General features: G+C 37.4%; 3 protein-coding genes across 5 annotated transcripts; 2 read left to right on the top strand and 1 right to left on the bottom strand.

The window, feature by feature from the left end:
* The first annotated feature begins 5,405 nt into the window (after window positions 1-5,405).
* Window positions 5,406-33,469, top strand: CIBAR1 (CBY1 interacting BAR domain containing 1). Of its 3 annotated transcripts, XM_090283571.1 has the most exons (9): window positions 5,685-5,769; window positions 6,216-6,450; window positions 8,686-8,754; window positions 9,725-9,826; window positions 12,341-12,346; window positions 13,460-13,564; window positions 25,145-25,258; window positions 30,966-31,085; window positions 32,743-33,469. In XM_090283571.1, the coding sequence occupies exons 1-9, from the start codon at window positions 5,744-5,746 to the stop codon at window positions 32,830-32,832; spliced, it is 867 nt and encodes a 288-aa protein (XP_090139697.1). In that variant the 5' UTR covers window positions 5,685-5,743; the 3' UTR covers window positions 32,833-33,469. The 3 variants fall into 3 exon arrangements, with proteins under 3 accessions (XP_090139695.1, XP_090139696.1, XP_090139697.1); XM_090283569.1 differs by lacking the exons at window positions 9,725-9,826; window positions 12,341-12,346 and adding an exon at window positions 7,506-7,529 and having other exon boundaries at window positions 5,406-5,769; XM_090283570.1 differs by lacking the exons at window positions 9,725-9,826; window positions 12,341-12,346 and having other exon boundaries at window positions 5,409-5,769.
* Window positions 33,470-36,235: 2,766 nt separating this feature from the next.
* On the bottom strand, window positions 36,236-44,183 carry RBM12B (RNA binding motif protein 12B). The gene is made up of 3 exons (XM_090283567.1): window positions 44,063-44,183; window positions 40,700-40,756; window positions 36,236-40,118 (listed from the first exon to the last, which is right to left on the bottom strand). The coding sequence occupies exon 3, from the start codon at window positions 40,088-40,090 to the stop codon at window positions 37,214-37,216; it is 2,877 nt and encodes a 958-aa protein (XP_090139693.1). The 5' UTR covers window positions 40,091-40,118; window positions 40,700-40,756; window positions 44,063-44,183; the 3' UTR covers window positions 36,236-37,213.
* A 26,257-nt stretch (window positions 44,184-70,440) lies between these two features.
* On the top strand, window positions 70,441-124,012 carry TMEM67 (transmembrane protein 67). Its single transcript, XM_090282806.1, has 28 exons — window positions 70,441-70,666; window positions 72,187-72,275; window positions 73,598-73,691; window positions 78,619-78,718; window positions 80,389-80,458; window positions 80,551-80,625; window positions 84,987-85,049; window positions 86,992-87,146; window positions 87,262-87,370; window positions 88,093-88,179; window positions 88,482-88,547; window positions 90,246-90,402; window positions 91,212-91,335; window positions 92,607-92,712; window positions 95,154-95,210; window positions 96,232-96,330; window positions 98,050-98,148; window positions 98,403-98,489; window positions 102,543-102,642; window positions 102,737-102,876; window positions 104,250-104,390; window positions 107,399-107,479; window positions 107,937-108,053; window positions 117,863-117,979; window positions 118,085-118,189; window positions 118,756-118,858; window positions 122,009-122,151; window positions 122,842-124,012. Exons 1-28 carry the CDS (start codon window positions 70,441-70,443, stop codon window positions 122,920-122,922), a joined length of 2,991 nt encoding a protein of 996 aa, XP_090138932.1. The 3' UTR covers window positions 122,923-124,012.
* Window positions 124,013-144,179: the final 20,167 nt, after the last annotated feature.

The raw sequence follows: 144,179 nt of genomic DNA, 5'->3' as shown, positions 1-144,179 counted from the left end.
GCCTGCTGGAGAGCTGTGCCTGCCACCTGCAAGCTCTTACAAGAAGCTGAAAATCTCCCTTGAGACAGCCTATCACCATTTATGCACCCCACCAAGTGCTGAGCCTGCTGGAGAGAAAGGGAGATTTGTGGCTCCCTGCTGGAAGGGTGGGCAGGTAGCATGCCATTCTTCTCGGCCATCACAACATCTCCCTGAAAACAGTAAATGAGTTAAATCTTGCCTCTCTTCTCCCAGAACCTGACTTGGCTGTGCTAATACATGACTGTGCTGAGATAACTGATGAAGCTTATTCTAGAAGAATTGATTCACAGGACCTTCCTCTAGAAGAGGCAGACTAGACTCTATATGCAGATGTAAGCAGTTATATGGATGAAGGAAACAAAAAAGGCTGGGTATGCAGTTGTGACTATTGAATGAGTAGTAGAAGCCAAGATCTTGCTGTTGAGAACCTCTGCTCAAAAAGCTGAACTGATTGCATTGATGAGGGCACTGGAATTGTCGCACGTAAGAAAGTGGGTGTGTATATTGACCTAAGGTAAGCTTTCCTAATTTTGCAATCATATGGTACCATCTGAAAGGAAAAAGAACTGTTAACCTCCAATGAAAAGGATATTAAGCATGCAGCAGAAATTTTAAAATTATTAGAAGCTGCTGATGTACCTTTACAGATAGTAGTCATGCACTGCCCCGGGCTTCAGAAAGAGGACATGAAGTGGCTAGGGGAAACAATATGGCTGATTGAGGAGCAAAAGAGGCTGCTAAAGGAACATCTATAATGCCTTTGGTACTTGTTCTAGACTTGTCACAATTTGACCCTGAATATTTGACTGAAGACTTAGAGAAAGCTGAGAGCTCCAATTTTGATGAAGAAGGAGCTGAGAGTGGATGAAGAAGGAATAAGAAAGGAGTCGTACTGCTTCCTGAACATGTAGTAGAGCCAGTCATGAAGCATTAGCATAAGACTACTCACTATGTAAGGGACTCATTAACCATGTATATTAAACTGTGGCTCACAAGTCCTGGTTTTTCTAAAGCCATATGAAAAATAACTGCTAGATGTTTCGTGTGCCAGAAGAATGACCCCAAGACAGATTTCCAGCAAAACAAAGAAGGGGAAAAATACCAAGGGCAGTGTCCACTTGAGGACTGGCATATAGACTTTACCTACATGCCAAGGGTCTGAGGATGGAAATATTTGCTAGTTGTTGATACCTTTTCAGGATGGGCAGTGGCCTATCCTACTAGAACTGAGAAATCCTCGGAGTAGTGAAAGCCTTACTAAAGGAAATAATCCCTTGCTTTGGCCCCCCTGGCAACATACAAAGCAATGATGGACCTACTTTTATTTCAGAAATTACATGGAAGGTTAGTAAATTTTTAGGAATCAAGTGGAGACTCCACATGGCATGCAGACCTCAGGCTTCCAGGAAGGTAGAGAAGATGACTCACACCTTGAAGAAAAATATAGCCGAGCTGTGCCAGGAAACTCATCTCCATTGGGATCAAGATTTACCTATTGTCCTGCTCAGGATAAGGATGGCTCCTCAAAGTGGGACTCAATTGAGTCCTTATGAAATTGTGTACAGGAGATCATTTCAGGCTATGATTGGGGTGGGAGATATATATACAGCATAGATCAAAAAGCGAAGGTAATGAAAATGTACAACATTTAAATTAGACCTTAGCTGTAATTAATGACCTCGCTTATATTAGAGGTCTCTCCCTAACAGGTTCGCTACATTTCTTTGAGCCTGGAGATAAGGTGCTAATCAAGACCTGGAAGACAGGATCTCCAGAAAGCCAAATATAACAAAAGTGGACTGGACCTTGAGATATACTCCTCACCAGCCCCACCGTGGTGAAGTTGGCAGGAACAAAGCCTTGGGTTCATCGCACCAGAGTAAAGAAAGCACCAGAGAAACAATGGACCACCAAGCCTCAAGAAGACCTGAAAGTCATCTTTCAAAAACAATGACTTATATTCTCGTCATTACTCTTTGTTTAACCCCATGTTATGGAGAACTTGTTCCTTTCAACTGAGATGAAAATATTTGGGTATATTTAGCAAAAATATTCTAAACATCTCTGAATTTTGTCTTACAGGAGAAACTTATGTTGAACAAACTTTCACTGCATATCTTATAGGTGTTTGTACACCCCTGGAAAGTCTTCAAAATTATACTTTATTTGCTTAAATAACCTACTCCGATATTATAATTGGGAATCTGTGGTAACTCTAAAAGACAGGAAAATATTTTTCTTAAAAGTCACTAATGTAGCCCCAGCTGGGGAGTGGCACCTTTTGTCAAATGTGCTAAAAACTGTTTTGTGCTTTATCATAGTGTGTTATTGCATATAATGTGCCCCCTTATGTGAATCTGCAAGTAAGTGCATTCCTAGTGCTAAGAACATGCTCAACAACAAGATGAGTACTCCTGTATGAAACTGATCTCATACAAATAAGACAGTTTAAACTAACAGTAGGAGAATGATGGGGGACTCAAATGTTGGAAAATTTTAGTTTCAGGTAACAGCTAATAAGCTTAGTAATCAATGTATGTAAAAAGCTGTTGTTTCAGGAACTAGAGGTATGACCCACCTTGACTCCAGGAGACCATAAGCAGTTCCACCTCTGTGCCTCGGGAGGACTGCAGGCAATCAAGGTGGTATCTGAGCCATGTACTCCAGGGCAAGATGATCACCATCCAAGACACAAAGACCACTGCCCAGGACACATATGAAAGCATGCTGCAGCTTTTATCCAATTAACTTTTTCCCTGAATTCCAAACCCCTTACCTACACTTTCTTCTCCTTATAAAAAGCGTCCATTTATAATAAAATTTAAGACAGTCTGTTAGGGTACAAACCTGCTGTCTTCTCAGATCGCCGACCATCTGAATAGAGCGCGCATAAAGACTCAATCCCTGTCTCTGCTTATTGGGTCTAGTACATGACAGGCAGCACAAATAATGGCTTTTCCAGTTTCATTTCCACTTATGGGAATATATCTGAAGTAAGCTGAAACACTAATTCAAAATAATATATGCAACCTCTATGTTCATTTCATCATTATTTATAATAACCAAAATTTGGAAGCAACCCAAGTGTCCATCAGCAGATGAGTGTATAAAAAAGCAGTGGTACATTTACACAATGGAATACTACTCAGTTGTTAAAAAGAAGGAAATCTTACATTTTGTAACAGCATTGATGTACCTAGAGTGTGTATGTTAAATGAAATAAGTCAGAAAAAGACAAATACCATATGATTTCACTTATATGTGGGTCAAATGAAGAAAATAAACAAACAAAATAGAAACAGACTCATACAGAGAATAGACAGACAGCTGTCAAAGGAAAGAAGAGTTGAGGGTCTGAGTGAAAACGATGAAGGGATTAAGCGGTACAAATTGGTAGTTGCAGAAAAGCCACAGAGATGTAGATTACAGCAAAGGGGATATAGTCAATTATATCGACATAAATAGGTATGGAGCCAGGTGGGTACGTGAAGCAGCAGGGGTACCACTCTGTAAAATATAATATTTTCTAACCACATTGCTGTATATCTGAAACTATTGAACGTAAACTGTAATTTAAAATAAATTTTAAAAAATGTTACTGCCTGTGTTTTCTTCTAGGATTTTTGTGGTTTCACGACTTACACTTAAGCATTTTATGCATTTTGAGTTCATTCTTGTGTATGGTATAAACTGGTGGTCTAGTTCCTTTTTCTTTCTTTTTTTTTTTTTTTTTTTGCCTGTACCTGTCAAATTTTCCTAACACCATTTATTGAAAAAACAAAACAAAACTGTTTTTACTCCATTATATGCTCTTGCCTCTTCTGTCAAATTTAATTATGGTGATGTAGAAGAAATGAAGCAGTGATTGAGGATGTATATTTTTTGGATGTGCACTAAGCAGGAATTGCCAGTGTGCCTGGGGGAAAGAATGATTCTTAGATTTTTGACTTGAACAATCAGCTGGAGGTTGGTACCCCTTTCTGAGAAGTAGAAGTTGGGTAGAGCAAAGAATGGTGTTGGAGGGAGGGCAATTTGCGTACACTGTCCCACTCTTTGGACTGTTTTTCCCTTTCTCTTCACCTAGCTAACCCCTTCCCAATCTTTGGATCTCAGCTCAATGTCACTTTCTCAAAGAAGTCCTTTCCCTGATAACGCAGCTCAAACCAAACTTCTGTATTAAGTCCATGCTTTCTTGGTGCCATGTACTTTTCCTTAGTACCAGAGTGATATTGCAAAAGAGTCCACGAACACGTTGCCTCTGTTGCCTCTCTGAGTGAGACCATCCTAGCTCCTCTAGCCACCAGCAGACCCACCAGTTGACCAAAAAGGTATAAAAGAGCCCAGCTGAGCAGAACCAAAGTATAATAGAAGATGCACCCAGCCCACTCAAAGAATCCTGAGTTAGCGGTATGCCACAAGGTTTTGTGGTGGTCTGTTACACAGCAAAAGTTGATACAGTAACACATACCTCATTTGCAATTTTACATACATGTGTTTGATTAGTGTCTATTCCTCTGAGAGACAGAGCTCTATTAAAGCAAAGGCTCTTCTGATGTCCCATGACCACTCCATGCTCAGGGCCAGGCATATCTGGAATACACCAGGCATTCAATAGATAACTTGCTGAATGAGTAGAAGGGGAGAAGAAAGGTATACATTATAACAGGAGAGAATAAGAGGAGTTCTACAAGAGGGAACAGCGGACTGAGGACATACATTCGTCCAAAACAAACTTTGATCAGTACAAGGTGCTGAGGAATATAAGACTAAAATTGCATTTCCTCTGCCTTCAAGAGCTCAAAGTCTAGATAGGCTACAGGAGACAGTACAAAATCAACAGAATATGCTGCAGAGGAAGGTGACCTATAGCTTGAGGGGGTGTGGGAGTTGTCTGGGGAGGTTTCTTGAAAGAGATAAAGCTTGAATAGTACTAAAGGTGTTTACTTGGAAGAGCAGCACAGACAAGGCCAAGAGGGAAGAAAAAGGCATGGGTGTTTAAAGAAAAGTCTCCTGTTTGTTATATATCTCAGTGTACTGTAACGGTTTAAGTATCTGTCTCTTGGGGGAAAGGGATCTTATTATCTTTGAATTATTCCCAGGGTCCAATGCAATTTTTTCCCCATAAAATAGGAACTCAATAAATATTCGCGGAATAAATGAAAAAAAGATGAGGCAGTAAGCACTGCTCCTTCCAAAGGCCCATGTTTTCAGATTTAACACAGAGAATCGGACAAGGTGAACACACGTTCTAAGACTAAATGTCGCACAAGCGGAGACTGGACCCCATTGGCCTTCAGTTTTGCGTTTCTGGTGGGTTGGCTTGGAATTTTCCTCCTCTGCTGCAAGTCCAGTTCGCACGGACTAGACAAGGGCGCTGGCTCCGCGAGGCTCTCCGGGACGATGAAAGGCCCAGCAGCGGGCACCGGCGTCCTTGGGATGCAGATGTACGAGGCGGGCAGAAGAGCTCGGAGGTGGGCGCCGCGGCCCTTCCGTGGGCCGCGCCGCTCGGCCCTCCGGACGCCCTTGCTGCACTCCCGCCCACTCCAGCACTGGCCGCGGGCGCGCGCGCCGCGTTGCCGTAGAAACTCCAGGAAGAGGCGGCGACGCGCGAGGCGTGCTCCCGGGCTTCGGAGGCGGTGGTTAGCGCCCCTGCGCACGACTGTGTCCCGCGGAGCCGGGTCGTTGGACCCCAGTACAGGGTCTCCGTGGTGCGCGAAGCAAGATGTTGAGGCGCAGCTTGGAAAACCGGTAACAGCCCCGGGCCCCCCGCTGTCCAGGGTGCCCCACACGCTAGGGCTCAGTGGGGGAGGAAGCGGAATCTCTCTCCGTGGGGCCTCCGCGCCGAATTCGACCCCGGGCCGGCGGCTGGGCCCTTCCCGCTGCGTTGTGCGGCCTGGGCCTGCCTTCCCAGGCTGCGGCGAGCCCGGGGAGGCAGCCGGGCGCCCAGGCTGAGCAGCACCAGCAGCCGCCAGCTTGCGGCAACGTGGCCGCGCGAGCCGGGCCTCTTCGTGCGCCTTCACTGTTGGGATATTAAGGCAGGGCCCAAATGGGGACATAAGGGGAAAGGGAATCCGCCTTGGGAAGAGCTGCAAAGCGCCCAGGGAACATTTGCATATCAATTTAACGTGGAGGTGAAGCCATCTTGTCCCATGAATAGGAATGATAAGATTTTTGTATGTCATCTTTTTCTCTAGGGATGCTCAAACCAGACAACTGCAAAATGCTGTCACCAATGTGGAGAAGCATTTTGGAGAGCTGTGCCAAATATTTGCTGCTTATGTGCGAAAAACTGCCAGACTGCGAGACAAAGCAGACCTCCTGGTGAATGAAATAAACGTGTATGCCTCTACAGAGACGCCAAATTTAAGGCAGGGCCTGAAAAACTTTGCTGATGAGTTTGCCAAACTTCAGGATTATCGACAAGCAGAGGTATGGAGTGAGGTCACAGCGTCATTGTTATGAATGAGCCCCGAAGTAGTGGATGAAGGAAACATGAAGACTCACTTGTAACCTTCAGTGGTGAACACACACTTGATGATAAACCTACCCTTTCATGTTTGTAACGCTGTGTGAGTCTGTTAAAGGGAAGCTTCCTGTGATTTTTTACCGTTTTCAAACTAAAACTTAAGGGTGTCTTGAATTTTCCCATTTCGTTTTCCAACTTCTGGTCGAGGGGTAGCTCTTTACGGGGGGTCTTAAACATAGTGCCCGTGAGAAAGAAAAGGAGCATGGCTTGTGCCTTGTGGCCAGGTAAGTATAAAATATGTCTGGAGATGGAAGATGTTGAGAATAGTAATGTGAGTGACTAAGTAATAAGTGGACAAGGGATCTTTGCTGCTTCTATACTGGGGAAAATTGGGGGGCGGGGTAATAAGCACTGATTTATATTGTGGTTACAAACAAGTAGTAGGACTTTATAGAGATTTCTTTGCTGGGGGCGTGGGGGTAGTGATGTAATAATTGTTTTTGTCCTGAAGCCCATTTTTCCTTCAGTAACTCATAGCACTTTTACTTATATTTATTTTAGATTTCAAGACACAAGTTAACTTGTCAGAAGTTGCCCAGTTACAGCTGCATTGCTCTTTTGGCACTTTTCTAATCAGTGCTTTGGTCTCTTTTTTTTCTTAAGCCTAAAACAGAAATCTCAATTATCAAAAAAATTAAAAACGAGTATAATGATCTTTGAACCTATAATTTCTATTCATACCGAAATTTGAGTAGTAATTACCTTTGAGTGTACTCTTTGGAAAACTGTTGAGTTTTTGTCATGTATTTCTTCTGTAATAAACAATTCTTCAGTTATACATAACTGGTGACTATTTCAGAAAAAAAATTATATTCACAGATAATCCTAAAATTCCATGTTAGTCAATCATTTCAGTCTCCCTTTCTAGAAAACTTTTATGCTGTTTATCAAATAGCAAAGTAAGTTGCTTCACATTTGTTCTCCTTTTTATTTTTCCTTGCTTACCAAAATGGTGGAGGTGTTAATGAACAATGACCAAAAGGTAGGCAACAAAAAGGAGAACAGAAAAAAGACTTGGATAACCCTATGCTGAGTAATCAATGTATAGATTATTCAAAATGATATAGACTAAACTTTCCTGAATATTCATGGTTTGACTTTAGGATTCCTATATATAAACGTTCCGTGAGAACTTGATTTTTCTGTTTTACTAAAATCTTTTAAAGTGAAACATTGAGATACATTTTTTTAAAATATCAATATGAATGTACTCACTGATTAAACATGTATCATCCAGAAAAGCCCCTTTCCTGCTACAAAAATAATACATATTCTTCTTAAACAGTTAAATACATGTCATCTTTTATTACCTATCCTGAAAAAATATTTTAATGTCCAAGAGTTATTTTTCTTACGCTATTTGCCTTAAAAAAAAATCCATTTCTTCTGTGTCTTCCACTAGTGCTATTAGTAATACTAAGAATTACCCAATATGTGATAAAAATTGTAATGTTTCAGAAAAACTGTTTACTTCTAAATAAAAGAGCTCAACCATGCAGTTTGACAGTTCAGGAATACTTGAAACCATTTATCTTGTTCTCTACGCTTTGATAATTTATGAATGGCTTCCCGGGGGGGGGGGAGGGGGGGACTAGCTAATACCGTGGTCTCTAAGCATTCTTGATTTTGAGGTATGTGTTGCTTTAAATATTTCCCATAAGCTGTATCTTTCAGCTTTGTTTTTCTTGTCTGGAAGGTTGGGCTATTACATTTGAGAATATATATTCAAAGTACCCAACACTTGAGCTAAGCACACTCAAAGTGGTAACTGTATTAAAATTTGAAATGTCTTAAAACTTACCCAAATGCTCTGTCTTTGAGATACAAAAGTAATACAGAGGTGATGGTATGGTAAGAATGAGCTTTTGGGGAACCTCAGACATCTTCTTGTCATACTGGACACCAGGTCTTTTCTGTGTTGCTACTAAACAGCTTCATAGTTTTTAATGTGTTTTAAGTTTAGATTCTGAATCTTATCAATTGTGATTATTGAAGATAAGTTGAACTGTGACATTTTAATTTAGTTTTTTTAATTAGTCTGTATAATATATTTAGGTTCAACATGACAGCTTTTATTTCAGAATTAAAATTTTGATCTATGTTTCTTTTCACTTATATTTTATAATAATTTTCAATAGGTTGAAAGACTTGAAGCCAAAGTAGTTGAACCATTGAAAGCTTATGGAACCATTGTAAAAATGAAACGAGTAAGTAAATTCATTATTTTTCTACTATTATTAGGTATTCTAGAATATAAGGTTTCCAATAATTGTTCTTTTAATAAAAAGTACAAAGTAGTGTTTTTTCATTTTTTTTACATACACTGAAGAGTTATCATTTCTTAGAACTCTGAGAATAATGAAATATTTTTAGTGAGCTTACTAGGTATACTATTGCAGCAATATAAAGCATTATTTTGTTTATTGTGGACACTTAATAGTTATAGTCATGAAGAATATATCAACAGAAATTATTTTAATAAATATGTTTATACTTTTGTTTTAAAGCAGATAACATATAGGCTAAAAATGAGTGGGATAAAGTTTTTATTTTTTAATTGAGGTATAATTGACATATTACTTTCAAGCATACAACATAATGATTTGATAATTGTATATATTGTGAAATAATCACCACAATGTCTAGTTAATATCTGTCACCATACATAATTACAGAAAATTTTTTTGTGAATAGGACTTTAAGATCTACTTACTCCCTTAGCAACTTTCAAATATGTAATGCAGTGCTATTAACTATAGTCACTAAGTGGTACATTACATCCTCAAAGTTCTATTTTTTAAATCAATTTTATTGAGGTATAATTTACATGTAATAGAATTCTCCCATTTTAAGTCTTCATTGAGTTTTGACAAATGTATATATACATGTAACTCCACCACAATCAAAATTAAATATAGATACATAACTATATATATTTGTTTTTACATGATTATAGGTTTACATTGAAATTATCTTGTCTCTGTCATTATTTTGAGAGAATATTAAACATGTGTGCACTCACACACAAAAGATACACACTGATTATGCAATAGTAATTCCTGCGGTAATAATGCCTGGATCAAACAAAACAATTCTCCTATTTTTAAAACAGAGTGTGTGTATTTCATTTCTAAAATCACAGATTATTATTAATAAAAAAAAAATGCCTATTTGCAGGATGACCTCAAAGCAACATTAACAGCAAGAAATCGAGAAGCTAAACAGTTAACTCAGTTAGAAAGAACACGTCAGCGAAATCCATCTGACCGACATGTTATTGTATCCTTTGAATTCTGGTCTTTCAAAAAACATTTTGTAAGGTATGCAGTACAAAAGTAAATATATATGGAAATCGTGCATTTCTACTTTAAATATGCAGAGAACTTAAAGGTTGAAAAGAAACATGCATTTATGAACTCTCACTGTAGAATTTTGATAACTTTAAAGAGAATACCACTTAATTCAGCCCCCTTATATTGTTTTTCACAATATATATTCAAAAAATAAAAGTCATAAATGTAGGTGTTTTTATAAAAAGTTCAAAATTCTGAAAATTTTTTCACATGATGACTAAGCATTATTTACAGAATTAAATATCTGTCATTAATTGTAATTTAGCAGTTGCCATCTGTCCTGTTTTTGAGAAGAGGAAGGAAAAGAATTTTCGCCAGTATAATTCCCTTTATCTTAAAAAACAAACAAAAAACACTATGAAACCACAATTATGACTTCCAGCCAAAACCCTGAAGAGACTCAAGAGTATAATTGATGTCTGCAGCTGGACACTTAAGTGATCTAGATAGGAGTGTCTACTGTAAAGTAACAAAGTTCTTCTGTTAAGAATGACTGTTTCTTAAAGTGGATTGTGCCTTGTTCTTGACTAAACACAAGAATAGAAATTAGTGCCTGGCTAACTGCCAGCAACTGGGATAAGTGCCATTGTATTGAAAGTACTGACTTATCCTGCTACCTCCCTTTCCTTTATGTTTCCTTCCTACTTCCTTAAGATTTTTACTACCCAGCTCAGCCAAAAAGCACATGAGGAGAGGCTCTTTGGGGACCTTTGAGGTTCCAGAACACCTCCATTCCTAAGGTGAATCCCTTGAGCAGTGATTTAGGGCTACCCCAACTGCCTGGTCTTCCTTCCTTTGGACCAAAGGTACATATATGCCCAACCTTGTAATTTAAAAAACAAAAAAATGGGCAGCCACAGGGCTGGGACAGGAACATCTATACAGTACTTGAATCTTAAGGTCTACAAAGTAGAGATTTATAGACTCTAGGTTTTCAATAAGTCAGACAAACCAGAGAATGATGAAAAATTTATGACTGACAAATAGGGACTAAGGCAGAGGCCAGGGATTGTTACTAGTTTTTAAGAATTAAGCCAGAGGTTAAATTTTTGTTGTTCTGTTTACAGAAGAATACATAAAGGCAGAAAAAAAATGCCACATTGACCCTCAACACAGAAATCTATTCCTAAAACAAAGATGTTACTGACTTAGATGCTATATTTTTATACACTGCTGTGGAAGAAATAGTCTTACACCATAGATTAAGCAGGTCTGAAGTTTTAGATAGGGAGAAAAATGTAACAACTGAATAGCTTATTGCTATAGGTGAATTGCTATGTTCACTGGGGAAAAAATTGTGAATCCAATGGATTTTAACAACCTGAGACAAGAAAATAGAGTAGTTTACATGTAAATGTATTTGATATAAATATAAATGTATTCAATCATAGCATCATAAAATATGTACCAGAATAGGCTCTTAAAATTAATCAAACTATTTAAAAGAAGCACATTAAAGTTCAATATGTAAAATAAAATGGAGTCGTTCTGGTACAAGAGGGTAAAATAAAGAAAAATCCCTACCCACGCCCCAAACCCCTGGTGGCTTCTGAACAAGCTGCCTATAACACAATTAGAAAAACATTAATCTGGCTCACCCTTTTAGCCATTTTGTACTCATGAATACTTTTACTAAATACACTGATATTCATAAAGTCATAGTATTTTAATCAAGAACATTTCTATTTAAATTGGTAATCATAGAATTGTCAACAAAAGGAAGAAACAAAATCTATATCCTCTTTGTTAAAAATAGCTGTGTAATTGTGGGCAAGATGCAATGCTGGAATAAAAGGATCTGAGACTAAGAAATGAAGAGTAGTGGCTGGAAGGTGGTAGATTAACATACTGATGTCCCAGCTATAGCTTCTGCATCCCCATTTGCTTCTCATTTAGCCAAATTTGCCTACCCTTCCAAAATGTAAAATGAACCTATTGATAAATGGGGAGGGGAAAGACATATAAGTCAAAAGAAAGTATTCACAAGTAAAAAATTGCATAAGTCACATGTAATAAACAGTATTATTTAGAAATTAGTCTGCTTGAAACTCATGAAATTTTTTCATACTAACGAATCTGAGCTATTTTAATTTTGAATTTCCTGTGAAGTCATATTTTTTAAAAATCCCCAATCCAGTAATATAGAGAATTATTTTTGATTATTATGTTTAAAGTTAAATGTTTGTATGGTTTTAAAAACTATACCCTATATGGCAAGCTCATACACACACACACAGTTATAAAAGAATTACTTTTAATGCTTAGTATCTTGAAATTGTGCTTGAATTAACCTAATTGTCAGTGTATAATCAGTATACAGTTATAATTAATGTATAACTTAATTATGAGTATATAATTCTTTTAAGAGTACATGGTTTTAATTTACTGAAAAAAAATTTTTCTCTTTGAAATGTATTTTTTCCTTTATGAAGAATTTCAGTCACAGGTGGGTAATAAAGTGGTGTGTCGAGATGGATCCTTATAGTAAACCATTTTACTTATTTCAATTTATACATTTTCTTGAAAAAGAAAGCAAGGACTAAATGTCAATATATGTGTCAAAAACATTGATGACAGATGAAGATTTTTCTCATGGATTAACTATTAAATGATTATGTATGATACTTTTGAGCAAATATAATACTAGCACAGGAAATAAAACTTTATTAGAAAGAAATGAATCAGAAAATTGGGCTCTCTTTTAAAATCTCTGTTCCTGTTTAACAAAAAGAATGTTAAATGTTTTTGGTTAACTTTTGTCCTAAGGAAAGACTTGCTTTTTTAAAAGAAAAACATGACTCAATTGGAAATGTTCTGCACTATACAGCACTGTAGCCACTAACTATATATGGCTGTTGAGCTCTTGACATGTGACTAGAGTAACTGAGAACCAGATTGTAAATTTTCTTTTAACTTTAATTAATTTAAGAGTAAATAGCCACATGTGGCTAGGTAGTAATGAATACTTATTAGAAAATAATAAGTATTAGATTTGTCATCTAATTTAGTCATTACTGGTATATATATTTCATATAATTAGTAATGAAATCGTAAGTGTAATATTGTTAGCTTATAAATATTTGTAGTGTATATTCTACCCTATATATTACAGAATTAGAAACACTTAATGCATTTGAAGAACTAGAAATTTTAAAATACTTAAATCACAGGCCCTTTATTTTGGGGGGGAGACAGGGTTAAAGGGGAGAGAAATGATAAGGAAAAAAAGAATAGTATAAGTGGCACAGACAGTTAAATAGGTTAAAGCAGTAGAAAAATACAGACGATTGTTTTATAGTAAATCACCCAAGGGTGATACAGGGAAAAAATGATTTTGTAGAAAAAAGAGTTTTATTTTCTTTTGTTTGAGATCATGAGTCATGTCACTTAATAGATTTAACATTCTTTATTCTGCATGTGCTTGTAATATAAATCACTTTATTTTATGTGGCAAAAATATTATCAAACATTTAAATTGTTAGGCCAAAAAGCCAATACTCAAATGAATGGATTCTGACTTAATTTTTTTCCTGTCTTTTGTTGGGTGATACTTTTGTAGGCAGAAACGGAATTACAGAGAGCTACAATGGATGCTACCCGAACAACTCGTCACCTGGAAGAAACTATTGACAATTTCGAAAAGCAGAAAATAAAGGATATAAAGGTAAAAAAGTAGCTGCTAAGGTTCAAAACATGTTTTCTAACCTTTATATTTTATTTAAATTCATGAAAATTTTAAATTACTCTGATTTTTTTAAACTTTTTGATAACAGTTGCCATTCACTGTTATTTTATATTAGTTTCAGGTATACAGCGTAGTAGGTAGACATACCCCATCTGATACTATCCATAGTTATTACACTATTATTGGGTATATTCCCTAAGCTGTGCTTTAAATCCCCCTGACTATTTTTATACCTACCAATTTGTACTTCTTAAAACCTTCACCTTTTTTCACCCAGTCCTCACCTTGTGGGATTGCAAACTGGTGCAGCCACTATGGAAAACATTATATAGGTTCCTCAAAAAATTAAAAATAAAACTACCTTTATGACCCAGCAGTTCTACTTCTGGGTATTGATCTGAAGAAATCCAAAACACTAATTCAGGAAGATATATGCACCCTTTGTTCATTGCAGCATTATTTATAGTAGCTAAGAAATGGAAGCAACGTAAGTGCCCATTAATAGATGATAGGATACAGAAAATATGGTAAATACATACAATGGAATTGTACTCAGCCATAAAAAAGAATGAAGTTTACCATTTGTGACAACATGACAATATGGATAGCTATAGAGGCTATTATGCTAAGTGAAATAATTGAGACAGTAAAAGACAAATATGATTTCACTTATATGTGGAATATAAAGAACAAAATAAAACAGGAACAGATTCATAGATACAGAGAATAAATTACTCTGATTTATTTTAGCCCATAGTCTGCATGAAGAAGATACTATAAAAATACATGAAATGTTATTTTCTTACGGAAAATATGGTATAAAAGCGCTACATAAAACAAGAAGCCAGATATTCAACATTTTATCACAAATACTATTTAATCAAAGGGAAATAACATTTATTATGTTTTTAGGTATCAGGTGCTATTCCAGGCACTTTATATAAATTATCTTTTAATCTTTACAGCAACTGCATGAAAATGAGGGGACGTTATCCATATAATGTAAAAAATAAATAAATAAGCAGAAGCATAAGGTTAACATACCCAAAGGATCATGGTCAAAATTTGAACTATAGGCCCTGGCTGCTGTGGCTCAGTGTATAGAGCGTCGGTCTGCGAGCCAAGTGTCGCTGGTTCGATTCCCAGTCAGGGCACATGACTCAGTTGCACATCAGGTCCCCCAGTTTGGGGCACAAGTGAGAGGCAACCACACAGTGATGTTTCTCTCCCTCTCTTTCTCCTTTCCCCTCTCTCTAAAAATAAAATAACTTATTTAAAAAAAATTTTTTTGAACTATAATTATAGATTTTAAAAATCTGTGCTTCCCCTTCTAATACAAATATGCCATCATTAATTCTTTTTTAATATATTTTATTGGGTATGTTATTAGTTATCCTGAGTTTCTCCCTTTGCACCCCTGAGTCTGGTACCCCATTCCCTCCAGCAATGCCAGCCCCTTAGTTCATGTCCATGAGTCATGCATATAAGTTCTTTGGCTTCTACATTTCCTATACTAACCTTAACATTTCCGTGTCTATTTTGTACCTACCAATTATGCTTCTTAATCCCTGCACCTTTTCCCCCATTCTCCCCCTTTCCTCCTTCCCACTGATAACCCTCCAAGTGATCTCTGTGTCTATGATTCTGTTCCTGTTCTGCTTGTTTAGTTTGGTTTTTTCTTTTTTAGATTCAGTTGTTGATAGTTGTGAATTTGTTGCCATTTTAATGTTCATAGTTTCGATCTTCTTTTTCTTAAGTCCCTTTAACATTGCATGTAATAATGGCCTAGTGATGATGAATTCCCTTAGCTTTATTACTTTGTCTGGGAAGCACTTTATCTGCCCTTCCATCCTAACTGATAGCTTTGCTAGATAGAGTAATCTAGGTTGTAGGTCCTTGCCTTTCATCACTTTGAATACTTCTTGCTAGTCCCTTCTTGCCTGCAAAGTTTCTTCTGAGAAATCAGCTGATAGTCTTATGGGAACTCCTTTGTAGGTAACTCTCTGCTTTTCTCTTGCTGCTTTTAAGATTCTATATCTTTAACCTTTGTTATTTTAATTTGATGTTTCTTGGTATGGTCCTCCAACTTGTTTAAGACACTCTGTGCTTCCTTCACCAAATTAGGGACGTTTTCTTTCATAATTTTTTCAAATATGTTTTCAATTTCTTCATCTTTCTCTTCTCCTTCTGGCATTCCTATGATTTGGATATTGGTACACTTTGAGATGTCCCAGAGGATCCTTATCCTAATTGTTTTTAATTCTTTTTTCTTCTTGCTGTTCTGGTTGAATGCTTATTTCTTCCTTGTGTTCCAAATCATTGATTTGATTCTCAACTTCTTCCCCTCTGATGGTTCTCTGTAGAATTTTCTTTATTTCATTCACTGTAACCTTCATTTCTTCATGTTGTTGCCGTACTCGAGTTCTCTGAGCATCCTTATAACCAGTGTTTTGAAGTCTGCATCTGATAGGTTCTCTCCATTTCATTTAGTCTTTTTCTGGGGTTTTGTTCTGTTCTTTCATTTGGGCCATATTTCTTTGTCTCCTCAATTTGGCATCCTCCTTATGTTTGTTTCTATGTATTAGGTAGAGCGACTTTGACTCCGTCTTAGTAGACTGGCCTGTTGTAGAAAAGGCACCTGTAAATTGTGTGGGACGGAGCCTTAGGTAATCCCCAGGGTTGGGCAACCTGCTTTACCACTTTGAGGCTCTGTGTCAGGGAGGGCACGGAGAGGGGGGGAAAGGCCATTGTCTGGCTTCTGGCAGTTTGCCTGGCACTTGCCCCATTTCTAGTCACTTCACCCACTCCTCATATGCAACTGGCACCCTTCCAGCTATTGCCCTGGTGGTGAATCCAGAATGGGTGGGTTTGTTGTGTACATTCTAGGTTGGTGCAGGCCCTTGAAGTGGAATCTCCTGAAAATCTGGCAATTTCTTCCACCACCCATGTCCCACTGGTTTTTATAGCCAGAAGTAATGGGTATTTATCCTCCTGGCACTGGAAACCTGGGCTAGGCGATCTGGTCTGGGACTGGGACCACTTGTTCCCAAGGTATCCCTCCTGATTTTTATCCACCACGCATGAATGTGGGACCATCCATTCCACGTCTCCATGCCACTCCGCCTTTCCACCTCTCCTCAGCTATGCACCTCCTACCCAACTGGATGAATATGGTTTCTTTAAATCCTTGGTTGTCGGATCTAGTTGTAATTCTTTCTATGGTTGCATAAGGAAGTGCAGCCTGTCTACCTATGCCTCCGTCTAGACCAGAAGTTCCTACTATTAATTCTTATAGCATAAAGCTTTCTAATAACTACACATTATCAAATAAATAAATAGGGTAAAAATAGATAACCACATAAACTTGCAACCATGTAATAAGGTGTCACAAGAATTTCCTTATAGTATTGTAACACATCAGATACGAGACCTTAAGGATCATGGATTTCAGGTCTTCAGTGGTTTTTTTCATTGGTATCTTAGAAAGATTTGGAGGACTGCTTATGACTACATTATGTCCTTTAAAACAAGTCATCTAAGGATGCTTTTTTACTGCAAATTTTCTTGGAACAAGCTTTAAACGAAGTATTTTTGTCATTTTATAATTATTAACAAAGAAAACGTCCTGTTTTCAAAAGTTATGTTCTTATCAGTATTATCTGCCACTTAATTATATCGTTCCCCTCTACAATATATAAAATAAAATCCATTTACACCTTATTTGTTTTTTTGATTACCTGCCACAATTTCAGAGGATTTCAGGACTTTGCTTTTTCTGATAGCCAGGCTCAAAGGTCTCCAGTTTTGTCCTGAAGACCAAAAAAGTTTTTAAAGCCTCTTAATTCAGTCTGCATTCTGCTGTGTAATGGTAGATTGCTACGCATGACAAGCATCTCAGGACACTGCCCTGAGACAGACATCTTTACTGAGGTGAGAGAGTATGAGCAGAATATAAATTTTAGCCTTAATCTGAAAAATGAGAATGTGGACTTGTGAGGTACACCTGATTGCACTGCCTCTTAAGGGCTTCTAATTTAGTAAAGGGAGTCTGGTTCCTTACTCGCACTGGTGTTCCTCAGGCCTGCAGAATTTTCTTTTCCACACACAGTCTTGTCTCTGATTTTTGGGCTCAATTCAGTATTACTCCTGTATGCTGGCTATCTTTACAGGTGTTTTTTAATTCCCTAAGCACCACCACAAAACTAGGGCAGAGAGAGTGCTGAATTCCCAACTATGATTCCTAATACCTGGGTTTTCCTGAAGCAATAGGACATGGAGCAAGGGACTGCACATTGAACGGTACAGAGAAGAAAACGGCTTCCAAGTTTTTCTCTTTGCCTGCTGTTACTTCCCTGCTCCCCACCCCCACCCCCACCCCACACACACACCCCTACCCCAGCTACTCTCATGTCTATGAATTTGGCTATTCTGGACATTTCATATGAATGGACTCCTAAAATACCTAACTTTTTGTAACTGGTTTCCTTCACTTAGCATAATGCTTTCAAGGCTCATCCATATTGTAGCATGTGTTGGTACTTCATTCCTTTTTACTGCTGAATAATATTCCATTGTATGGATATTGCCACATTTTACTTAATCCATTCATCAAGGTGATGGACATTTCTGGTGCTTCTACCTTTTGGTTATTTTCGTTGATTATATTCATCAAATTTTTGATGGAAATATATTTTTATTTCCCTTAGGTATATACCTAGTTGAACTGCTGGATCATATGGTAAACTTGTTCATTTGAGAAACTGCTAGACTTTCCAAAGTAGCCGTACCACAAAGTATGAGGATTCCAGTTTCTGCATCCTCACCAATCTATGCATTAGACTTTTTCCTTTTAAGCATCCTAGTTGGTGTGAAGTAGTATTTCACTGTGGTTTAGATTTACATTTCTTACTGATGCTAAGTGACCATTTGTTTTTCGTCGAAGAAATGTCTATTCAAATCCCTCGCCCTTATTTTAGTTGGGTTGTCTTTATATTGAGTTATAAGAGTACTTTGTATATTCTGATAACAAGTTCCTTATTAATGTATGATTTGCATTATTATTTCCTATTCTGTGGATTCTTTTCACTATCTTAAATGGTGTTCCTTGAAGCATAATTTTTTTTTATTAGTCAGTTTTATTTATACACCATTGCAATAGGGTTTATATGCTAATGCTTTAACTTTATGCGTTAAGGGAGTAGTATCTCTAAACAGATCAAAATAGAACTCTACCAACAAGTCAACTCAGAACAGACTTCTAAACCCTAAGTTTTAATTTTGACAAAGTCCAATGTATTTTTGTTATTTTTGCTCATGCTTTTAGTGTTGTATCTAAGAATCCATTGCCAGCTCTGAGATCATGAAGATTGATCCCTGTTTTTTCCTAACAGTTTTAATATTTTTGTTATTTCATGTCTTTGATCCATTGAGTTAATTTTTGTATATGGTCTGAGCTAAAGGTTAAAGCTTCATTTTCTTATATGTGACTACCAGTTGTCCCAACACCATTTGTTGAAGAGACTATTTTTTCCTCCAGTGGATAGTTTTGACACCCTTACTATTTTTAAATAGTTGAACTACTTAAATCAGTTGACATGGTTTTGTTTCTAGACTCTTGTTCTCTTTCATTGATTTATATGTCTATCTAAATGCCAGTACCACACTGTCTTCATTAATTAGCATTGCTTCGTAATAAGTTTTAAAATCAGGATGTGTGAGTTCTTCCTCTGGTCTTTTTAAGATTGTTTTGACTACTCTGGATCTGTTGCAATTTATTATGAATTTCAGAATCAGCTTGTCAGTTTCTATAGGAAGTCAGCTGGGATCTGATAGGGACTACATCAAATCTGTAGATCAATTGGGGGAGTACTGCCATTTTAAGATTAATTCTTCCAGTCCATGAACATGAGGTATTTTCTATTTATTTCAATCTTCCTTAATCTAACAGTTTGTAGTTTTGAATTATAAATTGTGTGCTTTTCTTAAACTTTTACCTAAGTATTTTATAAACCTTAGTGATACTTTAAATGAAATTGTTTCCTTAATTTCATTTTTGAATTGTTGTAAATGCACAAATACAATTTATTTTTCAAGTAAATTCCTTAGGATTTTCTGCTTACCAGAGTATGTCATCTGCAACCTACACTTTTAATGCTGACCAGAACCCTAGCAAACTTCCAGAAATGAGTTACAGAAATCAATACCAGAATCCGTTAAGGGTTCTGAATGTCCTTCACTGCTCATAACTGTATTACCATGTTTGAAGTAGGTTTTAATCAACAAGTCCATCTGAATTTTGGTAGCAGCATTTATCAGCAAGGTAGCACAATTTCTAGACAAAGATTCTTCATAGGAATCTTGCAAAGAATTTGAGAAAAGTTGATATGAAACAATTACAGAATGTGGAAGTAAAATCACAGTCCCATTTGTTTCCCATATAACAGAAAAAGTCATCAGCTATATGGTATCAAAGAATCTCAAGACTTACAAAATGGATCTTGAACAGGGGTCACTCCCAGACAGATAGGGACAGGAATGCAGAGTGTGGTAAAGTAGCTAACATGAGCAAAAAAATCTTCTAAATTTAATTTTTAATAGCTTTATTTTTCTTATAAAATCAACATAAATTTTTTAATAAAATTGAGAAAAATGTAATCCCACTAATCAGAAATAATCAGCATTTGGTTTATATCTTTTCATATTCTTTTTCTATGTACATAAACACAAGATATGGTAGTAAATATTTTTAGTCGTTGACTATGGCACACATTCTAAGCATCTTATGTGGATAAACCTCATTTACTCCTCATGACATCCTTAAGGAAGCTATTATTACTCCTAGTTATATTTAAATGGGAACACACTATATATAGTATCTTCTTAAAATTTAATATATCATGGATATATTTATCCTGAGAAACACATCCATATAATCTATTTTTAAACTTTTGTCCACAAAGCTTGAACTAGTTTACCTGTCTAGCAACCCTTGCATGAGCACCCCGATGTAACAATAGTATTTTTAATAGCCAATCTGATAGGTGAAAAATCAGCATTTTAATTGGCATTGTTACTACTGTTGAAGCAGAGTACTTTTTCATATATTTGATGTCACATTTTATTTCTTCCTTAGTAAATTACTCACACTTGTCCTTAACCTGTATTTTTATTGAGTGTTGGCAGTTTTATTAACTTGTAGCAATTCTTTATTTTTAGAAAAGTAACCCTTTTAAAGATACGCTGCAAATGTATTTTCCCGTTTTTTTTGGTTATTGTGTTTTTACCACCTTAAGTTTTACTTTTGTTGTCACGTGTACTAGGTTTTTTGGTTTCTGCCTTGATGTCATACTTAGAAAAGCTGTTTTCATTTGCTTATATATTCTTCTGGTATTTATTTGTATGATTTCTTAATATTTTAAATATTTAATCTTGCAGCTGTGTTGTGCATGTGGTATGAAGTAGGTATGTGACTTTATTATGGATAGAAAGTTCTTCTGACATCATTTATTGAATAGCCTCTAATCTGGAGAGCTGTCATTTCTCCTTTATTTGCCAAAATGTAAAAACAAGACCATTTGTAACTTTTTTGTTAAATTATCCTGCTTGCTAATTAAACCAGATGGAGGTTTTAATAATAGAATAATTTAGCTGGTTTACTTCTTGAACAATAAAAATACCTAACTTGTGTTGAGTACTTACTCTAAACCAATAGCCATATTATACTTTTCCTTGGATTAACTCATTTAATCCTTAAGGCAGAACATATGAGGTTCATACTATTGTTATCCCCACTGTGTACATGAGGAGAATAAGGGAAAGGAGCAGATGAAATGTTTAATAGTACATAGCTGGTGTGTTTCAGTCATGATTAGAATCCAGGTTTATTTTAATCCAGAGCCTGTATTTTTAACTACTTTGCTATCCTGCTTTACAGAATACTTGCAGATGGGTAAAGAATTTCAGATTAGCTTCTGCCACCCACCAATAAAAACTGTCTTCTAGTCACACCAAATAAAAATGAAAAGGGGGAAAAATAATTCATTAATGCCTCTCTCTGTCCTGACCATATTAACCATATTAACCCATTCCAGATAAGCAGATTACCTGAGATCACTGAAAGTTAGCTATATTTATTTGAGAAATTATTTCTAAATATGACTGGGTCTAGAAAGTTCTACCAACTTTCTAGTGACACACTGAAATTATTTTATTTCAAAACATGATGCTTTTCATGTTTTTATATCATTTGCCATCTAACTTTATTGTTCCTTGAAATTTTATCCTCCTTTCTGGATGTTTTCAGTTATTTTATGAAATTCTAGGTAGAAATAAAAGAGTATAACTGGCAGTTTTCCCTCCCCATCCTCAGGACTATAATTCTCCTCTCTATGAAAATCTTAAGGCTTCATGCCTCTCGGGTCAAAAATTCCAAATCTAAAATATTAGCTTAGCATAGCCACTGAATCCCGATCAGTTTTTGACAAATAAAACACTATAAAAATTAACGGGGTTTAGAGAGATGTATAATATAAATTTTGTCAAGAAATAAAAGTTCAAACCATAAAGGACTAAAACCAAAGTATCAGAAAACTTGAGTTATCTCTACATAGTAAATAGTCATTTATAGATTTAAAATACTTTTTAAAAGTGCATTATCACTAACTGAAACTAAATTTTGATATTGGAAGATGCTAACAGACTCAAAGTTGATCATTCTCTTACATGTTGTACATCCTCTTATCAGGATATGTATAAACAAAAATAATGTATCTTTAGCGACTGGCATATCTACATATTTTTCAGGGCTTATGAGCTAAGGAGAACGTAGCTCATAAAATGTTAGTATTGAAAAACTTAGTTCAGAGATGAAATCACTCAACAGATTTCAACCATTAAGAATTTAACAATAATCAAATATTTGACAATTTTTGTTATTTGGAAATTCTCATATATTCCACAAATTTACCACAGTGGAGTAAATTTGCAGCAAGCCTAAACCTACAGATTTAGGTGTGATAAGCTTGGAAATATCTGGATTTTGCTAGATATAAAATAGTGTGATGGTCTATTAAAGATTAAGAATGTTCACTTGTAAAAATATTTTAATATAGGAGTTAATACTCAACTCGCTCAAGTGATTTAAACTGCATTTCTTACTTGAGGCTATTTATTTCTCAGGTGCTTTTATAGTGTAAGACAAATACCTCTCCTCTATGCACATAAGTACAGACAGACCGTGGAGATACAGTGGGTTCTGTTCCAGACCACCCCGGTAAAGCGAACCTCACAATAAAGCGAGTCATAATTTCTTTGATTTCCCAGTGCATACAAAAGTTATGCTTACACTGTTATATCTGTTAAGTGTACAACAGCACTGCCTTTAAAATATATACATATTTTAATTTTAAAATATTTTATTGCTAAAAAATACTAAGCATCACCTGAACCCTTATTGAGTTGGATTTTTGTTGGACGGTCTTACCTGCAACTTGTAAAAACAATGCAATATCTGTGAAGCACAATAAAGTGAAATGCAAAAAAACAAGGTATGCCTGTAAACAGATCCACATAAGTAAACAAATTCTAAATCCTCTATTCAAAAAAATTGTGTCTGATATTCTAAAATGTGTATTTGCCGTCACCCTCTGTACTCACCTTAAACAAGTCTAAGGGCTTATTCTGTAATTCTAATTTTTAATTTTAAGCCTAAATAATTAAAATTTTCTGTTCCAGCCTTGAATAAAGTCAAACTGTCTATATTATTTTTATGTAATTTACAAATGTAGAGAATCTTTAAGATTCAGGAGGAAAGATGTAAGCCTGTGCTTGTTTTATTACTTAAAATGATCTCCAGACCAAGAACCAAGTAGGGGTCCTTAGTGATTTGGCTTTTCATTGACTCCTAGTTCTCCTATTTTCTCTCTAGGACTTTCCATGCTCCTAACAGGCACCTGACTCCTTTCTAGCTAGCCAACTATCTTAGGAAGACTGACAATTTAGAGAGTAAATCCCTGCCCTAGTTAAAAGCCGTTTCACCTCTTAAGGTATTCCTGGGTGAGATTCTTGGTGTGAAATCCAAAATCGTATGTTGGCATAATGCAGTTTGCCAGTATACAAGAGCCCCCTATGATCTATATGAAGTGATATTAAGGGTCACTGTTGGTTGTAAATCCCAGAGGCCAGTATTTACTGCCAAACCCAGTATGTGCTTTGTAGCTCAGAAGGGACACTTGCAACTACAGATGTTCCCATTGAGTAGTGATCAGAAGCCTGTTAGTACTCCTTAAATATTTTTCTAGTCCTTAAGAAAAAAAAAAAAAAAGATGGAGAAAAACAAAAGCCCTGGCCAGTGTGGCTCAGTTGGTTGGGCGGCATCCAGTTCAATTCCTGTTCATGGCACATGCCTGGGTTGTGGGTTTGGTCCCCAGTCGGGGCATGTGCAAGAGGCAACCGATCAATGTTTCTCTCCCTTTTTCTCCCTCCCTTCCCCTCTCTCTGGAATCAAGAGAAAAATTTTTTTAAAAAATCCCAGGACACGGGATATCTGTATGACTATTCCAAAGTGCAAGAACACTCCTTATCTATCTGTAAACACAGAAGAGCATTAATGAAGGGAAGCAGATATCTGACTCTTGCCTCCTAGCCTAACTCATCTCTTCTATCTTTAACCTTTAAGTACAGTGCTTGAGTATTTTCCACCCTGTTCTTAATCTACCCACTTCTCCTTACATTAATGCTCTGATTTTTCATTTGATAAAGGACAAGATAATTAACAAAGGGTTAAGATCCAGTTTAATTGAACTTGTCTGGTTTGTATCTTTTCCCTGCCTACCAATTATCTAATCTCTGTTTAGATCAATAAGCACATCTTCATTCTCTTTGTTTATGATCTTCCTTGTCAGTTGTCATCATGCTCACAGAAATTACCGGCACAGTTTATTTGTAAAGGAAATTATTGTTTCCAGCAAGAACAACACAGTACAATGAACAAGAGCTATAACTTTTGAAGAATCAGATCCAATCCTCAACATTCCAACTGAACAACACTGGGCAGGTCATATACTTGTAAGATAGAAAGCTTTATGCAAATGTATGTTGCTGTTATCGGTGGTAGGACTACCATTATTACCAAGTGATTCCTTTGTGGTTAAAGACTATAAGTAACATATAGTCAAAAATATAATGGGATATAATTCCTGTCCAAAAAAATATTCTATTTAAACATTAGTTGTAGTGGCTAAAATACCAACTTTGGAACTGAACTGCTTTATCTAATACTTAGGCATGTACATAATGTCATACATTTTAGTTAGATCTTTTTTATCACAAATGTCAGTTAGAAGGTATAAAGAGAACTGACTAAAAAATATGTAAGTAAATGATGAAATTAGAGGTATTTTGTATAAATGGAAGATTTTGCTGTAAACAGTCTTGCAACATTTTTTTAATTTGCTCAGTAGAAAAAATCTATTTCATAAAATGGCAAAAGTAAGGAATAGCTTTACTACATTCGCAATGTAATTTTATAATTGTTTAAATTCAAATATTTGTGTTTTTCAGACTATATTTTCAGAATTTATTACTATTGAAATGTTATTTCATGGCAAAGCTTTAGAGGTCTTCACTGCTGCCTACCAAAATATACAAAAGATTGATGAAGAAGAAGATTTGGAGGTACAACTATCTCTATCTAAACTCAGTTCTTCTGTTAAACTGGAAATGTTTAAAAGACAGCATTAGTTTTGGGGGTAAAAAAAATCTTAAAATTAGAATACTACAATGAGTTAATTTATTTTTGTGTGCAGTCCCAAATAGCTGACCTCATATGAATTTCTGTTTATTTATTTTTAACTTTTCATATTAACCGTGGTAATGTTCCAAGAGTTAATGTATTGCTAGCTAGTAAAATATAATCTAAATAAGCCATTACATGAAATGTGTTGTTTTGACTGGTAATAAGTCATGTGTGCTAAAAATAACATTCATTGATTTGAGCTAACATTTAAGTGTCTATGCCATGCACAGTACCCAAAGCTTTACATGCATTCTTCCATTCACTCCTCAAACAATCCTATGAAGTAGGTAGTTATTATTCTGACTTTACAGCTACATAAACAGGTTTAGGGGCTTAAAGTAATCTGCCCATGGCCACTTAGCTAATAAAAAGTAACCAGTTTTCTGTAACTTAATCTGTAAGCTATGAAATAAATGTAGATAGATAGATAGATAGATAGATAGATAGATAGATAGATAGATAGATGGATGCACACGCTTGCTTGCAAATAAATGTGACCAATTAACATTAGAGCAATTAAATATCAAAGCCTGGCAACAAGCAGCATATCTGAAGTTTCTGTCCTACCCTCTTACCTTCCAATAGTATTTTTGCTGAAATAGGTAAAATGAATTTTCAAGACATACTTTGTACTTATTTCTACAGAAGTGAAAAAAGGCCATGTTTTCTCAAGATATAACCATCTGTATTAATAAGTGGTAGAATCTGGGAATGTCTCCCATATGACAATTTTGAAGATTCCCCCAATTTCTTTTTTACTAACTTAACTTCCACAAGCTTTCCACTACACTGGTTCCAGTAAAACCAGATTATATGAAAAAAAAGGTATATGTTTTAGTATGTGTAGTTTTCCAATGTCAAAACCTATCTCAGCAGTTTTATATCAGTTATGCATATGTGACTATATTTATATTTACTGTTTGTCAAGAGATGGCTTCGTAAGTGCCCATTCCTCCCAAATACTAAAGCTAAGTTTTCTTAATTTTCACGTCTTTTTTTTTTAAGAGATTATCAAGCTTTCATTGTCATTTGTAAAATAGCAAATGCTTATATAGTAATTAATTTGGAGGAGCTACTGATCTGCGCACTTTATTTTAATCCTCCCATGAACTTTAATACAAGTACTTATTGCCCTCCTTTCTGTGGATGAGAAAACTGAGACACAATGAGGTTAAGAGGTTCCCAGAGGTAGTCAGAGGTGGGACCCTAATCCAGTAGTCATAATTATAACAGACACTGTTTTTATCCTCTCTACCTTATACTTCCAGAAGTGTGGTTCTTTGTGAGTGACATGAACCATTTCCTGCGGAAACAATACTTCATTGAGTAGCAGGTTCAGAATTGATCCCTTCTAATACCCCTCACGTGCCATTTAACTGACACTAAAGTTCCATCAAGCCCTTTGGACCCCAAGATTTTCCTCCTCATTCCAGAGGCCCTAGATATCTTTTTTTCACACCACTTCCTTTACAGCTTCTATTTTTAATCAACTAGGTAGCTTGTGAGAGGAGAGATTCATAATAAACATCTCAGGGCTTTGTGGTACATGTGTTTTTGAGTATCACTTCCCCACTTTCTAATGGGAAAACATCAAGCAAGTTATCTTTTTCACACTTCGGCATCCTTATCTCTAAAATGGAGGTACTTATAGTACTTACCTCATAAAAATGTTCATTCAACAACTACTTACTGAGTACCTATTATATGCCAGGCACCATTCTAAGTGCTGAGGATTTAGCATTTTAAGTTGGAAATTGAGTTCAGACCAAAAAAATATACACACACACACTCACACTATGTAGTAATTAAGTTTCATAATGCCATCAGTCTCATAGGGAAAACATACAGTGTGCTGTGAATGTAATGTCATGGTGGGTTCCACACAGTATGAAGCATCAAAAGAATGATTTAATTAGAAGCTTAAGGGATGAGGAGGAGACTGCCTAGCAACAACTTTCAGGCAAAGAAATACACAAAAGTTCTGAGGCATAACAAATTATAGGTACAAACTATTACTATTATGCTATACAGAAATTGTGGAGCAAACAGTCTGCAGAGAGTTACAGGGCCAGGGGAAGTAAAATTATATCAAACAGGTACTAAGAGGAGGAATGATCTTTTAAATGCAATTTTTCTGGGAAACAAGTAGAGGAAATATACAGAGGGACAGAGAAATAACTTGATACTCTTCTCAGATAGTGCATGCTTGTAAAAACTACCAAAACTTACTCTGGCAGCACTTAATTTTTCATAGTTAGGCATCTAGCTGTTGTCACAAACCATCTTACCTTATATGTTCTTCACATAAAAAGTACTGTTCTTCACATAAAAAGTACTGTCTGGCCCATTTTTTCTGTGCCGTTACTTCAGAACATATTCAGATCTTGAGACTCACTCCTAGAAGAGATCTTGGACCATATTGGAAAATTCATTATTGCCAATATGTAAATCTGTTGTTTTGCAGTAAGAGATTAATTTTAATACTTAACTAGTTTAAAATTTTATCCCAAGGGTGTATATTGTCTTCCACTTCCTACTTTTTAACTTCATTTTCCTAGAAAAGTTTTTAAAAAGAACACTGTTCTAACAAAAATATAGCCCTTCCAAATACCTGTTGATAAGTAAGTCACCCAGTTTTTCATGTCACACCAGGATGCCAGTGTTCCATGTCTGGCACCAAAAGGTCCAGACTGGGTCCTCAGTAACCTGTTAAATAACCTAATTAGCATACCTGAATTGCCCTAAAACACAAGTATTGCCTCCTGTGTTAAGTTTCACGCCTTGATTCCTTTTTTGTTCCATACTTCTCTAAGGTTTAAAGAAATGCATATAAACATCCTGTAGTTTGGGTGTCTTTTTTTCCCAAAAAACATTAGGATTACGTTCATGGTAACATCATTAATTTACCAGGTCACTGTCTTAAGCTAGGAAAAGTTGGAAAGATAAAACAAGGTTCCTTGCATTAGAGGAACTTTAAACCAGTAGTGGAGACATCTGTAATTACAGAACAGTGAGATGAAAGCTGTATGGGGGTATGAACAGTAGGAGTTACTTACTAGAAAATAGGGGAAAGCAGATGGAATCTGACTTGGCTCTTGAAGGATGAGTGAGCTCCAGGATAAGAAACCACTATTGCAAAATCAGAGTATAACAAGTTCTGCATGAAAGTATATAGACTAGAAGTAAAAAGTGATGGGTAGGTTTGGATGATCTTAAGCTGTGGATGTCACCTAAGACATCTGGACTCTGGGTAATCAGGAACCACATAATTTTTTAGTATAGGAATCATATTTTGATCTTCAGTAAGATCATTCTAAATAAGCCATAAAGAAAAATTTGTAGTCAAAACTTAAAAGTACAATCATACCTCGGTTCTCAAACGTCTCCAATCTAGAGCAAATCGGTAATTGAGATTTCACTGTACCTCAGGTAAGAAACTTGGGGAGCATGCATTGGCTTCTAACTTGGTCTACTAAATATACGGTAATGTCTTTCATTGTAAAGGTCAATCTAGAGCTACACTGTCCAGTGTAGTAACCAGGAAGCATATGTGGCTATTTAAGGTTAAAATATAAAACTTTAATTCCTCAGTCACAGGAACCACTTTTCAAGGGCTCACAAGCTGCATGTGGCCTTTCTGGACAGCCTAGAACAGTAAGCATTTTCCTCATCTCAGTTAAGTTTTAGTGGACAGTGCTGGTCTAGGAGAACAGAAGGCAGTTGGGAGCATCAATACAGCCATCAGAAGAGAGTCCATAGAGAACTGGTTAAGGGTAGCCATTAAACACTATAGGTAAAATCTTTCAGAGAAAGGTGTCAAAATAAGGAAAAGTGGCCTAAATGAAATTCTTTAAAAATATTTGTGGTACAAGCAATACAGAAGAAGATGTGAAGTAATAGAGCAACTGCACGTGAAAAGTTTAGTGGCAGCAAACTTTGGAAAGTTAAGTTTCAGTACAAGGCCAGTGAAGATGACAAAAAGATGACTGGTGATTTCTGGCAAGAGCAATTACAGTGAAAGGTGAAAGCCTAACTGTAGTTTACTGACAAATGAATGGAGAAGTAGAATATTAAAGAATTGTTTTAAGGAGTCAAGTTATATCTTTAACCAAAAAACAAAGAAAAACTGATCTTGAGCTTGTTTGCAGGGGGAGAGAACCTGTGGAGAAAGCAGGCTTTTTGTTCGCTGGTTTGAAGTTTTGGACAAAGGAAAAATGCACCTTGGAAAGAGAATGACATTTACTTTAAAGGAAGGGGAAAAAAAGATCGGGTAAAGAGTTAAGGAAAAAGGGAGGGAAGTTGAAGAAATTCACATCTGATAATCTTACCTATTAGTCTACATGTTAAGAGAAATGGGGGGAAATATTGGCAGCCGTCCGTCTCGAGAGACGATGGTGTAGCTTCTTAAGAGTATCTGCACCGCCGAGAATGGCTGTGCAGTCCGACTCGGGAGTGACACGGTATCTGTCTCCTCCTGTGTTGAATCGACATCTTGCGATGACGCTGGAGTGTCCTCTCCAGTGAAGCTGAAGCTACAGAGCCTGGGCAGGGTGATATGGAGGGTCTGCTGTTGCCCATGCAGCAGACCCCCCCTCTCTTCGCAGCTGAAGGGTCCAAGGGAAAGACGGAGTCAATACAGCTTGGCTTCAGGTGCGCCGCAGGAGTTGCCGGTGTTGACTACAATGTCAAACCGCCTTAGGGACTCCGGCTCCGGATTTTCTGTCGGGGTTTACTCCCTTAGCCTTTCCCCTGAAGAGGTATGCCGCAAGGCAGTGGAGGTTTTTTGGAGTCAGAGTTTTCCTTCTCTGATGTGCCCTGACTGGAAGATCGAACCAGCGACACTTAGCTCGCAGGCCGACGCTCAATCCACTGAGCCAAACCAGCCAGGGCCTTATGGGGGGAAATAAAAGATAAAGATAGGGATAAGGGGTAAGATTTGGAACCACGGCTTTAAGGAAAAGAACTGACAAGTAATGGCAATCCAGATCTAGTGAGACTGGAATCCATAAATTATAGTGTCTCCAGTTTACTCTTATGTGATGTGTGGTCTGCGGCCTTCCTACCAGCTTGCCTATTCTTTTGGGGTAGGAACTTTCACATTTCCCCAGCAAAATCTCTCAAGTGACTGTTTCAGGACCCATCATCATTATATATGGTTCAAATGGAATTTTTTAGCTTTCATCTTTACAACTTAAAAGTATTTTTTGACCTTGGCTGGTGTGGCTCGCTGGATTAAGTACTGGCCAGCAAACCAGAGGGCCGCTGGTTTGATTCCCAGTTGTGGGGCATGCCTGGGTTGTGGGCCGGGTCCCCAGTTGGGAGCACACAGAGAGGCAAGCACACATTGATGTTTCTCACCCTCTCTTTCTCCCTCCCTTCCCCTCCTTCTAAAATAAATAAACTTTTTTTTTTAAGTTTTTAAAAAATTTTTTTAATTTTTGTTTTAAATTTACAATAGTTGAAATTTTATACTGGGGAATAGCGGTTGGGGGGTCACCTTTAAAAAAATCTTAAGAGGAATTTAACATGACTTTCTAAATTTCCATCATTGAGTATCTACTTTATGTTGTTTTATCATTGCAACAGGTTTTCCGAAATTCTCTGTATCCACCAGATTATTCATCTCGTTTAGATATTGTAAGAGCAAATTCAAAGTCGCCACTTCAGAGATCACTGTCAGCTAAGTGTGTATCTGGAACAGGACAGGTGAGCTAGAAACCATAACTTATAAAAATTTGAGCTGCTGCCACTGGAAATGTTTAGTACTGACAATGTTTCCCTTAAGTTATATGGCCTTATATAACTTACCCTTTCTTATTCTCTTTGGCAAAATTATATCAGATTGCACTTTGTGCATCTGCTATTTTTATATTATACTGTAACAATTCTTACTCTCTAAAGCAGAACACTTTGGAGCAAACATGGAAAGGACAGAATAGTAATCTAGATTTGTCCTCTGATATAATATGAAGAGCTTAGATTCTGAAGTCAAACTGCTTCGAGTTTAAGTTCCACCATCATGACTTATTGGAAATTATACCTCAAAAGGGCTTTTCCTGAACATTATCATAGATCCAGAAGCACAGATCAAATTAGGTAAAGAGCCAATTTTCTCATTTATTCTATATGCAGAAGTCTGAATTACCTGGTATATAGAACAGGGAGAGGTCAACAACCTCTTTTTCTAAGGAACCACAGAGAAAAATAATAGATTTTGTGGGCTATATATATGGTCACTGTCCCAACTAAGAGCAGCCATAAGCAATACGTGAAAAAAAGTCAAATGGCTGTACTGCAATAACACTTTATTAAAAAAAAAAAAAAAAGGCAGGCAAACTAGGCCATAGCTTGCCAACTCCTGATCTAGAGAGCTATATGTGTTTTTCATATCTTGCCTTCAGAATTTAAAATTGAGCAAAATATTTTCAAAATACAACTTAGGAAAACATGGCCCAGCACCTTGTTTTCATCTGACTGTCCTCTAAGTATTTATTTGCTACTTTATATTCATTCATCTCTCCCCTTACAATTTACCTTATGATTCCAGCATTATGTGACATACACATAAATTGCGTAAATTTAGTATTACAGTACTTTTAAAATTTTGTTTGACTAGAGCTAATGATATTGCCTAAGTTAGCTAACATCTCTGTAACACTTTAGAATACATCATCCCAGGATCTCAACCTCAGCACTATGTATAGACTTGGGGCCAGATAACTTGGTGATGGAGGTAGTACTGCCCTGTGCATTGGAAGGGTGTTGAGCAGCATCCCTAGTCACTACTGAAGAGATGCTTCACACAGAAACACACACACACCCCCAGCAGTGACAATTAACAGTGTGTCCAGACATTGCCAAATGTCCCTTGGGAGGTACAATCACTCTCAGAAAGGTTTGACCCAAGTGATAAGTCAGAACTTAAAGCTGAGTGGTGAATTCAGATTATCAATTCATTTTATTTAAATTACACTCTTTTGAAAGCTTGATATTTCAGCTGCCTAGTTGAAACATCCTTGTGTTTCTCTGCCATCCCTTTGATCATTCTCAATACCTGTTTTGTGACCCAAGAATTATTTAACCTATACAGTATGTTTTTTGACATTCATAATATACTGAGACTATACTTTTTTCTGAGAGTATTTTATGTTATTGATGTACTGGCATCAAACTGAAATGATTAATTTCACATTTTTATTCCAAAAATAACTTTCTATTTTCCTCCTTAAAATGCAGTAATTTGTGAGAATTTTCATTACTAAAATTTATTATTGACATTTTTCTGAAATATTTGTTCTATGCCCTTCTCTGTAAGCATGTAAAAACATATTTAAACACATTTTTTAATGTTTTTTTTCAACAGGTATCCACCTGTCGACTAAGAAAGGATCAACAAGCAGAAGATGATGATGAAGAGGATGAAGAATTAGATGTAACAGAAGATGAAAATTAATTTATGAGGACACAGATGTAACAAGAAAATTCATTTTCTTAAGTAAACTTCACATTTCCATTTTTATCTTAAATGACTTGGAACCCAAAATTACTAAATTGAAAAACTTTATACTGGCTTGATACATTAAACCTCAAAATGAAATTCTACTGGAAATGAAAAATAAAGAAAATTTATGCTGTCAAAAATGAAGGCTTTAAAAAACATTACACACCAGTTGTTTCAGCATCCTGTCTAGCAGTATGTGATCTTTTTGTATAGGTTCCTTTTTTTTAAGATTATGTATTTAAAAAGTAGTTCATATCAATTACGTAATTGAGGTTGCAATACTAAATAGATGACAAAAAAGAAAATACTTAACAATTCCACTTGCTTCTTCTAGGTTGACTCCATGCTTTCATTACCTGAAAAGGGTCCTTAGTCATTCTGATTAAATACAAATTCTATTCTGTAAAGCCTTAATCAAAAAAATCTTTTACAACCTAAGCTTTATCATTTAGTACATAAATTTACTTTTCGACAAGAGCATAATCACTCTTGATTAAAAGTAAGGGGAACCCAGGATGTCAGTGTTTTATATTTTAGCTTTTAAAAGAAAGCCACATTCAGCCTGCATCTGGTTTTAAAACAAAACTGCTGTCATGGTTCTGCAACTTTTGGAAAGCTGTAATTTGGTGGAATGTTGCCAAAGAAAACATCATGGAAAAGCATAAATTAAAAATTCTATGAAAATTTTACCAAATGAAGATCCAACAATTACTCCTGAAAGTGTAAAAACAATTTAATTAAAGCCTTTCAGTATGTCTGATGCTTTTATTTCTTTGGATGGAGAACTGTACTTTCTTATTTCATGGATCCCAGACAGGCATATAAAAACTATGGAATTTATAAAATCATTTGGGAAAACTACAAGTAGCAATTATTCCTAACAGAAAAATAAGACTTTCTAGAAAGGCTTTTTGACTTCCACTATTGTTCTTAACAAAGCACTGCTTCCTGCGAATAGTCCTATGTGATAAAATTACTCAAGTACTTTAAAACATTCAAAACATTTTAAAATCCTACATAAATTGATATTCTTAAGGAATTGAGGATATTATTGCCTTTTTATTCTCCCGGTACTTACACTTGGTGTTTGTTGTACATGAGAGAAAAACAGGGCTATAGTATTTCTTTTACTGCAACTCACTTCTCTTGAGCATCAGTTGCCCTATCTGTAAAGTCTAAACAGTGTGTTATATAAACAGTCAGCAAATAATTCTAATATAGAATGTATGCCCTGCCTACCTTAAAGAAACAATCTAGGGACAAAAGGAATACTATGCATAATACTTCCATAAATATAAAATTGTTTTAGACCAGACATAGGTTGGCAGCCATATAAATGTAACCACCTCTAAAAATGTAAAATCCTTTTAGCTTTCTTGTAAAAAATTTTAAAAAGGCAACCACCTCAAGCAGTTACTGAGGATACAGGCCTCCATTCTTATCTCCAAAATGGGTTAAAGGTTATTAGGGTCATTGGGATTAAATTATATAATTTACATTAGAGATCATAAATATATAGTATCTAATGCAGCTCACTAAATGATAGCTAACATTAATACAAACATGGAGGTGAAAGGGTCACTATTTAATAGATATATGAACTAAGAGCCACTGCTCTTGACCCCATTCTCAGTAAGAGGTAAAAATAAAAATACACTCCTAATATGATTCTAACTACCTCTGGTTATGGGCTTAAGTTTACTTTCTAGACATGATCTGTATTTTTCATACATCCTCTAGGCAAAAATTTTCAAGATAATTAATATGGCACTAAAGAACCAATATACCCTAGTGTACCTGATATACCTGGGAGTAAGAAAAAATAAAACTGGTTATGAGATGATATTGAAGTTGAATGATGCGTATGAGGCTTTAGTACAGTTCTCTTCTGTGTGTTTGAAATTGGTGGTGTGCTGATAAGCTGGCTCTCTACAGTGGAAAACACCCTGATTTGTTGCAGTTCCGAGTTTCCACAGTGTAATACTCTTAACATGGCCAATTTCAGTCGTCATTGAGAGTTGGGAAAAATGAAAAAATGGCTCCCAACAAGTAGAATCCAGCTTTGCATGATAAACTTTTTATTTTAAAAAATTAAAAATATATTAAACTGATAGATTACAGAGTAAAATTATTCATACCAGTCTGTTATTTTTATGTTTATAATCAAAATACAAAACTTTACTATTGTTGGCCTCTTATGTACCCCTGACCACGCCATACTAGCCTAGTTTGAGTTGTGCATCCAGTGATACTCCACTTTTAAGCTTCATCTTAGCTTTTATAGATATGTATTTGAGAATCATTTAAGTCTCCCATACATTCCTCAACAATGCTGACCAAATGAACCATGTATCTAATCTTTTAGTATTTAAAAATATCTCTTACTATTTTGTTCATTGTGCTTGGTTTAGATATTAGTTTATCATTCTAGCAATTTATAAGCTTACTAGTTTGAAGAGACATACTGATGTGCTTTTTTTTTTTTAACAAAACTTACCAGTTTATTTCTTTTACTAGCAAGAAGGATATTCACTATTATCAAAAACACACTTAGGTTGGTTTCTCTTAGACTTCAAATCACTGAAGATTATTCCAAAATACTTACAGTACTAATTGGCTGGGTATTGACACACAGTATTCTACTTCTGCAATATCCTATTATTAAATGATGACTACTGTATATAAATTCAAATTCTATACTTATTTGCTCAATGTGGGAAATCTCTGAACACAGAATTGAAAAAAATTAACTTTTTTTAATGTAACTATAAAAGGCCACAGTGAAAAATGAACAATTTTAAATTAGAAGCCAATATATAATGTTAGTACCCAAGATAAACCCTGGATATATAAAAACTTCTGAAGTTACTTTGTCTTTTATTAACAATGTTTGAGGACACTAATTTTATTTTTAATGTCATTTTAAAACAATATGGAAGAAAATATGGCTTCACTCTTGAAAATATTTTTAGCATGGTCCTACTACAATTTAAAGTACCATTTAACAAAGTTAGTAGGCAAAAGTGTTAAGAGCATGAATTGAAGTCACCAGTGAGTCTGTGTTGAAACTGGCTCCATGATTTACTAGCTATGATTTTAGGCAAGTTATTTAACTTCTCTAAACTTTATTATCCCATCTATGAAATAAAGGTAAATAATACTCTATGGCTCTTATCACATTGAGATCATGCATGTAAAGCACTTATACTTCCTAGCAGATAGTAAATGCCCAATAATTGTTAGACATTAATATTATTATGGGTATAGAAAAGTCAATCCAGTATTTTGCAAAATTCTATACTTAATGTTAAATATCAAGTCAAAATTTTATCTCACAAGTCTTATATTTTAGTTAAGTCTTTTGATACAAAGTTTTGAAATAAAAATTGAGACCCTAAAATAAAAATTATATGAATCATCAAAAAATTCTTCCTAGAAACACAAACCATATCTATTTATGAGGTGTTCCCAGCATAAGCCTGAAAGTCCCCTTGTACCTACAATTACTTTATTTTTTGTCTTTTAAGTATTTTCAGTTAATCTCATCAGTTTGGTTGATGAAATGTTGAAGAAACCATAGAGCTATACATAGCACTCACTCTACGCTAGTATTACAGAATGGTTGGTCACTCCTATCATAAATATTATTTAATGTAGCTGTTGAAAAACTTCACAGAAGAAGCTGTAATTTTTTTCCTTTTATACAAATACAAGTTAATTAGTTGGTCTATTCAGTTGCATTTTTTTTTATTTTTATAAAACTTTTCAAGTCATTAACATGGAAACTAAGAATCTCCTTTTTACATAAGTAAATTTCAAGTTCACAGTATGTTCATTTAGAAGTATTTATAATAGGAAACTTAACACAGTAATATCTCAGACAAGGAAGACGGCATTAACTCTGCAGGCAGTCAGCAATGAAAATGCTAAACCTGAACAGTTACTGACCATTTCCCTATACATTTTGAGTAAAAGATAGACTACACAATGCAAACAAAAGTGAATATAAAACTTATCTTCCCCAAATACAGCTCTACTTTATACAGGTCTTGAGGTATACTCATGACATTAACAAAAATTAATGCACTCAGGGAATTAGTCCTCTTTCCCACTGTCAAAAATATATATATATAACTTTAATTAAAAAGAAAGAAACAGCAACTTGCAAGCAAAAGAAAAGTAGACTTACATTCTACTACTTACATTTGTTCCAGTCAACAGGTCAAATGTAAAATGTTTCTTTTCATTAGATAATTAAACACTTCTTAAAACATAAATGCATTTTACTGCATCAATACCGTGGGGAAGGTAACTCTGAATTTAGAAGTACTCTCTAGAGCAAAATTAACCGGACTTTGCGGGGGCCAACTGGCCTATCATTTAGGTCTTCAATAGCAGCCATAGCTTCATTATAGTTTATCATAGTAACAATGGCTTCCCCTGTAGGTAATCCTTGCTCATTATACTGTATCCTAACTGAATCAGGTATTACTCTATAACCATGAAAAAAGTCTAGAATTTCATTAACATTAGCTTTAAATGGAAGATTCATTACCTTAATAGGTATTATTCTATCTGAACTACAATTTAATTTTGGATCAGGCATAAATCTCCCCTCAGGAAAACTTCCCATATTACGCTTTCCAAAATCAAACTTGCCACCTTCTGGGCGACCAAAATTCACAAAAGGGCGATGACTTCTAAAATCATCTGATGGGCCCCTAAACTCCTCACCAGGGGGTCTAAAATCGTCAGGAAGTCTAGAGTCCTCCTCTGGGGCAGCCCTGATGTCCTCCTCTGGGAGCCTCCTGAAATCCTCATCAGAAGGGCATCTAAAATCTTCCTCCTGGGAGCTTCGGAAGTCCTCCTCAGGAGGGTTCCTAAAGTCCTCATCCGGGAGGCGCCTGAAATCCTCATCCCGTGGGTGCCTGAAGTGCTCCTGGGGCGGCCGTCGGAAATGTTCCTCGGGTGGCCGTCGGAAGTGTTCCTGGGGCGGCCGTCGGAAATGCTCCTGAGGCGGCCGTCGAAAGTGCTCCTGCGGGTGCCGCCTCAAGTCCTCTTCAGAGGAACGCCTGAAATCCACAGGAGAACGTCTGAAGTCGTCCTCTGGTGGCCGCCTGAAGTCCTGCTCGAAAGGTTGCCTGAAGTCTTCCTCCGAAGGTCGCCTGAAGTCCTCCTTAGGTCGTCGCCTCCATTCCCCCTGGGGAAGCCGCCTGAAGTCATCCTCAAGGGGTCGTCTCCATTCCTCCTCAGGTGGCCATCTGAACTCTCCCTCCGGAGGTCGCCTCCAGGCCTCCTCGGGAGGCCGCCTCCAGTCCTCCTCAGGGGATCGCCGGAAGTCCTCCTTGGGAGGCTGCCTGAAGTCCTCCTCAGGTGGCCGCCTCCAATTCTCCTCCCTCGGATGCCTGAAGTCTTCCCGACGGTATCTGAAATCCCCCCAAGGGCATCTGAAGTCCTCCTCAGGAGGCCTCCGGAAATGTCCCTCACGAGAGTGCCTGAATTCTGGGGTGCGCCTTAAGTCCTCTGGGGAGTGCCTACAGTCTTCTGGAAGACACCTATCACGCTGCTGGAAATCCCCCTGGGAATGCTTGAAATTGTCCAGTTGCCTCAAGTCTTCTTGCGGATGCCTAAAGTTTTCAGAAAGGTCCATGGCATATGCTGGTGGATCATATGAGTCAAATGAATGGGAAGGGTCATCTCTATCACATGATTTTGAATGATCTTGCCTTCTCTTACTGGACAGCGAAGAAAAATTTACACCAAACTCCTGCATTTGTGCCTCAGATAGAAGTCTTAACAACACCTCTGTCCCCAAGAATCTTCGACGATTTAAACGTTCAGCTTTCATGGCCTCTTCTTCTGATTTGAATTTCACCAATGCTTCTCCCAAACCAACTCCTTTGTCATCATAAAGCAAGTAAATGTCATCCTCAGCAAGAGAAAAGTCTGCAAAGAACTTCTGCACTTCAACTTTCGTAACATCAAATGGAAAATTTCTTATATATATGCACAGTTTCTGGCCAGAGTAGCCTTCTTTAGAGTATTTTTGTGAAACATGTCCAAGCCTCTCTTTCTCTATTGATGCTGGTCTTTTCTTTTCATAACAGTCAATGAATTTAAGCATTTGTTTTCTAGAAACTGGATCAACAAGAACTAGACGATGTTGTAAAACGGTCTTATGTAAACCCAGAGCAATATTAAAGTCTTTCAATGTCTTGAACATCACAAAGGCATATCTTGTTCTTCTTTCATCTTTATATAAAAACCTAATCTGTTCATTAGTCAGATCAGTATCTCTAAAGAAATTTCTTAAATCTCTTTTGTTAACACTTAGGGAAAGATTTTTTAAGTGAACATAAAATCCAAGAGGGGAATGAGAACGTGTTCTTCTGGGAGATTTCGAATGAGATCGTTTTTGAAAATGCTTATCATTTATTCCTCTTGGTGGAGAATGTTCTTCAGTTCTCATAGGAATGTCACCCTCCTTAATTGTGCTACCACCAAACTCAATCCACTGTTGTTCTGAGCCCTGCATTACTTCTATAAATCTGGAACCCATAAAACTTCTATGACATTTAAGACCTCCTGAAGCATCAATACATGAAGCAAATTTGACTATGGCATCACCATTATTTCGGCCATCATGATGTTTTAAGAAAATTACTCCATCCACACACAAACCAGAGAAAAAGACACGTACATCATCTTCATTTACTAAGTAAGGCAAACCTCGTAGAAACAAGTAAGGATTCTCTGCCTTCAATGGCCGTGTCTTTCTTGGCCTTAAATCACCATGTCCTGTACCATTAGTATGAAACCCAGCATCTTGATTAATTGGAGAGCCATATCCAGAATTACTTGCTTCTTCTTTAATACCCTCAACAAAATTAGATAAGCAGCCACCCCCTGACATCCCAGATCCTAGTCGCTCTCTTCCTTTGTGATCAGTTCTTTTCATTTCTATAGTCTTCTGCATTTCTGCCTTACTGCTAAGAAAGAGCTCTACAGATGAGTCCTTGATTAACCCTCCTGAACGACTTATGGCACGTCTTGCATCTTCATCTGTTGCAAAAATAATAAAAGCCTCCCCATTTTCCCCTCCAATTATATGCACTCCTCCATCAGGAATAGTCAATCCCGTGAAAAAGCGACGAATATCCGCAGGCCCCGCAATAAAAGGAAGCCCCAGTAAACGGATGACTACAGCCATGCTGAGCTCAAATCACAGCAATAATGACCTGCAGACAGAAAGGTACACATAATAGCAAGTCTTATTTTTGAAGTACCTTATCCCACACTAAGCTTAATAATTACTTGGTTCCTACTTTCTTCAGCATTTTATAAATGAAAACAAAATACGAGTTCACAAAAATACTGATTGTATCTAATTCTTTTAAAAAATAAGGAATAAACTTTCACCTATCTAAACATACAAGTAAACCAACTACTTTAAAGATATATTTTCACATCACCTATATAGTATGAATATCAAAAATATAAAATCATCTTTGTAAGTCTGCCAAGTGCTGCTTCACAACAAGACCAAACTATTTTCAGACTCACTAAGAAACTTATCTTCTACTGACACATGAGAGAGAACTTTGTGGATGAAAAAATTTTTACCATGATTAATTTTACATATTTATAAAAGCTATCTTTGGTCAGTATATGATTTTTGCTCATGATAATAAATTGCTTACAACTAGTACATCACTGGCCAGACATACATGGGTACCAAGGATGTATTATTCTACTTTTACATTTTTTTCATCAAGCCTCTGTGAAAACTGTGAAAAGCCTTAAACTCTGGATAGCTTACCTTTTTTTTTTTTTTTTAATTTCTTGGACACCTGTTAATTCTGTAAAAGCAACTTAACTGTGGAAAGAAAATGAAATATAATTAATCCCAGGACCCTGTAATTGATCGTAAACAATGCCAAATTAGGGTATTCACTTCAGAATGACCTATTAAAAAAGCAAAGGAATATAAGGAAGCACAACTATTGGCATTTCAAGATGGTATTCTTTGTTCCAAGAGGAAATAAGTCATTCTTTATCAAAAAGGAGGTACAAATTTTGAGAAGACATCTGCAAATTATTTTTTTAAAAACCTTCTATAAGCTAAACTTGATTGGAAATGGTATGAGGAAAGGAGTGATGGAAATGTTACACATTTTAATTGGAATGTTGGTTACATGGGTGTATAAATTTATCAAGGCTAAATGAATTTTATCTTTAAGGTCTGTGCATTTCACTGTATATAAATTTTACATCCAGTTAAGGAAAAAAAAAAAAAAAAGACAACCTTTCCACAAGCAAAATGACAATTTAAAAACAAACAAAAAAATTCCCCAAAATTTTCTATCTCTTCCAACACCTAAGTCATTAATATATCCGACTCTCTTGCAATTTTCCTCCCTTTCAAAACATAAGACCAAATCAAATTTAAAAGGCAACCATTCAGAATAAAATAAATGAAAAAAACACTAATATTTTGAAGTCAAAAACCAATTTTTAAAGCAAAATCCATAAAAAGGCTACTATGGGATACAATTTTAAGTTCTACGTATTCAGCTCACACTTCCAAACATGGAACCAAATATAATTAAGGCAAATACAAAAATATCTCTAAAATAAAAAAATTCTCAGCTACTACCACTCATCTTAAACTCAACTATTATACTACTCCTTAAACTCCTTTTAATTACTATTAAAATTCATCTGAAGTCAAACAGAGAATGTTCAGATACAGAATCTTAAGCTAATTAGTTTATTCCATTTCAAACGCCTATCCTGGGTTCTAATGAATAAATTCAAATGACAATGTAGAAAGTAAAAATATCTGGAATGTTTGGGGACTATCAGTAATAACTACTGAAAAATTTCAATGTAGTGTTTCTTTAAGGAAATACACATCTAATACTTTCAGAGATAACAAAACTAACAGTATTTAATGTAGTAAATTTTTAAGAGCCACTAAGTAATTATAAATTTGTTTTTAAAGTGCAAATAAATGTTGCTTTCATTCAGTGCTTACACTTAATTACCACTCTTCCCCAGTGAGGTATGAACATATATTCTTTGAGGTCTGCAAGGTTTATTTTCCTTTGAAAAGGGTGTAAGATTAAACTTTACAAACTACAAGCAAAACTAAAAAAGATACCAAGTGATTACTTGCCATGCTCTACATCGCAATTATCAGTGTCAAACTGATATGAAAAATATTAATGAGATTTACTATTATTAAAATATTTGCATGGTACATGTGGGGGCAGGGTAGGTATATGGGAAATATCCGTACTTTCTGGTCAATATTGCTATAAACCTAAAAAAAAGAAAACTGCTCAAAAAACAGTCTGAAAGAAAAATTTGCACAGTACCAAAAAAATCAAGTATAAGCCTAGTTCTTCAACAAACCATCATCCACACCAGCATTTTAACAAAAACTATATACAGCTTCTGGAATGGTTGCCCCATTCAAGTTCTAAGACTCCTTCTAATACAAACTAACTTAGCTCTTTTCTTCTAAAATATTTTAGAAAGCAGTGTAATATACACATCATTTTTGTCTCCCAACTTTTTTTTTAATTTTAAAAGGGATCTACCCTGAGAACACAAATAAACCTACAAGAAAAGTATTAGAGATGTTTCAAGGAATAATTATGTCAAATTCAAAAATTTCTAGTAATTTATCCTAATTTAAAAACTGTATTTTAACTTAGTTTCATGAATGCAAATATCATGAATTCCAATTCAAGCAGATTATATAAAATGTTTTAATTTGCTACAGTTAAGTACAACTAATTCTTAAAATTTTTTGCCCTTCATATACTAGGGTAATGTACCATTTATCTCTCTACAAATACACAAAGAATACCTGTAAGTGACCAGTTCTCAAAATGTGCACTTTTCCTGTGGTTGCCATGTAATATCCTTAAGCAAATTCTCCAAAAACTGTTCTTAGAACATTACACAAAAACCAAAACACACAAACTCTAAAGCACTTAAATTTTTTCTACTTATGAATACAACAAAAGTATTTTTTGTGACTGTGTTGATTTAAAGACAGTGATCCGTTAGAATTTCTAACCTATGAAAAGGAAATGGATCCTTAAAAGCTCATTTAAGAGCAAGTCACTGAAATAAACTCATTTGCTGCAATGTTTATCCACAATTCATCCCCCTTGATCACCATTATCACTAAACAATTATGAAATGCATATCATGTAATCAAGCCTGAGAGGGAAACTGGAGGCTGAATTTAAACAGGTATTATTTCAGATTCGTTTGATTTTAACTAGCGAATAACAAGTCATTTTCCAAACATGGTGAGGGAGCGAAAAATGCAACAATTTCTTAAAACTCATTTGATAAAAAGCACATTCAAACTCTAAACGCATGAGTTTCCCCTGCAGAAAATAATCTACCCCCAGTCCACAATTATTCTTTATGATGACCTGCCTTTTATCCACTTATAATGTAATGGTTAAAATGAAAACCAAAGGCATGAAGACAGAGCCATAGTCCCCAAAAGGCACGGTAAAAGAAGACGAATCCACTCGGCAGAGGATTTCCCATATCATCATCCATCAATCCTCAAATGGGGATCAGCCGAAGGCATCGCTTCTAGAGCCCAAAGCCTTTGTCCAGACTCCCAGGGGTCAGAGCTTCCTTTTTTCACGCCAGGCCAAAGTTGCTATGTGGGATCCGATGCTGTCGCCAGACCTTCCAACAAAATCAGCTTTCAAATTAACCTCAACCGCCCAACCTCCGTGCCTTTCCGTTACCAGGTCCCAAGGGCAAACACTCCACCCTTTACTCGCCACAGGATGAACTCCCAAATCTTAAAACACTTTGGCCCTACTCAAGCCTAACGAGCCGGGCCTTCAGCGCTTTCCTGCCACCACTGATTACTGTACAATGACATAGCAAAGGAAAAAATACCTACGAAATCCCTCGAGATCTTCAGTTTTAAAACTGGAAAGCGCACACACAACAGCACATGGAAGCTAACGGGTGAGTCAATATTTAGCAAGTAAAGAGGGTGCCCTAATGGCAGAAGCTAAGCTAGGTCCCTAGCGCCGCTGACGGCCCCGCCTTTCCCATTTCTTCCGTCCCAGTCGCCAACTCCTCCCCATCCCCAACGCCCCCAACTGCTTCGCACTTGGCAATAAACACACACCACTGCTGCGGAGTCGGACACACAGGCCGGTGGCGGGGGGCACTCCTCGTCACAGCAGCCTCCCCAGAAGAAGTACAGGGAGCCCTCAGTGAGCCTAGAAGAAGATGGCGCCCACTCGCCCCTCCACTCCGGACAAACGGACGCACAGTCTGCCCATGCGCTCTTCAGGCGTAACCCACCACCCCGGCGCCCCCGCCAGGTTTGCGCACGCTCCCTGACATTCACCCACTTCCCGTTATCGGGAGTGAGGGAGGAGCCAGCCCCAACCCGCCGGGATTCGCTGAGCTTCTGCGCATGCTCAGATTCCAGCCAATGCGGTAGCTTCACCAAGGAAAGGAGGTAATTCAACACGGAATTTGGGGATCGACCCGGAGCTAGAACGAGAAGCTTCAGTAAAGAACTGCTTTAGTACATTGCTCCCCTTATAAACATTCGTGATTTCCAGGAATTAAGGGAAGGGATGTAAAAGCAGAGAAAAGTTGGCGATTTCTTTTTCTTTACAGCTCTGCAGTTATTGTGTGATGTAAACATCTCCTAAGGGATCTTTGTAAACTCTAAAAGACCACAAAATGTTAGTTTTACTACCATAGATATTCCCCAGATACAATGCCAACACCCAGGAGGCTTAATAAATGCAAAATACTTGCTTATTCAACTTTGTAGACATTAATAACTTCATGTCTGCATTTGTTCCTAGTTTATAGTGTTTTGAAACATGAGAACATATAGGCAACTCATGAAAACTGGTAAGTGAGAAGCACAATTACAGGAATGTTCTATAATGCCTGTTCTGTAATAGCTGGTGAACCACCTTGTGTTTGATTTGATTTGATTATTTACGAATAACAAAGCAGCCCATCACGTTCATAACTACATATGAACTTACCGGTTGATTCAAAGCTCACTAAGAAAGCAAAAACCACATCTTTAAAATAGTTACAGATGAGAAAAAATGAGTTTTCAATCCCTCGCTCCCTGCAAAATATACTTTCTTTAAAATCATGATATGATTGTGAGAAAGAAGAGGTAATTTAACAAATGAACAATAGGTGGTTCCTGGAGTAAAACTCACTTGGGCAAATTACTTAGCCTCTATGCCTGTTTCCTCAACTGAAAAATGAAGATAATAATAGTACCTACCTCTTAGGGTTGCTAAAAGTGTTGAATGATTCTCTCTCTCTCTCTCTCTCTCTCTCTCTCTCTCTCTCTCTCTCTCTCTCTCTCTCTCTCCCTCCTCCCACTCCTTCCTTTCTCTCTCAAAGCAATTAAAATAAAAAGAAGTTCATCATTCAAAGCATAATAGAGGCCACAGGGTTAGGGACATTTCTGAAGTGAGTGTCTTCGACATTTATGTGCTTCCAAAGCTGTATGTGAAACTACATTATTGTGTGAGCTGTGCAATTCACAGCAAGGTAGTCAGGAAACATTCTCATGAAGCCTGAAAGGACCAAACACTCCACACTGATTTAGCACCCTGCAGGTGCTTCCCCATGACCTCCACCAAAGTCCAGATAAGGAGCTAAGGCCTTAAGGACTGAAGAAAAGTTTTCTGGGAAAAGATTAAATGGAAATTGTACTTAAAAAATAAAATAAAATGCACACAAAAGAAATGCTCTGGAATGTTAAACTGTCAATATTAATTCACAAGAAGAAACACTACTAAAATGAACCTGAGATGAGATCAGGCTGACCAATACTTTCCTGGCTATATACACTCTCTATATGAAGTCAAATGATCAAAGAGTTGTTTGCTAAGCATGGAAATAGAACACAAGTTACCTAATCTCAACAAGTGCTTCTCTCCCTGGCTGGTGTGGCTCAGGGGATTGAGTGCCAGCCTGCCAACCAAAGGATGATTGGTTCAATTCCCAGTTAGGGCATATGCTTGGGTTGCAGCCAGGTCCCCAACTGGGGGTACACAAGAGGCAACCACACATTGATGTTGCTCTCTTTCTCTTTCTCCTTCCCTTCCCCTCTCTCTAAAAATAAATAAATAAATAATTTTAAAAGTGTTTCTCCATTAAGCATACCTGGAAACATTCTCATCTAGTTTGTTTATTTTTAATTGATTTTAGAAAGAGAGAGAGAAACATTGACCTGCTGGCCAATCCATTCACACTGATTGGTTGGCCCTAGTGTGTGTACCTACTGGAGACTGGGGATTGAGCTGGAAACCTTAGTGTATTAGGAAGATGCTCCAACCAACTTAGCTACCCAGCCAGGACCATTCTCATCTATTTTAACAAAAATAACAGCTATCATTTAATGAGCACTTACTATAAGAATCATCTGAACAAGTGTGCTTAGATCAGACAGCCTTTCTTCAATAGACTTAGATAGGTATTGCCAGCCTCTCCTCTATTCACTCAGATTTTTTCCAAACAGGACACTGTAGTGAATGCATGTCTTTTCTATTCTGCCTTTCTCAGATAACCATATTATTACAATTAAATAAAATGTTCAGTCAAAGTATTTGGGTTTAATTACATGATATTCTGGTTATTGAATAATTCCATGAGTCTTTAACTTAAAATCTGGTCATTTTAGAGAACAGAGAGAACTAACTTTCTGGAACAGCAAAACAGAAGACTATACCCTGAAACATGGTAACCACACTGAACCTTGGCCATTCTGTGTCTCTACCTGGGCAATTAGTCAGCCCTCCTCACATGTGTACTACCATAATTACAGCACTACCTAACCTTCTGAATGATTTTAATATCAGACAGCTTTTAGCTGCCTTTCCTAGCTCTTCAACATCCACAGAAATAGTCTTCAACCACTTGGTTTCAGAGTTCCTCGATCTTGTCGACTCCAAGGTCTTTCATGTATCTTGCACACCTTAACTCCCATTCAATTCAGCTGGCATTTATTGAGTATGGACTGTAGGTCAAGCACCTTGCTTAAGGCTCCTGAAAGACAGACCTGAACAACTCACAGTTTTCTTTCCTCAAGGAACTCATACCATAGCAGGAGAAAGAGCACACATGTGCAGCTAGTCATCACATATGAGAAGGTGTGTAGAGCCTAGGAATTAAAATCATGGGCCCTTGGATCAGGAAGATCCAAGTGTAAATTCCAGCTCCGCCACCTCATGACTTATCCTTAGACTTCTCCATTTATAGAATAAAGATAACAGTACCCATAATACAGGTCTATTATGAGAATTAAATGAAATAATGCTTGTAAAGCACTTAGCACAGACCTTAACACATAATAAACTCTACTTAGAATCCAAAAAGCCTGGCTCAGAAATCAAAATACAGTACCATAATTCCAAGCCTAACTCTGTCACTTATTAGATGTATCACTTCAGTTGCTGAACCTCTCCATGCCCTGATTTCTTCACCTACCAAATGAAGATAACAATAGCAGGGTTTTTGTGTAGATAAAATGATCATACACACACACACACACACATTAAAGGCACATAATAAAGCACCAATGAAGGCTTATAACATAAAATCTTACATGTTGCTCTGGTGGTCTGCATGCTCATTTCCTATTTTTCCTCTGCTGTGGTCCTCAAAGGCACAGCCGCAAAACTCCTAAGGGTCATTGGAGCACTATTTGGATACTACTGATTAAATAAGGAGCTCCCTCAGTTGTGTGTGACAGAAGTCAGATCCAAAAGACTTAATAGGATAAAAGTGTTGATAAATAAGAATTGAATGGGACCCCCAGAATTTAACTTGGATAACTTCTTGCCTGAGGTAAATGGGAGTCTTGTCTCCATGGTGGAAATACAGAGTAGACTGAGATCCTGAACATTCTATTGATGTTATAGGTTAACAAAGGAGGTATGCAGAAAGGGTACTGTATAAAAATCTCTGTGTTTTACTGATGAGATGAAACTTTGGCCCCCAAATCTCTGTGTAGAATCCACTTCTAGAGAACAGTCAGGACTATGAAACGGGATGTCTTCTTCTGCTTAGGTTTTCTTTCCCTGGGTTCCATCCAGTTCCAGGAACATAAAATAACAAGAAGCAGAAGGAAGACCCAAGAATCTACAGTGAAATTTCAAAGACAGGATATAAGGAGAAAACCAAAAAAGAGAATCTATAAGACTTCATGTTAGAAAAGGCAGTCTCATGCACCTTACCCCCATCAGCCACATAAGAATGGGCCTTGGGCCCTGACTGGTGTGGCTCAGTGGGTTGAGATTGTCCTGCAAACCAAAAGGTCGCTGGCTCGATTCCCAGTAAGGGCACATGCCTGGGTTGTGGGCCAGGTCCCAAGTTGAGGGTGTGCAAGAAGCAACTGATCCATATTTCACACATCAGTGTTTCTCTCCCTCTCTTTCTCCTTCCCTTCCCCTCTCTCAAAAAATAAATAAATAATTTTTTTCTAAAAAGGAATGGGCCTTTGGTCTGGAATAGTTCTTAGCAAAAGTTAAAAGCCCACATAGATTGTGTGTGGCTTATAGAAATAAGTTCCCTTTCTTCAAGCCCAATGAGTACTCTTTTATCTGTGCTTAAAGTGTGTGCATGATATGGCACCTGGTCAACCCCACTGAATATCAGTCCTCCAAAGGGAGGTGGCATTTGTCAGAACATGGAGGCAGCTAGAATGCACAACTAGACTTTTGGTATATGCTAATCAACCTGGCCCTGGCCTTAGCCATTCCCAAAGATATGCTGATGGACTTAGCAGTTCCCAAAAGATGTGTTGATGGACTGAAACCATTCCCAGGGGAAATGGTAATGAACCTAGCCCAATATGTTAACTAACCTGGTGTGGGGGGAGGGGGGTGAGCAATCAGATGTAAATAATCTACTGAATATGTTGATAAGCAAACTAACCCTCACCAAAATGTGTGGTCAACAAGTATAAAAAAGGTGCCTGCAGAAGGGCAGATGGGACTCCTATGGGCCCACAAGGAGGACCAGGAGTCCCCACTCTCCAATCCCCATTCCATTTCTTCCCATTCCCTTTGCTCCTACAGGCCCTTGAATTGGTCTGGGAGCTGGCTCTCCCCTTCCCCCATTTTCCCCTTTTCCCTCAGTAAACCCATTGCTTAAGTCCACAGTGGTCTCTGGGTGCTTTCTCAGAGCAAGGTGGTTCCTTCTGAAGCATGAGGGAGGTGCAGTGTCTAGGCTAATTACTCTGTGTCAGCTCCAGGAAAGAACTGCTAGCCATGGGAGACCGACAGCCACTACTGAAGCTGATCTGGGTGTGTCTCTTCTCTGTGGAAATAAAGTATTAACTGTATTGTTGTTTGTGTTTGTTTGTTTGTTGGCAATTCTGATACCAAGATACAATGGGCAGAAGTGTTTGGAGTCTCCCCCTGGGACTGGTAACTGGTGCACAGTACTCTGCTTGACACCATGGTGTTTGGACACCAAAATATTTGTCTGTTAGGACCATGGCCAGAGACCTTGGAGTTCAGACCTAACCCCCATTCTCTCCTATGGATGAAACGAGGGGAGACAGCATTGAGCTCCCTTAGAGTTTGGAAGATGACAATAAATTAGAGAATGAGGAAATAAAGCAAGTTTTGATTTATTCTTTTCCACTCCAAGAAATGTGTATTAAATGCTTACAATGTATTGTGCACAACTCCAGGTGCGAAGGAGACAATGGTGAACAAAAATGGATATGGTGCTTACTCTCATGAAGCTTTCAGTTCAGGAGAGATGGGGACACTAATGAGAGAATTAAGTTAAATGTAAATTTACAACAGGGATAAGAGCTATGAAAGGAAAATACATGGTGCTTTGAGAATATTTCATAGGAGAGCCTGGCCTGGTCACAAAAGGTGAAAGGGGTTTCCTAAAGAAGTGATGGAGGATGAGCTGGAAGGAAAAGAGGATCTTTCAAAGTAAACAGAAATTGCTGGGAAAGGGGAGGGAGGAGGGATGCTCCAAACAGTACAGTGCCCAGACTCTGCAGCATTCAGAGAACTGAAAGACTAGTGTGGACAAAGTGCACAAGAGTGCACAGGACAACAAAAGTTTGCAGGAGGAAGTCAAATTCTGCTGGGCTTGCTGTTTAGATTAAAGACTTGAGCTCTTCATGGGAAAACCAATGAACTATTTTAAGCAGAAAGGTGACATATTATGTACTTGCATTTAAAAGATTACTCCAGCTGAGGAATGGAGAATGGATTAGAGAGTGACAAGAGTATGTGTATGAAAAAAAGATTAACAGCTTGTTTTCATTTCCAGTTTAAGGTGTGAGAAACGCTCACAATAAAAACCAGGACACAGGACTTGAGCAGTAAAGCGAGGCCTTTATTCACGAGTCTTCAGAGCCGGGGGCACCCTCATAGCCAGGAGAATGTGCGCCCCAAGTAGACAAAGGAACCTGGTTTTATAGTCTTAGCTTCCCCACCCTAACGCAACTAGTTTCCCCTCCCCTCTCCTCCTTCCCCGTTTCTCCATGACTGGATATTCCAGAGGTACAATCTAATGCATTCATCTAAATGCCCCTATTGTGATTTGTGAATATGCTAATGTTATCCACTCCCTTCTCAGAGATCCTTTAATTACATTTGCCCTTAAGACCCTTTAATTACATTTGCCTTTTGTTACCAATGACTTTGCTACTGGTTTGGGAGTCACTATGACCTTGTTTCTAACAATTTCCCCCTGTCTCTTTTGGAAAATTGACTACTCAAACCATTCTATTTATTCCTCCAAATTTAAGGAGGATTTCTTGACTTTCTTCCTCATGGTTAGGATTCCCTTTGGTCTCTCGGAGGAGGAGATTATGAAAAGTTGCTGCATCTGTTTAGTTAGTGCAGTCTCAATTAGTCTTCGAACTAAACCTCTGACGCATGGAATACAGCAGCCTAAAGCTGTGAGGACGCCTGCTACCACTATGAGGGATACCAGAGCTGATGAGATTATTCCTTTCCAGTTGCCAAACCAATTTTCTAACCATTCTGTTATGGGATTGTCAATATCTGAGTTTTCTGCTAGCTTATTTGCTAAGGTAGTTAGTCCCTGCAGATCCTTAGTGATAGATTCATCAGGGGCTGTATTATTAGGGATAAAGGTGCAACACTGCCCCCCAAGCATTACACATACACCTCCCTTTTCTGCCAGCATCATATCCAGTGCCATCCTGTTCTCCCAAGCCACTCAACTGGTGGCATTTAATAAATAAATCAACAGAAGAGCACTGACTCAAACCCTGCTGCTATTTGATTTCTAGCTTTAAACTCATTTGGAACTCCTCTGGGGACCCCAATTGCGTCAATATAGATATGAGGATCAAAGGATCCACCAGGCACCACTGACCTCTTTTCCCTAACAGGGGCAGTCTAGTCTGGACCAGTTTTGGAAATGCTAGGGTAAATGGGATAGCCAATTGAACCAGGGCACAGGTTCCACTCCACCTGTCAGGTAGGATTTTCCAGAGACTCCTTTGCCCACAATACCACCAGACATCTGCTCTGGGGACTTGGAGGGGAATATAGTCGCCGGCCCCACTGTGAAGGTGGCTCGCATTTCTGGTATGAGTGCATGTTCGGAGTTCTTCTGCAGGGGTACCCGAATTCGCTTCCCACCTAGAGAGGCAAGAAGAGTCATTCATGGGCCCCACTGAGTATGAAGGGAGGGATTGAGTCCCGTTACTCCTTATAGAGGGAAGAGGAGAGACAAGCTTCTGCAAGTCCCATTTCCCCATGCATTCTCATCCTGGTAGAGAGCAAGCATAGAGGCCATTCCCGAGGGGTCAGAGTCCCAGCCTAGTGGAAATGGTACGACCTGTGCCTGGGGTCTCCCTGTGGTACAAGCATAACAGTTGCTTTTATTCAGGGAATTAACAGCAAATTTGACCCATTCTACCCAAGCATTTGCGTCTCCATACCCAGTCTCTATCTCTAAGGTTTGCCTGAGATCTAATACCTTAAAAACTTTTACCTTGGCTGGATTATTCTGGAGTCTTTTCTGAGGTATAGCTGAGAGAAGTTAGATTTTCTAGGGAAGGAGTAGTTGTCACTAAGTGAAGACCTAGCCACCCTACTGGATTTATGTCAGATACATTAGCTTTTAGGCCATAAACTCTGGAAGCCACATGGGGTTCCTGACTTAAGGTCTGTGGCTGGTTCAGTGTCAGAAGAAGAGGGTTGCACTGGAGAGGCTGGCAGTTTCGGGAAGGAGCTCCTTGGTGAAAGTTATTTTAAGCAAAAGAGAGACCAGTTTAAAGTGAAGCCCACTGACCAACCCATACTTCGCCAACCCAACCACTTAGTTCAGCCAAACTGTTGAGTCTCAGGAGGCAGCAATGCAGATGGGCTTCTTAAGTGAGGCTTCTATGTACAGACAATCACTCAGGTAATGAGATTATAGGCTTATACCCTATGAAAACAGAAAGAACACACACATGTTAATTCACACAACACAATTCACAAACCAATTTCTAAATTTGCAAGACTGTCTTATTGGGAAGACATCCAGTTGCAAGGCATTTGATATTCTTCTTGCCTGTAAATTAAGCATTGTTGATATCACAGACCTGTTTTAACTTTTGAATGAAAACAAACTTTGAATTAAAATGAACTTTATAGACACAGTTAGTTAGCTGCACTAGTTTATAGTCTACCACTGAGCATTGTGATTTTCCTCAAATCATGATTTTTCTCCTTAAGATTACCCTCCTTGTTATTAAAGGGACTGCATTAAGTCCAGTTTTAATTTAGCCTGTTCATTTGCATAAACACAACAAGACCAGTGATTGACCACATAAGATTTTTTTAAGTCTGCTTTGCTGGAACTTACACAAGGAACCTTCATGTTGACTTTTAGTCTGCCCATCAGGGCACTGAAACTGAGACACACACCTGCCATCTGGGCTTGCCTGTAAAACCCATGCTTTTTACAAGTTCTTTAAGCTTTCCATTGTGCCTAAAGTTTCCTCCTAGCCATTTACCAGGGAAGCAACCTTTGTTTCTTCCCTAGAAAGATTGCCATGGACCGCACAACCACCCAAGGTGCTAGGCCTGTACCTCATGGGCTTGCATTAGCCTAGGCATGCCTCCTTCAGGCATGACATTCCAGTCAAAGCCTCGGCTGACATTACCACCATTAGCAACTGGTCTTATCAGTTTTATGCAAAGGAACCTTATGTCACTTCTTACTTCTTTACAATGCCAAATACTGGAGGGTTCCCGTAGGGAGAAAAATATAAAGGCGTGAAGGAAAATCCTTGTCCTTCAAAACTGCATTTCCATGCATTATACCTTCTATTACTAAAACCATACAATTTCTTCTCAAAACCTTTATAAATTTCTAACCAACCTTTTTATTTACATGCCTTACACCTTTCCTGGTTCCCTTTCTTTCATGTGAAGTTTTAAAATTTCCCTGGGAAACCTCAATTCTTTCTTTCAGAGCATAAACAGAACACAAGCAGCTGAGGTTTTCTTTTCCCAGGTTTAAAGCTTCCATAACTTTCTTTTTTTTTTTAATTTTTTTTATAATTACAACTTTCCTCAGACCTTCTGCAACATTCACAAACTTTCTAAATACCCTTTACTGCTTTAGATTTAACCATAACATGCTTCCAATCCTTGTTCTTTTCCACACGGTGAAGGACAGTACTCAAACTCAGTATCTGGCAGCTAAAAGTTCCTAGATTTGTAGATATTCTGCAGTTTTCTGAAGCTTAGACCTTGCAAACACCTGTCATGCAGCAATGACTTGAATGTTTAGACATATACCATTTTGCAAACAAAGCACATCACCTTAAGAGCATATCTAACCCACCATTTTGCCCACTTCAAAGATGGCGGCAGCATTACATGCAGCATCTTTGAAGACGGTGGCACCCATAAGTACCACCCACAAGATGGTGGCAAACCCACGTGACTTATCCACCATGGTGGAGCACTCACATGGCTTACCCTAAATGGCAGTATACCTATGAGGCTTAGTGTCCAAATCACAACCTTCATGCAGGCTCTGGAGGGAGAGACCCATTTCTCCTCCTGCAGAGGTGGAGTCATTGTCTTTGCAGTCACTTCAGAGGCCAGAACCAAAAGGCGTGCTGAGAGGGAAGTCCCTTGAATCTGCAGACGGGTGGGCACTGCAGAAGCCACGCTCACCTGCAGAGGGGGCTGCGCCCCAGGAGCCTCCGATGCTGCTGCAGGAACCGCCCCCACCTGGGGAGAGGGCTGTGCCGAGGGAGCCGCCCCTACTTGTGGAAGGGGTGGTGCCATGGGAGGCGCCTTTACCTGGGCGCAGTTTGGCCCCAAAACAGTTCCTTTGTCTCCCGGATTTAGAGAGTTAAAGAGGGCTACTTCCTCATTCTCCTCCTCTCTTCTAACATACACTTTCTGAGCTTCCCTGAAGAGTTTTTCAGTTGCTTTAATTGGCCCATTCATTTACTTTTTGCAATTTCTTACAAATATTTGGCCAGTTTCTGTTACAATGGTGACTTTTAAGAGTCCCTGTCCCACAGCATTCTCTGGATTTAGACCAGAATACTTCCTCATTTTGTCCCTGAGCTTCTGCAGGGATCTGATGGAGCTGTATTTCGAATGCCTTGGAGACATTCTGTGCATGGGGAACGGACTCCTTGATTTCCCTGATGATGAAGCTCCTAAGGTCTTTCATTTGAGCCCTAGCCTCCGGCCTGTTATCCCAATCAGGGTCTATACTGGGAAACTTCTGTTAGGCCAGGACAATTTCCTGACCGGGGGGATGTTCCCTTTCCCATATCCTTATAGCAGCCCGTCTGATCACTCCCTTCTCTTCCCCACTGAAGATGTCTAGTATAGACATTAATTCTGTCCACATGTATATGCTGGGTCCGGGGAACTGATCTAATTATTCTGCCAGTCCAAGGGGGTCCTTTACCAAGGGCTTCATATTGCGTTTGAAGTTTCTAACTTCAGTGCTTGTTGAAGGAGCATTTGACATATCTAATATGTCCTGGACCCATGGAGACCTCCCTAAGGGGAAACTGGCTGCTCTGAGGGAACGGGGAAGTTCTTTAGGTCTTGCTTACATTGTTTCAATTCCTTTCTTAATTTAGATAAGTTGCCACCAGCGCCGTAGGTGTCATGGGGGCGGATACTGGTGGGGTATCTGCTAGGTGTTCCTGGCCTCTTCCGTCTGTACTGTCCGTCCACGGTGCCTCTGCCCAGTTGGCCGCCGGCTGACCAGGGCTATAAGGCAATGGGAGACAGGACAGAGGCTACCAGGCCTTATCTTTTTCTTTTTTACAGGGAAGAGACCTGCGGATCTGCTGGTAGGTGGTGATCAGCAGAGAGCATATTCCCTCTCTTCCTTAAAGGCTGATGCCTGGCCCTGGCTGTTGTGGCCCAGTGGACCGAGCACCAGCCCGCGAACTAAGTGTCGCCGGTTCAACTCCCAGTCAGGGCACACGACCAGGCCACACACCAGGTCCCCAACTGGGGGCACGAGCGAGAGGCAACCACACAGCGATGCCTCTCTCTTCTTTCTCCAAAAACAAACAAACAAACAAACAATCCAAAAAAGCTGAACACACATATAAGACCAGGGCTTGACAAACCCAACATTCATCAGACCCAAATCGGGGCTAGGAGACAGATTTCCCCTAAATGGGTTCCTTTAGCCAAAGGAAACAACAATAATTTACCATTGTCTGTTCTTCCTTTCTTTTGGTCCCCACCCCTAGGCCTAAAATTTCCATTTCCCATCCTCAGCTGATTCCCGTGGCTGAATCCGGCTGTGTTCTCAACCTAACGGACCCAGCAGAGGGGCACTCCACACTCGCTTACTTGCACACAGACCGAGATGCTTCGTTCATCTCTGGCCGCTTCCCTCACAGGACAATGGACCCAGCGGAGGTGCACTCCACACTCGTACCAGCCACACACACAACTCGTACCAGCCACACGCACAATCAGCTTCCCGAGGATGCCCAACCACCAAGGCAATACTTAAGTCCAATTTTCCTACCTTGGCCCGTGCACGAGGTTGCCTGGTTGCCGCGGTGTTTGCTTTTGTTTCCCCCTGCGTCGATCCACTGCTGTCCCAACAAGAAGTCTCGGGTCATTTCCGGACACTGAGGCGGGTGGGCCCTGGGTCAAGCGGGCCACCCAAAAGCGGGTAGGACACGTCTCCCCACCTTGGCTCAGAGCCCTTCCCACATACAGGCGGAGGATCCCGGACGAGCCCCCAAATTGTGAGAAACGCTCACAATAAAAACCGGGACACAGGACTTGAGCAGTAAAGCGAGGCCTTTATTCACGAGTCTGCAGAGCCGGGGGCACCCTCATAGCCAGGAGAATGTGCGCCCCAAGTAGACAAAGGAACCTGGTTTTATAGTCTTAGCTTCCCCACCCTAACGCAACTAGTTTCCCCTCCCCTCTCCTCCTTCCCCGTTTCTCCATGACTGGATATTCCGGAGGTACAATCTAATGCATTCATCTAAATGCCCCTATTGTGATTTGTGAATATGCTAATGTTATCCACTCCCTTCTCAGAGATCCTTTAATTACATTTGCCCTTAAGACCCTTTAATTACATTTGCCTTTTGTTACCAATGACTTTGCTACTGGTTTGGGAGTCACTGTGACCTTGTTTCTAACAAGGTAAACAATTTTAACATAGGTACTTACTTCCACTCCTTCCATAAATACTAATAAAACAACAGAAAAGAAACTTTCAAAAGAAGCAAAAACTGATAAGAATGAAGATAATACAGTGGGAGGCAACATCAACAAAACTGCAAGCAGGAAGCAGATGGGTAGGTGATAATTGCTTTCTTGAATCCAAGAAGGTTGAATCCTAAATTGGTGGTGGGAAAGCTAAGAAGCAACTTAATATACACCAAAAAAGTCCTTAAAGTCTTAGGAAGTCTCCATGTCTCCTCTTGGGGAAAGAGGTGAAAACAGAGTTTGTCGAACATCAATTTATAGAGCACTAAATACATGCACTTAAGACTTTTTCCTTCCAATCAGGAAAAACCTATCTCTCCCAAGATAGAGTAGAAAACTCAAAGTTTATCCTCTGGAGGAAGTATAACTAAGGGACAACAGATACACGTGAGAGATCAGGGGTGCTGGATATTGTATAAAAGAAGTACATTATATGAATGACGAAACTTACACCCTCTTTCTTCACTAAACCTGGCAGCCAGGCTTAAATCCTCCAAAGAAAGAGGGTTCTTGCTGGGGAATTTGATAAGAATACAGGGGCAGGGGTTGGGGGGAGGGGTGAGAAGGAAGAAAAAATCCTGACATGGGGATTGCCCTGTGAAACAGCCAGGCAAATCACCCTATATGTTGTAGCCCAGTCAACAAATCCCAACTATCCTTATACAGCATCCGGTTAGCTTTTAAGTGTGCTTCACTCTAATATGTATATATTTCATAGGTATACATATACAAAGATATAATATACATATATATAGATAACAAAGGGTCACTAGATATATAAGGCCATCCTCTAATACAAAGCGTAACTTTGAAGAGACAGAGATTATGCAAGCAAAAGAAAACTTTAAAACACTATTAGTACTGTAATGTCCTCAAAGAGTTGAAATATTGCATCCATGAAAGAATACTAGGGTGTTATAAGATATTCTCAGAAAACAAAAAGGGCTCTTATAACTTGAATTAATAATAGTGAAAATGAAAAGTTCAAAAGAATTTTGGACAGGGAAATCTTAGAAATATTCCAGAAAGTAGAGTAAAGCAAAATAAAATGGATAAATGAAAAGAATAATGTATAAAAATTAGAGGAACAGCCCAGGAGGTCTAATACCTGAAAAACAGAGTATCCAGAAATAAAGAGTAGGAAAAAGGGAGACTTCCTCAATGGAATAATTAAGGTCCAATAATGTAAAAAAAAAAAAAAAAAAGAAGAAACACCCCAAGATACATCACTGTAAAATTATGAAAAATGAGGATGGAGGGACACTCTAAAGACTTCAGAAAATAAAAACCAAATTACACACAAAAGATTAAGAATAAAAATGGCGACTTGTTCTTCAATAGCAATGTTCAAAACAAAAGAAATAGGAGCAATGACTTTACAATTCTAAGGGCAAATTATCTCCAAACTAGCATCTCCATACCTAAGTAATCTAATAAGCAAGTAAGAAGGAGGCAGAAGGACATTTTCAGATATTCAATGTTTTAAAATTTTACCTCATATGCACCATTTTTCAGCAAGTTGCTAATATACTCTACCCAAACAAGGAAGTAAAACCAAGAGAGAATATGCAATCCACTAAACTTGAAATCTCTCTTTAATATCACTCCATTTACCCCTTCCAGCTTAATAGATTGCATATTCTCTTCATTCTTTGTTTACTGCCTTGAGAAGAGGCCACATAACATAATGGTGAAGAACACAAATGCCTGAGGCAGCAAAAGTAAAAATTAAGTGGGATTACAACAGTAAAAAATAAAGTAAAATAAATAAATAAATAAATAAAAATAAAAATAAAAGCTGCACAGCAAAGGGAACCATCACAAAATAAAGAAGCATCCTATAGAATGGGAGGAAATATTTTCAAATCATATATCTGATAAGAGGTTAATATCCAAAATATATAAACAAGTCAATAACAAAGACACAAACAATTTGATTAAGAAATAAGCAGAATATCTAAATAGTCCTTTCTCCAAAAAGGCATACAGAGGACCAATATGTACATGAAAATGTGCTCAACATCACTGATCATCAGGTAAATATAATTCAAAACCACAATGACATATCACCTCACACCTGAGAGAATGGTTATTATCAAAAAGAGGATAAATGACAAGTGTTGGTGAAGATGTAAAGAAAAGGAAACCTTTGAACACTGTTGGTGGCAATGTAAATTGGTTCAGCCACTGGGGAAAATATTACAGAGATTCCTCAAAAAATTTAAAATATAACTACCATATGATCCAGCAATTCCACTTCTGGGTATTTATACTAAGAAAATCAAACCACTAATTTAAAAAGATATATGCATCTCCATGTTCATTGTGGCATTACTTACAATTGCCAAGAATTGCCAAGATACGGAAAACTTGTGTTGATCAATGAATGAATAGATATAGAAGTGATATAAAATAAAATATCATTTAGCCATAAAAAAAAGAATAAAATCTTGCCACTTGCAACAATATGGATGGCACTTGAGGGCGTTATACTAAGTGAAATAAATCAGTCAGAGAGAAACCAATACCATATGATCTTACCTATATGTGAAATTTAAAACAAAAATCAACCAACCAAACAAACAAAAAACCTAAGGTCATAGATAGAAGAGATTGGTGGCTGCAAGAGATAGGGGGTGAAGGTGGGCAACATGGGTGAAGGGGATTAAGAGATACAAACTTCCAGTTATAAAATAAATCTTACCAGGATATAATGTGTAGCATGGTGACTACAGTTAATAATAGGTACTAAATATTTGGAAGTTGTCAAGACAGTAGATCTTAAAAGTTCTCATCACAATAAAAAGTTTTTGTAACTATGTATGGTTGTATGGTGATGGATATTAATTAGATTTATTGTGATCATTTCACAGTATATACAAATACTGATTATTGTGTACTTGAAACTAATATAATGTTATGTTGAATATAACTCAATATAAATAATTAAGTAAAATATTTTCCTGAAAACAAAAAGAGTATAGATTCCTGAATCTTTTTCTTTTTATTTTTTTTTATTTTTGGTTTTTCAATTACAGTTGTCCCCTTTTCCCCCAATTTCTCTCCCCCACCCAACCCACAGATTCCTGAATCTTAATACAAGTTCTTATTGGCTCTCTCTGTTTCTAAATTCCTCATCTATAAATTGGGGATAATAGTATATATTTTAAAGGGCTAGTATGAGGACTAAAAGCACTTGGAGGAAAACCAGGCATATACTAAATGTGTTAAATACAGTGAAAAGAGATTAATAGTTCTGAGGGAAAATTTAAACATTAATGACAGTACATGATAAATAAAGAAGCAAAGACACTCATTCACATTAGGAAAAGATAAAAAGTGGGTACAGTACATGACTTATTTGTGAATGGCAATTAAGTGCCACAATATGTAATGGTGATTACTACTCTATCTTTAAATTTTATAATAAATATATTAGAAATAGAAAGGGGTTCAGAAAATATGATAGAAAGCAAATCTTTATCTTTCATAGTGGGCAGTAAATTGTTAATTCCTAAAACTAAAAAATTTAAGTTTTAAAATAAGTCATTACAGTAATTCATATGGGAGAAGATAGCATTTTAGGGTGGCAGTGATGGTAGGTGTTAAGAAAAGTAAAATAATTTGGGGGATTTTTGTGCAATAAATGAAAGATATTTAGAATATAAACATCAAGAGGTCTTGCTAATGGACTGAAAGGCGTAAATGAAGGGAAGGAAACCCTCAAAGCTCACTTCTAGATTTTTGGCCTATATTATCAGTTGGATGATGTTGTCATTCACCAAAATAGAGAACACTGGAAAAGGACTAAGTTGGGGGTTGGGTAAGAGATGGAAATCATGAGTTATTTTGGACACCTTGAATACAAAAGCTTCATTCCATCCAAATAAAGTTTTGCTTGTTTTGTTTTGTTTTTTTTCATACAAATAAATTTTTAAAGCAAGCAGTGGAAATACTGGTTCAGGGCTCAGAAAAGATATTTGACCTGGATTTATATAAATATGTGAGTCATCTGCAAAAAGTGATCCCTGAAGTCATGGACGTGGTTGATATCCCCTAGGAGGAAAAGGACTGAGCCCTCAGGGACTGCACCTTTAATAGCCAAGTAAAAGAGGCTGACCCTACAAAGGGCAGAGAGCAGGAATAACCTGAAAGTTTATTCTAGGAATAACCTGGAAGAAAGCCAGGAGAGTGTTCCAGTATGAAAGCCAAGTTCAGTTTGGAACATATTGAATATGATGCGATACCTGTTTATATCTAATACACTTTAGCACTAAGAGTCTGGAGATTGGGAAAGAATGCAAGGCTCACTACACAAAGTGCCAACTGAAAGATTTTGACTTTACTAATTTCTCTTTCTGACCACAACCTCCACTTCTGCACTTTAAATTTGTTCTACACATTCTTTGTAATGTTTTAATTCATTAATCCCCTAATGGGCTCACTGGCTTTCCTTTTTTAAAAAATAATGCCCAGGAAACAAATCCAGGGATTCAAGAACAGCAGTAAAGAATCAGTGTTAAGACTGGGTACTGGTATCAAATTGCCAGGGTTAGAATCATGATCTGAGTGTTCCCCTAAGAAGTCATATATATTTTCTAAGCCTTGGTTTTCTCAACCGTAAAATAAAGGTAATGATAATGGTCCCAATTTTATCAAATCAGATATTGTAGTACTTGACACATAGAAAGTCAGCAATTAATAGCCTGTTTCTTTCTTTCTTTCTTTCTTTCTTTCTTTCTTTCTTTCTTTCTTTCTTTCTTTCTTTCTTTCTTTCTTTCTTTCTTTCTTTCTTCCTGCAGAGTTTAGCTTTTTATTAAACATGTTACAAAAAAGGTTTAGTCAAAAAGACCAAATCCCATGTCATCTTTAGACACCTCAGGTTCTTTTTTTCTTTCACTTTCTTCTCCTCAGCTGGGAATTATTTCAATTATTATTCATGGACATAACTCCCACCAACATAATAGATAATTCCTATAACTTTAACTTCTACCTTTAATGTTTTTCTTTATTCAATAAGAAGCTTTTATCTGCCACAGGTCTTTTCTATATTCCTTTAATGTCACAATCCACCCAGCCACACAAAGCAGAAACTGGAAGTGATCCTCGTTTCTGTTTCTTTATTTATTCTGTCTAAATCATAACATTCTCATTATTTTTCCTCCTAAATAGCTCTTCCATTCATCCTCTCCTGTCTCTCCTTCTATTACCCTAATTTAGACCCTAGATTTCTGATTTAGCCTTGAAAGTGATCTCTACCTCTAAAGGCTTTCATATAACTCTTTTGCAGGATATTTTCTAAAATGCAAATCTAATCATGGTATTCCCTAGATTAAAGTCTTATCAAGCTTGAACCCATGTTAGACAAATATAGGCATCCAAGAGCTTTCATTTTTATTTCTTTGTACCTTCCCAACCTCATCTCCTGCCACTGACCGCATATACCCTATATCTCAGGGACACTGAGAGACATGTCATTCCCTAGTGTGCCTGCTCACTTAAGCCTCTGGGCCTACAGTATCTTCTTGTCTGTGACTTCCTCACTGACCTCTTTCCCACCCACAACGCCCCTGCATTTTTAGTGCCATTTTTTAGTTTCATAGTCTTGATTACAGAAGTTATCTCAAAATATGTTAATGACTGATTTCTATGTCTGTTGCTCTGCCAGATTATGAGGCTTCTGAGGGAAAGCACCATGGACAGCTCTTTTCCTCAAGAAGTATCTACTAGTGCAAATGCTCAAAAACTCAGGTCATGGAGAAACAAGATGGCGGGAGAGTAAGTGGAAGCTACACTAACCTCCTCCCCGAACTAGTCTGGATTTACAACTTAATTTTGGAGAAATCATCTGGAATAACCAACCGAACACTAGCTGGAGAGAAGTCTTATAACCACAGAGAAACAGAAAAGGCCGCTACATCACAATGTGACTGGTAGGGAGTGCGGAGACACGGAAGGGCTGGCTGGGCTCACACAGGTGGCAGCTGAAGGGACTGAGAAACAGCTCAGCAGCTGGGGGTTCCCCTTGAGAAGGGCAGGGTCTAAACCCCCAGCTGAGCTTCCCAGCCTACAGCAACAGAGTGGAAAGTAAAATAGTACCCAGCTGTGAAAAGCGAAAAGCCACAGGGTTTCTTGCTAGCCGGAGAGAAACAGCTGGGGAAAAAGAGCTCTTAAGCAGATCACATATGAAAATATTTTGAACCCCACTTACCCTGGGCTTGAGCAGAGGGAAAGCAGAGAGGACTAGAGACGCTTGGGGAGAGTTTGGTGTGGTGGCTTTGAGGGGAGAACTGGGGAAGCAGCTGACCGGGTCCTAGTGCTGACTCATCCCCATACTGCAGGCAGACCATTTCCCCCCCCCTCCAAGTGGCATCAGCCTCAGGGGAAGCAAAAGCCCAGCCTATAGGAATTAAGCTGCCACACCCACGGGTCCTTAAGCCTGATGGCTACTCACAGATTGAGTAGATTAACAACTAAAGAAGCCAGAAAAAGGCAGTAGATCCCTGGAAGTCTGCAACAGGCTGCCTAGGCTGAGATTGGTACAGGATCTGATGCCACCAGGGGCAGAACCAGGAAGTGCAGATCATTCTAAGAAGCACCAACAAACAATAGGAGTCACAAAAATGGGGAGACAGAGAAACAACCCCCCATTGAAAGGAAAGGTAGAATCCCCAGAAAGAGTGCTAAATGAAATAGAGGGGAGCCAACTATCAGATATGGAATTCAAAACATGGATTATGGAGAAGCTGAATGAGCTCAGTGGAAACGACAAAGAACTCCAGGGAAACTACAAGGAACTCCAGAAAAACTACAAGAAACTTACTGAGAATTACACCAGCATGAAAAAGGACATAGAAGTTATCAATAAGAGCCAGGAGGAAATGAAGAATATGATCTCTGAATTGAAGAACACAATAGAAGGAATTAAAAGCAGGCTAGAGGAAGCAGAAGATCAGATCAGCGAGCTAGAAGACAATGTAGACAAAAACTCCCAGACAGTGAAACAAAATGAAAAAAGACCGAACAAGACTGAAGAGGCTCTAAGACAGCTGCAGGACAACATGAAACGTAATAATATCCATATCATAGGAATTCCAGAAGGAGAAGGAGAAGAGCAAGGGATAGAAAACCTCTTTGAAAAACTAATGACAGAAAACTTCCCTAACATGAGGAGAGAAAGAGTCGTGCAAGTCCAGGAAGCACAAAGGGTCCCAATGAAGATGAACCCAAACAGGCCCACTTCAAGACACATCATAATTAAAATGCCAACATTCAAAGACAAAGAGAGAATCCTAAAAGCAGCAAGAGAGGAACAACTAATAACATACAAGGGAGCTCCAATAAGGCTATCATCAGATTTCTCAGCAGAAACACTACAAGCCAGAAGGGAATGGCAAAAAATATTCCAAGTAATGAAAAACAAAGGCCTACAACCAAGAATACTCTACCCAGCAAGACTCTCATTCAAAATGAAAGGTGAAATAAGGAGTTTCCAAGACAAAAGAAGGCTAAAAGAATACATCTCCACCAAACCAACATTGCAAGAGATGCTAAAGGGTCTGCTTTAAGAAGATGAAGAAACAGAGAGGAACACGAGTACAAAGGGGGAAAATGATAATGAATAAGTACTGAAAGAAAGAAGGAACTTCTACCATTTGCAACAACATGGATGGAACTAGAGAGAATTATGCTAGGCAAAAAAAGAAAAATACCTTATGCTATCACCTATTACAGGAAACTAATGAACAACAGAAACAAATGAGCAAAATTGAACCAGAGGTATGTAAACAAGGAATAAACTAACAGTAACAAAGTGGGAGATGGAAGGGAGAAAAGGGGGTAAGAAGAGGAAGGGTCTAGTCAAAGAACATGTATAAATGACCCATGGACATGGACAACTGGGTGGGGACTGAATGTGGGAGAAGTGGGGGCAGGGTGCAGGGAAGCAAGAGGGAGAAAAAAGTGAGACAACTGTAATGGAAAAACAAACAAAAAAAATCTTTTAGTGGGGGAAAAAATAAAAATATAAAGAATGGAAATGGAAGTTCAGTGAATATTAGAAGGACAAGGATTTTCCTTCACACTGTATATTTTTCTCCCTGTCTGATCCCTCCAGAGTTTGGCATTCTAAAGAAGTAAGTAATGACATAAGTTTCTTTGCATAAAACTAGTAAGACCAGTTGTTAATAGAGGTTTTTTGTTTTTTTTTTTTTTTTACTAAGACTTTGACTGGAATGTCATGCCTAAAGGAGACATGCTTGGGCTCTGGTTGTTACCAAAAAGCACTGAGGAACTAGGATTGACTTTCAAAGGTAATAAAAGCCCACGAGATAAAAGGCCAGGTACCTTGGTTGGATGTACGGTCCATGGCAATCTTTCCAGGGAAGGAATGAAGGTTGTTTTCCTGAAAGATGGCTAGAAGGGACCTTAAGGCACAATGGAAAACCAGAAGGACTTGGAAAAGTCCTTACAGGCAAGGCTGAATGCCAGGTATGTGGTTCTGCTTCTATGCCCTGAAGGGCAGACTGAAGGTCACCCTAAATGTTCCTTGCGTAAGTTGCAGCAAAGCAGAACTAAAGATCATAAATGATCATTTTCTGCTCTTGTTGTGTTTATGCAAATGAACAGGATTAATTAAAAATGGACTTAATGCAGTCCCTTTAATGATAAAGAGGGTAATCTTAGGGAGAAAAATCGTGATTCAAGGAAAATCACAATGCTCAGTGGTAGACTAAAAAGTAGTGCAGCTAACCATCTTTAAAGTTTATCTTCACTTAAAGTTTGTTTTGATTTGAAAATTAAACTATGTCTGTGGTATTATCAAAGATGTTTAATTTACAGGCAAGAAGAATGTCAAATGCCTTGCAACTGGATGTCTTTCCAATAAGACAGTCCTACAGATTTAGAGATTTGTATGTGAGTTATGTTACATAAATTAACATGTGTTTTCTGTTTTCAAAGGGCATAAGCCTATGATCTCATTACCTGAGTGATTGTCTGTACGTATAGGCCTCACTTAATCCTGTCTGCATTGCTGCCTCCTGAGACTCAATGGTTTGGCTGAACTAAGTGGCTGGGTTGGTGAAGAACGGGGTGGTCTGTGGGCTTCAGTTTAAAACTGGTTTCTCTTTTCTGTCCTAATGGCTTGGACAGAAAGAGCCCAGAGGTCTGAGAGGGGGGAAACCTAAAATATTTCCCTCAGTCCAAACTAAGTATAATGGGCAAAAGGGTTTTGGACAGGTGAGATGTACCTGGCACACCTTCCTCCAAAGAAGCCCTTCTTTTCCCTAATGTGGGACATTGAAAAATTAATACCTGCCTTTTGTGATCTAGTGGTTATGGATTGAATGATGTCTTCTAACCCTGTTGCCAAATCTGTTGCCTCCAGAATACAACAAGGATGACAGCCTGTTAAATCAAGTATGCCGTTGTCCGGGGACAGCCAACTGACCTGGAATCTGCATGATCCTTCCCCATGTGGGAAGGCCACCCCCGCCTCCACACCCCCACTCTTATTAGGGATTTCTGGACCCAAGGGTAGGTAGGACGACGACCATGTCCAGCTTGAAACAGCTAGAGGAGCTCCAGACCTTCGCCCATTGTCCTTTATAAAATTATAAAGGGTCTTAAGTCTGAGAGGGAGGGATTGTTATATTTTATTGTTAAAATAATTAATTAATTAATTATTTTTTAAAAAAGAAGAAGGATATATGAAAGCGTGAGACAGGAGAGCTTGTATGCATGACCCATGGGCATGGACTTGGTGAGGGGGGATTGTTGGGGGAGGGGTGGTGCTGGGCGGAGGGGAGCAAAGGGGAAAAAGTTGGAACTATTGTAACAATATAATCAATAAAATATACTTACAATAAAATAAAATATGAAGAAAAAAAAAAACTCAGGTCAGGTACTCAAATCACAATTGTCTTTGAAACACCCAAAATCATTCTCATTTCTAATTCCAACTTCTTGGTCAAGCACTAGAATTCCACAGCCATTTCTGCTATAACTCTCTACCTGACTAGGCAATTCATGGTCAGCATAACCATACTACAATAACCTTCACAGCCCTGGCTGGTGTGGCTGAGTGGATTGAACACCTGTTTGATTCCCAGTCAGGGCACATGCCTAGGATGTGGGCCAGGTCCCCAGTTGGGGGCATGAGAGAGGCAACCACACGTGTTTCTCTCCCTCTTTTTCTCTCCCCCTTTCCCATCTCTAAAAATAAATAAATATATAAAATATAAAATAAATAAATAATCTTCACAAACTGTCCACATCATCCCTATCTATGACTTTCCTAAACCGTCCTCTGTCTGCTTCCACTCCAACATGATCTAGCTTTGGAGGCAGGATCTGGACTTGCTGTGAATTTTCATATCTAAATGAAAAATATTTCCTACTTTTACCTATGATCTTTACTCAGAAAACTGATCTTTCTCAATTTCTCTATTCCCAGCCCAGAATTTCTTTATGGCTTCACTTATCTTCTTTTCTTCCAATCTTAGAAAGAATGATTCTTTTCTCCTGAGATTGTGCTCCTCCTACTCTTATATCCAAATCCTTTATCTCTTCCTTGAAGCTCAAGAGAAAGTCAATTATTTCTCTTTTTATTGTGAATCCTCTACTACTCCTTTCTTCTGCACGTATAGACATATTCTCCTTACCCTAAAAAAAAAAAAAAAAATTAAATTAAACTCTTCTATCTCAGTTCTTTCATTTGCCTTCCTTTCAATGCCAAGTTCCTCAAAATAATCTATATCTGGTGCTTGCTCTTTCTCACTGCTGATCTCTGGCTTTCTTCTACCCATCCCACTGTAATGAGACTGAACCCTAAAAGGTAACTACATAATGATAGCCTAATTGCCTAATCCAAAGTTGACTTTTCTCCATCCTCAGACTCTGACCTTTTTGCAGAATTCATACTGTTAGGGGAATAGTATTGTACTTAAGCAGCTCCAAGAGTTAAGCTGTCATAACTCAAAGTTTGTTTCTGTAATTGCAAGCTGTGTATTTAGCTAAGTTTTTTAAAAATTTCTTTATGCATACATTTAATCATCTATAAAAAGGAGGTGATAACAATAGTACGAGTTTTATAAGGTTGCTGAGTGGATTAATTTTGATAATTTAATTAAAGCATGATGCAGTATCTATCTCACCCTATCAATAGTTGCTCAATAAGCATTTGCTATTCTCTTTGAAACCATTTTCTCACTTAAAAGCCTGATAAAAGAGGATAATTGTAGTACCTGTTCATAAGGTTGTTAAAAAGATTGAAATGATGCATGTAAGAAGCTTAGCCTATAGTGCATGGCATAGAGAAAGCATTTGCTTTCCTAATTAAAGAGACAGAGAGAACATCTCTCGTTTAGCTCCTTTCTTTCATCCCATCTTAAATCTGAATGTTGATATCTGGTGTAAGGCAATCACAGTGCAACTAAGAGGGAAAAGGCAAGAGAACTGCAAATATCACTATCTGACATAATTGAGTAAACTCCAAAAGTCACATACCTCCAGCCTTCTTGTGTTTGTTTTTGTTTAAGCAACTGTGAAATTACTGAAACTATCTGATCTTCTATTACGTGCAGCAAAAATGTCCCTAATAATATGGTCCCAATTTATGCTTAAGAGTTTTAGCTAATAATCTTTCTGCTATCTTTATGGCAATTTATACCCACAGTATCTACAGTTACCTCACATTTAACTGTCTATTTTGAATCCTTCTGCTATTTAATTTCTCTACTTAGCTCTTTGGGAACAGTTATGTTAGGTGCAGTGCCCAAAGGTCTTACACAATCATAGTTCCACTGTCTGTGGCAGCATCATCTTGTTAAATAAAAATAATAGGTTTGTCCTATTGTATAACATGCCAGAATATTTCTCTATCTAGTCCACACACCAAAAAAAAAAAAAAAAAAAAAACCACACAAAAATCAAACAAAAAAAAAAAACCTTAATAGATTGAAAAAATAACAGGTTTCAGAGATAATAGATGGAGATAAATTCTAATTTCACAACTTCTTAAATAGTGTAACATTTTTGATCCTCAATTTCCTTTTTTGTAAAAGGATTAAAAAGAAATAGTATTTTCTCAAAGAGTTATTATAAAGAGTTAAGGTTAATGCTGTCAAGTGCCTAGCACAGTGCGGTGTGGGACACAAAGAAGACCATCATGAATGGAAGGTCTTTCATTGCTTTAATTATACGGTAGGCAATGAGAAAATATTATTGTCCTAATCTTTTCCCTAGAGCATATAAAAATAGTATGCACTTTATTAAGAAAGATTAGAGTTAATATTTACCCAAAGGAAGCTTCTGCATATTAATCTTGACTATTCTCACCATACCCTTTTTGAGTCCCCATTAACATTTATATAGTCATGTTTTTAAAAAATTGTATTCTGCGATTTTCACTTCAAATTAGACACTTCAACAACACAGTAATTTTTCTAACTTTTTAAAGAATTTCTCTTTAAGGAAGACTTCTCAGGACATAAACCTCCTGTGTCATACATATTAGTGACAGAGTGAATGCTGATCTTTTGGGGACAATTACACGAGAACTACTAGGCCTAATAGTGAGGAATGTTTAAAGTTATCTAACTTCCATAGATGCATCTTTCACATGCGTTGAAAATATTATGTGTTATTTTCCTTAAGAGGGACAAACATTACTTTTATTACAAAATTTGTTTGTTGTTGTTTTTAGAAAAGTCAGAAGGCTTTTCAAGTTTCTGCTGATAAATAAGGTGGCTTAAAATATGCCAGGTGATTTTATGAGATTTAAATATCAAGAAATAAAAACTTTTATGACCTATAAACTGGCTCTGATGTAATTTTGAAATGTTTTGGGGCTAACGGTCTCCAAGGGTGCCTACTTTGAAAAGCAACATTCATGTATGTATAAATTCCATTTTAACATATTAGGTAACTTACTTATTCACAAGTGGGGTAAATATGATCGCATTTTTTAATACATGATTTCCTGTGTTCAAAACAAGGGAAGTAGAGACACAAAGAAAGATCTGGCAGGAAAAATCTTTTTTTTTGGTTCTTGAGCCAAACTTCCAGCATTGCATACCAGTGTTTTGCCTACTTTTCTGACATATGTATTTTGACAAATATTCTTTGGACTGTCTCCTTTAACATGAAATGACCTAGGCTGGATAAATTCTGATGTAATATCAGTTAACAGTTTAATGAAACAATACTTTTGATTTGTGCGATGCAATCTGATATTTTCTTTCCCGTGGTAATTTTATTTCCCGACCTCCAAAGCGATTTCACTTCCTGCACATAGGACGCGTCCCAGAGTTTAAAACAAACTTTTTTTTTAAATTTTATTTTTATTGTTTTTCTATTACAGTTGTCCCATTTTTCCCCCATTGCTCCCCCCCACCCAGCCCACCCCTTCTCCCACAATCATATTCACTCCCCCCCACCCCCGTTGTCCATGTCCATGTCCTTGGAGTCATTTATACATGTTCTTTGACTAAACCCTTACCTTACTTATCCCCCTTCTCTCCCTCCCCCCTCCCCCCTAATAACGGTTATTTAAAACAAACTTTTTAAAGAGCGGGTCGCGCCTGCCAGGTTCCAAAGTTAGCTAGTCCTAAACCATTCTTTTTAGGACCAACCAGCTTCCCGCGGCTTTGGTAACCTAGTAACCAAGTACCATTTGTAGACACTTCCGGAACCCCAGGCTAGAGTTATTCAATGGATTCTGCAGAGTCGCCGCAAAGGCTGACGGGACGCTGGAGACTGCGCAGCCGCCAGCGTCTGCACCATGGTGATGGGCGGCGGTGGGGCTAGGGTAGCAATGGCGGCTTGGTGTACCTTATCGGTCGTGGTTGTGACTACATTCCTTCTCTTGGTCCTCCCTCAAGACTCACAGGCCCAGACCTTCTCCTTCCCTTTCCGGCAGCCGGAGACCTGCGGCCACAACCAGTATTTCGATATCTCCTCGCTCTCCTGTGCCCCGTGTGGAGCCAACCAGAGACAGGATGCCCGAGGTGAGATAGTTTGGGATGGGCTCTGGTTAAACTAACATTCCCGCCTTGGTGCTGCGCCCAGTCCCCGACGTCGCTGAAACACCTTTTAGTCTAAGGGAAGAATATTTTAGGAACGTTAACCGTCAACGCCTGAGAGGTTTTCCTTGGTGAATTGCAGGTTGGGGAACCCGAGTCCCCTACCCCCTAGAGCCGTCGCCATTAATTTCTCGGCGCCAGTCCCCCACTTCTCAGGCTAAGGGTCTTTAGGGAGCACCTGAAAAGCTGCCTATCGAAGGCGGTAAAGATGGATAAGTAATCTGAGGGGCAGAGGAGCAGGTGACTGGAGGGGTTGGGGAGGGAAAGCAAATTAGCCCTTGTAACTTCCATAACCGTTTATCTTATTTTTCAAATCCCAGAAGCTTAGAGGTGGAAAGGACATTAATCTTGAGCAGGTCCTGTCTTCTCATTTTCAGATAAGAAAATTGAGGTCCAGGTGAGGTTGTAATGTCCTCTTTGTCGTCTAAATTGGGGATTGGAAGAACTTGAGTCTCTGTCCTCAGCCTCGACCTATGTATTTCTACTATAGGATGTGTCCATAATACTATAGATCTCCTTAGGACTTATCCCTTTGATTATTGAATCTTACTAACTGCCCTTAAAGCTTCTTTTGATTACGCTTTTTTTTTTTTTTTTTTTTTTTTTTTTGCTTGAAACATCCATCATTTGGTCGTGGTTCTGTTCACTGAAACTACTTAGAATAAGACTTTCCCCATAGTCTAAAATCTTAAGATGTTTTCAATCTCGTTTTGATTACCCATGGTATTAAATTTCTGCCACCTTCAAATTTGATATGTCCTCATTTAAGTCATTATATTGGACAGTTCAGGCTCCTCAGGGGAGGATATATGAATGAGGAAGAATTTCACAGAATGCTGTTTGTATTTATCCAGTAAATTGAGTAGTGAGTATTTTACAATGTTCACTATCTTTGCAAACAGGAATATGGTAATTTATATGAATGCATGTTACTTTTCTATAAGGTTTTGTTTCAACAAAATAAATTTAAATTTATTGAATATATGTGTATGAGTGAAATAGAAATGTAAATTTTCATATCAATTAATAGTTTGATTATTAGTTTAATAGTTCAGTAATTTAATAATTTAGTTATGCTTGCCCTAAAAATTGTAGCAAACACAATGCCTACGGTGTGCCAGACACATTCTAAGACCTTTACATATAAAAACTAATTTAATATTCATACTAACACTTAGATGAGAGTGTTGTTTTTCCCATTTTACCAAAGTGGAAGTCAGAGTACAGAAAAGTTTTGTAACTTGCTCAAAGTCATATAGCTAAGTAACAGAATTAAGATTAGAACCCAAGGAGTGTGTTTCTGAATTTGAACCCAGGCAGTACTGGCTCCAGAGTCTTGCTCTTAACTACTGTACTTCTCTAGATCTTAAGAGTTATTAAATGTTTCCCTGTCTTGGAGTTTAATTTTTATTTACGAAAGTCAGAATTGACCTTCTTCTTTTTAGGAACTTCATGTGTGTGTCTACCAGGATTTCAGATGATCTCTAGTAATGGAGGAGCTGATATTATTTGTAAAAAGTGCCCAGAAAACATGGTATGGAGGATTTATCTTTAAATAATCTTACTGTAAAAAGTAGTAAATTAAATGTATTTTTAAACTACCATTTAATGCTGTATACTAGTATTTCCTACCACAACCTTTATAATCTTAAAGCTAACTTTGTTTTTACTAAAGTATATTTTTGGAGATAGGTAAAATTTTATGCCAACTTGGGAAAGAAAACAGTAATCTATTGCTTTACTTCTTAAAATCTGAAATTAAAAAAGAACCCACAAAGCTATGAAAATTTGTGTTTTTACTCTTACTCATAGAGTAACTCAGTTATAAAGAAAAATAGATGAATGTTACGTGTATAGGGCAATTTGGAATATGTGTATCCTTTGGTACAGATTGAGTTGAGTGTCTTAGACCTATGTGTCAATGTTTTATATAGTAATTCTTGTTCATAATGATAGTAAAGTGATAAGTTTATGGCATGCCAATTGCATCATTAAATATGTTAAATAATATCTGTTGCTATTCTGTTAGTCATTTGATTATATAATAATTTTTGGAAAATTAGGAAGGTAATAGTGATGATTTTTAATTAACAAAAATATATTTTCAATCATTTTGGGTAATTAGGAGTCTCTGTGTGCCTGTTCTGACTTTTATAGTAATATTTCTTCTCATTATCTGTATTATAAAAACCATTGAATTTTGGAACTTAATATAAAGTCACCAGTTGTCCTTTATGTCTAGTACTTACAGATTTGATGAACATTTTGATACTTATTAGATATTTTTGGAAGTATTGACCCTACGATAAATAGCCACTAATAAGAAATGATGTCAAAAACCTTTACTAGTAAAAACTATTAATGGTTAGAAGGAAGTATCCTCATAATTTAAGAACTTTGTTTACATATCAGTTATATATAACATATGCCAATTTTGAATCATAACTTGATTTTAAAAAGCTAATGTATTTGGATTTTTTAAATTATAGTAATTATTTTAAGACGAGTAAGACTATTAATTGGCTATCTATTAAATTATGTTGAATTTTGTTGTTTTATCTTTGTAAATGGAAAAACTAAATGACAGTATTAATTAGAAAAGCAAGGACTCATTTGAACTGAAAATCATGAACTATTGCCCAGAGTTAATAGTAGTCAATACATAGTTGTATACCTTAATTTTGGAATATAAGCACAGATTGGCTACCCAGAAATGTTTTATGTGTCCCATATGTCTATTATGTATTTGAATATAAACTGCAAATTATACACTATTGTGGCTTTTGTGCTTACATGATCAATTAAGGAGGAAAAATTTGATTAAGAAGGAGAAAATGATTTTTTTTTTAAATTTAGAAGGGTGTTACCAAAGATGGCTGGAACTGCATTTCTTGCCCTGATGGTTTAACTGCAGAAGGAAAATGCCACTGTCCCACTGGCCACATTTTAGGTAAGAAGTAGATTTCTTATGAAATAATAACACATCTTCTCTTGTGTTTGTTTTTGATAAGGACATTAATTGAAATAGTGTGATGATTTCTTAACTATTTTTTTATTACTGTTGTTCAAAATTTAATGTTTGAGACAGCAGCAGACATTAAGAAGATTTAAAAAAAAACCCTACCTGATTTTAAAATATTCTTAATTCTTAATAATATAGGATTAGATAGATACTTTCTTAATATAATATGATAAAACACATATATCTCAAGCTAACATGATGTCTAATAAGGAAAATATATAAGCATTCCTCTTAATGTCAGGACCCAGATGAAGATGTGAAAAGATGTACCTACGTAAGTAAAAGAAATAGGTCATAGAGTCATTAAAAAAGAGAGGATAAATATCATTAATTTTCAGTGATTTGATTGTATGTTTAGAAAACCAAAGGGAATTACTAAAAATCACTATAAACAAGAAAAGGTTCCTGAGTACAAAATTAATATTCTAAAATCAGTAGGCTTCTTATTCAAACAGTAATCCTTTAGAAACTTTGAAGGAAGAAAAGAGCTCATTTATGGTAGCAACAAAAAAAGAAAAAAATACCTAGGCATAAATTAATTGAAAAAAATCTTTGAATGCTATTGAGGGACACAGAGGTAGGCTTTAATAAATGAAATATTCATCTCATTATTGGATGCAAAGATTAAATATTATAAAGATGTCAGCTCTCCTAATACCAGTCTATTTAAAGGAACCCTAATAAATTCTATTAGGATTTTGTCTTTTTTTAGGGACTACAAAAACTAATTCTAAGGTTTATTTCTAGAAAAATATATAAAAGCCAAGAAAATTATGAAAAAATCAGGAGGAATGAAACCCTTCAGGTATTACACACACTTTGTAGCTACTATAATAACATATACAGCTAGCATATGAGTAACAGACCAGTTGATGGAACATATCATGTGAGATAAAAGTAGCATTTCATATCAGCGGAGAAAAGACTGATTAATAAATGGTATTTGGGTTTCTACCTTATTCCTTAAAAATAAATTTTAAGTCAATCAAATGTTTTAATATTAAATAGGAATCTGAAAGCTTGTTAAAAAAATAGAAAACATTTTATATGTTAGTGTTGAATAGGCCTTTTAATTATGAGGAAAAAAAATGAGAAGCTTTGAAAGAAAAATTAGTAAATTTGACTAATAAAAATAAAGTTTTAAATCATAAACAATGCCAGAAAATAAACAACAGACTAGATTAAAATATAGTAGACAGAGAGCTAAGTTCTGCAATAATGTAAAACTTCTATAAATAAGAGCAAGATGAATAACTGAATTTTTTAAATGGCAAAAAATCAGGAATAAAGTTTGCAGAGAAAAAGTATTTAAATATGAAAAAGGTGCTCAACCTTAGTAATGTTAATATTAATTAAAATTTTAAGGAACTGGATGAAAAGGTAAAGGGCTAGAGAAGTACAGACTGATAGTTACAAAACAGCCATGAGGCTGTAAAGTAAAGCATACGAAATATAGTCAGTAATACTGTAGTAACCATCTATGGTGCCAGATGGGTACTGGCAATATTAGGAGGAACACTTTTAAAGTATATCATTGTCTAACCACTGTGCTGTACACCTAAAACTATTACAAAATAATATTGAAAACATTTTTTTAAATTTACAACAATGTAAGGATTATGAGAATTAAAATCGAATTCTTGCCTATTCAAAAAAATTAAAATTTTATTTTAAAATAAATTTTGTTTTAAGATTTTATTTTTAATATACCATATTTTATTGTCAAAGCGTTTGAATTTTGACAGTGTGTTTGCAGGAATACAAGGAAAACAGTCATATATTACTGGGTAAGTATAACTGGTTGCAACTTCTATGGAGAGCAGCTTGATAGTATTTATCAAATGTAGATCATTGCCCAGCAAGCCCTTGTCTAGGAATTTCTTGTTCTAGTACAGGTAAATATATGACTGAAAAAGTATATGCATTCTTTTTGTTGCAACATTATTCCTAAAATAAAAGGTGGTAAATAATGTGAAAGTCTGTCAAGAGATTATTGGTCAAATAAATTATGGTGCATCCATACAGTGATATAGGATGCCCCTGTTGAAAAAGCAGTTTTGTAAGTATTGCTTTGGAAAGAAATCAAACTTTTATATATTTGGTATGCTACCATTTATGTTTTCTAAAAATGATTGTATATGTATACACGCTTGTATATGCATAGCCTATTCTGGAAGAATTCGTAAGGAACTAGTAACAATGTTCCCTCCAGGTGGACAACTGAGTGTCTGGAGGGAAGGGGTGGGAGACCTAATTTTCACTTTAAATCCTTCTGTGCCTTTTATTTTTACAGTTTATTTATATATTACTTGTTTAAATATTATTCTTAATGGGAAAATTCCTGCCATCATTTTGTTTAAAATCTAGTAAAAAGCAGGACACACATGTGGAAAAGTAATGTGCAGAGCAAGGTAGCAATAAAAGATTCTCACAAGGGGCATACATAGTAAATCATCAGTTGACCACTATAGGCAATAAATGATCTATTAGGAACAACCAGGGTTGTTTGGAAAGGTTGCCATGAGCAGTCAGTGTAATGGCTGGACCCTGAAGGATTAATAGAACTAAAAAGGCAGCAAGAAAGAGAATATTCCAGGCAGAAGGAACAGTGTGAGCAGGGGTGTTATCATAAATGTAAAAATCCAGATTGAGTGTGAAGGGAATGAGTTTAAAGGTGCATTGGTCCAGACTGTGGAAGGCCTTGAATGTTCTATAGGCATACACATTTCATTGAACGTTTTGAACAGGGGAATGATTAAGATTAGTCTGACAGCCATCATTTATTTTTCCAGAAATGCTTTATATATTTGTATGTCTATATATCCTTGAAAATATTCATGGCAGTGTCATACTTACTCATTCATTATTAAATATCTGTTGATAAGACATTAAAATAAATTTTAAAATAAATTTAAAAACTTCATTTAACCAGAGGGCATTTAAGGTAAAGGGTTGTAGCTAGCCCCAGTTCAGCTCTAGCAGATTGTCGTCATGTAAGAACATGGAACCCACGAAACTATATTTTCCTATTTTTGAAGAGATGCCAGAAATACAAAGTTTTTAGGTGAAATTTCACAATTTTAAATCTTTCTAACTTAAAAATTATTGAGCAACACCTAGGTGCTGGAATACAATAGTGAATTAAACTTACATTCCAATGGCAAGAGAAAGAGAGTAAACAAATGAATAAGTATATATGTCAGGTGGTAATAAGTGCTATGAAGACAAATAAGGCAGAGCAAGGGAGGGGCAACAGGGTGCGATTTTACATGGATGATCTTGGAAGATCCCTCTGGAAAAGTGACATCTGAGCAAAGACTTGAAGGTAGTGCGGGACAGCCATGTTGATGACTGAGCGTTCTAGGCAGAGGGAATAACAAGTGCCGGGATCCTTAAATGGGCACATACTTAGTAAAATCAAGGGTCAGCAGTATACTAATGTGGCTGTAGCAAAGGAGGGAAGTGGAAGCAAATGGGTCTGAAAGTTGTGGTGATGGTGTGCAGATCATGTAAGGCCTTTTAGGCTATATAGTGACTGTGGAAATTAACCTGTGTGAGATGGAAGACCATTGGGAGATTTTTTGAGGAGTGAAATAATCACATTTAGTTTTTAAACTAGCTTCTTTCCAGAGAATAGAACCAGGGTTCTGATTAGGAATCTGTTACAAAAGTCCAGGTTATAGATGATGGCATTGGGTCAGGGTAATAGTTATGGAAGTAGAGAAAGTAATTGAGCTTCTGGATATACTTTGAAGAGAGAGCTGACAGGATTTGTGTATTTATTTTCTAATTTTAATTTTTTTAATGTAGAGCATGAAAAGAGGAGATTCTAGATGTACTGAGGAAATGGTCAGATGGAGTTGCCATTTACTGAGACAGGATGACTGTAGAAGGAATAAATCATTCACCTTTACTTTTGTTAAATGTGTTTTTACCACCTTGCAAAACCTTAAAACATTACAGATAACATTATGCTATTTCTCTATTACTCCTTTAGCCCCAAAGTATTGTTATTGTGATGTGTTGTGTCCTTTTAGAATCTTTTTTTTTTTTTCTATTTTTAACATAGATATACATTGTGGTCACAGGAAATATGTGGTATTTTTATATAAATATTTCGTACCAAAAATACTGTTTTACAGCATACTTTTCTCACTTAACACTATGGTCTATTTTGCTACTTTAAATATTTAGGTTATTTGCTAACAAATAATGCTTCAGTAAATATCCTTATACACATGTATGTGTGTTTTTGTAGGTTAGCATCTAAAAATGAAATTGTAGTGTTGTAGGGTATGTGAATTTAAAATTGTAGTAGATACTATCTAAAGCTCTCTAAGTTGCAGAAACTTAGCAACAGTCTGTGAAAATGCTTGTTTCTCCATACGCATAATAGGAAAAAATTTTTTTAAGTTTTATTTATTTTTAGAGAGTGGAAGGGAAGGCGAAAGAGAGGGAAAGAAACATTGGTGTGCAAGAGAAACATCAATCACATGCCCCCAACTTAGGGACCTGGCCCACAACCCGGGCATGTGCCCTGACCAAGAATCGAACCGGCAGTCTTTTGGTCTATGTGACAACACCTAACCCACTGAGCTACACCAGCCAGGGCACAGGAAATTTTTGAAGAAAGAAATATTAATTTATTGTTATGAGGATTTGGAAAATTGGTTTCTGTATTATTGTTATGTGAATGGGGAAGGTTTCACTTTTCTATAATATTGAGGTGCTTAACGTGCCTTTAATGCAGATAAGGTTTTGAGAATTATTAGAATTACAACTGGGTTTTACTTAGTATTTACAGACTTCTATGTTGACTATGTTGACATCTTAATTTTGTTTTTAAATTGTTTAGTGGAAAGAGATGTAAATGGAGCGTTGTTGTCTCAAGCAACTTGTAAGTTCTGTGATGAAAATGAGAACTCTTTTACAGTAGCAAATACTTTAGGAGACAGGTAAGCAGTGTGCTATGTGCTGACTGCATTAATATCATTTTATATTTATTCAGAATCTGTACCTTTTTTAAGTATTTTCCTATCATATCGCTTGCTTCTCACACAAATAACCGAGGAAGGATAGAAATAAACATTAACAGCTAAAGAAGCTGAGGCCCAGAAGGGGGTTCAAATGTTGTCTCTTATCAGTTGTTTGACCTTGGATAGCTCAATAAGTTAGTCTCCTTGTCTCTAGAGTGGGGATATACCACCTAGTTCATAGGCTGTTATCACAGCTTAGAAATAAATATGTTAAGTTCTCAGAATAGTGCCACAGAGTGAGTGTTCAGCAATTTTTGTTTGTTATTATGTAATTTGTACATACTCTGTAATATAATATGTAGTACATAATAGTAACTTCTGTTTCCAGCATACTAACTATATACCAGGTACTGTGCTTTATATATTATATTACATAAGAAAGTATATTAATATGAAAAATATAATAATTCACGTACCTCATTATAGCCCTATTCTCTATCACTTCCTGTTCCCCCTTTGTACATGTGTATGTATACTAAACACACAAGCACACGCACCACTCCCTCTCTCTAACTCAGACACATTATTCCTATTTCAACTTCAGTTTTAGAAGCTACATGATGACTTTTAAGTACAATTTTCTCTTCAGTTCTCAAGTTCAAAATAGAAAATACTTGAGCAGCTTCTTTTGGGGATGCTTAGTGTTAGATCATCTCTTCTTTTAGGCTGACCTGCATTGTATCATACAAATAGGGACTACTGGGCTGATTCTCAATTCTTCGCCTCAGTACCTGTCTCGGCCTCATCAGAGTTCGGTGCCATGCCCTCGCCCCTTCTACCTGCAGGTCATGAATACCTGCCTAAAACCGTCAAGTGTCTCCACTTGTCCAACGTCCTGTATCCCTTTTTATTGTACATTAAAGAAAAATATATTTTTCTAAAATAAAGATCATGAATAGACTTTAGGTTTGATAAGGAGTAGATATATGTTTCTTTTCAGCATATGTAGCCTTTTTGCTTTGTAGCGATAAAATAAGGAAAGTATATTGATATAAGTACTTATAAAAATGGATTGGATCTCATTTATATGAGTTTGCTGGGCGCTTTTGTTAATTGAGTAGCTTAACCATCTTTGCTGTTCAGTATTATTTATTCTTTATATAGTTTCAAAAAATACACTCCTATTTTTTAAAAAATTTATATATTTAGAGATAGATAGATTCCAGAGGAAGAGAGGGAGAGAGAGAGAGAGAGAAACAATTGAAGTGAGAGAAACATCGATTGGTTACCTCCCTCGTGTGGCCCAACTAAGGATCAAACCCACAACCTAGGTATGCGCCCTGACCAGGAATCAAATCCATGACCTTTTGGGGCATGGGATGATGCTTCAACCCACTGAGACACACTGCCTGGGCAAAAATAATCTCCTACTATTGATTAATGTTATTTATTTATACCTTGCCTTGTAATACTAAGAGTGGGATAAAACTATTCAAATCAGTGTTCATATTTTTAATTTGTTTACTTATTACAAGTAATTTCTTAGCTGAATGAGTCTAATCTAGTGTTTAGGAAGATATGTTCTTAATTAAATTTAGGTTTAGTATAATTCATTAGCATTAAAAAATTGTTTTTTGTTATATTGACAGGTGTGTCCGATGTGAACCAACATTCATTAATATCAGCAGGTCCTGTGTGTGTTCAGAACCTAACATTTTAGTAAGGCTAATTAAATTGATAAAGTGTATATTTTTAAATTAAATTGCTTATACTGTTCCATAAATTGTTTCATTCATTCGTTTATTTTTTAGACAGGGGGCTTATGTTTCAGCAGCTCAGGGAATTTTCCTCCGCGTATAATTTCAACTACACGTTATGGAGAGCTTGTGAGTATGTTTACATTTTTTGTTTCATTGTTAGGAATATTTCTGCATTTCTTTAGTAATTAATTTGGGACTAAAATGAGGAACACTTATGTGTAAATCACTTTAAAATAGAAATTATCAGTCTAAGAAACATTAGACTAACTACTCGGAATTATAATTTATAAATTCAGTTACTGTCTTCTCTGCCTTAGCTCATTTCTTTTTCAGTGACTCTCAAAATATTAAGGCTGGAAAGGTCCATTAGAGAACCTATCAGGAATGCAGTATAATATAGCTAGGAGCATCAGAGACTAGATTTCAACCCTGGATTTACCAGTCATCTGCTTTGTGTCTTTGGACTTAATTAACATTTCTAAACTTCAGTTTTGTAAATTGGGCATAACTTCAGTTGTCTGTAAATCAGGGATAATAATAATATCTACCTCACAGTGCCTGTACATGGTAGTCACTGGAGAAGTGGGGATTATTTATATCCAGCCAGTTTCCTTATTTATAGATGAATGTATGTTGGCATAGAGTTAGTTTTTGCAACATCCTGGTGATGACAAAATAAGGGATGTAAAATGGGAAGTAAGTGGTTTGCAACGGAAGAGTCACAAATACAACAGAATAGGAGTTAGGTGACTGACTAGGAATTAGGTGATAAGCATTGAAACCCAGTATGCCAGCAGCTTGGGACGGACAGGCTAGGATTTGGTTGGTAAAATCATCATTGAATAAGTGGGGGTGATTAAGAGGGCTGTGAGAAAAGCCATGAGGATGGTGGAATCTGGGATTTTGATGAACAAAGCAAAAATTTCTCTCCTCCAGTATAGTCTTGTTGGGTGACAGTCAAGTTCCAAATATTTGCAAAACAACGGAATAAATGCTAACATAGGAGTATACCTAGGGAACTTGAGATAATAAAATTTGGCTCATTTGTAACAAGATGCATGTCTTTGGGGGCATTCTTCTTTATAGTTGGGTTATAGTGAACATCTGTATACTAGTATCACATTTGTAAGTCTTCAGTTTTCAAAATAAGTTGAAATATTTTTGTTAAAACTCACAATGTCTCATTTTCTTATTTGGTCTCAGATCACCAGTCTTTTAGGTCATGTCCCTTTCAGTCCCCTCCATTCTGGAATAGGTCCTCAGTCTTTCCCTGTCTTTCATGCACTCAATAGTTTTGAAGATTATAGGCTTTACAATCTATAGGATGATCCTTGACTGTGTCTACCTAATTTGTCTTCACAATTAGAACATGCTTGGCAGGAAACCACAAAAAAGATGGAGTGCTGTTCTTAGTGTATTGCATCACATCAGGGGGCACATGATGTCAGGGATGTCCACCTGTTCCACCTGCCACTGGTGATGTTAACCTTGATCACCTGCCATAAAGTCACCATGTCTGCTTTACTATTACTATTTTCCCTTTGCAATTGATTAGTATTTTTTAGGAGAATTTCTACAGTTATGCTGCTGCTTCTTCACTAACCCTAACTTAGTACCTTTAGTATCTACTGATGATAGTTGCCTTTATTAACCACTACAGTGATGGTTGCCAAATCTTTTCCTTATCCTTCCATATATATTGATTAACATTCTGCTATAAGGAAGAATTTTTCCTTCTCATTTATACATTTATTTATTAATGACAGTATGGATTCATGGGTTCCTATTTTATTTAGTTGGTTTTAATCCAATACATGTGTTTGTCTTAATACTTAAACTGTTGTAGATTTGACCAGTAGAAGCCCCTTCAAGTTGGCTCCTGTGTCTTTTTTGACAGGTCCCCATCATTCTTTAATCTTTTCCTCACTTTCTGACACAGATTTCTAGGCTCATCTTGTATTTTTTCTGCCTTATCCCTGGAATCAACCATTTCTCTAAGGAGCTTTTAAGGATAATATTTAGAAACCAAAATTACTACATTTAGTATGCCTTCTTAGCAGACATAACTAGAATATATATATTAAAACTTTCAGTATTTACCTTGTATATATATTAAAATAAATGAGTTCATACTGATACTTTTAATTCCAAAGTGATACCTCAGAGTTCTTTTTAGCCTTTCCTTTTGACAGTAGTGAAACTTTTGACAATATCTTTTGATGGCCACCATCAAAATGTTCTCTCTATGATTCTGTTTCTGTTCTGCTTGTTTATTTTGTTTTTTAGGTTCAATTGTTGATAGACATATATTTATTGCCATTTTATTGTTCATATTTTGATTTTCTTCTTCTTAAAGAAGACCCTTTTAACATTTCATATAATATTGGTTTGGTGGTAATGAACTCCTTTAGCTTTTTCTTGTCTGGGAAGCTCTTTATCTGCCCTTCAGTTCTAAATGAGAGCCTTGCTGGGTAGAATAATCTTGGTTGTAGGTACTTGCTTTTAATCACTTTGAATATTTCTTGCCAATTACTTCTAGCCTGCAAAATTTCTTTTGAGAAATCAGCTGACAGTTTTATTGGTGCTCCTCTGTAGATAACTGTTTTTCTTTTGCTGTTTTTAAGATTCTCTCTTTATCTTTAACCTTTGGCATTTTAATTATGATGTGTCTTGGTGTGGGCCTTTTAGGGTTCATCTTATTTGGGACTCTCTGTGCTTCCTAGACTTGTACATCTATTTCCTTCACCAAGTTAGGACAGTTTTGTGTCATTAGTTTTTCAAATAGGTTTTCAATTTCTTGCTCTCTCTCTTCTTCTGTCACCCCCATGATGTGAATGTTGGTACAATTGCTTGAAGTTGTCCCAGAGGCTCCTTATACTATCCTTACTTTTTTGGATTCTTTTTTCCTTTTGCTGTTCTGATTGGTTATTCTTTGCTTCCTTAGGTTCCAGATTGCTGACTTGAGCCTTAGCTTCATCCACTCTGCCGTTCTTTCCCTGTAAATTATTCTTTATTTCAATTAATATATCCTTCATCTGATTGTATCTATTTTTGCTGTTGAGGTTCTCACTAAGTTCATTGAGCATTCTTATAACCAGTGTTTTGAACTCTGCATCTAATAGATTGCTTATCTCCATTTTGTTTAGTTCTTTTTCTGGAGTTTTGATCTCTTCTTTCATTTGGCCATGTTTCTTCATCTTGTTATTTTGGCAGCTTCCCTATGTATTGGGTAAAGCTGCTACATCTCCCTGTCTGGTAGCATTGACTTATGTAGTAGGAGTCCTGTAGGATCCAGTGGCACAGCCTCACCTATCACCCAAGCTGGTACTTGAGATATGCTCATTATGTGGGTTTGTACACCTTCCTGTTGTAGTTAAGCCTTGATTGCTGTTGGCACATCCAAAGTCAACCACCACCTATGTTCTCTCATGGGTCACTCAGCATACACTACATAGTGATCTGCAGATGGCTGCTACTTGTGCTGGGCTTGGACATGCCCATGTGAGGCCAAGCTGTGAACCAAGGTTGGCTGCTGCTAGTGCTGGGCCTGTGGTCACTTAGCCAGAGAGTTACAGGGCTCGCTGAAGCCATTGCTGCTTGCTTGAGAGAATTTAGGAAATTCTGAACCATGGCCAAGACAAGCCATACATATGGAAAAGTCGCTGGAAACAGACTGAGGTGGCTGGAGGGTGGGGCAAACAGTGTGAGCCAGGCTGATGGAGTCTCAGCAGTCCCGCCTGCTGGCTCTGTTGGGGGAGGGCTCAGAAAAGGAGCAGTGGACTCTGCCACCAGTGCTGTTTGGAACATAGCTGCCCCCTGCTCTCTCCCTGATACTGGACAGTTTACTTCCTCCCAGTATGTCTCTGGTGCCTTTCAGTCTGCTGCCCTCACACCGGAGCTCAGAGGGAATGAGTCCGAGTAAGTCTGTGCGCACACCCTTTAAGAGGAACTGCCGGGGACTCCAGTTATTTCTGTTTTCCATAGCCTCATCCCTCCCACCCTGTTTTTTACAGGCAGAAGTTATGGGGACCTATTTTCCTGGCACTGTAACCCTGGGCTGGGGGCCCTGGTGTAGGGCTGGGACCCTTCGTCCCTGAGAGATCCCTCCTGGTTGTTATCTACCACACATGGGTGTGGGACCAGCTCGTTCTTCATTTCTTTCATTTCTGCCCTCCCTACCAGTCTGGATATTGTTTCTTTAATTCTATAATTATAGGACTTACATTCAGCTCAATTTCTGACAGTTCTGAATAATGGTTGTTCTATAGTTTAGTTATAATTTTGATGTGGGTATGTGGGGAGGCAAGCCATGTTTACCTATGCTGCCATCTTGATGAGAAGACCTATATTTTAAAGTCTTTTTAAGTCCCATTGGGAAAGTAATGTTAGTCTTTTCGCATTCAACAATATGTGTATTAATATCTTCCTAACAGTGCAGTATTGAGGAATTTTTATTTGAACATAAAAGTTCATCTTTTTATTTGCAGGGCATGTCTTTTACTTCAGAATGGTTTACAAAGTATTTGCAATCATCAGCAGCTGCTTGTTGGGTAAGTTTGAATTTTTAAAAAGTAATTTTATATCATTTTGAAGAATTGTACCATTTTTTTCCCCAATTATAAAAGTTTTCTCTCTAAGGAGATGTATCTCCTTAAGTCTGTAAGAAGAATAAACCATTTCTAATGGATTGAAAAAGAATATGTAAAGAAAATTTTATTCATTTCATATTTTGTAATATACAAATGAAATGTCTCTAAACTTACTCGGCTGAAGTTTGGTGTTAGAGGACACTGATTCATACTGTCATTTAATAAATATTTATTGATTACCTACTATGTGCCTGGCTGTTTTCAGATCATGTTTTGTATTTCAAAAAAAGACATAAAAAAATCCCTTGTAGAATTATAGTCTTAAGTAAATGTCAGGTGATGCTAAGAGCCAAGAAGATAAATAAATCAGAATAAAGAACAGAGAGAATGGAAGGGGATACTATTTTACATAGTTTGGTCAGGGCAGGCATCTTTGAAAAGGTCGTATGTGATTAGACATCTGAAGGAAGTGAGAGTAGTCATGTAAAGGGAAGAATGTTCTAAGCAGAGACCACAGCAAATACAGAGGTCCCAAGTAGGAGTCATATGGCTTGTTCATGCTTAAGAAACAGGAAAGAGACTAGAGTGAGCAGGGACAGTGGAAAAATGAGTTCAGGGATGAAAGGAGTGGCTGTGGCTAGGGCCTGGAGTTTACTATAAGGGAGATACGAAGGATTTTCTGCAAAGGGAGACATGATGGAACTTCAGATTTTAAATGCATGGAGAAGAGATTTTGTTGGGGCAAAGACCAAAACAGGGAGACCGGTTAGAAGAGCATTAGAGTACTCTTTTTAAGGGATAGTTGACCCACGGACAGGGGCAGTATTGTAGAAATGAGATATACTTTTGGATATACTTTGTTTATATTGGGTTGGCCAAAAAGTCCAATTGGTTTTTTCTGTAAGATGGCTCTAGTATTGCTTAGTTGTCTTAAACTTCATTTGAAACAATTTTATTAAATTGTATTGTGACAACTGTCATATCGTGCATAAAAAAAAAAAAACTTGCCAAATTGGTGAATTTTTGTGTAGCCATTTTAATATTGAAGATGGAAGAAAATAAGCAACATTTTTCGCATGTCGTGCTTTATTATTTCAAGAAAGGTAAAAAATGCAACTAAAATGCAAAAGAAGATTTGTGCGATCTATGGAGAAGGTCCTATGACGGATCAAATATGTCAAAAGTGTTTTGTGAAGTTTCATGCTGGAGATCACTGGACAGTCCTCCACGGTCAGGTAGACCAGTCGAAGCTGATAGCGATCAAATTGAGGCATTACTCAAAATATCCAGATTAATAAAGTTATTGGCTTAAATGAAAAATGTATCTTACTTTGTGGAAAAAACCATACAGACTTTTTGGCTAAGCCAATATTCTGAAGATTGAGTCAACATGATTTACTGATGAGATGAAAATGGGAAGAGAGAAAAAGCTCTCTAGTGTTTTGACTTGAATAAGGTAGAAATGGAGTTTCCTTTTTCTGATAGGGAAAACTGAGAGGTTTGAAAGGCTCAACAATTGATCTTATTTTGTTATTCATAAAACAAATTACTTAGCTCAAAAAAATGGATTAGATTTATATTTATATAAGATCTAATATCCAAACAAATTATTCTTTCAAATATCTACTTAATAGTTTTTTTAATGTTATGCTTTAAGGTTTTAGTTAGTTCTTTCAATTGCTTGTCTTTATTTCAGCCTAAAATTTACAATTAAAATGTACACATTATTCTTCTGCCATACGGAAAGTTCTTTTGTACATACACTAGAGGAAGGATATCGAAAAGTAAAAGTACCCAAAACAAATACTTGGTAGAATAGGTTAAATTAAAACCAAGCATAATCTATTATATCAATTTAGGGTATTAAAATCTGTTACATTTCTTTGTTATTGTTCTCTTGTAGGTATATGCTAATCTAACATCTTGCCAAGCTCTCGGAAATATGTGTGTGATGAACATGAATTCTTACGACTCTGCTACTTTTGACGCATGTCGACTATTTCAGTTTGTCTTTGAAAATACTGCTGGACTGCGCACTGTTCATTCTGTTTCATTTTGGTAGGGATATTCTGATTGGTGAATTGTCATGTTGACCAAATTCAGTGCAGTTACTTTCACAAATATTAATATAAATGTTGCTTCCCCATTATTAAAACATTATAATTGTTTGTAGGAGACAGAATCTTCCATGGCTGTTCTATGGAGATCAGCTAGGATTAGCACCTCAAGTACTCAGTACTACACCTCTTCCTACAAATTTCAGTTTTAAAGGGCAAAACCAGGTACAAGCACTATATTTTTAAAAGATAACTACATTCTGATTTACAATTTGAAAAAGTAATAAGAATATTACTAGTCATAATTCTTGTTTCTTTAGGGTGTTTTTAAAAAGTTAATTACTTTGAAAAACCAAAAAAAAAAAAAAAAAAAAAAATTAATTACTAACCTAAATCTAAGTATCAGCTATGCATAGGAACTAAACAATATAGAGTTTAGCTCTCTTATTTGAGTACATATATGCATATGTCTGGATTATGTGATTATGGCAGTAAGTAGTACTTGTGGGGTTGGGAGGGATAGTTCTGATCACCAAATGCGAAACAATCTCAGTCCCTCTGTGTCTCTACATATTTAGGACCAGCACTTCGCAGGTCCAAATTCGCACCTCCAACTTTTTGACTTTGTAGAAAGAAGTAATAAGATTATTTCCTCCTTTACCTCCAACCCCCTACTTACTTAACAGGTTTGGAAGAAGCTTATCTGTTTATAGCACTGCTCCTCAATTCTGAAACAATGGTTTTCATGCCAAAAAAAAGGTCCATTTATTTTAAGTGACGTCAGTCATAGAGATACTTAGATTAATCTTGCTTCAAAGTAAACATAATTGAATTTAATATTTGATCTCTGGAAAAGGAAATATCAGTCATCAATGAAAATTTCTTTATAGACTATTATATTGCTTTTAGAGTATATGACTATTTTATTCTTGTTTTTCTTTAATCAGAATACAAAACTGAAGTTTGTTGCTGCTTCCTATGATGTAAAAGGAAATTTTCTCAAATGGCAAACTTTAGAAGGTGGTGTTTTACAGGTGAGCATGATTCTAGCTAAAGAATTACTAAAGTACCTTACTTTTGCCTGAGGAAAAGACTAGTTTATTGCTCGAATGGAGCATCAGTTGCATGCTACAGTTTGTTTTTTTTCTTGTGCTTTAAATTGGAATTTCTTAAAACCAAATTAAGTTATGACTTTTAATTTATAACAAAAATGCTCCCTTAACTTTTCATACCTTTAATATACTAAATAAGTATTATATAAAGTATATATTCATGTAGGGACCTGAGAATTCTTACTATAAGCCAAGCAAACATCGGTTGTATTCTTTTGCTCTAGCTTTGTCCAGACACAGAAACGAGATTAAATGCTGCTTATTCTTTTGGAACAACCTACCAACAAAACGTAAGTTTGAGCTGTATTAAACAGTCTGTATTTTAGTTTCATTTTTCACATTAACATAGTTTGAATAATCTTTGAATGTTTGAAACGGGAAATGTTTTTAATAGTATTGAAGAATTTCACTGATAGACATAATTTTTATCATCTGGCTATAAAAAAATCTTAATCAACATGAAGAGAGTAAGTACCTTGTCCTCTTAAGAGTCTTATATGTCATCTAGTGTTAGATTTGCATAATCAGTTGTTGATTTGCTTGTAGGCATATAGGTCTTAAAAATAATGTCTACTTCTCAGCGTTTTGGAATAAAGTAAAAATATTACTTTGTTTTTAGTGACTAATAAAAATGTTACTTTCTTCTCCATCTACCTCCCAGTAACAAATAAAAATGCTTTCCTTTATCTTCCTCCATACTTTCTTTCCTCCTTCCTTCCCTGACCTTCCTTCTGTTGGTAATCCATTTCGAAATTACAGTATGGTACAAAGGAATATTATGAGCCATTTAAATACTCACTAGTCTACAAAAATACTTAGTGATTAAATGCATATACACACACCATAGATCAAAACCGTGATTCCAGTTTTCTTAAAGCCATGATGAAAAATACTATCATGGAAAACACTGGAAGAAAATAAACATTTTTAACAGTGGTTATGTCTGGATTGTGGGATTATAGGTAACTGTCTTTTTTAAAAATATATATATTTTGAAAATTTTCTATCATGAACATGAATTTACTTTTATTATCAGAAATGAATTATATATTTACTTGCAAAAAAAAAAAGTTATTATGTGTCTCCCATAGCCAGAAGAATCAACACTTGTTAAAATGCCCGCTGGTGTGTACTCAGCATTTTATCCTTGTTATCTGATCTTTGAAATGCCTATGTGAGATACATATTCTCAATGCTTCACAGATGAGGAAATGGTGCTCAGTGAGTTTAGGTTATTTACTCTGGGTCTTGCATCAAGTAAATTGTGTAGCCAATGTTCTGTTAAGTTTTTAAAAACATGGTTTTTCCATTGAACTTAGCTGCCTTTCAAGTAGTTCACAGCATACTAGAGAAAACAGCTGTATAGGCCAAGAATATGATGTTAATCTATAGGTATGGACAAGGTGCCACATTGGCACAAAGGGGGCATCAGCAGTTTGTGAGGAAGTAGAGAAGGGTTTCAAAGTGTTAGTGATACTTGGACTTGTAGAATAAATACGAGTTTGCCAGGAGAACATAGTGGGGAAGGGAGTGTCAGGCAGAAACGTTAGAGAGACATAGAACAGCATAGCACATTTAGGAACTGCAAGTAGATTAGTATGAATGGACCATAAACTGATAAGGGAGGTCAAATTATAGCCAGCATTGTACATCAGGAGAAAGAATTAGAACCTCATCCCATAGGACAGAGAGGAGTTTTTAAACCTTTTCACTGCTGTACCCTTAATGTTGAGAATGAAGGCATACCCTCTTCAGCTGGGTTGTAGAACAAGAGCCAGGCGGTTCCTTACTGTTAGGTGTTTTGGGCCCTTATTTAAAAAAAAATCATATTTATAGCCTTCATGTTTTGGAAGGCACATGGAAATGCATGTAAACAAGGTAGTTTAAAGTTATTTTATTATTTTTAATTAAAGAAAGTGCTTTCAAAGATAATAAATATGCTTGTAATTTTCATTTGGGGTGCTTTTGTTTTTAATTTTACTTTCCAGTGTGTGATTCCTATCTCAAAGATCTTAACCGACTTTCCCACTCCTATATTTTATGATTTATACCTTGAGTATACTGATGAAAATCAGCAGCACTATATTTGGGCTGTGCCTGTGTTAAACCTAAATCTTCAACACAATAAAATATTTGTGAACCAAGGTAAGACATCCATACATACCATTATGTCTCTGAGCTGAACCCAATAAATCAGTCAACCAACCTGATAATTTTATTTTAAAGATTTTATTTATTTATTTTTAGAGAGGGGGGAAGGTGGGGAGAAAGAGAGGGAGAGAAACATCAATGTGTGGTTGCCTCTCACATGCCCCCAACTGGGAACCTGTCCCGCAACCCAGGCATGTGCCCTGACTGGGAATCGAACCAGTTCACAGGCCAGCACTCAATGCACTGAGCCAAACCAGCCAGAGCAAACCAACCTGGTAATTTAATAAACCACGGATTACAAGAAAGGTCATAGAGTCTCTCTTACTATATGGTTTTAAATAGCATGCTAAAAAGTAAAACAATAAGATTGCTGGTATATTTAGAAATTTTTACAAAATTGTCCAGCTTATTGTTTAGCAGTTATATTATTGCTAAAAGTGTATAATGAGAAAAATTAATAGAGCTGTAAATTGGGGCTCCTTCAAGTTCTCCTAGAGCTGCTTTTTGGACAAATTAGTTTATTTTGTTGTTTCCCATATTATAAAATTCTGCTTATTCAGGTAATTTGCAGGGGAAATTCTTCCAAACTGATGAAAAGTCTAGACAATCAGAAAACTTTCAAATGAGGTAGGGGAATCTAGTAGGAATTTTTTACAGCAATAGCTTTTATTGCAACCATCTTATCTAAAACAAAATGTACTATTTTTGTGTTTTAAATTTATGCAGTAAGCTTCTCCTTGAGAGCCATCTTGAACAATTTGAAGATATTTTTTAATGCCATTTTTTCCTTTTTATGTTAAAAGACAGTAACTCTGGGAAGTGGCTTCTGACTCGGCGCATTTTCTTAGTGGATGCACTAAGTGGACGAGAAAATGACTTACGAAATCAGCCAAGGTTAATTCGAATTGCTACACAAATATCACTGAGGTAAACAAATGTCTTATGCACAAAATTAGGCTTGGAGTATACAGCAAAATGTCATAAAAGAAAGTGTTTACCAGCAATTAGCAAATGAAAACAATAAGGACAACTAAATTGAAACAAAACATAAGGTTATTTTAGATATCTGTAGATTAGTTTATGCCAATAGATGTGAGGAGCCAAGAAGAGAATTATAACAGAGGAGCTTGCAAATTTTGTCAGAATTCACTCTAAACCTGCTGAATTAGAATGGGTTGAGAGGTGGAGGGTAAGGTGAATATTAGTGGGCAGAATAGGTGTGTTAGGAAGAGCCTGCCAGGTGATTGCTATAAGCAGGCCTCCTCTTATCTTCATTTCCTTTAATAGCTACTGTTTTAGGTTGGCCCGATAACTTTCAACACCTCTTTCTGTTTAGTATACTTTAACGATGACCCTTATTGTTCCATTCAGTCCTTATTTCTCTCTTTTCCAGTGTGAGATTCCTTTCTCTTAAGACCTTAACAACTTTCCCATTCCAATATTTTATGATCTGTATCTTGAATATGCTGATGAAAACAGCACTATCATCTTACATTAGCCTCACACTCCAGTATACATTATTTTTTTTACTGTTACTTTATTTTGATTTTCATAGCAATCTGATGAGATAGGCAGTACAGAAGCTTTGTCTTGTATCTTGCTGAAACTCTAATGTACTATTTTTAGTATTCCCTCAACCTGCTAATGTATCCCTAGTAAAAATGAAATCAAACCAAGTCAAGCCTGACTTGATCCTGGTGAAACCATGCTGGCCCTAGGAGCCTGGCAGTTTCCTTTTTGAGTTTACGAACTGTACATCACTAATACATTGAATTCAGCAAAATGTACCCCACTATAAACAGCACCAGAGCTGACGTATTACTTTGTGAAGAATTCATTTTTCTCTTTGAAAATCAGGATTTATCTGCCTTTCTCTGTGCTTTATGTACCACTTCTTATTTGAGTAGTTCTCAAAAATGGTTTATAGTATTTCAGTGATTTCATTTGTAAATTTCATAGGACCTATATCAAGAAGAGTTTCTAATTTGTCTCAGAGGGTTTATTTTAATATTGAAGTTTTAACCACTTAACAGAGCTTGTGTTCTTATCATTAGTTTATGTTTAACCTTCCCTAGTCCTTATCAACTGGTTGGTTCTAAGATCACCAAAACTGTCCAAGTTAAAAAGAAATGGTAAGTTAAATATGTTTTAAGGGCCCAGATGTACTTATAATGAGAAGTGTATTTTCTTTTAAACAGCATCCACCTTGTACCCAATACAAAAAATGGAAATATCTACCCTCCCTTAATTACCATTGGCTATAGTGACATTGATATCAAAGATCGCAACAGCCAGTCTGTGAAGGTGAGGTGCTTACTAATCAGTGCCTTTATATGCATTAATATGGGATGTAGCTTACATTGTAGTCAAAAGACAATTCGTCCTTTTTCAAGTTTTACATAAACACATTTCTTTATATTGTCAAGTCTTAATTATTTTTTACTAATAATGGTAAGAGGTGAGTTCTTAGAGATCCTGAGAAAAAAAGCAAGAATTAAGTTTTTAGTAGACAGCGTTACCAACAGTTGGGCATCCCTGTTCAGGATGCTAGGGTATGCTGCAGTGGAGTGTCTGCTGCTGTTCTCTTCGGCCACCTTGCTTCTGTTCAGATTTTGTCTCTTTGCCTAGTCAAATGAGGAACTCAAATTTTACAATGGACAGTCTTTCCCACTTGAAGACACACTTCAGTGGGCAGAAAGAGATTAAAATGATCAACTTTATAACAAGTAATGCTGAAATGAACTGGAGAATGCAGTTTGAACCTGCAGCCAAGTAGGCTTTCAACCACTTTCCAATTCAGTTAAACTTAACCGCAGAACTAAAGGCCTCCCTTGCCTGGCAGGGTCTTTATACGGAAGAGAGACCATGTACACCCTAAAGATAGGTTACACCTAAGAGAAAGAGGCTGGAAAAGGCTGAGCCATCCATACTTAGTTCCTTCTCTCAACCTCACCCAGTTGGTAAAGTATTTCTGCTTTGAAGAGGCTTAAATGAGAGAGGGATAGAGATCCAAACCAGAGTTAATCCTTCTAAACTTTTTCCTCTGAGAGCGTAAATGGTTATCCCTTTCCCTCTCTGGAAATGAAAAATGGGGGGATAAGAAGCCGTTACCTCCAAGACTCAATAGTAGCTTTTAATTTCCACTATTTTACTTTTCTGAATTTTAATGTTCTAGTTTCTTCAACCAGTGCTTTTGGCCTCACTGTTGTGCTTGTACTTGAACTCAGGTACTATTGGATTTAGACTTTCATTAAGCAAAAAGTAGGCACATAACATATCTTTTCTCTGAAAGATTTATGTCCTTATTTGTGTTACCTAATCCAATATTAAAATTGGCTCCCATTGCCTTGGCACTGTAATAAGAGGAGAAGAAAATCCAGAAATATGCTTAGTAACAAAAGACTGTCTGGTTTAAAATTTCTTGAAGTGATCATTCTTGGGTAACCAAGAGTATAAGTATATTTATTTGAATATAAAACTTTTCTGTATCTTTAAGTACTTTTCTTGTCTAAAATATTCCAAACTAAGGCCTGACAAATTGGAAAATAAGGGAAAGAGTTGAGAGAATCATGAAACTACTGACAAAGTCTACCTCAAATTCATTCTAATTGTAGAATGTGCCATTCTTTCATTATTTCTTATCTCGTGACAGCTGTTGTAAAAATTCTACATTAGTTTTAAGCATCCATCCACATCTGCTCTCTCAACGACAGCAAATGACCTTCCCTCATTTTATGAAGCTCGAGACCATCTAATATGAAATTCCTCACATTTCCTCTTTCATACTTAAGAACCTGAGTTCCATTATCCTCCTAGTATCTTATTTCCATTTCTAAGGAAAAAAGGGGCCCTCCCTCCTTTTTAAAACTAATCTACTTGTTTACAGACTTTCTCCAGTGTCCCGTTTCAACCCTAACTCCTTATTCAGCCAGCTTCCCTATTAGTCCTTTTCCTTTCCTTATAACACTTTTCAGGTTGCCTCATCTTAAAAACAAACTGAAACAACCAAACAATAAAATGTCTCCTCAGTCTTGTTACCTTTTCAACTCGCTATCATACATATTTCCTTGATTTTCCAGCCACTCACTTTTTCATCATTTGCAGTCTGACTCTTGCCATCTTCCTTCTTTGAAAAACTCTTTCAGTGAAGGTTAGTAATGAATTTTACAGACACTGGCTTTATCTCTTTAACTCAACATTTATACAACATTTGACACTGTACTCTTGACCTTCTTGAAACTCCTTATTCTGTAACCATGATAAGACTTGGGTATCTTGTCTCTCCTACCTCTAACAGTGCTGTTTCCCTTACCTTTTACTGGTTCTTCTTTCTCTTCCTGTCTCTTAATATAGTGGTATTCCTACAATTCTTGTTTAGCCCATCGAAGGGTGTGATTGTTGATCCAGTTACTGAATTCTTGATACGTAAGACCTGTCACATTCCTCAGTTACAGAAACCTATCAGAAAATGAAATATGATTAGTTTGGATTGATTGCTGTTAATGAACCTAACCTAGCTCCTAATGAACCCTGCTTTCCTTAACGTGTATTCAAAAGCGATATTTAAACAGCATGAATAATTCCCCAAAAGATATCCATTTATGTGTAAGGGTCAACTCTAGTTATATTGATAGTTCAGAAATATGGCATTTATGGCAAAATCCAGCTACAAATGTATTTTTATAGTAAAAGTAAATTTGTTATATAATTTCAGTGTGGCTAATTTGCTTTCTTTTGAATATCAGATTTCTTTCTCAGTCAAATATGAAATGAATCAAGGAGAAGCACATATCCAGACAGATGTGAGTTTATTTTAACTTGTTGAAATATTTGCAGCATATTTTTTAATTAAAAAAAACGTTAGATGGACAGGAAAGTTGTCAAAGTAAAGAGATTTGCATTATATATTTCACCTAGCCTCCTCTGATATTTACATCTTACATAGCTATAATACAGTGATCATAATTAATATTAATGCAATCCTATTAACTAATCTAAATACTATTTGAATTTCACAATTTTTTTTGCTCATCTTTTTTTGTTTTAGGATGTAGTCCAGGGTTGCATATTCCTTTTAGCTGTCATGTCTCCTTTGATCTGTGACAGTTCCTCAGTTCTTTGTTTTTCATGACCTACCCTAACACTTTTGAAGAGTACTGGTGGATTATTATGGCCCTCAATTGTGTTTATTTGATATTTTCTCATGATTAAATGTAGTTTTAGAATAGATAGTACAGAAATGATACTGTGCCCTTCTCAGTGAATCATATCAGAAGGTACTTAATGTCATTATGTCTGATTACTGATGTTAACTTTGATTATATGGCTAAGAAGTTATCTACAGAGTTCACTGTATTTTGCCATTTATAATAAATATCTTGGGGAGACATGCTTTGAGATTATGCAGATATCTCATTTATAATTTTTTGCCCTCTAATTTTAGCATCCATTGACTCTTGCCTGTAAACAGTATTACTGTGATAATTGTGTGATGATGATTTTCTATTTCAATAATTTCTTCTATATTTGTCAATTGGATTTCTATTATAAAGAGGAGCTGTTCTTTTGCCCACACTGATTTATTTATTGAGTTATTTAAATCAGTATGGACTAGTGGATACTTATTTATTCTAGTGATTATAATCCATTACTATCTATTTTCTTGCTCAAATTGTTCCAGATTTGGCCATTGGGGGTCCCTTCAATTTGGCTCCTGTGTCCTTGGAACATACTGTCCACCACTATTTTATACTTTCTATTTATAGTATTTTTGAACATTGATGGGGAAAATTACATAAATTTCTAATTTTTTTTTTTCTTCAGATTGCTTTGGGTGTGTTGGGTGGGCTAGCTGTTTTATCATCTCTTTTGAAGACAGCGGGGTGGAAGAGGCGCATTGGGAGTCCTGTGATTGATTTACAGGTACGGTCTCAGGAGTTTTTAAGTATATTTTTATCTTTGACTATTTTATATCTTTCTAATAAGACACAGCTAGTGGATGAGTAAAAAGTTTGCCTTGAGTTCCTCTGGGGTATAAAACTAGAGAGGTCTATGCATACCGCCCTTCCTTCCCACGTCACTGCGCTCCAGCCTGCATTCCCACCTGCAGCGCTGTTCTTGTTTTCTCACATCCACACCAGCACTTGGTGTTTTGCCAGCCTTTCCATTTTTTGCCAGTCTGGTGGTATAAGTAGTATATCATTGTTGATTTAATTTTTATTTCTATGATGACTCTTCATATGCTTCATTAGTCATTTCAGTTTTCCCTTCTCTGAAATGCCTGCTTATATCTGTTGCCCATTTTTCTATTAGATTCCCAATTTTTTTTGTTTGTTTGTTTATTTACAGTTTTTTTGTATTTGCTAAATGTGAACCTCCTTTAGGTTTTTGGTGCTGAAATGTCTTCTCGTCTGTTATTTTATCTATGTGTTCTTTTGTTTAACAGAAACAATTTTGCTGTTGTCATGTTTGCATAGTTCTTCATATCACAGCATGTTATGTGCTTTTAGGATCTTGCTTTAAAAAGCCTTTTCTATCTCAAGTTCAAAACATATCCCCCATACTTTATTCTATTAACTTTGTAGTTTTACTTCTCACTTAATTTTTAAAATATATTGTTTTTATTTTTATCTATCATTTATTGAATATTTACTATGCACCAGGTGCTTTTTTAAGCTTTACATTTACAAGTCAGTTAATCCTCATAAGAACTGTATGAAGTTGAGTATTATTATTATTATTAGTTTCCCATTTTTCCCAGATGAAATTGTGGCAGATGTTAAAAAAAATTTCTACTCATTTAGTTTTTATAGCAACTCAGTAATAGGTTATATTTCCATTTAGCCAATTAAGAACATGAGAAAAGCAGCACACTAGCTTGTTTGTGCTGGGGTAGCTTCCTGACTCCCAAGCCAATATGCCAAGGAGCCAGAGGAGTGGGCCTTAGTTTATCTTTTGGGATACTCTAGAAAGGCTTCCCAGAGAAGTGGACTGTAAACTGGTTTATCTGTATATACAGATAGTCACTAGAGGCCCACTGTCTGAGTGTCAGGCACTCCATCCGGTACTAGGACATGTGATATTGAGCAAAGACAGACATGGTCTCTGCCCTCAGAGCTCATGAGAGTTTGCCAGAGAGAATAAGGAAAGAATATTTGATGAAATAATACCCATTTCATTCCACAAAATATTTGAGGTGAAAGTGTGGAATGGCAAATCATTTAATAGTTGGAATTGGTAGATGAAGCTAAAAAAGTTAATTTTGATCTAGGTTGTGAAGGACCTTGTATATTTCAGTGCGAGGTCACTGAGGAAGAGTAACAAAGTCTAATTTACATGTTAGAAAGCTAATTCTGGTGGTACTATGGAGGATATACTGAGGAGAAGGGTTCCAAACTAGGAGAAAATTAGGAAGCAGTTCTAATTTTCTTAGATGGTCAAGGATGAGAAGGGTTGAATAAGACAGAGGCTATTGGGAACGAACCAGAAGTTAAAGACCTCAAAGGTGTCTAGGACTGGCTGGTTGTTTTAACTGATCCATGCATACAAACAGGAAGCTTGAGAAACTGGTAGAGAATATGTTATTAAAAGGCATAGTATAAATATATTGACTATAACAGCTATACTCTTTTTAAATTGCAGACAGTTATGAAATTCTTGGTATACTATGCTGGTGATCTGGCCAATGTATTTGTTATCATCACTGTGGGAACAGGCCTTTATTGGCTTATTTTCTTCAAAGTAAGTGAGTTTCTGAATTTAACCTGAATGTCAATGCCTGAATAACTGGTAAGTGTCTTTATAAAGAAGCTATTTTTATTTGGGGGTATTTCTGATTAAGAGTATGGAGGCAAGTGCTGAACTCACCATTTCTGGAGTGTTCTGTATGTATTAGGAGCATTACCACCTCCCTCTTTTATGCTTTCTTTGGGTTATAAATGGTGCTTAGTAAAAACGTTATATGGTTGTAGTTAATGGTGTAATTTTTGTTATAGGCACAGAAGTCCGTTTCTGTTTTGCTACCAATGCCGGCTCAAGAAGAACGTTTTGTTACTTATGTGGGATGTGCTTTTGCTCTGAAAGTAAGTTTCAAAGGACAGGTTAAAAAATTTTAAAGGCCTGCTGATAAACTTGTAAGTCTTTACAATTAAAGTACTTTCAAATCTCTGGTGGGATTTCCGGTCAAGATGGCAGCATAGGTAAACACTGCTTGCCTCCTTGCACAACCACATCAAAATTACAGATAAATTATAGAACAACCATCACTATAAACCGTCAGAAATTGAGTTGACTGGAAGTCCAAGCACTACAGAATTAAAGAAATCACACCCATCCAGACTGGTACGAAGGGCACAAACGTGTAACGGGCTGATCCCACATCCACATGTGGTGGATAAAAATTCAAGGGGGATATCTCGGGAGGGAGGAGTCCCTGCCCCACACCACATCCCCTAGCCCAGGGTTCCAGTGCCAGGGAGGTAAGTCCCCATAACTTCTGGCTGCAAAAACCAGCAGGCATTGAGTTGGTAGAAGAAACTCCTAGAGTCCCAATCAATTCCTCTTAAAGAAACCACACACAAACTTACTCATACTAACTACTGAGCTCCAGCACCAGGGTAGCAGCTTGAAAAGTACCAGTGGCATATAGGGAGAATCTGAAGTGTCTGGCATCAAGGCGAGAGCTGAGGGGCAGCTTTCTCCCAGAAAGAAAGGCAGGCAGAGCCACAGAGCTGGCAAGTAGGTGCCATATCTGAGGCTCCATAACCTGGCTAACACTGTTTTCCCTACCTGGATGTCCTCTAAGGCTCTGTCCCACCCAAATTATAGCTGTTAATAGTGGCTTTTCCACGTGAATGGCTTTTCTTGACTCTTGCTTCAAATCTTCCTAAATTCTCTCAAATAAGCAACAGTGAATTCACTGAGCCCACAGCCCCTGTACCCCTTGCTAAGTGGCCCCCAGGCTCAGCACTAGCAGCAACTAACCTTGGTTCACAACTTGGCTTTGCCTGGGAATCACCAAGCCCAGCACAAGTAGCAGCCATCTCAGATTTCTGTATAGCTCAGGCAGGGTGGCCCCCGGCAAAACACAGGTGGGATCTGACCTTGGTCTGCACCACCCAGGAAACTCCAGGACCTGCCTGCATACCCATTGGACAGCTACAGACCATGTCAGAGAACCACCACCCTGCCCCTGCATAGCTGATCTTTCACAGAGGGCAGAGGTTGGAGGTCAGTGGTTACAGCCTGTCCTTGCTACTGATTGGCCTGACTAAATCCCTCCCATTGACCTGCCAACAGCAATCAAGGCTCAATTCAAGAGTAGGGTGTACTCGACCCACACAAAGGATAGCCCTTGAGTACCCAGCTTGGGTGATAGGGGAGGCTGTGCCACTGGACCCTGCAGGACACCTACTATATTAGGCCATGCTACCAAGACAGGGAATCATAGCAGCTCTATCTAATATATAGAAGCACACACAGGGAGGCTGCCAAAACAAGAAAACAAGGAAATGTGGCCCAGATGAAAGAACAGATCAAAATTCCAGAAAAAGAGCTAAATGAAATGGAGACAAGCAATCTATCAGATGCAGAGTTCAAAACACTGGTTATAAGGATGCTCAGGGAACTTAGTGAGGACCTCAACAGCATAAAAAAGATCCAGTCAGAAATAAAGGATACACTAATTGAAATGAACAATTTACAGGGTGGATGAAGCCAAGAATCAAATAAATAATTTGGAATATAAGGAGGCAAAAAACAGCTAATTAGAGCAAGAAGAAGAAAAAAAGAAACCAAAAAACCAGAATAGTATAAGCAACCCCTGGAACAACCTCAAGTGTTCCAACAATCATGTCATAGGGGTACCATAAGGAGAAGAGAAAAAGCAAGAAATTGGAAATCTATTTGAAAAAATAATGAAAGAAAACTTCCTTTATTTGGTAAAGGAAATAGACATGCAAGTCCAGGAAGCACAGATGGATGCAAAGTGGCCCACTCCAAAGGTTAAAGATAAAGAGAGAATCTTAAAAGCAGCAAGAGGAAATTATTTAGTTTCTGACAGGGGAGTTCCCATAACACTATTAGTTGATTTCTCAAAAGAAACTTTGCAGGCTAGAAGAGATTGGCAAGAAATATTGAGTCATGAAAAGCAAGGACCTAAAACCAAGATTGCTCTACCCAGCAAAGCTATCATTTAGAATCAAAAAGCCAATAAGGAACTTCCCAGATAAGAAAAAACTAAGAGTTCATCATCATCAAACCATTATTATATATGCTAATGGGACTTATTTAAGAAAATGATCAAAACAGTGAACAATAAAATTGCAATAATTACATATTTATCAACAATTGAACCTAAAAAACAAACAAGAAGAACAGAAATAGCATCATGGTTATGGAAAGTGTTTTGATGGATGCCAGATGGGTGAGGAGGTGAGGAATTAAAACATACAAATAGGTAGTTACAGAATAGCCATGGAGATGTAAGGTACAGTATAAGAAATGGAGTAGCCAAAAAAATCATGCCCTTGGACATGAACAATGGGAGTGAGATTGCCTGAGGGAATGGGGAGTGCTGGATGGAGGGGAACAAAGGGGAGAAAAGTGGGACAACTGTAATAGCATAATCAGTAAAATATAATTTTAAAAATCTTTGGTGTAGAATTTAGTTTGATTCTGAAAGAAAACATGAATTACTCTATTTTACGAAGGGAGTCTACTCTTATGTATAATAGTTTATTCTGAAAATCTGGCTTAAATAATTTTTCCTAAGGAGCCATAAATATGTTTGAATTAACATGAGTTAAAGCTAATTTGATAAAAATAATATTTCATTATATGACTTCCTTATTTAAAGTCTGGTGATGCATTCACAACGGGACAAAATGCTTTCAGGCATGAATTTTGTTTCTGTTAATTGAGAGTAAAAGGTACTGAAATCTTAGAATTTGTTTTCTCTATCTCCGTACTTCTTTCCTCCTCTTACTTCATTGTTTGTCAATGTATGTAAAGCTCTTTACACGCCACTGTGGTAGATCTCATCCTTGTATTGTGATTATTAACTGCATTTCCCACTGATCTGTGAGCTCCTTGAAGAGAAGAATCATCCCATACTTAATTTTTTATCCTTTAATTAATAATGCTTCTACTAGGAAGATGCCTCAGTTTAAACATATTACTTCTGTAAATGAAAAGTGTGTGTTTCAACAACATATTTTTTTTAAGTCAGAAATTTCAATACCAGAAGTAAAGAAAAAAGATTGTGAGAGCATCTTAAAATTTAGAACAAGCGAATTACAGTGGAAAATATCTTTACTTATAAAGAAGTCAGATGATCTAGAAGACAAAGTGTGTGTGTGTGTGTGTGTGTATACATTTTTTTTTTAAAGATTTTATTTATTTATTTTTAGAGAGGGGGAAGGGAGAGAGAGAGAAAGGGAAACAAACATCAGTGTGTGGTTGCCTCATGTGCCCCCAACCAGGGACCTGGCTGCAACCCAGGCATGTGCCCTGACTTGGAATTGAACCAGCGACCATTTGGTTCACAGGCTGGCACTCAATCCACTGAACCACACCAGCCAGAGCAACAAAGTATATTTTTGGAAACCTTTGGAAAGAGAGTAGATTATGCAAGGTCCCTGAATTAGGAGGAGGCAGTATATCTTCTTTTTTCATATCCTTATTGCAATGAAAGATGGAAGAAGGGAAGGCAAAACGTTATGTGTATAAAAATTCTGTGAATTTGGTGTTTCCATGTTATTTGATAAGCTTCTAATTATTTCTAATGGTATAACTTTGTCACTTGTGAAAATTATATATTCTTATTGCAGTGTATTTGTTTTTAAATAATTAGTATTGGTTTCTTTTTTTTAAGATTTTATTTATTTATTTTTAGAGGGAAAAGAAGGGATGGAGAAGGAGAGGGAGAGAAACATCACTGTGTGGTTGCCTGTTGTGCACCCCCAACTGGGAACCTAGCAGAAAACCCAGGCATGTGCACTGACTGGGAATCGAACCAGTGACCTTTTGTTCACAGGCTGGTGCTCAGTCCACTGAGCCACACCAGCCACAGCAGTATTGGTTTCTTAAGCAGGTTTAAAATGAATGCTTTTAGGTATTTTGTTTGTCATTCTCAGGCTCTGCAATTCTTGCATAAGCTCATATCCCAGATTACCATTGATATATTCTTTATGGATTGGGAGCGACCTAAAGGAAAGATTCTTAAAGCTGTTGAAGGTAACTGAAATAACTATTTGTATCAAAATTCTTTTGCTACTCTTGCAGAGCAAAGAAGATGAAACCCTTTTATTCATTTTATCTCCCTGACCAGGCGAAGGTGGTGTACGGAGTGCTACGGTTCCTGTAAGCATATGGAGAACATATTTTGTAGCAAATGAATGGAATGAAATTCAGACTGTGAGAAAAATTAATCCACTCTTCCAAGTGCTTACCGTCCTCTTCTTTTTGGAGGTATAAACTATTTGACATAATTTTATGTAACTTCAGAGTACCTCATAAATGTTAATTGAATTTAATTCCAGCTAAGTTTTCATGTCAGCAGAAGACCTTTCTAAAGTTTGAAATATTGTTCAAGCCATTAAAAAAAGGAGTGACTTTTGAAAAGTCATGGTAAAATACATATAACATGAAATTTACCATCTTAACCATTTTTAAGTATACTGTTCAATAATTAAACATAAATTCACATTGCTGTGCAAAATATTTCTAGAACTCTTTTCATCTTGCAAAACTAAAATTCTGTACTCATTTAAACAATCACCACTCTCCCTTCTCTCCAGTCCCTGAAAACCACCACTCTGTTTCCTGTCTCTTTGAATTTTTTTACTCTAGGTAAGAAGTGGCTTCTAAACCATTGGCTTGTAGTGAAAGTCCCTGGGAAAGCTTTTGCAAAATACCTATGTCTCGCCTCACCCCCTAGAGATTATATTTGATTCAGTAGCTCTTAGGTGAGCCCAGGTATCTGTATTATGAAAAAGCCTCCTAGCTCTGTGATTCATATTTTTACTCCTATATTGGAAGTTTGAAGTTTTCCAACAAGTTATATTGAGCTTCTACTATGAACTGTGTTGTAAAGAGCTGAACAAGACACAATGAATGAGTAAATGACCTTTATAGTTATGTCATGGATCTGGTTAGAATTATTAAAGGAAGTATTCAAGACTGTATATGGAACTGAAATAATGGAAACTGTCTACGTGGATAATAGATTTTCTCAGGAATTATTAACTCATGTCTATCTGTCTGCCGTCATTCCTTTTGCCTTGTTTTCCTCCTTCCTTTTTCAAAGCAAGGATATATATATGTGTGTCTCTAGGACATATGAACACTGTCTCAAAATTTTATTTATAGTATTGTTTTTTTAAAGCTTTAAAAGGCATTACATGAGAAAAGTTTATATTCAGGTAAGTTTGGAAAACATTGGATTCAATAAAGTCATGTAGATTTCTTTATCATAAAAACTATTTTGCATAGTGCCTAGCATATGTTAAAGTCTCATGAAATGTTGGTTTTTCATTGGTAGTCTACTGAAGAAAGTTTTACTCTTTGACAGAAATTTTTGAGTTTTGTCAGTGCATATGATAATAAGGTTATATTTGGCCCATAATCATATTAAAGAGAATACCAAATGAACTAACTAAATATTTTGTATTAAGTGTTTTGTAATTAAAAATACTGGATAATTGTTCTACCTAGATTTTCTACTTATATGAAATTTAATATTTTCATTTTTTAAGGTAAGGAGTAGGGAGGAATATCTTATTTTCAAACTAGAGAAGTTTCTTCATGTCTGTTTAAATTACTATTTTTCCTTTTAATTCTAGGTTGTGGGATTCAAGAACTTAGCATTAATGGATCCATCCTCTAGTCTTTCCAGAAACCCACTTAGCTACATAGCTCCTTATAGCCGCATTTTGAGATATGCAGTGTCTAGTGCTCTTTGGCTTGTGATTGGAATAATACAGGTAACGAGATTATACTTGTAAGCAACATTGCCTCTATATAATTGTTTATATACTAATTATCCTCGAACATTGACCAAAATCTGATTTCTGTCAATAAGAACAACAATAATAATAGCTAATTCTTACACGATGCTATAATCCAGGCACTGTGTTAATTAATTGCATTGTACATATTAACTTCCTTAATATTTTTCCTTTATTTATTTATTATGCTATTACAGTTGTCCCTTTGCCCTAGCTGGTTTAGCTCAGTGGATTGAGCGTCGGCCTGCGAGCTAAGTGTCGCTGGTTCGATCTTCCAGTCAGGGCACATCAGAGAAGGAAAACTCTGACTCCAAAAAACCTCCGCTGCCTTGCGGCATACCTCTTCAGGGGAAAGGCTAAGGGAGTAAACCCCGACAGAAAATCCGGAGCCGGAGTCCCTAAGGCGGTTTGACGTTGTAGTCAACACCGGCAACTCCTGCGGCGCACCTGAAGCCAAGCTGTATCGACTCCGTCTTTCCCTTGGATCCTTCAGCTGCGAAGAGAGGGGGGGTCTGCTGCATGGGCAACAGCAGACCCTCCATATCACCCTGCCCAGGCTCTGTAGCTTCAGCGTCATCACAAGATGTCGATTCAACACGGGAGGAGACAGATACCATGTCACTCCCGAGTCGGACTGCACAGCCATTCTCGGCAGTGCAGATAGACTCTTAAGAAGCTACACCATCGTCTCTCGAGACGGACGGCTGCCGACGACGACAGTTGTCCCAAATTTTTCCCCTTTTCTCCCTCCACCCAGCACCCCCCACTCTCTCCAGCAATCCCCCCTCTTTTGTTCAATATCCATGGGTCATGCATATAAATTCTTTGGCAACTCCATTTCATATACATGTTCTTTAGCTTTCCTAATCTTTATAGTAGCCTTCAGTAATAGGTTTTATTAGTAGCCTCATTTTGCTGGTGAGGACCCTGAGGCACAAAAAGGTTAAATAGTTGCCTAAAGGGATACAGTTTAGAGGTTGGCGGAACCGTGGTTGGAACCCAGGTGGGAACCCAGGTCATCCGATTTCAGAGATCACTTTCTTATCAATAGTGGGGCTCTGACATCTTTCAAAGTCTGCAGTTTTCTAGTCATATGATGGACTCCTTGTTTAGTTTGTATACAACTACAGGATGGTTTATTTACCTTTAGTATTTGTCTTTGAAATATAACTTATTATTAACATTTATTTCTCACTCAGATTGCCAGTACTCCTTATGAAATTTTCTTTGTAATAATTATTAAAATAGCTGAAACTAAAAACAGTAAATCTCAGCCTGGGATCCCATGGCTCTAGCAGAGGATTTTTTCTATGCTTCTCTTTTTAAAGCTTAAAATTTAAAAAAAAGTATGAAAGGAGGAAAAGGAAGCAGCAGCAACTAACACACTTAACTCTAATTTGCTTCCAGTGGAAAGAGCCTTTTTATTTGATTAAAAGCTTCTTTAACTTTTATATAAGCAACTGGTATTCTTTAATTTTTAAACGTTGAATGTTGCTGTTTTTCATGGCCTTTAAAGAGGTTTAAAAAATATGTACATAGAATATTTAAGACAATGTTTTCAGTAATCAGCTGCTATTTCATTTTATTTATTCATTTACATATCTGGGTACATCTTATGTATTAGCTACTGTGCTGAGCTCAAGGATATGCTGTAACAGGAACAAGTTACAAATTGTGATGAGTGCTATGAGAGGCATCAGCAGGGAGATGAGATAGCAAATAAATGAAGATGAGGGAGTGGAAGTTAGGAATGGGGGAGGGCAGGGACAGCAGGAACAGCCTTAAATTGGGTGGTTAGGTAATGTTGTCTTTCTTTGAAGGACATTTAAGAAGGACTACAATGTAAACTTCTCTGATTTATAAAACTTCCCTTTGTATATTGAAACTATTTCATTTGAATATTTAAATCATTATATGTAATCGAAATAGAATACTTGATATATGCTTTTTATGTGCTACTCTGTCAGAGAAGATTAATTTGCAAACAGCAACTTTTTTTTCCAATTGATAAGATTTATTTTGATATTAGTGTTTTTTTCCCATTTCTTTCTTTTTTTTTTTTTTTTCAATTACAGTTGTCCCATTTTCTCCCCCCATTGCTCCCCCACTGTTGTCCATGTCCATGAGTCATTTATACATGTTCTTTGACTAAACCCTTCCCCTACTTATCCCCCTTCTCTCCCTCCCCACTCCCCCCTGAAAACTATTATTCTGTGCCTTGTTCAATTTAGTTCGTTTGTTTGTATTGTTCCTCAGTTTCCTGTATTAGGTGATATCATATGGTATTTTTCTTTCTTTGCCTGGCTTATTTCACTAAGCATTATTCTCTCTAGTTCCATCCATGTTGTTGCAAATGGCAGGAGTTCCTTCTTTCTTTCTGCTGCATAGTATTCCATTGTGTAAATGTACCACATTTTTTTAATCCACTCATCTACAGATGGGCACGTAGGCTGTTTCCAGCACTGAGCTATTGTAAACAGCACTGCTATGAACATACGGGTGCATAAGTTCTTTTGAATTGGAGTTTCAGGATTTTTCGGGTATAATCCTAGCAGTGGAATCACTGATTCAAAAGGCAGTTCCATTTTAATTTTTTTTGCAACTTTTCTAATGGCTTTTGGAATTTAGGATTGGGCAGAATTACAGAACAAGACATAAATCTGGGCATTAAAACAATGGTTTATCCTAAATTTTAAGAGCACCATTCTTTCTTCCCTCATATTTGTCCTATCTTGTTTTAATGACACAGGAAAAGTTTTTAATATTCAAAATACACTCAATCAGTGAATCTTAACACAGTTCCAAAATCTCCTTCCTTTGACAGAAGAATCAGAAATGTTAAGTAGAATTTTATCTCATAGGAATCCTTTTAGGCCACTGTGTTCTTGGTTGGAACTTATGTATTCTTAAGATGCTACACTGTGGCTATAAAAGAAAATTAAATCCAAAAAGCTAATAAGCATGAACTTGGCTTAATGTTTCAGATCGTGTTCTTTGCTGTCTTTTATGAGAGATTTATAGAAGATAAAATTCGACAGTTTGTTGATTTATGCTGTATGAGCAATGTAAGTACTTTCTGACTTTATCTTGTAAATGTTATTTTTCCCTTTTTAAAGGTCATGAGTACATTAAGAAAGGCTTTAAAAGTGATTTGGTATAATTGGATTTTTAGTCTAATTTCCACTGGTTGTTAATTCCAGAAATAGTTATAATGAGCTACAAGTTAATATACTGTCTTAGGTTTTTTCTTTATTTGCAGTTTCTTAATTATGAATTCCTTATGCAACAAAGTAGTTCACTCAGCTGGGAAAAGTTATCATATATAAATCCTATTTCTTCCTTTCTTGGAAAATATCTTTGATATCGTTTCCATCTACTTTTTAAAAAATAACCTCATTATCCTTTATTACCTTCCAAGAATTCAACCCTCATTATTTTGAAAGGAAGCAATTTTAAGAAAAAGTTAATTTTTACTGTTTTGCAGATGAGCTGCTAATTGCTCCTATTCTTCTCTTTTTATAGATATCAGTGTTTCTGTTATCCCACAGGTGTTTTGGATATTACATTCATGGTAGATCAGTACATGGGCATGCAGATACTAACATGGAAGAAATGAATATGAATCTTAAAAGAGAAGCGGTATGCATGTATTTTACATGTTTTTGTTTCTAAGTTGAAAGTTAGGTTCTCTTTTCTTAATCCAGGATTTGTAATAGTATTTTTATTTACATAATTAGATGTACATATTTTATTTTTAAAATAGTAATGGTGTTTGGTGTAACAGCCACAGAAATATATTGTCGTAATTGGGATTCTCTAGTATATGAATATTGGGAGAGTTTTGGGTTTTTTTAGTTGAATTTATTGAAAACTATAAAGGTTTCAAGTGTACAATGCAATAAAATATCATCTGCACACTGCATCGCGTGCCCGTTGCCCCAAGCAAAGTCTCTGTCTGTCCCCGTTTTTGCCTCCTTTGCCCACCTCCACCTAGCCCCTACCCTCCTTCCTTCTGGCCCTCACCACACTGTAGTCCATGTTTCTGTGTTATATATATATGTCTTTTGGCTAATCCCTTCACTTTCTTTCATCTAGTCCCCCTGTCACCTTCCCCTGTGATAGCCGTCACTCTGTTCCGTGTAACCATGCCTCTGTTTCTATTTTGTTCATTATATTCCACATATAAGTGAGATCACATGGTATTTGTCTTTCTTTGACTGGCTTATTTCACCTAGCATAATAATCTCAAAATCCATCTATGCTGTCGTAAAAGTTAAGAATTCCTTTTTTTTTTTTCATGGCCATACTGTATTCCATTGTGTAAATGTACCATACATTTTATCTACTCATCTACTGATGGGCACTTGGGCTGCTCCCAAATCTTGGCTGTTTGTAACACTGTTGTGAACATAGGGGTGAATATATTCTTTTAAATTAGTGTTTTGGGTTTCTTGGGATATATTCCCAGAAGTGGGATCACTGGGTCAAAAGACAGTTCCATTTTTAATTTTTTTAGTCAACTCCATACTGTTTTCCACAGTGGCTGCACCAATTTGCATTCCCACCAACAGTGTACAAGCATTCCTTTTTTTCCAAATCCTCACCAGCACTTGTTTGCTGATTTATTGATGATAGCCATTCTGACAAGTGTGAGATGACACCTCATTGTGGTTTTAATCTACATTTCTCTGATGATTAGTGACATTGAGCATCTTTTCATATGTCTGTTGGCCATCTGTATGTCCTCTTTGGAGAATTGTCTATTCAGGTCCTTTGCCCATTTTCTAATTGAATTGTTTGTCTTACTGGTGGTGTTGAGTTGTGTAAAATATTTATATATTTTGGAAATTACCCTTTTATCAGGTGTATTATTGGCAAACATGTTCTCCCATTCACTGGGTCCCCTTTTCATTTTGTTGATGGTTTCTGTTGCTGTGCAAAAGTTTTTTAGTTTGATGTAGTCTTATTTATTTATTTTTTTCTTCGTTTCTCTTGCCCAAGTAGATAGAACAGCGAAATACTGCTATGGGAGATAGTTGAGATTTTACTGCCTATGTTCTTTTCTTTAGAATTTTTATGGTTTCATGACTTAACATTTAAGTCTTTTATCCATTTTGAGTTTATTCTTATGTGTGGTGGTCTAGTTTTTTTTTTAATGTACCTGTTCAATTTTCCCAACACCATTTATTGAAGAGACTGTCTTTACCCCATTGTATTCTCTTGCCTTCTTTGTCAAATATTAAATGACCTTAGAGATATGGGTTTATATTTCTGGGCTCTATTCTGTTCCATATAATGCCTGCTCTTATGCCAGTACCAGGCTCTTTTGATTACAATGACCTTGTAGTATAGCGTGATATCAGATGTTGTGATACCTCCAACTTTGATCTTTCTCAAGATTGCTGAGGCTATTTGGGGTCTTCTTCTGTTCCATATAAATTTTTAGAATATTTGTTCTAGATCTGTGAAATATGCCATTGGTATTTTAATAGGAATTGTGTTGAATCTATGGATTACTTTGGGTAGTATAGACATTTTAATGATCTTAATTCTTCCAATCCATTAACACAGTATATGCTTCCACTTATTTGTATCTTCCTCAATTTCTTTCTTCAGTGACCTATAGTTTTCTGAGTATAGGTCTTTTATCTTCTTGGTTAAATTTATTCCAAGGTACATTTTTGTTGTTGCAATAGCAAGTGGGATTGTTTTTCTTAATTTCCCCTTCTGATAGTTTATTATTGGTGTATAAAAATGCCACCAATTTCTGAGTATTAATTTTTGTATCCTGCTACTTTGCTGAATTCATGTATTAGATCTAGTAGTTCCTTGGTGGAGCCTTTAGGGTTTTCTATGTATATTATCTTGTCATCTGTGAATAATAACAGTTTTACTTCTAATTTGGATGCCTTTTATTTCTTCTTCTTGTCTGATTGCTGTGGCTAGGACTTCCATTACTACATTGAATAAGAGTGATGAAAGTGAACATTCCTGTCTTGTTCACGATCTTAAGGGAAACATTCTTTAGTTTTTGCCCATTGAGTCTGTGTTGGCTGTAGGTTTGTCGTATATGGCCTTATATGCTGAGGTATGTTCCCTCTATTCCCACTTTGCTGAGAGTTTTTATCAGATATGGGTAACGGATTTTGTCAAATGCTTTTTTGCATCTATTGATATGATCATGTGATTTTTATCCTTCATTTTGATAGATCACATTTATTGATTTATAAATATTTTACCAAACTTGCATCCTGGAATAAATCCCACTTGGTCATGGTGTATGATCTTTTTATATATTGCTGGATTCAGTTTTCTAATATCTTTGTTGAGGATTTTGGCATCTATGTTCATCAGGGATATTGGCCTATAGTTTTTCTGTGTAGTAGCTTTATCTTGTTTTGGAATTAAGATAATGCTGACCTCATAAAAAGAGCTTGGAAGTCTTCTCTCCTCTTGAATTTTTTAGAATAGTATGAGGAGGATAGATGTTAGTTCTTCTTTGTATGTTTGGTATGATTATCCAGTGAAGTCATCTGGTCCAGGACTTGTTTGCTGGGAGTTTTTTGTTTGTTTGTTTTTTTAATTGTTGCTTCACTTTCATTAGTTGTAATCAGACTATTCAAGTTTTCTGATCTTCCTGATTCAGTTTTGGAAGATTGTATGTTTCTAGGAATTTATCCATTTTGCTCAGGTTATGCAACTTTTTGGCATAGAGTTGTTCATAATATTTTCTTAACAATCCTTTGTAGTTCTGTGATGCTCATTATTACTTCTTTTTTATTACTAATTTTATTTATTTGGGTCCTCTCTTTGTCTTGATGAGTCTGGTTCAAGGTTCATCAATCTTATTTATCTTTTCAAAGAACCATCGTGGTTTCACTGAGCTTTTGTATTGTTTTTTTAGTCTATGTGTCATTTATTCCCCCTCTGATTTTCTTCCTTCTTCTTACTGTGGAATTTGTTTATTGTTTTTTTTTTTTTTGTTGTTTTTTTTTTTGGTTCTTTTAGGTGTAGGGTTAGATTGGTTATTTGAGACTTTTCTTGCCCCTTGAGGTAGGCCTGTAATGCTGTGAACTTCCTTCTCAGGACTGCTTTAGATGTGTCCCATAGCTTTGGGGTTGTTGTGTGTTCAGTTTCATTTGTTTCTAGGTAATATTTTATTTCTTTTTCGATCTCATTGTTAACCCATTTATTGTTTAATAAAACGCTATTTAACTTTCATGTGTTTGAATGTTTTTCTTTTCTTTTTTTATTGTAGTTGATTTCTAGTTTTATATCATTGTGTCAGAAAAGATGCTTGATATGATTTCAGTCTTCTTGAATTCATCAAGACTTCTTTTGTATCCTAACATGTGGTTTGTCTTTGAGAATTTTTCATGTGCACTTGAGAAGAATGCATATTCTCCTGCTTTGGAATGAAATGTTCTGTAAATATCAATTAATTCCATCCAGTCCAGTGTGTTGTTCAAGGTCACTGTTGCCTTGCTGATTTTTTGTCTGGAATATCTATCTATTAATGACAGTTTGGTGTTCAAGAACCCTACTATGATTGTATCACTGTCAATCTTCACATTAATGTCCATCAAGGTTTTCTTTTTATATTTAGGTGCTCCTATGTTGGGTGTGTTTACAAGGGTTATATCCTCTTGTTGGATTGATACCTTTAACATTATGTAGTGATTTTCTTTGTCTCTTGTTATGGCCTTTGTTTTAAAGTCTATTTTGTAAGTATTGCTACCCCATATTTTTTTCATTTCCATTTGTATGGAATATTTTCTTCCTCTTCACTTTCAGTTTATGTGTATCTTTTGTTCTGGGTGGGTCTCTTGTAGACAGCATATACATGGGTCATATTTTCTTATCCATTCAGCTACCCTATGTGTTTTGATTGGAGCATTTAATTCATTTACACTTAAGCTTATTACTGATAGGTATTTATTTATTACCATTTTATTCATTATACCTATGTTTATCTCTCAATTTCTTTTTTCTTTCTTCTTAAAGCAGGCCCTTTGACATTTTTTGCAATTTCGGTTTGGTGGTAATGAATTCCTTTAGCCTTTTTTTGTCTGGGAAGCTCTTTAGTTTGCTTTCAGTTTTAACTGATAGCCTTGGTGGGTAGAAGAGTACTGGTTGTAGGTCCTTTCTTTTCATGACTTTTAATATTTCATGCTAATTCCTTCTGGCCCGAAGTGTTTCTGTTGAGAAATCATCTGACAGCCTTACGGGAGCTCCTTTGTCAGTAACTAATTGTTTTTTTTTGTCTTGGTGCTTTTCAGATCCTCTCTTTTTTGACTTTACCCTTTGCCATTTTAATTATGATGTCTTTGTGTAGACCTCTTTGGGTTTATCTTCATTGAGACTCTCTGTGTTCCAGAACTTGTATGATTTTTTCTTTCATCAGTTAGGGAAGTTCTCAGCCATTATTTCTTCAAACAGATTCTCCATCCCTTGTTCACTTTCTTCTTCTGGTTCCCATATGATGCAGATGTTGTTGCATGTTATCCCAGAGGTCTCTTAGAGTTTTCCTCATTTTTTAAAAAATTATCTTTTCTTTTTGATACTCTGCTTGGGTGCTTACTGTTCTCTTTTTTTTTTTTTTTTTTTGCTTACTGTTCTCTTATCCTCTAAATTGCTGATTTGATCCTCTGCTTCATTTAATCTGCCATTGATTCCTCCTAGTCTATTCTTCATTTCAGACTGGTTGTCTTTTATGGTTTCTATGTCCTTTTTGAATGCTTACTATCTCTTTGTTTAAGTTCTGACAGATCACCCATTCTTTCCCTGACGTCCTTGAGCATTCTTATAACCATTGTTTGAAATTCTGCACTTGGTATTTTGGTTTCTTCCATTTCATTTCATTCCTTTTCTGGGGATTTTTCTTGTTCTTTAATTTGGGGCATACTTCTTTGTCTCCCCATTTTGTCTTTGTGTGTTAGGTAGATCTGCTGTGACTCCCAAACTTGTTATGATGGTTTTATTATGAAAGTGTCTCGTTGGGCTCAGTGGAACAATCTTCTACATCACCTGAGCTCCAAGCTCCAGAAATGTTTCTTGTGGGTTATGTGCACCCTCCTGTTAACAGATGAGTCTTAAATGCTGTTGTCCCTTTTGTGGGTGGAGTTAACCCTTCAGGCTGGCTGACTATAAGGGTAAAGCTCAGTCACCATGTATGAGACACTGTGCAGGGACTGCTCCTGAAGGCAGAGTTGTTCGCAGCAGGGTCTGGTGCCTGCCAGAATCTTCCTTTTGGTGTGTTGCTTGTGTGGCTAGTTGAGTCAGGCTCTGGTGTGGTCTGAAGTCCACCACTGGTTGTGTTGGTTCTGGGTCCAGCACCAACTGGGTGGTGTTCAGGTACAGATCAATATCAGACATTGTGTGTAACCAGTCTGAGATTTTCTCTCTCGAGCTATCATGATGTTCACTCTTTGTGGCTGCATCTGCTTGGCCTGGGTGTGTGTGGGAGGGGCCAATCTCTGTATAAGGGTGGGCTTCCTCCAGCTTAGAGCTGGGGGTAGATCTGTAAAAAGACTGAGGCTCTCTGAGGTCTGCCACTCCACCTCCCCCTGAGGATGCCTTGTCTTTCTCCAGAGCCTTCCAAAGAAAGACTGTAGAGTGAGCACAGACTGGCCACAACCCACAGACTCTTCTACTGGTTGCGAGCTCAGTAGTTTGGGGCAGCTGAGGTCGGGAGGATGGGGCTAGTGGATCTTCCATGTGGGGGTCATGTAGTCAGGCACTTGATGAGGGGAAAGCAGCCCATGCTCCAGAGCCAAACCTCTCAGTCTTCACCAGAGTCTCCAGCTCTGGTTCCCCCAGGGGGGGTACGCCACAAGGTCAGGTTGGGTGCAGCCAGCATCCCCTCTGGAGGAGCAACTCTGCCAAAACTAAGCCACTGGGCTCAGGAGGACAGATCAAAAGTCTCCAGTTGGGAGTGGTGCCAGCCCACCCGACAGGAGGGGGTAAGCACTTCATCCCAGTCCCAGACAACAGCCTCTAAGGGACTCTCTCTGAACATCCCAGCTCTGAACCACTCTCCCTTTTTCCCTTGCAGAACTGAGCTCAGCTGGTGGGATATCTGGGACTTGGCAGGGCAGATCCAAACAGACTCTGACTGCGGGTAGTGCCCACAAATATATAGGCAGGGGTGGGGTGCGGCAGATACTTCTTCCCCTTCACAGGTTAGCGCAGGCTGAACTCACCAGGACAATAGGAGCCATACTCCCCACGATGAAGCCACACATCTCATTACTTCAAAAGTCCCAGTTCTGCACAGCAGTCTGGTCCCTCTCTGCAGCTAAACTCAGCAGTACGGGGCTGGCCAACTGATTCAACAGGTGGTTGGGGGGTGCTCTGGCTGTTTGCTTGAGGTGAAGACCGGTCCCCTTTCCAAAACCACAAAGTTTAGTCACTGAGTCTCCAAGCGCCTCCCCAGAAAAAGAGCCTCAGAGGGTACTGCCGGGTGCAGCCAGTAGACCCCTCCACAGGACCCAAGCATGACAGAGTGGCCTTCCAACAGTCAGGGACTGAGCCGTGTACCCCCAATACTTGTCCCTGAGAATGTGGCATCTGGGTCTCCCAGCCTTAGCGAGTCCCCACTGATTTTCACCACCATATGCTACGTGGGCTCCTCTTCCTGTCTATTGCTCTGGGTTGGGGATTGCTACGTGGGGTTGAGACCCCACACTCCTGGGTGCAGGTGGTAGCCCTTTCCATGTCTACTCTGCTTACTCACCTCTGTGCCTTCTTTTTCTGTAAATCCTTGGTTATAATATTTCAGTTTAGCTAGGCCTCACTTGGTTATTCCAATTGATTGCAGGTAAAAATCACCATTTGTAATGCTTAGTGGATTGATCATATAGGCTATAATCATCAGTGGATGCTAAAACAATTAAATGACAGTGGATGGAATTTTAAGATAAGATGAGGAATCAGGTTGTCATAATGTAAACACACTGGCTCAATCTCACTACAAGTAAAAATTAGGAAAACTGACATTATGTACTTCCTGTTATGACACAGTGCGAAAGCACATAATGTCACCCATGCAATATTCTTGCCTGAGAAAATTGAACCTGAATATAATCAAGCCTCTAGATTGAAACACTAGGTTACAGGAAGTAGAGGGATAGAGAGGAAAATTAAATAATACCACAGGAAGCGATTAGCCAGATTGAGAAAGTAATATGTCTCACAGGACAAATGACTCAGTGTCTCCAACAAATCAAAGGAGTGGTGGTGGTGGTGGTGGTGGTAGAAAAACTGTTAGATAGAGAAATTTAGGAAACAAAACAATGAAATACAGTGTGTTGACTTTGGCTCCTGATTCAAACAAATCAACTATTAAAAAAAAGACTTTGGAAAAAATCTGGAAGATTTAATGGATTAAATATTAAATTATATTAAGGAAGATTAATCTTATTAGGTGTGAAAATGGGATGTTGGTTTTTTTAAAGACTTTATTAGATACACTTGAAACTAATACCAAAAAAAATTGACTGTAAACCATAATTGAAAAAGAAATTTTAAAAAACCACTTCCTTAGAAATATATACATAAGTATTTCCAAATGAAGAGACATGGTATTCAGGCTTTGCTTTAAAACAAAAAGTTGGAAGAATGGGTGAAATAAAATTGGTAAATAAATAACTAAGAGGAAAATACAAGAGGATTTATTGATAAAGGGATTATACCTATGACTTGTAAGAATTTAATATATAATAATGACCTCTCAAAGATGATTTATTTAATACATTTAACTGGATCAGTTGGTTAACTACTAGAAGTCACACCTGGATTGAAAAGTGAAATGTAAACTATGAAACTATAAAACTAGAAAAGAATATATCAGGTTGGAAGTTAACATTATAAGTATAAAGAATAGAAAGCATCAAAAGGGGAATATTCATTGATTTTACTTTATTACTGTGGAACATTTACATATCCAACAATCATAAATAAAAGACATGGGTAGATTTGAAAATCATGCAAACCTATAAGCAAACATAAATAAGAAACAGAAGAGACTGCTAAACTTCTAAAAAGATTTAGCTCATAAATAACCAAAGAAATTAATGTAAAAATAACATTTTTACCCTCTTCAAATTAGCAAACTTTAAAAAAAAAAAAAAGCCATTATTTTATAGAATCACAGACTTAGTGACATGGGCACCTATAAAACTACTGGTCTCAGGATAAATTTTTGTTAACCTCTTGTAAAGCATTTGGTGATATATACCAAAAACTTCTAAAAAGCTAATTATCTTTGACTCACTAATTCTATGAATCTAACTCAAGGAAATAACTAGCAATGTGAATAGCTATTTAGGTTCAGGATCTTCATCACAAATGGTTATAAGGGCAAAATATGTAAAAATGAGAGAATTTTAAACAAATTGGTTTACCTGTACAGTAAAAACTTAGGTAAACATTTAAAATCATGTTTTATAGAATATTTAATGACATGGAGAGTTGCTCAGGATATATTGTTAAATGAAATAGAAGTCAGTATGATCCCAATTTTATGCCATCTATATACATATCTAGACAATGGATTGGAAATGAAATACTTTAAAATAGCTGCACCGCTGGGTGTTGAGAATATAGGTGTGTTTTTTCTTTTCTTTTTTATACCTCTTCATATTTTATAAATCCTCTTCAGTAGCATGTGTTTGATCAGGGAAAAAAAAAACATATTTTTTTAAAAGAGACATTTACTACATGTAGAGTTCCCTTAAGTCTGTAGAAAACCAAGTGTTATATTATGCTTGAAGATTAAGTTTTAGACAAGGAGAATGTTAAGCTTCAGAGGAGGCAAGTAAAGGCAAGAGAATGGAGGCAAAAGGACTTGAGCTGACTTTGAAGCATCGATGGGAATTGGCTAGTTGGTGGGGTAGCTTAAAATTGTGTATGTTTATTGTTGTCATGAATCATCATGTCACGAAGACCAGAAATGGATATCTGATCCATACGTTAACTGTTGGGTCATGCATCACTACCTTATTTTGGAATTAATTTAAAAAGTGCTTTAAAAGTATTTAGAAAGCAAAAAAGGACCATTTGTATTTATAAAAATAGTTACCGTAATTCTAAGATTCGAGTTTTTGGCATGCATTAAAGAGCAATAAAGTTAATCTTAAAGAAAGCTAAGAATATCAATATACAATGAACTTAGTATGGATTTTTTTTTTTTTTAAATAGGGCAGAATAAAGGAGGTGAAATAGAGACCTGCAATGGAGTTTGGCAAAATAGAAATAAGTAAAACATAGAGGAGAATGGGAGCCTCGAATAATGTTAGAATCTCTTTATCTCAAATATGGTTTCAGTAAAATTTTAGTTGGCTTCTGAATTTTGTAATATGTGATAGCAACTAAAAGAAAAAAATATTTTTTAAATAGTTGAAATTTTCATAATCTTCATCTTAATTCAAATGTTTTTAACTTTTCAGGAAAATCTGTGTAGCCAGAGAGGTTTGGTACCCAACACAGAGGGTCAGACTTTTCAGATTGCAATTTCTAGCCAGATGAGACAGCACTATGACAGAATTCATGAGACACTAACAAGGGTTTGTATAAAATACAATTAAGATATATTTTGCCAATATTTCATGTTGTTTAAATACCAGAAATGTAAGAGATTTACATTTATTCTTGTTTCTTTTTCCCATTAGAAAAATGGACCTGCTAGACTATTGAGTTCATCAGCAAGTACTTTTGAGCAGAGTATAAAAGCATATCATACTATGAATAAATTTCTTGGTTCCTTCATCGATCATGTATGTATATCAGCACTTATATTCAAGCTAGAATCAAAATGCAGTTTTTTTTTTAAGTTAGCCGGGAATGTTAATTATTTCTTTAGTCAAGCAAAATGGTGGACTTAGGAAACATCCTCCCTTTTCTTGCTATCCAAATTAATACTGGGGCTTAAGAATACATTTAGGTTACGCAAAAGTAAAATAAAACTTTATGTAACTATTAGCATATTGGTGATTACCTTAAAATATGTCTATACTGGGATTTTGTTAGCCAGTTACCAAAACCTTACTGTATTACTTATTATAGAAATATGCTATGCTATGGATATAGTCCTGATAAACTTATTATAAATTAATTATCAGTATATCTAGTCTGAGTACTACTAAGTACTACTAAGGGCATTTAAAAATTAAAATATTCCTAAAAGAAATTTTGTTATGAAGTCCAGTGGAGTAAATTCAGTCTTTTTGAAGAACAGATTTTCTTGTATAATATTCATTTTTTGTTTTATTTTGATTTTTTTAAAATTGGGAAACATTTATTTCACTGCTGTTTTTGAAATGACTGTGGCTTTTTATATTAGGTTCATAAGGAAATGGACTACTTTATAAAAGATAAGTTGCTTCTTGAAAGAATTCTTGGAATGGAATTCATGGAACCAATGGAAAAAAGCATCTTTTATAATGGTATCTCAACTGCCTTTGCTGAACTTGATTACTATTTTAAGAGTTTGAAAAAAAGTACTTGTAGTTATTAATTTTTCTTTTAATTTTAGAATTTTACATAAAGAGGAAGCATATGAACTCAGTTGAATTCATGGAATTATAGTAGTTTTCTGTGGTGTTCCATTTTATTATGTCTTGTAGCAAGAAACAAATATATAAAAGATAATTCTTCTAAAAGAAAGTAAAAAAACTGAAATTCAAAAGCAATGGCACATATAGAAGAGGGAGTCAAACAAATAAAATTCAGACTTTATTGGAATGTTCATTCAGTAGCAAACTTACGAAACACTTGAAAATTAACACTTGTGACTGATTTTTAACATTTAACTTTCATTTTATCAAAATTCTTAAAAATCACAGATATATGTGATGGGACTTGACTATACGTGATTTCTTATCATTAAAAAGGTAATTAATGTATGTGCCACTTTTAATGTGACTGATAAGCTCTTGTGTGGCTTAGTAAGAATGGAAATGATACAACCAGTGTCCTAGAGATCACTTACCCATGGCATCACTGAGTGCCACATGTGCCAGTCCTGGAATGCACAGACCAGTGGTCTCCCCCATAGCAGCTTGTTTAGCAGACTACAGAAGGTAGGTATGTGACTGGGAGAGTGGAAAGCTGCTGGAATAGATGTCTGTGCAGGCAAAGGAAAGTAGAAAAGTTAACCAGACGTGGGGTGAAGCCAGAGAAGCAACATGAAGTTTGAACTGGGTCTTAAAAATAAGTTGCTATTGTCAAATGAGAGGGTCAAGGGAAGAGACACAAAGACATTTTGTGCAGAAGGGGAAAGGGGCATTAAACACTTAGGAACTTTATGGTTGAAGCCTTGTATGAGGTGGGACACAGTGAGAGAGAGTGCGTGGAAGATAAAGAGGGAAGGGACCCAACCCCAAAGACTGTCTAATATCCTAAGGAGTTTTACTTTATCCCATAGAGCTGTTATTTACAAAAAACATTTGTTTTAATTTTGGTCCCACAGGAGGTGTGCAGGTTAATCCACAGAGATAGGAGAAGAAAATACTAAAATGTCTACTTGTATATTTGCAATTCCATCATTTTTAATTTATATTTTTAAAAATGTATAATGTATACCCTGGCTGCTGTGGCTCAGTGGATTGAGCGTCGGCCTGCGAGCCAAGTGTCGCTGGTTCAGTTCCCAGTCAGGGCACATGACTAGTTTGCAGCTCAGGTCCCCAGTTGGGGGTGCGAGTAAGAGGCAATCACACAGTGATGTTTCTCTCCCTCTCTTTCTCCTTTCCCCTCTCTCTAAAAATAAATAAACTAAACAGATTATTAAAAAGAAATGTATAATGTATACAGTACTAATTAATAAAAATATGCCTATTGTGGGGTGCGTGCTTCACATTGTATTCTGATAGAGATACTTTATGAAAACAATTGAAAACTCCTGTTAATGAACGTGGAGGTCATCAGAAAGTCCTAAACAGATCTGATCTGTAAATTGGAAGGATTACTCTGGGAGTAGTGAATAGGTTAACTTAAGAACATAACAGTGTAGTTTTCAAAGTCTTCTGGTTTCAGATTCAAAATCCAGCTCTTCTATTAAGAAAATTGTTTACCCTTTCTGAACTTTAATGCCCTTTCTGTAAAATTAAGTACAACCCTCTTAAGGGTTGCTGTGTTTTTTCATGTGTATCTTGTATTAATAACCTGGTATGAGAAGACACCTAGTAAAGTGATGCTGTTAGTCCATCATCACCTTTTTCTTGATTTTTATTGGGAGATGATGAGAATATGGACTAAGGCGATATTAATGGGGATAGAAAAGTAAGATTATATTTAATGCCAGAGATATCAGGGGAAAAAGTGATAGAAGAGAAAGAGGAGTCCAAAATTATCCAGATTTCCAGCTTGTGTGACTAGGTGGTTGGTAGTGCCTTTCACTAAGACAAGGGTGTGCAGATGAAGGACCAGGTTGTGAGGGAAAGGTTAAATTTAGTTTTGAATATGCTGTGTCCTGAAGTATTTTGGGAAGAGATGTCCAGTAAGGCATTAAATGTAAGAGAATGGATCTTAGGAGGACGTGAAGGCACATAGTAAGCAGGGGCGTCTCACCAGATGAGGTCATTGTTGGAGCAATGGCAATGAAAGATCACCCAGGAAGAGAGCACAGGCACGCACGCGTGCACCCCCCCACACACATCTTTTAAGGATATCGCATAAAGGTAAGTGAATTTTCACAAACTTAATATATCCCTGTAACTAGCACCCTGAACAAAAAAGAACATTACCACACACCAGCTGTCCCCTGTATGAAAGAGCTCCTAACTGGGTGGCATGGGCAGTTTCAGTGCTTCTCTGGACCTCCCTGAGTATATGTGTACTTGGTTTTTCTCCTAGTGAAAGGGTCTGTAGCTTCCATCAGAATCCTAAAAGGGTGTTTACATCCCAAAAAGGATGAACCTCTCCTCGTAAAGTGAGACCAGGTTTCAGAGCAGAACTTTAGAGGACTATTTGAGACAAATCATAGCACACTGTGTACCACTCTAGCCTGTGTTGGTTTTGTTTTGCTTTTTTAACTCTTAAGAGAATCTTTCTAAGATCTTTATTTTTTAGTTATATAAACAAAAAAGGATATTTATTAACTGATCTTTTAAAGGTATTGACAGTATACTTAACACTACTAGCAGTTACCAACGGAGTTGGTGCGGAGATAAAACTGAATTTTAGCCCTGGCCAGTATGGCTGTTGGTTGGAGCATCACCCCACCATACACCGAAAGGTTGCAGGTTCAATTTCTGGTCAGGGCACATACCTAGGTTGTGGGTTCGATCCCTGGTTGGGGCACATACCAGAGGCAACTGATGGCTGTCTCTCTCTCTCTCCCCCCCCCCCACCCCCGCCTCCCTCCCTCCCGCCCTTCCTTTCTATAAAAACAATGAAAAAATGTCCTCAGGTGAGAATTAAAAAAATTTTTTAACTGAATTTAATGAGCAGAGTTTCTTGATTAACCTTTTAGATCACCAAATTTTAATATCCTTTGTTTATTTTTATAAGCCATAAAGTATTATAAATAGTAACTAGTTTCTATTATGCTGTTTTAAAATTTCTAATTTACATCTTAAAAATTGTTTTTTTGATAGATGAAGTTTATTCTTTCAGCAGTGTTCTGTATTATGGAAATGAAGCCGTTCTTCTTATTTATGATCTACTGTTCTTCTGTGTTGTGGACTTGGCTTGCCAGAATTTTATTTTAGCAGCCTTCCTTACATACCTACAACAAGAGGTAATGTTTTAATTATTTTCTGGGTTTCTTTTAAAAGAAGTGTGTTGGAAGTAGATGTTTATTTTGTGATTTTTTTAAAGATTTTATTTATTTTTAGAGAGAGGGGAAGGAAGGGAGAAAGTGAGGGAGAGAAACATCAATGTGTGGTTGCCTCTCGCGTGCCCCCAACTGGGGACCTGGCTGCAACCCAGGCCTGTGCCCTGACTGGGAATAGAACCAGTGACTCTTTGATTCTCAGGCCGGTGCTCAATCCACTGAGCCACACCAGCCAGGACTGATATTTATTTTTATAGTACAAAGTAACGATGTTGACTTTCTCCAGGAACTTGTAAAGGTTTCGAATATGATTAACCCTATATAAAAAGGAAATAGCATTCCAGCCAATGTCATTCTATAATACACTCTCCACTGGGATCAGTGAAATACTGGGGTCTGTGGAGGGCATAAATGGCTCAAGCAAATGTGAAAGGAATTCAGTAGGAAGATACTTAAATTGTTCATCTCCTAGATGCCAGATGTGAGCAGTAACTAATGTCCCAGTTACCCTCTGCACCAGATGCAAACATAACAAAAAGGCGAACACTGGAGATCTAGCTCAGGGCTAGTTTCATTTAGATATTTTAATTGATTTGCATATTTAATTTTCTTTATGTATTTTTATAATTCTGAATTGTTTTAATTTTTTCCCAGATTTTTAGATTTATCCGTAATATAGTAGGACAGAAGAATTTGGCATCCAAAACATTGGTGGATCAAAGATTTTTGATTTAATTTATTAAAGAGATAACTTAAAGACTCAATATAATCATGGCCCCCCCAAAAAGGTCATGATTATCAGGTTAGTTTGCTATATTTTTTTAAAACTTGTAATACAAATGATTCTACTTTTATTTGTTTTTAACTTACAGAAAGATTTATTTTTATAATTTATGGATACATTACTTGTTTTGTGAGTATGTAATGTGATGTAATGGAAAATACTGTTTATTTTGTATAGTATTTAATTCACCACCTCATAAATTAGACAGCACTGACAATGGGAAAAAATCTAAATGTTGCTTTCAAAACAATATTTTTAATGATAATCAAAACAGTCTCCATCATTTGTCTCTGTAGATTATTTTTTAAACTGGGATTTCCCTGCATTTTTTCACATTGAAAAGATTATTTGATTCCAAGTTCAAGCCTAGTTTTCAGTTCAGTATTTACTTCTTTACATATTTTATGGTTAAGTAAGTATTGAAAAATAATTTAAAGTTTACTTAGAAATTTAAAATTGTATATTGCTGACTCAATTTGCTGCATCTTAATTGCTCACCCTATTTGGCAATAGACTAATTCACTATTGGATTAATGGGCATCTCAAGACATGGAATATATTCATCCCTTTGTTTACTTGTATTATTAGGTCAGTATACTCTTTTCATGAAATGTCATTTACCTTTATTAGGCTATAATGTGATAATTTCCCCAATATAGTTTTTTATGAATTTTAAATTACTTAACATTTTAAAAGCACTATCAAAGTGTTGGTCTTCTGTTAAGTTTAAAGATTGTAAATGACAAACTGTAAATTTATTATATTGACAAGCTGATTTATTGAAAGGACATTTAGGCTTCATAAGTCAGTAGGCTTATATTTTTTTTAATTAAGGAAAGAATATTAGACCCAAAATATACTTAATGCAAATTGTGAGCCATGTGGGTAATAATTTTTTATTATATGATTTTTTTCTTCATCATGCTCTGTAATAATCCTTTTTATTGTATAATATGTACTTGAAATACACTCTATATCAATATTTCAAGTGTAATGATTATTAACCACCACACCACCATTTCTTAATGCCTTCTATGGTAATGCTATGTAAATACTTAAATGTAATGTTATGTAAATACTGTTATATTTTGAATTTAAAATACAGAATAAAACATTTGGTGTTTCTATTTCCTGTTTGATTAACGTGTGTTTCATGAAATAGCATTTAGGAATAAATAGAGCATATGGGGGCATATGTCCCCAGCCATTGCCAAAGGTGAATCTTACGCATTTCCTTGAATCTTGGGAATTACTAAGGAGAAAGAGGGAGGGCTAATGAGTGAAGTATTTGAAACTCCAGTTTCTGAAAGGTCACATTACAGAAATCCCTTTATAAAAGCTGCAGATATAAATAAATATACCAGCATGGATTTTTTTTTTTTTATACCACCTGCACAGAAGCATGTGAAAGATATTCAGCTCTTATTCCACATATGAGAAGTTCATATTAGTGTGAACTTTTTTTTAAGTGGAAATTGCAAAAACAATAGGATCAGTTGACTCACCTGCTGATAAATTAAAACAGAGAAAAGACATTTTAAAATCCTACACTATTTTTCTACAGTATTAGTTTTATTTTGGTTTGATACAGGAAAATTTGCTCATATGCTGTTGACTCCTTTGTTCACATTGCCGTAATTTAAATTTTATGATCACATGACATCTTGCATAACTGATTTTATTGATTAGTTAGAACCATTCATTAAGTCTCTTCATCATTTCATAATGGAACATACTCTAGATTCACCTAGAGGTTCTTTACAAGCTGCTGTGTGCTTTGTATCCTCCCTGGAAGCATAAGCCTCTAAAATAATTCTGCAGTCAGCCTCTCTGTTATGAGGTGTTTATGTTTGCTTACTTGTCTTCTACTGATGTCTTAACAAACTGCCTTTTGAGAAGGTTCTCTTGGCTACCTGGGTTGAAAAGCATTCAAAATGAACATTAACTCAGTGCTTATAAACGTGAAACACGCATTCTTTTTGTTGTCTGTAAATATTGACAAAAGCTGAAAAAAATAAATAGAAGTAGTGTGGCTTACTGGAAAATGCTCCAGATTTAGTAACAGAATCCTGGATTCTAATTAGAATTTGGCCCCGGTCACTTACTAGCTTTGGAAGCTTGAATGAAATCATTTGGCATCTTTGAGCTTTATTCTGCACCTCTACAATGGAAATAATAGCCCTTGCTTACCACTTCATTAGGTAGACTTATAATAGTAAAGTATGAACACTGGAATTCTTATAATCCTTAGTTTAAAATTTATGCCTCCAAATACTTTTTTATTTTGCTCATAAATTAATGATATGATACCAGAACTCAGATTACTGCTATCAGTAACTGACCAATGAAAACACCTGAGCCTTACTTCTCCTTCAGCCACTCCAGTCTCTCCAGCAAGGGGCCCTGGTAGAAGTCAGGAAAAGGAGGCATGAAGTTGTCGTCACACCACGTTGCAGATGTGGTTCATGGTACAGCTAAGAAAAAAAGAGGGAAGAGAAAGGAGTATTTTCTTAGGAAGGGAGAGTTTGATTTGCTCATTCATTCAAACAATATTTCTACCTCTTCTCACTCCTCAGTTATTTGGAACATTCTTAAAAGTTCTGAAAAGTGCTACAACCACCAGGGTGTGAGATGGGGAAAGCTCTTTACTGTGCATCTGTGGTCACCAGGACTTTGACCTGGGAAAAGTAGTATTTGAGCTAAGATTTAAAGTGCAATCAGAGCAAGGAATAATACACACTCTGAGGTGAAACACGTGCTGGTTGTGAACTACAGGTATTTGCATACAGAATACATGTACAGGGGTAGGCAAAAATAGCTTTACAGTTTATTCTTACCTATTGTATTATTTGTAGTAGTTGTCTTTCCATAAAAGCAACTGTAAACCTACTTTTGCCCATCCCTGTATTGTTTATGTTTTTTACATTTTTTTGTATATTATGATGTTTTCACATCTTAAAATTTTTTCCGGACTGCCTTCCCAAGACTAGCCAGTTTTTCGAGTCAGCGAAAAGCCTAGCCAAGAGCGTGCTTTGATGCAAACTAACCAATTTAGATCCATACCTGCTCTCTCTGCCCCATACTTCCTAGAGGCATATTCCTCCCAGGACCAGGTAGCAGGCAATTTGGGGCCACTCCTATAGCTTATAGTGGCTATAATTATTCAAGAAAGCCAATTCTAAACTGTTCACCTCTGCCCTGCCTTGCCTTTTCTGCAGAAATGCAGAAACTAAGTAATGCCGTGGCCTAGGCCCTCCCCTCACTTCTGTCCCCCTGCTTCCTGACCAACACTGTTGCTTCTCCAGGTGGCTCTGTGGTGTGGGTGCCTGTGTGGCACGGCATGCCACCTGCTTCTAGGATCTGTGATTATAATAAACTGTCTCCTGTTGTGGCCCCACCTGACTGACCATCACATTAAAAAAAAAAACAAAACAAACAGTACTTGTGGGGGGCTTGGACAAAGATGAGGTTGGAAAGAAAAACAGCTGTTATCTTGGAAAGGTTTTTACATCAAGCCACAGTGTATGGAGAGTTTAACTAAGCGAAGTTCACTAGCCCACCTTCAAATAAAATACTTAAGCACCCCAAAGAGTGCGTGAATGGACAGAGGGGCAAGAGGGATCTTCCACAGTCAAATTTCTCTGAAACAATTGAGGCCCGCGATCTAGGAGACTGGTGTATTCCCCACTCCTGCCCATTGCCTGGCTGCGTTCCCTGTAGGAGAGGCAATAAAGGCTGAAGAGCACAGAACCTGGACCAGACTGCCTGTTTTCAAGTATGCACTTCTCCACTTACTAGCTGGATGATTTGGAGCAAGTCACTTACCTCCCTATGTAAATTTCCTCATCTGTAGAAGGGATTAATAGTACCTACCATATGGAGTTATTGGGAAGATTAAATGAGTTAACGAGTATACAGTGCTTAGAAGAGTACCTGGCACATAGTAAATGCTATGCAAGTGTTAACTAGTAGCGGTGGTGATGGTGGTAGTATTAGTAAGTTCCATTAATACTTAATTCTGAAAGAGAGACCTGTGTTGGTTTCTCTGGAGCCTGTGTTAAGGCATTGCTCTGAGTCCTAGAAGTAATGATAGACAAACAGCCCAACACAAAGCAATCTGCAGGTTTAAAAAATAGTCTTGCTTCTATTATAATTCCTATTACCAAAAAATACATGGCTGTGGTTCAAGGATTGAACAATGACCCCTGGAACTGAGTCCAGAAAGAGAGCCACAGGTATACAGTCACTTGACTGCGACAAGGGTGACATGTAGAGCAGTGAGGAAAGGGTGGTGTTTCACTGGTCAATTGAATGTCACAAAGGAAGAACCTCTACCCCTGTCACACACAAGTATCAATTCCAGGCAGATGGTAGATAGAAATATGAAGGGTTAAATGATAAAGCTTTTAGAAGAGAAGATAGGAGAATATATTTATGACTATTGTATTGGCCAATATTTCTTAAACAAGACCCCCAGAAGACCAACGTTAAAGGAAAACATTGGTAAGTTGAAGTTTACATTCTAAATTAAATTTACACTTACGTGTATTCACATTAAATGGAAATTTTCTGTTTACGTTGAAATTAGGAACTCTGCTAATCAAAATACACCATAATAAGAATGAAAAGGCAAACCTCAATATGAGAAAAAAATATTTAAAACTATATATCTGACCAAGCACTTCCATCCAGAATAATGAATTAACCAAATCAGTAAGGAAAAGACAATCTAGTAGAACAATGGGCAAAGGACTGAAGATACGTCTCAAAAAAAAAAAAAAGAAAGAAAAAAATGTTTCCAAATGACCCAGCCTTAGCCATGAAAATGCAAAATAAAATCAAGGTATCACTCACTACGAAACCTTAAAATTTAAAAACTTAGAATACCAAATCTTGATAAGGATGTGGATGGAGCAAATGAACATGCATAGTACATTTATTATATAAAATGAGGTGTTTAGCTTAAGTTGTAACTTTCAGGTGGACTACTTTTTAAGTATCTTAAAGAAATGAAGACGGCTTTGCTCTGCATTTGATGGGAGCCATGGTGACAGCAGATGGCAGTAGAGGGCACATTAAGCTCTTCAGCAAGTTTTCCTCAAGGCGGTGAGCTCAGGACTGCAGGGCCCAGAGAACTGTGCTCCCTCTTCCCTCATGTCACTGCCTGTCGTCACTGCTCACTTGTGTTGTCCCTCCCCTTACGCACCAGAGCGTTGGGGGGTTCGTATGATAAAGTGCACTGCTCTCTATGTAGTGCTGAGGTTTTTCAGTTCGAGTTTGGGAACTGAATGCTAAAGATAGAAGTAAACTTCCATCCATCTCCCAGGGACAGGGTCACAAAATAGGTCACATCTCAGGGAATAACAAAAAGAGCTAATTATCTATGATTATGGAATCCCCTTCCTTCATCTAAATGCAACACACATTGACATTAAAACTTTTTAGAAAGCAAACCATGATCCAGAGTACGTAATGCCTCTTACGCAAATACAATCTGCCCAAATGGAACTCTGACATTTTCCTTTATACCATGATACACATTACATCATATATAACATACTATACTGTCTGTTAGTATTATATACATATATTTTAATGTGGCAACTCTAAACCTTCACCAAAGGCAGTATGGTCTCAAAGACCCATGAAGCCTCTTAGGTTCTTTTAGAGTTTGTTTTATTGTAAGTGAAGCATCCATATTAAGCAAGATTACAAAAGATGTTCTTCCACATGTATAAATTTGTATATACATATATATTTCACCCATATTTTGTTCATACAATATTTGTGCTTTTTACTACTATTATGTTATATTCTACATTTCTTATATTTATTCTTTTACATGATGAAAGCTAAAGAGAGAAAAATAATCACAAAAGTCTTGAGCTAACTCAGAGAACTCTGGACAAGTCTGTTACTGGGTCTGGTCTCTACCAGTCTCATTACCCTTAACCTGTACCTGTTTCTTTCCTTCGGAAGAGAACGGTGAAATTTACATATTGTGGTCAATGTTTTGAACTGCTGCTTATTCAGACAACTTTCTAATATCTATTGGAACTTACAGACAAGTTTCTTACATATATCTTCCAATTATAAATCTGTTGTTTTGTTTTGACAAATGATAGCAAAGATAAACAAAATTTTTCATCAAAGAATTAGTTTATCCCCTTTACCCCTACCCAATCACTCTGGACACTTAGACACAACCATGTAACAGAAGAGGAAGCTCCTGGGTAGCTGTTGGCACCACTTATAAAAATACTCGTCATTAGGGAAAAACCAGGTGTGTTTTAATCACTCTTTTATCTCAATTGTCTGGTAGTAAGACTTGGAGCCCCACCCCACACAGGCCAGGCGAAGGAAACAAAGCCTGTAAGACCTGACCAGGAAACCTGGAAAGTTGGGTGCATATGTGCCTCGATGCTATAGCCAGTGGGCCCTGGTGGGAATCGGGCCGTGAGAAAATGCTTTATGTCCTTTGAAGCTTGCCCTGTTCTTTTACCTTGCTTGATCACTTTATAGTACCAGCAGCAGAGGTTTTAACTTTAACTGAAAATGAACTCACCCTCCCTAATTTATGGCCATCTGAAGTCTTTGTGTCCAACATACTCTGGCCTGAGGGAGATCTCAATGTTCCTTCAATTGTTAACCCTGAACAGTATCTGCTTTCTGTAATCAGCACTGTTTAACATTGGTTGATGAGCTTTACGTGCATGCTACATGCCCTTAAGCTTACTGCACTCAATAAAAGACCTTGGAAGAAGGCAACTGAGGCATTTGTCTCTCAGACATTTGCCAGCCTTCTCTCCCCTAGCACAGGCTGCCTGGGAAGTCTTCCATTTTAACCATGACACCAGGGGATCTCTGCAGGTCGGGGGTCCCCAACAGTCTGGCATTACAACAGGACCATAGTAGTAGATGTTTGAAGGAATTAATGATTGGGCATCCTAGTTAGGGTTATTGTCTATTGTAATGAAGAGCCTCTGGGTGAGATTGCTTGATGCCATAACTGCTTACTTCTATGGAGCATAATCGTCGTCGTCGTCGTCGTCGGCAGCCGTCCGTCTCGAGAGACGATGGTGTAGCTTCTTAAGAGTCTATCTGCACCGCCGAGAATGGCTGTGCAGTCCGACTCGGGAGTGACATGGTAGTATCTGTCTCCTTCCGTGTTGTATCGACATCTTGCGATGACGCTGAAGCTACAGAGCCTGGGCAGGGTAATATGGAGGGTCTGCTGTTGCCCATGCAGCAGACCCCCCCTCTCTTCGCAGCTGAAGGGTCCAAGGGAAAGACGGAGTCAATACAGCTTGGCTTCAGGTGCGCCACAGGAGTTGCCGGTGTTGACTACAACGTCAAACCGCCTTAGGGACTCCGGCTCCGGATTTTCTGTCGGGGTTTACTCCCTTAGCCTTTCCCCTGAAGAGGTATGCCGCAAGGCAGCGGAGGTTTTTTGGAGTCAGAGTTTTCCTTCTCTGATGTGCCCTGACTGGAAGATCGAACCAGCGACACTTAGCTCGCAGGCCGACGCTCAATCCACTGAGCTAAACCAGCCAGGGCTGGAGCATAATCAGTTTGCAAAATATCTATCCAGTGCTTGCAAATGCTGGGAACTACAGTAGATGCTAGGGATACAGAGGCCTCTACCTTGATGAAGTTTATGGTTGAAGAGAAAGAACAACAGGTAAATACAAGTATAAGTACTATAGTAGTTTTTTATGGCTGCTGTCAAAAATTACCACAATTTAGTGGCTTAAAACACAAATTTATTATCTTACAGTTCTAGGATTCATAGGTCTGAAATGGGTCTCACTGGCTTAAAACAAAGTTGTCAGCAGGGCTGTGTCCACGCAGAGACTGTGAAGAAGGGAGACTACTTTCCTGCCTTTTCCAACTTCTAGAGGCCGACTGCATTCCTTGGCTCTTGGCCTCTTTCTATTTCCTCAAGGCCAGCAGCATAGCAACTTCAAATTTCTTTCTTTCTTTTTATTTATTTATATATTGATTGATTTTAGAGAGAGGAAGAGAAGGAGAGAGAGAGCAGCAATACTTTGTTGATCCACTTATTTATGCATTCATTAGTTGCTTCTTGTATGTGCTCTGACTGAGGATTGAACCCACAACCTTGGCGTATTGGGACTATGCTATAACCAACTGAGCAAATTGGCCAGGGCTTCAAATTTCTTTCTGGCTCTGGCTCTCATGCCTCCCTTCTTCACTTATAAGGACTCCTGTGATTGCATTGGGCCCACAACATAGTCTTCATCTCAAGATCCTGAATCATACCTGCACACTCCCTTTTACCATGTAATGTAATATATTCACAGGTTCTGGGAACAAGGATGTGGACATCTTGGGAGTGAGGGGGTGGATTATTCTAACCACCACAAGCACTAATAAAAAAATTTACGGACATAGGAACATAAAACCTAAAATAGTTTGGTAGTCTGGAAAGGCCTATGGAAGAGGTATTTTAGTCAGCCAGGATGATAGGGTGGAAATGAAGGTGAAGATTTTCAGATAGCAGGAACAGCATGTGCAAAGTCCTGAGGTAGGAGAAGATTTATTTAGAGGCTCTCAACTGGCCATTTGACTGTAGAGAAAGGATTTGCTTAGAGTCAAGCATATAGTTTCAAAGCAAGAAAAATTAAGTGCTTGATGCCATTTAGTCATATTCTTGACCTTCCACATTGCAGCAACTAGAGCAAGATTTTGTTTTGTCTTAGCTAAATGTGCTTCTGCCATGGAACATTTCTCATTTTCTGAAGCCTCTTTCAAAGCCATCATTAGACAAAGTTTCAAAGGATCATTACCTAGATGGGAGAGAGACCAAGCTCAGAACACAAAGCAAGAACCAGTGCCCTAATCCTATTGGGAAAAGTCTACTGCTCACTGGGGCCTATTAATCTGATCATGTTCTCATGTTGGCAGTTTTCTTTTGCAGCGACTCTAGTTGTGAGGAGCTGAGGAACAGAACTGACCAGCAGGGAAAAGCAGTTGGTAGCAGATTAGGGCATTGTAAGAACTAGTTTTAAAAAGAATCATAGAGCTTTTTCCCTTATGTCACTATTTATATTTTCTCAAGCCAGCTCTAACTGGAAATAATCATAGCCAGAGTTTACATGGTACTTTGATTCCTAATATTTTAATAAATATTTGAGTATCATTACATGTCTCTTTTTTAGTTTGTTTTATAAGAACACAGCAATGCCAACCACCAGGGAGACCTGTGAAATTGACATCTTCATTGATACTTACTAGACTACTTACGCTCTAATCCCCAAAGGGTAAAGTTATAATAAGGTCAAGATGGTGGCATAGGTAAACATGGCTTGCCTCATCACACCACCACATGAAAATTACAACTAAACCATAGAACCACCAGAAATTGAGTTGAATGGAAGTCCAACACTATAGAATTAAAGAAACCACATCTATCCAGACCGGTAGGAGGCACGGAGATGCAGAGACATGAAATGGGCTGGTCCCACTCCAAAATGTAGTGTAGAAACATTTGGGAGGGATATCTTGAGAGTGAGGGGTCCCAATCACACACCAGGTCCCCAGCATAGAGTCCCAATGCCAGGAAGATAAGTCTCCATAACTTCTGGCTGTAAAAACCAGCAGGGATTGAGTTGGTGGAAGATACTGCTGGATTCCCAAGGAGTTCCTCTTAAAGGACCCTTCCATAAACTTACTCAGACTCACTCCTTCTGAGTTCCAGCAGCAGGGGAGCAGCTTGAAAGGCACCAGTGGCATATGGGGAGGAACTGACATCAAGGCAGGAGCTGGGGGACAGCTTTATCACAGACAGAACAGCAAGCAGAAGACATTGTTCCTTTTCTGAACCCTCCCCCAACAGATCCACAGTCGGCAATCGGGTGCCATATCTGAGACTCAATTAACCTGGCTTGCACTTCTTGCCCTGCCCAGGTGTTCAGTGAGGCTCCACCCCACCCAACTTATGGAATAGTCCAAGCTGTTTCATACGAATGGAAAAGTAACTTCTCCATATGAATGGCTAGTCTTGGCTCATGCTTCACATTTTCCTAAACCCTCTCATACAAGCAACAGCTGGCCTCAGTGAGCCCTCAGCCCCTGTACCTCTTGCTAAGTGGCCGCAGGCTCGGCACTATCAGAAGCCAGCCTAGATTCACAGCTTAACTTCACCTGAGATCTCCAAGCTCAGCACAAGTAGCAACCATCTCAGATTGCTTTATAGCTCAGGTTGGGTGGGCCTGGGCAGAACACAGGTGGTGGCTGAACTTGGCCTGCACCATCTGGGAAACTCCAGGGCCTGCACACCCAGTGGAGAGCTACAGACTATGTTGGAGCACCACCACCCTGCCCCTGCACAGATGATCCTCAGTGGAAGGCAGAGTTTGGAGGTCAGTGGTCATAGCCAGTCCTTGCAGCTGACTGGCTTGGGTAAATCCCTCCCATTAACCTGCCAACAGCAATCAAGGCTCAGCTATTAGAGGAAGGTGTACTCAGCCCTCACAAAAAATTCACCTTGAGTACTAGAGGCTGTTCCACTGGACCCTGCAGGACACCTACTACCAATTAGGTCATGCTACCAAGGCAGAGAGTCATAGCAGCTCTACTTAATGCATAGGAACAAACATAGGGAGGCTGCCAAAATGAGGAGACAAAGAAACATGGCCCAAATGAAAGAACAGATAAAAACTTCAGAAAAAAAACTAAACAAAATGGAGATAAGCAATCTATCAGATGCAGAGTTCAAAACACTGGTTATCAGGATGCTCAGGCAACTTAGTGAGCCACAGTGCCATTCAAGTCAAAATAGTTGGTTGAGAGCTTCGGCTAATGTCTATGTTCAAGTCTATGCACATTGGTTTTCCTCATCAGAAGATGGTTCTTGTGTGCACATCTGCTGGATCCCTAACACTGAGGTAACTGCATTTATCACAGTTACCATGAGACTCTTGTGTGGTCTTTAAACTAGATTAATATTACCCATTTACGTAAAAAGCTGTTTAATAAAAATTATCCTGGATATTTAACATGTAATTATTTTAAGAAATTGAATTGATTGAACTTTTTCTCATGATTAAATGTATTGACTCTCCTTATTTTAACACTGTTAAGGCCTTATACTCCCAAATCCAATAAAAGTAGTTTGGTTTGGTTTTTAAATCAGTAAGACCTAATCACATGATAAAGACAATAGGGACGAAGAAATGAGAGCAGGAGACAAAGAGAAGAAAGGACAGTAGGTGACATAGTAGTAGTTACTGTTAAAAACAATTACAAGCTGTGGCTCAGTGGATTGAGCGTCCGCCTGTGAACCAAGTGTCACTGGTTCAATTCTCAGTCAGGGCACATGACTAGGTTGCATGTCAGGTCCCCAGTTGGGGGCGTGAGCGAGAGGCAACCACACAGTGATGTTTCTCTCCCTCTTTCTCTTTTCCCCTCTCCCTACAAATAAATAAACAAACAAATAAATTATTTTAAAAAAGAAAACTACAAAAGTGAAAATCTCTAAAATATCAGTGATTTAACACAATATAAGTTCGCTTTCCACTCAAAGTTCAATGTTGTTGATATTTATGATTTGTGTGTGGGCATTAATCTAGTGACTTGGCCTCAGTGTTCTCACTCAGATCCTCTGCCATTTGGTTGGTGCTTGGAGTGGGGAGCAGAGATTCAATGGGCCAGGGCTGAAGGTGAGTCCGTCACATCTAAATAATTTCCCTCAGCCAGAACTAGTCCTAGGCCATGGCAATCTTCCTGAGGGGCTGGAATATGTAGTCTAGTCTGTGCTCAGAAGGTGGAAGTGGGTATACTGAGCACCTAACCAGTCTCTGCTACAGATTAAATAAAAATGCCTCTGTCCAGGTTTTGTAAAAGTTAGAAAAAATGAATTCCTTGTATATAAAAAATTTCAAACTGATTCATCTTCTGTCAATTCTATGGATGCCTTAATGTAAAGGACTGACAGAAGTGAATATTTAATACTCTCAACCCTGCTAAATATCAGTTAATTCTTAAGTGGGAGTGCATTACCATGCTGTCAAATGCACCAAAAAAAGAAATGTTTATTATTTTTATAGGTAAGGCTCAGTACAAAACATTGTTTTTAAAACACGGTATTGCAAATAATTAAATAAAAATGTATTTTTATTTGATGCAGCTCAACATTATTATATAAACATTTTCTTTACAATCGTCTCAAAAAAAAACCTTCTTCCTATTCTTACCCCCCCCGCCCCCAAAAAACAATTTTAAAAAAAGCTAGACATATACCCACTGAGTCACAGAATAATTGGAATTCTAACAGGAATATAACTGTAAAGCAATTTTTTAAAAAAGAACACCGTTCTACTTTTTTTGAAACTCCACACAGCAGGTAAGCATTTTATGGGTCAAGAGTTTCTAACACAGGGTGTTATGCAATAGCTCAGCTTAGAATAGTTGTCTCCTTTGTTCTTGTACATCACGCACATGACATTTGGTGACATCCTGAGGTTTGGGAGGCTATTGGATTAGACCTTCTGAAAAGAAAAGGTTATTCTACATCATGTATAAGAAAAAGCTTTGATGATTCATAAAGTTAAAGCCTTTTAGTTCCTTTCAGGGGAGATTTCCCAGCCGATGTGTTGAAAGGGAGGTGGCTGTGTTATATACATCGCCCCCTGGGAGAACCACAGAGCCCAGCTGGCTTTTTGCAGGAAGGACCAAGCACTAAGCCAACTTTGATTAGACAACTTTTAAACAGCACAAAACACACAAAGACATTTTCAGCCTACAAAAAGAAAAAGAAAGAAAGAAATGAATGTGTGTCAGCGAGTCTGCATGTTATAGAAAGTACAGGATTGTTCCAGCAAACGTTCCCTTGTGAGGAAACCTACATCAGGTTTGTGTCCCTAAGAACTCGTCCTATATCCCTGGTCCATGCCACTGAGGTCAGCCTGCTAAGGTAACTTTTGCCTCAGAAAATAAAAATTTGCATTAGAAAATATGATCTAATCAAAGCTGATTTAGCTGAAGAGTCCCAGTAGTCTTCCATCCCCTTCTTATCTTCTATTTTCACTCCACCCTTTGGTTTTTCTTTTTCTGCCTGGAGGGAGGATTTAGTAATCAGCATCAGAACCTGATAACTTAATAGTTTGTGAACAGCTTTAAACTCAAAAGAAGTTCTTGGTGAGTCATTTATTTATTTTAGCATATCCAAAGAAAGCTTTGTTTTTCTTTTCTTACTCGTTATTTACAGTTCTTTTGATGCCAGAATTCTACCCTTAATGTATTTTGATCTTTAACCCTTCTGATTAGATCGCCAATGCAAAGAAAACAGTGAAACTGTTGCACCTCCGATGATGCATGTTGCCTGTCATTTCACACAGCACGTCAGTGGACTGCACACCTGCAGACTGCCCAGCACTCCAGGGGATCGCAGGTGGCGCTCCTCATGTTGAAGAGAAAGCTTTAACTTAATGAAAGCTACATGTTTATTCCTGTCTATCACTTGCTGGTTTTTTTGTTGTTGTTTTGTTTTAAGGAGAGAGTAAGTTTCAGGCTCAGAGTCTTCAGCAGGCAGTTTTATCTAAAAATAAATAAATAAATAAACAGATTAAATGCTAAAAAGGGAGTCACTTTAAGAAAAACATTGAATTGATAGAGTAAGTGGTTTGTGAATGAGTCAAGATGGAAAAACAGAAGTGTGGAAGGAGACACTGGTCGAAGAGCCAGAACACCTGGGTTCTAATAAGCTGTGTGACATGTGGCAGTCAATTAACTTATTTGGGCCTCAGTTTCCTTATCCATGAAACACTGAGTTATATCAGTGCCTTTTAACTTTGGCAGCACATCAGAATCACCTGAGGCGCTTTAATGACATCCAGTGCTTAGGTTACACCGTCGACCAATTGCATCAGAATCTCTGGGGCTGGGACCCGAACATTAGTATTTTGCAAGTCTCCCAGCCAATGCCAATAAGCAATCAAAGTTGAAAACCACTGCACTAAGTGACTTACAGACCTTTAAAACTTCAATTTCTGTGATTCTAAGATAAAACAATAGGTGATATGAAAGGTTATAATCAAGAAATAACTCTGCATTTCATGTGACTAATAGAATGAACCAGTTCATAGCCATCATTTGTGGATTCAGATAGTCAAATATGTACTGCATACAGTTATAATTCAGAGAAGGAAAACTCTGATTCCAAAAAACCTCCGCTGCCTTGCGGCATACCTCTTCAGGGGAAAGGCTAAGGGAGTAAACCCCGACAGAAAATCCGGAGCCGGAGTCCCTAAGGCGGTTTGACATTGTAGTCAACACCGGCAACTCCTGCGGCGCACCTGAAGCCAAGCTGTATTGACTCCGTCTTTCCCTTGGATCCCTCAGCTGCGAAGAGAGGGGGGGTCTGCTGCATGGGCAACAGCAGACCCTCCATGTCACCCTGCCCAGGCTCTGTAGCTTCAGCTCCACTGGAGAGGACACTCCAGCGTCATCGCAAGATGTCGATTCAACACGGGAGGAGACAGATACCGTGTCACTCCCAAGTTGGACTGCACAGCCATTCTCGGCGGTGCAGATAGACTCTTAAGAAGCTACACCATCGTCTCTCGAGACGGACGGCTGCCGACGCGACGCGACAGTTATAATTTGACACAGGAACTAGACTGGGGATATGGTGGTGAACAAGACACAGGTGGCCTCTTCCTCACACAACCGACAATTTAATGGACTAGGAGCTACATGAACACATCACATGTTTCATGTTAGAGAATGTTAGGGAAAATGGGAGCACATAGGAGGGACATCAGCAGTAAATCTTAAACTTTTATTATTTAAATTCTGGAATAAAAATTGAAACATCCTTCCATATGGTTGGCATTTCATTTCATTAGAGCTACCAGCTCACAATAACATAACATCAGCTAAACATGTGAGAAACTCTCACAATAAAAACTGGGACACAGGACTTGAGCAGTAAAGCGAGGCCTTTATTCACGAGTCTGCAGAGCCGGGCGCACCCTCACAGCCAGGAGAATGTGCGCGCCAAGTAGGCAAAGAAACCTGGTTTTATAGTCTTAGCTTCCTCACCCTGAAATTGCCCTGAAAGTGATTATCTTCCCCACCCTAAAATTGCCACCCTAAAGTGATTAGCTTCCCCACCCTGAAATTGCCACCCTAAAGTGATTAGCTTCCTCACCCTAAAGTGAGAGCGATCAGCTCCCCCACCCTAACGCAATTAGCTCCCCCTCCCCTCTCCTTCTTCCCCGTTTCTCCATTACTGGTTACTCCGGAGTTACAATCTAACACGGTTATCTAAATGCCCCTTCTGTGGTTTGTAGATATGCCAGTGCTGTCAACTCCCTTCTCAGAGACCCTCTAATTACATTTGCTCTTAAGACCCTTTAATTACATTTGCCCTTTGTTACTAACGACTTTCTACTGGTTTGGGAGTCACTATGTCCTTGCTTCTTACAAACAGAAAAGTCACTAGTGTGAAAATTTCAGGTTGGAGGTTTGCTGCCTGCACGTACAAACCCTCAAGTTGGCACTTATTTATTTGCACTCATTCAACCAACTTTTTTTCTATGTGCTAGGTAGGTATCATGCTAGGCACTGTAGATACAAATATAAGGAGCATTTGTATCCTTAACATGCACACGGTCTAGGGCAAAAGAAATTCAAGTTGTATAGTACATGGGGTTAAGAGCACAGGCTTAGGAGCCCAACTACCTGGCTTTGAATTCTGTCTCTCTTACTTACCAGTTGCAGTTACCACCAACGGTTGTTGCAAGGATTCCATGAGGTAGTGCACATAAAGCATTTAGCATGGAACTTGGCAGATGGTGAATATTCAAAAATGGTGAGCAGTTTCTGTTATTATCACATTACAGCAGGAAAAAAGCCAAATGGGAGCAAACAAGAGGATGCTTTGGAACATATGGCCGCTATTCTTAAACTAGACCGAGGAGGAAGGCTAAGTCAGCAAAGGCTTTCTGAAACAGAAGAATGGCCTAAAATGAGTCTTGAAGATTAATTAGGAGTTAACCAGGGCAGGGAGAAGGGAGAGGAAGGCAAGGCTGAAGGTATTCAGGTAGAGGGCGCTGCCCTTGGGAAGAAGGAGTGAGCACACAGTCCCTTCTGCAGTGATCTGGGTAATGTGGCTAGGATGCAGGGTGAGGGGAAATGCACCTGGAAACTGAAGAGGAGGCCCCTCACCAGCGAGGGCCTGCCGCTGCCTGAAAGTTACCTTGTACCCTGAAGGTAGCAGGGGACTTCAAGCAGACTGGTGGCAGACCCAGACTGGTTTTAGGGGAAGATCACTCTGGAAACTGACAGGAGCAAGGTTGTGAGGCAACCAGGAAACTAGTGACTAGGAGTGTTGGTGGTTAAACATTATTCTGGGTGTGTCTGTGGGGATGTTTCTGATGGGATTAGCATTTGAATGTGTAGATGAGTAAAGCAGATTTTCCTTCCCAGTGTGGTGGGTATCATTCAGTCCACTGAAGTCCTGGCTAGAATAACAGGCTGAGGAAGAAAGAATTCTCTCTTTGCCTGTCTTTGAGTTGGGACATGGTCTTCTCTTGCTTTTGGACTGGGACTTGGACGGAAATTTACATCATTGTCTCTCCTGGTTCTCATGCCTTTGGACTCAGATTGGAACTATGCCATCAATTCTCCTCGGTCTGGATTTCACAGTCTATATAATCACACGAACCAATTCCTCATAATAAATCTGTTTACACACACACGCACAATTGGTTCTGTTTCCTTGGAGAACCCTAATACACCAGGATAGTCCTGCAACCCTATAATTCTCATTGGTCTCTGTTTCCCAGCTTACCCTTGATATTTCTAGCCAAGTTCTCTTTCTAACATATATCTAGCAAGCCAGGTCGTCCCTTAATCTTCTCTAGTTCCCAGTTACCTGTAATTCCTAATTCTTAGCCTGGAATAAAAGATCCTTCTGAATCTGGCCCAGCCTTCCTGCCTCTTTTTCCCCAGTACCAATATCACCGTCCAAAATTCATCATAGTTTTTCATTCATTTATGGCACCTGCACCCACTGTTCTCATTATCTAGAATGCCATACTGCCTTTCTGTTCCTGGCTGGCTAACTGCTAGTTAGCACTTAAGCTCCAGCTCAGGTGTCACCTCCATGGTAAATCCATCCCTGACTCCCAAAGATACACAACCTGAGCCCCATTCTATTTTTTACCTGTCTCCATTGTGGCAGGTATTACAGCTTATCATAGTGATTTATGCAGTGTCTGTTCCCACCAATTGACAGAGCAGTTCTCAAGGGTATAGACCCTGACAGTTTCAGTTTGGATCTCAAGAGCTTAGAATTTAGTAAGGACTCAAGTCCCTAAGTGTTGAAATGCTGGACATGGACAGATATATGAACACATGATAAATGAATGGAAGAGACAGGGAAAGCAAGAGTGATGATGGAGACCTTGCTTATGACAGCTCACTCTTCTCTTTAAATGTCCTGTTAAATGAACGTCATGATTCTCTTTCCTGTGAACGTTATGTACTGCATTCCAATTGTAGAGGCATCAGCTATTCTCTGTAAAAAGTTGCAGAGGTTTGCTAAATACGTAAATATGTAGGAGCTTCAGATGTTCTCTGTAAGAAGCAGCAAAGACTTGCTAGAAAGCCTTAGAGAAAGAAATGTAAGGCAGGACTGTTGCAGCAATTAGTGATTTACAAGCTAAAAAGACCTCAGCCTCTATCTCCTTCTACTTGCTTGTGTCTTGTTTATAACATTTATAAAGTTATATTTTACAGGATATCTAGCCCTTTGAAGATAAATTGCTTCGCAGAGAATTCGTCCCTGGCTGGAGAGCTATGCTGCCGCAGGAGATAACTTTATGGCCTTACGAAATTTTGGCCCTGAGAACTTTATTCCTGTTTGACACTCCTGCAGCCCTGTCCTGCCACACCCCCTTCCCAAAAGCTGCTTCTCACTAGAGAGGGAGCCAAATCCTATATAAACCCCTGCCCAAAAATCCCATTTTTGTTGGTGCTTTGTCTGAGACAAGTTCTCTGCCCGACCGCCGGCGAATAAAAATCCTTTGCTTGCTTTAATCCACTGCTCCGGAGTGTTCAATCTCGCTTATGTAGCCGCAACACAATAACAGTCAATAATCAACCATAGGATTGTTTTTATGTTTTTAAAATTCTTGTCAAATTTTGTACAGTTTCTATTTGGGCTTGAAGAGCCTGGGTTGATTTTGGGGATGGCTGTTCTCTCTTCCTTATTATTCTTTTACTTTGTATTGGAGAAATTTCAGGAACTTATTTTGATGCTTTTTAAGACATTCATTCATAGCATTTTTTTTAAAGCAATTAGCATTTTAGGGAAGGCAGAATTTCTCAAACATATTCTTTGATCTTTTGAGTTATAATTAAATACATTTCAGAGTTTTAAAATTCAAGATCTCTAACTTGTGCCAGAGTGTGGAAAGATTTCACAGAGGAATTACACTTCTTAAAAAAAGTTCAAAAATATGATACTGAGGTTAAGGAGCAGGCAAATTTATTGTGGCAACTGACGATTGTAGGCCTGGTGAGTTTCTCATCATAACTCCCACAAAAAAAAGAGGAGAAAAAGCCCAAGTATAGGGTCTTAAGCATGAAACCTCAGCAGGGGTAGCAGAGGTTGGTTTAATTTTTTTAAAGCAACATTAAGGCTGAAAAATGCTTTTAACATTCCTAGCACACAAACTAGTTAGCCTCCATGTTTTGCTGTTGAGCAATTAGGGAAACGAATATTTTCACTGTGGCCAAAAGCCTGCCAATTCTCCTCTGACTCATCTTGTGTTTGAATTTTAGAAACTTGGTATGCGGAAGAAAACAGAAGCTCCACGCCCTCAGTATGAAGTTGAGCTGCATGTCAGGGTGCGCTTTGTGTGGCCATTCAATTCAGAGTATATTTTCTAGGGTCCTTGATATTTGGGGTAAGGAATGATTTTTCATCTCTAACTTTAAAAATATATATGTAGACACAATGTTATACATAAACAACAGCAACAATCACAAAACATGTTCCCCTTCCTGCTTTGCACTGTGAATTGATGTACATATCATCACTATTTCTGAGCTTCATTTTCCTCATTTGTAAAATAGGAACAACATCAGCCCCACTAGTTTCTGCAGGAGATAAATGAGTGAATATATGAGTAGATACATAGCTTAGTACAATGTCTAATACATACTCATTGCTCAGTAAAGGGTAGCTGATGCGGTGATTGTTGGTGGTGATCCTAGTAGTCATGATGTAGGTTGAAGAACATTGGCCAGGAAATCATAAAATCAGATAGTTTCAAAAATAACTGCTTAACCTATTAGTAAACCTATTTTACTTCCTTATTTTGAGCCATAATTTTCTCATCTTAAAATGAGGATTTTGGTCCAGATAACTTTCCAACTTTAGTATCTATGCCTCTGTGAGTAAACTGATCAGCAGTGACATGCTCTCAGCTCCATCCCCTAAAGTCCCTGCATCTTTCCTGAAATATTCTTCAAACATAAGCTAGTCTTCCTAAGGTGGCCAGCTCTGTGTGGATGTAGAATAGCTCTGCACAACTGCAGAGGAAAAGACTTCTGTGGGTAATAATTTTCAAGTCCAAGGACATACATTTTTTGTTTAAGTGCTAGTAGGTACAGAGATAACATTTAGACTTGTCTCCAAGAGATACTATACCATTGTGAGTGAGGACAGAAGATCAATTCCTAGCCCTATCTTGCGGGAATTTAACCATTTTAACTTGGAAGCAAAGAAGCTTTACCTGGGGAAATAAAATTCTCCAGACTAATTCCAGCTAAGGGCAGGCAGCCATACTAGCACAGTAATTATCCTTTACATGTGTATGGCTTGTTGCCTCTATGGAGCCTTTTGTTGTACACGATGCCATTTCACCCCTACAACAATGTACAGTATTAAGCAGGTAGGGCAGCTGTGAACATTTCCTATTGCTGAAATAAAAGAGCTGCCATCCGGAGAGGTGATGTGACTTGCCTCTGATTACACAGCTCACGAGGGCATGTGCTATGCCAGACGGCACTGTGGTGCGGCTGATTGGCTTTGTGGGGCCCCTAGGCACCTCCTGACATCAGAGCAGCAATACCTCTGTCTTTCCCCACTGCTTTCTGACAAAACATTTCAAGATTTCCATCAGATAACTAGGCAAAGAAAAGTTTTCAAAGAAGGATCTCCAGGTCAGCTTCTTCTTCTTCTTCTTCTTTTTTTAAGATTTTATTTGTTTATTTTTAGATACAGGGGAAAGAAGGGAGAAAAACAGAATGTGTGAGAGAAACAGTGATTGGTTGCCTTTCTCACGCCCTCAACTGGGGACCTGGCCTGCAGCCCAGGCACATGCCCTGACCGGGAATTGAACTAGCAGCTGTTTGGTCTGCAGGCCAGTGTTCAAACCACTGAGCCAAACCAGTCATGGAAATATCAGCTTCTAAGCATGCCTACTGGTTAAGCATAAGGGATAAAGGAAGGGAGACTCTACGCTCGTTATCTGCCCAGAAATCCCATTTACTGGTAATTGGAACCTCTCTGATTGGTCAGCAAAGATGCTGATGCGGGGTATATAGCTGTGCAGCTCCAGCTGAATGGGAAAGCCTCAGTCCTATTGATTGAAACACTGTTTGAGTATCTCTGTCCTAAGGACTGGCTTGGATGGCAGAAACACACTGCAGGCAGGCAGTTCAGTGTGGGAGGCATGCAGTTCAGTGCAGGCTTCTCCTGATGTACAGTTTGCATGAGAGGACTCTGTGTAGAAATGTCTGCTAGGCTCTGCTTGTAAATTTGAGCCCAGTTAGCCCCTAGAAGCCCTTTTCTGTACGTACCTTCTTTCTCAGGGTCCGGACATTGCAGACAAGCAAAGCTGGGCAGTGAGCCTTTGAGAGGCTGGACCTGATGGCTCTAGAGGGTCCTTTTAGCTGGAAGGCCAGAGATGTCCCTTTTCTCTTTCTGGAATCAGCCAACCAGGAATGCCCAGTATTGTCCTTTGGCTTCCAGATAAAGGAGAAGAAAGAGGAAGCCCTCAGGGACTCACCCTGTTTCCTCCTCACTTGTCATGAGCAAGTCCACAGCCTTTATATGTCTGCTGGGAGAGTGAGCTATGTCTGAGTGGACAGCACTCTCGAGCCTTAGGAGGTACGGCAGGCAGCAAGGTTTAGGAACGCCAGAATCACAGCCAGGTCTGGCCCGCCA

Source organism: Furipterus horrens, unplaced genomic scaffold, assembly GCF_987537825.1.
Source record: "Furipterus horrens unplaced genomic scaffold, mFurHor1.1.pri manual_scaffold_7, whole genome shotgun sequence".
Lineage (NCBI taxonomy): Eukaryota > Metazoa > Chordata > Mammalia > Chiroptera > Furipteridae > Furipterus > Furipterus horrens.
This window is presented reverse-complemented; position numbering and strand designations above follow the sequence as displayed.

Coding starts and splice junctions, on each gene's coding strand:
- CIBAR1 (XM_090283571.1), top strand. CDS start 5,744: ATGTTGAGGCGCAGCTTGGAAAACCG. Junction 8,755..9,724: donor CCATTGTAAAAATGAAACGA/GTAAGTAAATTC, acceptor GCCTATTTGCAG/GATGACCTCAAAGCAACATT. Junction 13,565..25,144: donor AGAAAATAAAGGATATAAAG/GTAAAAAAGTAG, acceptor TGTGTTTTTCAG/ACTATATTTTCAGAATTTAT.
- RBM12B (XM_090283567.1), bottom strand. CDS start 40,090: ATGGCTGTAGTCATCCGTTTACTGGGGCTTCCTTTTATTGCGGGGCCT.
- TMEM67 (XM_090282806.1), top strand. CDS start 70,441: ATGGTGATGGGCGGCGGTGGGGCTAGGGTAGCAATGGCGGCTTGGTGT. Junction 80,459..80,550: donor GTTCAGAACCTAACATTTTA/GTAAGGCTAATT, acceptor TTTATTTTTTAG/ACAGGGGGCTTATGTTTCAG. Junction 108,054..117,862: donor TGAATCTTAAAAGAGAAGCG/GTATGCATGTAT, acceptor TTAACTTTTCAG/GAAAATCTGTGTAGCCAGAG.